This window comes from Nelusetta ayraudi, unplaced genomic scaffold (genome assembly GCF_046127955.1).
Source record: "Nelusetta ayraudi isolate G7.1 ecotype Tasmania unplaced genomic scaffold, CSIRO-AGI_Nayr_v1 ptg000022l, whole genome shotgun sequence".
Classification (NCBI taxonomy): domain Eukaryota; kingdom Metazoa; phylum Chordata; class Actinopteri; order Tetraodontiformes; family Monacanthidae; genus Nelusetta; species Nelusetta ayraudi.
The window spans coordinates 858,697-998,645 of record NW_027466072.1 but is presented as its reverse complement, the minus strand read 5'-3'; the positions used below and the strand labels follow the sequence as shown (position 1 = coordinate 998,645).

At 41.8% G+C, this 139,949-nt stretch overlaps 14 protein-coding genes, 1 long non-coding RNA gene and 1 pseudogene across 21 annotated transcripts in view; 8 read left to right on the top strand and 8 right to left on the bottom strand.

Annotated features, from left to right (window-relative positions):
* Positions 1-29,554, bottom strand: part of LOC142889337 (phosphatidylinositol-binding clathrin assembly protein) — a 64,762-nt gene extending 35,208 nt beyond the window's left edge. Inside the window, exons 1-3 of one of the 3 annotated variants that reach the window (XM_076028004.1) lie at positions 28,244-29,554; positions 13,835-13,977; positions 167-242 (exon numbers count right to left, since the gene is read on the bottom strand). In XM_076028004.1, the coding sequence (XP_075884119.1) occupies positions 167-242; positions 13,835-13,977; positions 28,244-28,373 (349 nt within the window). In that variant the 5' untranslated portion in view covers positions 28,374-29,554. The remainder of the gene's footprint in view (positions 1-166; positions 243-13,834; positions 13,978-28,243) is intronic. The other 2 variants (XM_076028002.1, XM_076028003.1) reach the window with 2 other exon arrangements.
* A 12,846-nt stretch (positions 29,555-42,400) lies between these two features.
* LOC142889334 (ras-related protein Rab-38) lies at positions 42,401-48,476 on the bottom strand. Its single transcript, XM_076027998.1, has 4 exons — positions 48,147-48,476; positions 45,105-45,235; positions 44,034-44,183; positions 42,401-43,004 (listed from the first exon to the last, which is right to left on the bottom strand). The coding sequence occupies exons 1-4, from the start codon at positions 48,337-48,339 to the stop codon at positions 42,792-42,794; spliced, it is 687 nt and encodes a 228-aa protein (XP_075884113.1). The 5' UTR covers positions 48,340-48,476; the 3' UTR covers positions 42,401-42,791.
* Positions 48,477-49,845: 1,369 nt separating this feature from the next.
* On the top strand, positions 49,846-60,523 carry rab39bb (RAB39B, member RAS oncogene family b). The gene is made up of 4 exons (XM_076027999.1): positions 49,846-50,385; positions 52,786-53,064; positions 55,476-55,656; positions 57,107-60,523. The coding sequence occupies exons 2-4, from the start codon at positions 52,850-52,852 to the stop codon at positions 57,350-57,352; spliced, it is 642 nt and encodes a 213-aa protein (XP_075884114.1). The 5' UTR covers positions 49,846-50,385; positions 52,786-52,849; the 3' UTR covers positions 57,353-60,523.
* Positions 60,524-62,411: 1,888 nt separating this feature from the next.
* Positions 62,412-66,164, bottom strand: vbp1 (von Hippel-Lindau binding protein 1). Its single transcript, XM_076028001.1, has 6 exons — positions 66,006-66,164; positions 64,755-64,879; positions 64,590-64,656; positions 64,398-64,496; positions 64,073-64,211; positions 62,412-63,134 (listed from the first exon to the last, which is right to left on the bottom strand). Exons 1-6 carry the CDS (start codon positions 66,084-66,086, stop codon positions 63,058-63,060), a joined length of 588 nt encoding a protein of 195 aa, XP_075884116.1. The 5' UTR covers positions 66,087-66,164; the 3' UTR covers positions 62,412-63,057.
* Positions 66,165-67,508: 1,344 nt separating this feature from the next.
* Positions 67,509-69,182, bottom strand: LOC142889246 (complement C1q-like protein 4). The gene is made up of 3 exons (XM_076027873.1): positions 69,025-69,182; positions 68,527-68,649; positions 67,509-68,218 (listed from the first exon to the last, which is right to left on the bottom strand). The coding sequence occupies exons 1-3, from the start codon at positions 69,026-69,028 to the stop codon at positions 67,935-67,937; spliced, it is 411 nt and encodes a 136-aa protein (XP_075883988.1). The 5' UTR covers positions 69,029-69,182; the 3' UTR covers positions 67,509-67,934.
* Positions 69,183-73,057: 3,875 nt separating this feature from the next.
* LOC142889329 (collagen alpha-1(X) chain-like) lies at positions 73,058-74,215 on the top strand. Its single transcript, XM_076027996.1, has 3 exons — positions 73,058-73,200; positions 73,363-73,485; positions 73,634-74,215. Exons 1-3 carry the CDS (start codon positions 73,197-73,199, stop codon positions 73,915-73,917), a joined length of 411 nt encoding a protein of 136 aa, XP_075884111.1. The 5' UTR covers positions 73,058-73,196; the 3' UTR covers positions 73,918-74,215.
* A 2,226-nt stretch (positions 74,216-76,441) lies between these two features.
* Positions 76,442-79,699, top strand: LOC142889323 (putative C-type lectin domain family 20 member A). The gene is made up of 5 exons (XM_076027989.1): positions 76,442-76,520; positions 76,594-76,959; positions 77,499-77,840; positions 79,324-79,418; positions 79,536-79,699. The coding sequence occupies exons 1-5, from the start codon at positions 76,484-76,486 to the stop codon at positions 79,650-79,652; spliced, it is 957 nt and encodes a 318-aa protein (XP_075884104.1). The 5' UTR covers positions 76,442-76,483; the 3' UTR covers positions 79,653-79,699.
* Positions 79,700-83,034: 3,335 nt separating this feature from the next.
* Positions 83,035-84,214, top strand: LOC142889328 (complement C1q tumor necrosis factor-related protein 3-like). The gene is made up of 3 exons (XM_076027995.1): positions 83,035-83,192; positions 83,567-83,692; positions 83,804-84,214. The coding sequence occupies exons 1-3, from the start codon at positions 83,189-83,191 to the stop codon at positions 84,085-84,087; spliced, it is 414 nt and encodes a 137-aa protein (XP_075884110.1). The 5' UTR covers positions 83,035-83,188; the 3' UTR covers positions 84,088-84,214.
* A 913-nt stretch (positions 84,215-85,127) lies between these two features.
* LOC142889316 (zinc-binding protein A33-like) lies at positions 85,128-92,289 on the bottom strand. Its single transcript, XM_076027979.1, has 8 exons — positions 91,987-92,289; positions 88,244-88,843; positions 88,037-88,132; positions 87,469-87,702; positions 87,227-87,374; positions 87,021-87,047; positions 86,088-86,263; positions 85,128-85,981 (listed from the first exon to the last, which is right to left on the bottom strand). The coding sequence occupies exons 2-8, from the start codon at positions 88,829-88,831 to the stop codon at positions 85,610-85,612; spliced, it is 1,641 nt and encodes a 546-aa protein (XP_075884094.1). The 5' UTR covers positions 88,832-88,843; positions 91,987-92,289; the 3' UTR covers positions 85,128-85,609.
* Positions 92,290-92,977: 688 nt separating this feature from the next.
* Positions 92,978-97,847, top strand: LOC142889319 (E3 ubiquitin-protein ligase TRIM69-like). Of its 4 annotated transcripts, none has more exons than XM_076027984.1 (9): positions 92,978-93,080; positions 94,462-94,692; positions 94,786-95,047; positions 95,583-95,816; positions 95,931-96,078; positions 96,287-96,313; positions 96,794-96,858; positions 97,095-97,211; positions 97,446-97,847. In XM_076027984.1, the coding sequence occupies exons 2-9, from the start codon at positions 94,466-94,468 to the stop codon at positions 97,803-97,805; spliced, it is 1,440 nt and encodes a 479-aa protein (XP_075884099.1). In that variant the 5' UTR covers positions 92,978-93,080; positions 94,462-94,465; the 3' UTR covers positions 97,806-97,847. The 4 variants fall into 4 exon arrangements, with proteins under 4 accessions (XP_075884099.1, XP_075884098.1, XP_075884101.1 ...); XM_076027983.1 differs by having other exon boundaries at positions 96,794-96,869; positions 97,100-97,211; XM_076027986.1 differs by lacking the exon at positions 96,287-96,313.
* Positions 97,848-101,074: 3,227 nt separating this feature from the next.
* LOC142889324 (cerebellin-1) lies at positions 101,075-103,205 on the top strand. The gene is made up of 4 exons (XM_076027991.1): positions 101,075-101,206; positions 101,290-101,715; positions 102,084-102,203; positions 102,639-103,205. Exons 2-4 carry the CDS (start codon positions 101,413-101,415, stop codon positions 102,834-102,836), a joined length of 621 nt encoding a protein of 206 aa, XP_075884106.1. The 5' UTR covers positions 101,075-101,206; positions 101,290-101,412; the 3' UTR covers positions 102,837-103,205.
* Positions 103,206-104,226: 1,021 nt separating this feature from the next.
* LOC142889322 (receptor-interacting serine/threonine-protein kinase 3-like) lies at positions 104,227-113,713 on the bottom strand. The gene is made up of 13 exons (XM_076027988.1): positions 113,584-113,713; positions 112,319-112,482; positions 111,824-111,992; positions 110,819-110,974; positions 109,240-109,388; positions 109,049-109,098; positions 108,563-108,724; positions 108,185-108,267; positions 108,039-108,108; positions 107,577-107,638; positions 107,242-107,293; positions 107,027-107,136; positions 104,227-106,276 (listed from the first exon to the last, which is right to left on the bottom strand). The coding sequence occupies exons 2-13, from the start codon at positions 112,474-112,476 to the stop codon at positions 106,076-106,078; spliced, it is 1,422 nt and encodes a 473-aa protein (XP_075884103.1). The 5' UTR covers positions 112,477-112,482; positions 113,584-113,713; the 3' UTR covers positions 104,227-106,075.
* A 979-nt stretch (positions 113,714-114,692) lies between these two features.
* On the top strand, positions 114,693-124,408 carry khnyn (KH and NYN domain containing). 2 transcript variants are annotated; one of them, XM_076027972.1, is made up of 9 exons: positions 114,696-114,852; positions 116,340-116,607; positions 116,818-116,952; positions 117,952-119,702; positions 120,721-120,851; positions 121,804-121,900; positions 122,657-122,764; positions 123,139-123,240; positions 123,330-124,408. In XM_076027972.1, exons 2-9 carry the CDS (start codon positions 116,377-116,379, stop codon positions 123,697-123,699), a joined length of 2,925 nt encoding a protein of 974 aa, XP_075884087.1. In that variant the 5' UTR covers positions 114,696-114,852; positions 116,340-116,376; the 3' UTR covers positions 123,700-124,408. The 2 variants fall into 2 exon arrangements, with proteins under 2 accessions (XP_075884088.1, XP_075884087.1); XM_076027973.1 differs by lacking the exon at positions 116,818-116,952 and having other exon boundaries at positions 114,693-114,852.
* Positions 124,409-125,952: 1,544 nt separating this feature from the next.
* Positions 125,953-129,706, bottom strand: LOC142889332 (uncharacterized). The gene is made up of 4 exons (XR_012926830.1): positions 129,624-129,706; positions 127,537-127,598; positions 127,201-127,252; positions 125,953-127,101 (listed from the first exon to the last, which is right to left on the bottom strand). It is a non-coding gene; the product is annotated as an uncharacterized LOC142889332 (long non-coding RNA).
* Positions 129,331-129,424, top strand: LOC142889563 (U6 spliceosomal RNA; annotated as a pseudogene).
* Positions 129,707-131,080: 1,374 nt separating the features above from the next.
* LOC142889327 (receptor-interacting serine/threonine-protein kinase 3-like) lies at positions 131,081-133,636 on the bottom strand. The gene is made up of 4 exons (XM_076027994.1): positions 133,257-133,636; positions 132,746-132,901; positions 131,280-131,428; positions 131,081-131,138 (listed from the first exon to the last, which is right to left on the bottom strand). The coding sequence occupies exons 1-4, from the start codon at positions 133,392-133,394 to the stop codon at positions 131,081-131,083; spliced, it is 501 nt and encodes a 166-aa protein (XP_075884109.1). The 5' UTR covers positions 133,395-133,636.
* Positions 133,637-139,949: the final 6,313 nt, after the last annotated feature.

Here is a 139,949-nt window from a genome sequence, read left to right as displayed (position 1 = left end):
ACCGTGACACCACCTTCTCATCACTGCTATTGGAAGAAGATGCATAAAAAAAGAAAAAGGGTAACTTGCATTTGAAACGTTGACATTACACGCGTAATAGTTGCCGAGTTAAAACTATGCTGTTACTTTGACTGGACTACAGAGGTTGAGGGTTTGTGTGTTTTACCTTGCAGTGCTCCTTTATCGAGGAAGTTGTGCAAGTTGAAAAGAGTATTTCTTGAGGCCAGATACTGGATCAATCGCTGCAATCAATCAGAAACAACACAAAAAGATCACGTTTAACCATGAGGGCAAGGTTGACACATATCACACACCCAGGGTTACAAGGTGTAGGACGACAATGTAAGACGACGGTGCTGTAACCACAGACGGTCATCGAGCAGTTCACCAAAAGTGGACGGTAGGACGAGAACTAGAACCTCGAACCACATAGTATTTGAGAGACAAATGCCTTTACCTTTAAAGTGCATCCATGCCATCCACATGAAGTCAGCGCAGTGGTGAAATGTGGCAGACAGAAGAATGTCTCTATTTCTAGAATTTAGCTAAAATTGCATCCCCCCCTCCCCCCCCATTTAAAAAAAAATCTAAATGGATCAATATATCACATATGTGACTACCTCCTGACACATAGTGATAACTTGAGCTCGTTGGCTGCCAGCTAATGACAGAGAACGACATCATGCATCACTGACATAAAGTTACGTCGCTATCAAAATGCAGCTCACAGCCACGGCTCCGAGCGTTAATCTGTCTGGCAGTTTCAATGCCAAGTGAAGATTGAGAGCTAGTTAGAACTGGAACTTGTCTGCTCTTATTCCCATTTGCTTTCCTGTAGCGTGATGAGAGGTCATCTGTAACGCAGCATTTAGTTTCTGACTGCAGGAGACTGGCAAACTAATTTGCCAGTGAAAATAACCAGGCACTATTTTTTGTTTATAAAACGGTTAAAATCATCCACTTCTCCTCTGTTCAGGTTCAACTGAGTCATGGTCAAAAACGTCCCCCTGTGCTGCATTTCCAACCATTTATTCCAGCACCTTATGAAACTGTTAGGGGAGAACAACCGGCAGGAGGAAACACGTAGAAAAAATTAATTAACCTTTAGGAAGAAGAGGGAGATTGGCAGCTGCGTGACGGCCCTTTGAAATTTTTAATGAGATCAAATCTTAAGCGACAGTCTGCCGCCACAAAGTGCTGAATCATTCCATTGCATTTCATTTCCGGACTTGGATTTTCTAGACTGCACGCCCTGTGTAGTGTTTTTCCACCAAACTTGACCCCTTTTATTCATCCCTTCACAATCCAACACTTGTCGTTTCTGACAGATCTGATGTCACAGAACAGGTGCAGGAAGCTTCCCCAGCTCCATACGTCTGAGCTTATGTCAACTGTTAGGACACTTTCACTTTTTGACCACATCGTTACCTTCTAATGGTGCTCACAGAAGAATCTCCAATAATCCATGCAACCTTTTCCACGGCCAACAGCGCAGCACAGAATCATCGTACGAACGAGTAAGCAAAGTAAAGTCGAGGTAGAAACCGGACCGTGTTGGCAGTGTAGTGTTGGAGCATCTCAGAATCTGTTTGGGTGCACAAATATGCTTGCAGGGCCTGTGCGTGGGACTCGGCAACACCAACACATTCTGGCAAGACTCTACGACTGCTTAGAAAAAGCAGGGAAAAAAATCACTCTCTCCCTTATTTGTGCAAGCCAACGCTACAGTGACCCAACTTTGACACGGCCGTCATGTGCAAAAGCTTTCCTCTTATTTCTAAGAGGTGTGCTACTGGTTTTAACATGGAATCCTTTTTCACAATTTCTAGATAGATAAATAGATAGATAGATAGATAGATAGATAGGATAGATAGATGCACCGATCCACTTTTTTCACTTCCGATACTGATATCTGAAGTTTAGTATCGGCCGATACCGATCCGATACAGATACAGAAAAACAGCATTGAATCACCTAACAAATTATGTCTTGTTGTTTAGAAAAAAAACTGTCTTTTTGTGCAAGGTAATGTCAGACTTTCCTCATTTTCTAAAAACAAATAAAATCCAGAAAGATCCAGATTTACTGAAAAAAATATTTAATACTGTGTACCAGTACAGTGATTCAAAATAAACAAATAGCTTCACTAGCTTTGTCAAAGTCAAACATGAAAAAAAAAATATAATAAATATCTCCCTGTTCAGTCAGTGCAATTAGGAATTCAAAGTGCAATGTAAAATAAATAGTGCAATTGTGCAAACAGAACTTTAACACCCATTACAAAACCAGCTGAATAACAAAATAGCTTCAATAGCTTGGTAAAAAATAAAATAAAAAATAAAATCAGAGGTAACGTGTTTTTTCTCCCACATGCAACAACATCACTCACAGCGGGCTGTGAGAGAAGTCCCTTGTTGACTACCAGATGCATTGTATGTGCAACGCAGCCCACACTACGCACTGCCATGTTGTCCATCGCCTTTCTCATGTTGCTGGCATTGTGCCTCAGAATCACATGGACTTTGCTGAACGGAATTTGCCACTTGTCAAACATATCCTTCAGGCTAGCGGCAATTGCCTCGCTCGTGTGTGTGACCCACGAAAGTTTGCTGCATTTAACATTGCACTGCGTGGAAGGAAACTCTCATCCAGCCAGCGTGCTGCATCGCACAGCATAGAAATACACAGAACGGAACTGCTCCTATGGATCGGGCCATTAGATTGGCTCATTGTCACCGATACCCGATCTAGAATTTTATTCAATATCGGATCCGATACCGATCCCTGTATCGGATCGGTGCATGCCGAATAGATAGATAGATAGATAAAGATACGAACGACAGACAGACAGAATTATTAGTTCAAGTTTTAGGCCCAAAAAGTTTCACAGATGGAAAGAATTGTAACGTCTTAAGCATTCCTCCAGCGTAGCAAATGAACCTAGGTTAAGAAACAGAAACTTAAGATGGCTTTAGAGAGAAATATAAAAAAAAGCGAGCGAATTTGTGCGAGTATGTGGGCTGCAATAGCAAGCGAGAAAGCATCATGAACTTCATAAGCCTGTGGTTTGCCTTGTGTGCCGGCTCCTCATCAAAGGTCTGTCTGACAAGAGTCTGCGTATCCCCCTCAGTCTCGCACACAAAGGCAGAGGCAGAGGGAACCCACACAAAACACATGGATGTAGTTTAAAGGGAGAAAGTCTATAAAGGAGCAGAAACACTTGTGGCAGAAAAAGAGCGCGAGGCTCAGAAACCCACTGAGCCCCAGATTATTCAGCGAAGACGGCTGTGAGAAAAAGATGCAGCTTTGAGAAGAGATTTCACATTTGGAGATGGAGCGCTAGATTGGAGGAGAAACTGAGAAAATACCCAGAGACAGCGGAGAGGATGCGATGGAGAACCAGGTCAGCCGGCATGTCAAATAATTCATGGTAGCATATCAGAGAACAACCTTATGCATGATTAACGCATTTGGGTCCCGGCTACAGAATCATACCTATACGTAGAGCAACTGGAGTCCAGCAGTATTGGCTTGAAAAGAGAAGGAGTCTCCCTTTTCATTCGTCTCAGTTTTTCAGTCCATTATCGTGCGTGTCTTTCCTTCCAGAGTTCACACGCTGAGGGTCTCCGTAGAAACAACCACCAAGGCCTCTCTGCTGCCCTGAAGTGTTTTCATTTTGTTTTTTTCCAGATATAATGAAGTCTAAACTCTGCAAGGCTAAAAGAAGAAAGCGACGGTTACGACCGACTTCTAAGTGCATGATAATGATTTGTCCAAATACAATCTTCTGTATGGCTCGTTAGTCTGTGGTCTTTGGAACAGACTTTTCTCACATTTGACAGGGTTCGTTTCAGTGTCCTAACAGTGCTTTCAATTGACAGTCTGGATCACTTAAACCTGGTCCCTTGAGGATTAAAACCTGTGGGACAGTTCAGAGCCTGAAGACAGCGGCAACGATCCACAAAAACAATTGTGTAGCCTTCAAGACAACTCCAGCTGGTTGGGACAAAACATCATTTAGGCTGAATGTACAAAAGAAAATATGCATGCATTTTTGCTGCAGCACTTTTGCAACTAACAGGTCAAAGTGGATGAATAAGTAAACTCCTCCAGGAAAAGAAGTTTACTATGAATAATGATTATTTTGAATGATGATCTTCCTTCAAAATACACCCATAGAAAAAAGTTATATGAAGACTCAAACAGCAATGATTCGCACACAGCTTCTCCGACAAACCTGAATGAGTCTGGATTATTCATAACTGAAATGACTGAAGCTGAAGGTCAAGGCCAAAAATGATGCAGTTTAAAAACGGTAAAAAAGTTGATTTTGACTTTGAAGTTTTAAACTTTCAAGTTTAGCAATATTTCTTCTTGTTGGTTAGGGTTAGACACACATGCGAAGCAGGTACACATACCTGGAAGGCCACACAAGGGGACTTAAAATTACTTGACTGGGCACAACTGCACTGACCGGACTTGCATTAGGAATCCATGATTGCAGTGGGCAATAACTGTCATCCAGAAATCTAAGCGTTCAATGGACCATCTGGCCAGTTACAGTTTGGCAAGTTCCCTTTTAAAGTTGAGTTGCCTTTTTGAAGTTTCCCTGACTCTACTTCTACTCTATATAGTTCAACCCAAAGTGGTGACTCAGAGCTGAACTCCAAACTACTTCCTCCAGGAGTATGAAATTCAGCGAGGGGAGCCGGGAACTGTGCTGCTGACTGACGTTGGAACTATTTCATCTTTTCCCTCGCTGGTATTAGCAGAAACAACATCCCAGCCTGGCTGGTCAACATGAGCGTGCTGTGCGTGACTTACTGACATCACGTCGTATCTGGGAAGTTGAATCCGTTACCACCCACCACCACCACCACCAAAGTTCTCCCAGTGTGTACACACTGCCAATGAACAACCAACAGAATAATTATTGATCCTGGCAGTGAACATAGTCAGGTAGCATTGACGGGTACAAAGAGCAGGGAGTTGCTGGCTACTCTTCTCCGTACAGTAAATGCACACTTCAGCAGAGAGGAGAAAACAGACGTCAGTCCTCAGGGAAAGGAGAGCCAAAGAAAACTTTACACATATTTTTGACAGCCACAATAAAAAAAATATGTCTATACACAGAATAAAGTAGAGCTCGTTGGGCCCTGGAAGGAAATCAGGAAAGCCACTGGGGAATTTATTTCTGGCTTCTGGGTGTTTGCCTTTGCTTTCATTCAAACACATGCATGGGAGTGGGGGGGGATCATCGCAACTGACTGCAATTGGAATTTTTCAAAAAGGTGATGACTCACACGAGAAGAATGAGTCGTGACCTGGCCATGTTGAATGAAAGCAGCTCTTACGTAAGCGGAGAAACACACACACACACACACACACACACACACACACACACACACACACACACACACACACACACACACACACACACACACACACACACACACACACACACACACACACACACACACACACACACACAAGGAAGCAGACGTGTGGATAAACACAGACACAAAACACAACCAATCAAAAACATGCCTGGTATTCTCCCTCTTTTTATTTCATCTCTTTTTTCCAAGCCCTCCAGTCTATGTAGTTTCACTCTCTTTAAATAATCAACCATTTAGCCCCTAAATCCTATCAAAGTGTGAAAAGACACAGAAAATGAAGCTGGGTAGGTGCTGACAATTAAAGGATTACAGAAATACGTCTACATTTGACACGTTTGTATATATGGGGCAAAAAGTGAATAAGACTGCGGGAGAGAGAAAGAGAGAGAGAGAGAGAGCGAGAAGGAGAGAGATAAAGAGGGAGTGGGAGAAAGAGAGAGAGAGAGAGAGAGAGAGAGCGACTGTGCCTACAAGGTGACAAGGCTAATAGTGTGTGGGCTCCCTGCTCTCGAGGGAGTAGTTGTGTCTTGCTGGTGGATGAGTATCTCTGCGAGGTCAATGATGCAGCCAACATGAGTCATCAATTGAAACACACGCGCACACACATATTCATGCACACAGCGTGCGCGTACACATACACACGCATCACAACAGTTCTCTTCCTTTAACAAGCACAAAGTGACATGTACTCAAAATAAGAAGACTCAATTATTTCATTTTAGACACCAAAGAAATTCCGAGTGGCACTTGTGGTGATGTGCTGTTGCAAAGAATTTCATGTATTGAGGCTCAGAATAATCAGAATTCCATAATAATCATTTTCTTTTGCAAGCAGTAAGCCACAGCACTGTGGTGATTTAAGAACGGCAAAGTAAACAGTGTAAAGGCTGCTTTTGTTTCTGTATTGTTTTTTTGTTTTTTGTTTTTTTAATTATTGTTTATTTATTATAAAAAAAAGTAATTTCTGAAACATAATGTTTCAACTGCAGTAGAAAAAAGCCTAAACATTAGAAGATAAAATTACCTGAGAAGCATAAAGTCCCTTTTCTTCTAAATATCAAGAATGATACAACACACTGATAGGAAATTAAAAATGACAAATAGTGCCAGCATTTGACATAGCAAGACAGGAACTGGTTACTTTATTTTAATTAACAAATGGGCCTCGATTAACAAAGTCACAAAGGAACTGAGGAAGATTCTCACGGGAAATATTTCTAAGTAGAACTGGAGATCAAATATTGGAAATGACTTTGAAACAAGAGCACATCAGTCATTATTGAGTCTATTGCCTGGAACAACTGGGAACATTTCAGATATAAGGGATTTTGCAATTTCATGGAACATTTGGAGCAAGGCAGTGGTACGTCCCTGAAACACCTGGCTACCAAAAATGTTCCCCTCAAATGAACGTGAGGGACAGGGATGCAAATGTGGCAATTCCAAATCAAATATCATGTATTTATTGTTGGACATTCAAGAATTACACATGACATTTGAAAAAAGGATAACAGGCTGGTTAAAATAATATGAAATCGAACCATTGCTTGAAATCAAGCTGGACAACTTTAATTTGGAAAATTATACCAGTGAAGCATTAGATTTGCTGGATTCCACGTAGGTGTGATGCAGGCACATTTTGGCACCAGGCATGGGGAATACTACGGTCCTATGGTACTACTAATGCAGTGCACCAAACTTGAAGAAATGATATTAATAGTAAGTAAGCAATAAAATAGCTGGATTAACTCCATTTGTTCAGTGTTTTAAGAGTCGTTTCAATAACACTCATCCATTGTGGCCCACCAGTCATAAAATTTGCCCACCCCTGAGCTAGACTGTGGTAGCTGTGCCTCGAACTGGCCGAATCAATCTAAATTCTCAAATTCCCCACATCGATAGCGTCGCATTCTCAGTTCTTCTTCAAGGCTCCCATTTCCAAATGTTTCCTATTGCCTATTTTCACCAGATATCTGACTAAATGCAAAACATTGGGGAAAGCTTCCATCTGACATGTTGAGTTAGAGTAAGAAACCCCAAACAATAAAACTTGAGTCAATACTAATGGCACAAAACCACCACCAAAAAGGATGCAATGGCCAGGTGTTGTTTCCAAGGCACACACTACCACAATAAACACAAAACTTTGCAGTCCTTGCACTCTTCACACGTCATCTTTATCTTTGTCTGCCACAATGGCAGTCGATAGCGGACGCGTGCACGGTTACATTGAAGCAAGTGTGATTATCACGGGTGACCTCCATTAAAGTCAGGGCGACCTAACATGCTCACACTCAGAAAAACATGCCCCTGTCCCTGACACAATGCCGCTGGAGTCAGCAGATTTCCACGTCTTTTCTCTTCGCTCCGTCTCCAATTGATGTTCCATTCCGCTTATTTTCGCTTGGCCGTTTCCTCCTCAGTTTGATGTTTCTTGCTCACTCAAATGTCTCGCTTCTATACTCTCTCTGATGGAGGCAATGGAGCAAAACAACCTGCAGAACGACATCACAACAATAAAAAATGGGCTACTCCTCTATGTAAGACAGCCGTGGTGGCAGTGAGGTAGCAGCTCTTGGGGAGTAAATAACACACAAACCTTATTATTTTGCACACGCACACCCCACTCTTATCTCCTATCCTGCCTCCTTTGTGTCACACATACAAAAAGTCAATGAAAGCAAGTGGCGTGTTCTGCTGCCATCAGCACTTTCACCGGTGTCCTCGCCAGACTGCCCCTGCCTCCTGTCATGTCCTTAATGACTACAACACCCTACTGTCAAACGGGCACAATTTCTCTCCTCTAGCATTTCCCAATAGGACCCGGTATGGTACCAAACCTGGATGGACAACAACTTTCTAAAACTCAAGAGCAATAAAACAGAACTCCTCATCTTCGGTCCCAAGTCTCTCCACCCCTCTGTAAAGAACTTAACCCTCCACATCGATGGTCATCAATGGAGACATTGCATGTCTCCATCCCTAACTTTCCTATACCACAGCTGAAATACTCATACATGCCTGAATCACTTCCTGACTTGATCACTGCAGCAGCCTTCACTTTGGTCTTCCCTCCACTCATCTACAAAAATGACAATACATCCAGAGCTCTGCTGCCCGCCTCCTCAGTCACACTGGCTCCAGGGAGCACACCCCCCTCGTCCTCCAACAGCTCCACTGGCTCCCTGTTCATCAACGCATCCAGTTCAAACTCCTCCTCCTCACCTACAAGTCCCTCCCTAACCTGGCCCCTCCTTACCTCTCCAGACTCTACTTTCCCCTGTTGGAATAAAAATGTGTTGCAATAACAATGGTGATTGGAATCTTTTCTCGCCCCCCCCCCAGAAAAAAAAAAAAAAAAAGAAAATCACAAAAATGTTTCTGTGCTTGCTTCAAGTGTCTTTTGACTAAGATAAAAAAAGTCAATGCAGAAATTAGAACATTCAACAAATAAGGGGTGTTGTTCCAAAAGCTCAACTCACCAGTTGCTTCACCTGCCTGCAGGAACATGGCTTCTAGCAACAGCAGCAGATATTATCTGATTCAATGGCGAGACCAAAACACTCTTTGGTCTCATCCGTGAGACCAAGGAATGGAAAAGTGCAACAAAAAAAAGAAAAATAATCACAAAAGTAATGTGGTTCCAAACCCTGTCTTTTTTAGAGAAACTTGAAATTATTTGCTTCATACCGAGATAAAAACCAGGCCACGGAAGTAAAAGTCTTGCCTTGTCAGCTGACAGACCGTGTTTATTTAGCAAACACAAAAACAGAAAGCCTTGGCTGTTTGAAAATTAAGTCTTGAGTGCAAGGATTTGAAGTCATTGGCAGAAGAAAATTCCCCACTGTGATATTTGTTAGGGCATGCAATCCAAAGGGCTTCACATCCAAACTCCGAGAGCAGATTTCACACCACTGCTTGCATTGGTCACTGAGCGACTCTACAATCCTCGGGGCCACAGTATACCCACAACAGACATTTGAAAGGTTGTTTGTCATAGAAATAGAGCTTTAAAACTTGAGCATTCAAGCCATTAATAAAAAACAGGTGAATTCACTCTACTGGCGACTTGTCCAGGGTGTCACCCTGCCTTTGCCCTAAGACAGCTGGGAGAGGCTCCAGCAGACCCCCGTGACCCTGAATAGGAATAAGCGGGTATAGAAGATGAATGAATGAATGAATGAATGAATGTATCAAAATACTGGGTAAATTAGATAACATATTACCGTATGCCCCATAATATTACCATGGTGCTTATAAGCACAATTGCATCTCCAGAAATCTCCTTCAATTATTGCAATCAGTGCAACTAGTCAAATCCCAAATCTGCTGATATTACATATCTGACAGCCAACTCAACAATCATTTCCTGTAAAAGTATTCTCCAGTGGGCTTTTACAAAGGGCTCCCCAGGCCATTGTTTGGAGTTTCCTGCATGACCTTTTCTGTACATAGAGGCCTATCACACAAACACCTGGAAGCAGAGGCACTCCGTGATAAGAGAAAACAATAGAATCCATGTCTAGACAAGGGGTCATCATATTATAAAGTTGGAGGGCACACTAGACATTACAATACTGTTTAAAATTAGTTATATTAATTTTGTGTTTAAGAGCCTGTCTGTCTGGAAAATTGCATCCACGAGCAGCCAGAGGAGGTCAAACAGTATTTTGGATTCCAAACTCTGCAGTGGTGTTTCCTTAAGTCTTCTTGAAATGGTTTTGCGATAGTGCTAGAGTGAAACAGGGATCCCAGATATTGACCAAATGGCGATCACTCATGATAACCAAAGTGTCACTTGGGAGTGAGCCATGATCGCTTATTGTCAGGAAGGGAACAGAAACTACAGGGGAAATGAGTATCAGTATTGGCATGTTGACTATTCCTTGTCATATCAAAACACCTGGGGACTCGTGCAAAAGAAAAAAGTACCTTGACATTTTACATCTGCTTTTTCCCCCTGAATATCAAACTGTTTTTTTTTTTTTTCATTTTAGACAGAGGTTGACTACGTTACCATGAACAGCCAAATTAAATGCACATAAAAACAGCTGCCTCTTGACAAGTAATCACAATGAATACAATAGCAGATGGCATTTTAATATTCTTTGACGTTACAGTCTGTTGGTCAGCTGAATGAGACTGAGGATTTAAAAACAGGGGAAGGCCTTCCTTCTATGTGACATGCATTCCAGCATCCATCCATCTTATGCATTCAATAAGTGTGCAGTTGCTTGATAACCAAACTGAGCAGTACCACCAAAAATTGTGGGGGTGCTGTTAGGAGCATAAGTGTGAGTATGGTGTCGTTGCTAAAAAAGCATGGGCTAAAAATAGAAAAACAGAAATGACAGAAGTTTTTAAAAAGGGGATGTGGGAAAGTTTACACAATTTCAGATCTGTAGGCAGAGACTTCCAGAAGAACAACCAGAAGATTGGGCGTGACCAACAATGTTTTGTGTGCTGTACAAGTGGCTGCTGTATTTTCCCTCTACATAAAGCCTGAACATGACAGTACAACTCGATCTTAATCGCGGCTTGATTTCCATCGAACCTTCATCTTACAAACATCCCCGATAAAACATTTCCAGTATTTTCTGAGTGGTACGTAACCAGGTCACATCCTTGTTTTTCAAGTCACAAAAGCAAGAGGGAACAGTCAAACTGTCAGTCACGCTCGCAAAGTAAGAGTTAACCAATGTATGATTACCACTTCCCACTCAACATGCAAAAACCGCCAACACCCGCAATTTATTTTGTGTGTGCAATCAATTTTAGGCACCTCATTTGGGATGTTGCAGTGGCAGTGTATGATTGCGGCCTTATGTGCCAACCAGGACGAAGAGATTATAAGTAAGTAAAGTGAGTCATTTGGGATCTTAGTTAATCAGGTTCAGTGGATTTAAAAACAGCATCTCTCACTAAAATAAGGTAAGGGTGATAATATTACATTTGTTTAGCCTCACTATTGATCATACCAGCGTCTCAGTCCCTCTGAAGTTTCAAGATAACATCCAGAGGATTCATCTATTTTAATCAGTATGTCCATGCGGCCGCAGGAAGTCTGAGGCAAGCAGACATCTGTGTAGGTCCCACATGCTCAGTCTATGATGACATAAAAAAAATGAATCCCTACAGACTCTTGCATCCTGACAACAGCAGAAAGTATAACATGAGCTTTAATGATCTTTACTGTCACAGTATTTTGTCACATGTCGCTTGGGGCCATCTTCAGTGTACCAGTCGCACTGGCACAAAGCCGTGAGTTGATCTGAAAACGGATGGACTGTCTATGGACGGCAATCCAATGGGCCTGCGGTTTGGTCTCATCTTCACAGCTGGGTTTCTCTGAACTCTGACTATAACTGATGAGATGGCCACGAGGGAGCCACTGTGCCTTAGTTTGCACCACTTTCGTGACAGGCCTGATGGATGCATGCTGATGACAATACACACTAGCTGCTCTGAAGCCTGGAGTTCAAATCTGTGCACGTGTAAACAGATGCGGTGTTGAGTTTGTGTTGCATGTTTCCTTCAATTCCGATGGCAACACAAGAATTTTTGAAAAATATTCCTACATATTATTATTAGTAGTAGTAGTAGTAGTAGTAGTAGTAGTGGTGGTGGTGGTAGTAGCAGTAGTAGTAGTAGTAGTAGTCGTAGTAATAAACATATCAATTGTGTATTGATACTTTGTAAATGATAGATTAAGGTCAGAGCTTAACCCTAAGCAATGCTTTTAAAGCATGATACTCAGTAAATAGACACATTGTGTGCACTAGTGTGAACATATCATGAAGTTTTGATCTTCAGACTTCTAGATAATGAGTGGGAGACCCACTAGAAGAACCTGCAGGAAGCTTTTTTCAACTTCAACTTCAGAAAACATTTGATTTTGAAATGTCAATTGTGCTTTCATTATCAGTGAATATTTTATGAAGCCACTGCAGTGTGGCTCTGTGTTAGCTTTAATTTACACATTTAATGTGTGACTGCATTTAATCTGTACCCTCATATTGCTGCATATATTACTGAACATACATTTCTGCAATCTATCCTCTCATTCAACACCCTGCTGTCACAGAGTTCAAGTTAATATAGTAACCTTGCATTGCGCATCGACTCCCCGTGATAAATGGTGAAGGAGGAGATTGTCAAATATAGATTAACTACCATATTTGTCAGAAAAGGGGGAAATGGAAAAGGTCAAAGGGAGAAAAAAACAATACAGCGGTCTTGCTGCAAGTGTTTGTGCTTTAAATAGAAATGGGAGGCACATTCCAAATTGTTTGGGGTTTAAAGCTGATGATTATCATGAAGGAGCATTTCTGTGCACGCATTAATTTATGACGCACCGCGAGGTAACATCAAGTCTATACAAACACCTATGTTCTTGCCTTAATATCGAACATGTATGTGTTGTGTGTTTTTGCATATATGCATACACACACACACACGCATACATATATACATATACGTATATGGAGATATATATATATATATAGACATCCAAACATTTACCGTCTTCAGGCAACATATTTTTACATCTGCTAGACCGCCTGCCAGATACACTGTGGATAAACTTGTGATTAAAGCAGGTGGCAATAAAGCAGCGCGCTCTGCTTCGACAGCTCTTTTCATTAAATATACATTCAAACAGCATAGCACGGCCATCAGATGGCATCAGTCCATGTGAACATTATCCCACACCATGTTCTGCAAATTTTCAAAAGGAGTCTGAATAATTAACAGCCGGCAAAGTACAGGGCTGCTGTGAACGCGTGAAGAACAAAGTGCTCAATTTCCATCCTGTTAGAAATTAATACAAGTATGAGGCCTGGTACAACTCTTTCTGACTCGATATTGGCCCACCGCTTTTCAAAAGCCGCTCTGCATATAAATTGAGGTATTTTGCTGACGAGCGCTTTGATCAGAACTTTTCATGCATACATTACAATGTCTCAATCAAGATGGTAATTAATAGAAACCCAAAAAGTTCCTTAATACAGCCTGCATTGCTTGAATTTTAATTAACGGCCTTTCTGTTTGAAAGTATGCAAATCAACGACTTGCTTCTTTCGCCGACATATTTGCGCTTTCAGCTCAGCTGCGGACAAATGAACTTCTCTGCGAACAACAGCAATTCCTATTATTTACTCTGCGCAAGAACCTGCTGTGTACATTGTCAGTTACATGCAGCCTCTGCTTGTGCTCAGTACTCCTCCATGCATGCGAGCATGCATACAATCCCGATAAGGACATGAATAAATCATCCAAATGAGTGAGTGTGCATTTAATGATGTGTGGGAGCGCGAGGCCTGCCTGCCTGCCTGATAATGCAATCTTTCCACTCCGCTTTAATTGACAGTCTTGGAGGGTTTGTTTGGTTGCCGTTTTTGGTTGGTTTGGCTGTTTTCCGTGAAAAAGCCTCCTACCTCGTTGCCGTACATCATGAGGTGGTGGGTGGTGATCAGGGCTTTGAAGACCACCACCCAGCTGGAGTTGGCCGTCCGCTCAAATAACGTGTCCGCCAGATGGGGGATGTTTACGTTCACGTCATTGGTGCAGTGGATGAGATCTGGATGGAAGAGATGGAGGGAAGAGGTCACAAAATCATACAGGAACAAAAAAAACTTTTTCTTTTTTCTTTTACGGCTCCAACGCAGGAACATCAGCAGCCCACGGCTTTTCCGCACGGACAAATGTAGATGCACACAGAGATACTGAGGACAGAAAACACAGTGCACGCACACAAGGCAAACTCTTGAGTGAATAAAGTGTGAAGGACAGCTGGCAGCCGCGGAGCTCATTCTCGCCCCTGCCTCCACTCCTGACGTTCACTCGGCTTTTGTTCTCTCGAGACGCATTAGCAGAAGTTCAGGCGTCATTCATGCGGTGAACTTGGAGGAAAATTGAATTTTCAAACGCACGACTGGCAGGTTACACAACCTCACAGTAGCCATCTCACAACCGAGAGATTGGGAGGTCACGTTGTGCTGCGCTAAGGTCAACGTGCATTATTTTTAGTCTCCTGTTCATCCCAACGGATTGATAAGATAGACCAAGAAATAAGTGAGAAAGTCTACACGGTGTTGCAATAATACATTATCACATGTTAGGTTATTATAGTATACCAGCCAGAGAAAAATAGGGTTAACTGAGAAAGCTTGGTGGAGAAACCAACATGTCAGTGCTTCTACCGCAGAGCTTCTCAGATATTCCAAGAGAAGTTGGGTCCATGTGAGAATGGATCATGTTCAATGCTTTCAGTGTAAAGGAAAGTTTGGCATCGTATTGAAATCAAATGCAAAGTCAACAGGTGGCTTGTTGGGGCAACTTCAGAATACCCAGGTTGGCCCCTCAGAAGTGAAGGAGGACAGCAGTTTTTGGGGAGGACATTCAGCTGGCATCAAAGAAGTCCAGACACCTCCAGAAGGGGAAGCATTGCTCTGCTACCTGAAGCCAGGTGGTACCAGTAGATAGGCTGACAGAGCTGGAGTGTCTACGGAGGTGCAGGAACTCTACTGGACCACTGTGGTGAAGAAAAGGCTGAGGCCAGACAATGTGTTACTATGGTAATCAAACAATGCTGATATGTGGCCTGCCAGCAGCCAGCGGCTGCTATGAAATTAACTGTACCTTAGAAAAGTAGTGCAATGCGGCTAGAACTCAGCTCCTTCAAAACACATTGATCCCAGTTTGCATAACGCTTTATCACATTGCACTCAAGTATTGCACTAATTATACTTAAACCTCCCACAACTGGCAATTAAGACAAACAACTGTCAACCCTCATTTGTCACTATGCACACGCTGTCCATTTGGGCATGTATTTATTGATCGATTTATCTATTTTGCTCAGTTGCTTCCCTTGAAATGATTTTGTCTGTATTAGTTTACCTCACAACATATTTAACAAGCCGTTCTTTCATAAGCCATTGGATAATTGTGGGGGGAAAAAATACTATACACTTGTGTCAATCAAAGTGACATTTAAAGGGTAAAAATCCTCTAAATTATTGATTGCTTGGTAGTTTTGAGCAGGGCAGGAAAAATCTGTACTATTTTATGAAACTGTATTTTTATATAGTAAATTGAACCGACGTCTGAGGGTTAATCTGTGTTCTGAAATGTGATGGTTGTCCCTGATGCATTGCTTTTTATTAGAATACTATCACATTCTAGAATAAAGTATATACATATAGAAAAGCAATATAAAAGAAATACAATGAAACTTGTATGTACTGTTGAACAAAATCAATTTGAGGCAAAAAAAAAAAAAAACACAGCTGAAATGAGTTGAAAGACTCTTGATAATGCCAGCCATAATTATTATTAACATTTATTTTGGAGAACCTTGAGGTCAAAAAAACATGCTGTTTAAGCAAATGATGTACCAAACAACACCGACAGGTCAATTTCTGCCGATGGCTAAAAAAGAAAGGTTAAAAGGGCTTGAAGTCATGTGACCACATACTAACAGCCCTGCCTCACTAATGGCATCAGTTGAGACGCGACTGATTCGACGTGAGTCTTGCTGTATTCTAACATTCAGTGTTTTTACCCACATGACGCGCACAGGGGAGTCTCACTGGGACAAACATCAATACGGACCGCACACAGATAATGGATCATTTACAATGAATGGGTTGTTTATCCCTCCATTCCTTCATCCCATCTATTCCTCTGCCTCTGCCTCTGCGTTCAACCCCTCATCCAACCACCTTCTCCTCCGGTCTTTTGTTCCGCACAGCAAGACATTACGAGCTGCAGGCTCTCACACCTGGTAACTAAGGAACAGCATTAGTCTTCGAGAGGCCCACTGCTAGACTTCATCATCATAATTTAGAGGTGTGTGTGCACGTGTGCGTGCACGGGCGTGTGTGCATGTGCTCGTGCGAGTTCAGCGAATCCCTTCTCCACACTTTCCACTACTTAGTGCGCAATCTCCCACAGGCACTTCGCCCACGCCAACGGTCACAAAGCAGCGCAGACCTCAAGACCAGCGTGATTCCCAATCAGTCAGTCGATACGCCGCTTCGCCCACGCAACGTCCAACAACAAGGGTAAAGGCTATTTAGTGAATACAAATAGGTGTGTGGTGAGGTAGTGCAAAAGGTTTTGGGTTTTTTTTTGTCATTTCACTGCACATTCAGTGTGAGGTTCAGAAGTTCTTGAAACTGAATCTTGAATCAATAAGCGGTGTGAACATCGCTTATCACGCTCAACGCCATCGCGCAAATTAGCGTGTTGCGTGGGTCGGGCTTTCCCACTCCAAACCGATCGGAGTCGAGTAAAGCCGATTTTAACCCGGGTTGTTTGACGCGGGTCGGTGAGCCTTCCCCACCGCCACCAAATGCAGATTGTTCACGGGGTTTTTGGCCAGTGGGAACGGGGCTTTCGTGACAACACATCCCGCTACTGAGGTATCTCCCTATCTTGCCACCTTCTTTTCAGCCTCTGCAGAACATGAAGGCGATCTAAATAAACATTTTAGCAGGACGCTAAAACTGAGAGCTATCGCTAGAGGCCGTAGCAACATGCTAATCATGCTGTTTTTTCCAAGTGCTTACCTTTTTTTGACAAATAATTGTGAGTTCTAATCTGCTTCACTGAACCTTTTCCATATGGGACTTCAAACAACAAAATACAGGATTTTGCATTTGCTGGATTGTGTTTCAGCTCATCAGAAATGATATCCTTTACTTGCTAGTCTCTCTTTGCTTTCCAGCCCTGTTCTTTTTCTTTTTTATTACTGATGCTGTTCAGAAGGGACATTTTTAAACATGGTCAGGCATTAACAATAACTGGCAGCTCTGTCGATAAATTAGTCTCTCGTGTGTGTTTTTTTTTTTTTTTATATCCACTTAATCTCTTTCATTTCCACTGCTACCTTTATTTCAGTCCACACCGTCTGTCCTGGCTTCTTTTTAGCAACGCTCATGTTTTTTCATTAGGTCTGGAGGGGTGTGAGGGAGAAACAAGAATGCGAAGGGCTGATTGAGTCTGTAGGGACACTCGTGCGCGAGTGCATGTGTGTTTGTGTGTGAGCAATAATGTAATAGGGGTACATGCACTGACTTAATCAGGCAGAGTGGAAGATACTGGATGCAACTGATACCAGACCAGACAGAAGACAGAGAAAGGCACAGCGATTGAGGCAAACATACGAAGAAGCAGAACAGGAGGGGAAATAGAAATGCAGCCTATGTAGAGTAGAGTAAAACCTGGAGAAATAAGAAAAGGGGAAAGTCAAACAGAGGGTTGGACCACAGAGAGTGATGAGAAGTGACGATAGAGTCACATGGGAAAAGATGATGAAATTAGGAGCATGATTGTAATAAGTCGAATTTTAAAAACAATTGGGAAATGATCGTGCATGGCAACTGTTGCAAGTCTGAGCTCTTGCTGGTCCATTTTCAAATCTTCCACGGAATTTGTTTTGCTGCGGCCGACTAGAAGATGGCCGGATCAATCAGGACACAACATTAAATGAAACATTCCACATTAAGTTTAAGACTAACTAGGATGTTAAATACTGTTATTATTAAATACAGGCGGAAAAAATTAACTGAAAATGATTTTTTACAATAACAATAAAAGCAGCGCAGCAGTGAAAGCGTGGCTGCCACTAAAGCCCACACTAATAACAAGGATTAAGGCTGGTTTTATGAGCCACAGTGTACTTGTTCTGTATTTAATAAATTCAAGTCAAGGTAATAGACCACACTAAGCATATTGCTACAGTGTAAGCGCCTCAGCTGAAGCTTTTTTTTCCCCCCACTTCCTCATCGTTCTCTGGCAAAGGTGAAATTGTTACAAGTCAATCACTGCAACAGTAGCACGTCGCCCAGAAGAAATCTGAGGAGCCACTGAAACTTAGAAAACAGGTTTTTCCATTTCAGTGTTCTGAGGTGAATGTAAAAATGTCATATGCAATAACTACAGCTGTCGGAGGTCTGTGTGCATGTAAACAGGCTCGCCAGCGACATACAGCCCACCGGTTTAATTTACCCCAAGTGGGTAAATAATGGTGGAAGTGGTAGGAAAGCAAGGCGAAGGGAAGCGTGGCGACCTGAGCTGCACTGTAGCAAACCAACAGACACTGCCTGTTGTCAATGAGGTTTAAGGACCTTAACAAATCAACAGGCCTCCCACAAGGGTACGAGTTAGAGGTGGATTAACCCTGGTGAACAAACCTGCAATCAGCTTCTTCTTTTTTTTTAATTCTACCTTGAATCATTTAAAAACCCCTCTGGTTGTGAATCAGTGACTTGCTTTTGTGGACTTTACACGGTTCAGTCTCCACAGACGGCACCAAGAAAAGGTCAGGCGAACGCGATTGGAATTCTTAAAGACGTGGCCCTGGACAAATCTCACAGACTTTCCACATTAATATTCTGATGAAGAGCACAACACATTGGGGGGACAAATAACCACGCACACACACACACACACACACACACACACACACACACACACACACACACACACACACACACACACACACACACACACACACACACACACACACACACACACACACACACACACACACGAGTCAACAAAAAGTGAATGCTATACCAGCAATCATTAAGGTTTGCTCGAGGATTCTTTTTATGTCCTCCTCTCTTATTTTAACAACTGCCAGTCCCTCACGCTTGGGACCGTCTTCTGAGGACCACTGGGCCGACCAGTCGAGGTCTCAAGCTAAGCTAAAGACAAGTTTTAACACGGGGTACTTCTCATACACACTGCAGATTCTGAGCCAAATCTCTCTTGGTGCTTCTGAACTAAATGGGATTTAAGATTTTTGCAGAAAATATTGAATCTCTGCTGTGTCTAATCTCTGTCTTTAAGAAAAGATAATTATATGCTAGTCTAAAGAAAAAAAATGTCCACTGCAAATGAAGTCAAACGCCCAGCCAGTCTACGAGGGTTGCGTTAGGAAGGGCATCCAACATGCAAACCTTTGCCAAAGTGAACATGCCAATCAACTCACTGTGGCAACCCCTGAAGGGAACAGCCAGAAGGGATTTTGCCCTGTTTAATCAAACCTACTGCATCAAAAGATGTGGCACGCCGACCATTGGGCTGTTGTGTCGCTAGCCACCAGTCCACAGAGAGCAGAAATAACCAACTTGTGCTTTCTCTCCAGAAGCCAAAGTCGCTACGAAGCTGCAACTGCAGTTTTCAAAGCCCTTTATGTAAAGTCTGCAGCTGCATAGTACAGCCAAAAAGCTTAGGCACAGTATACATAAGAGCCCAGTGCATATTATCACACCGCCTGAAAGATGCTGCGCTGGGCCCTGGGTTTGTCAGAATATTGGAAATAATTGTAATATTTATGTCAATAGAAAATGATATTTACCCCCCATTGATCCATAAGAACACATTTCAAAACACAACACACGAAAAGCTCGATGCAAAAGGGACAGTGTGGGGAAGAACCCCATCCTGTTCAAGAAGAACACTTGACTGCATCTTGTACACAGTGTACAAATAATCTCATCTCTTCCTCCTGTCAAAGGACAGCAGATCGGGTTTCCCGCAGAAAAAAGATTCCGCACCCACCTCTGCTGTTGTGTCCCCCACTAAAATCCAGCTCTGAAGTAATATGAAAGAATGGAGAGACGTCCATTGACAGATACGACCGGCTGCTGATTGTTTTGGACTCAGCAGTGTGCTTTATCGAGACAGTAGATGGTAGTGGACTGTAGATGAATCTGAAAATGTCCCTTTTGTGTAGTTGTCAAGGAGAGTGCTGCTTTTTAAACACTGGCGTATGACTTCAAAGGACGAACTGTCACAATGAATTTCCACTGTGGCGGTTCACTCTGCTATAAATACAGCCAACAACACAACAGAGGTTATATGATAGATCTTTATTATTTCAATGTTGTCAGATGGGAATAAAACAGTTGGCAAGCAGAGCAGAAGGAACATTTAATATATAAAAAAGGGATTCCAACGCAGGGCTTTCCCAAACTATTTTTGTTGAGGCCACCTTTTAGGAAAGAAAAATATGCTGTGCCAAAAGAAGGAGAAGCTTCTTTAGCTCAGTGCAAAGCATCAGAAAGTGCATTATGATTCTAAATGAAAATGTCGTTTTCTTATTAATAAAAAAAAAAGTCCCAACACCAACTGCCTTTGAGCCCATAGCTAACTATCAATCGCAGAAAGCTACAACATATTCAAAATATGCAAGAGCTAAAAAGAAGAATGTGACAGTCCTGAAGGGAAGGAAGGTTTGGTCTGTACATTCCCTTTGACTCAGAGAGCCAGAACCTGTTTGAAAAGAAATAGAAGAGCCCTGCTGTTGGATCAGTAATTGATCTACCAAGGATTCCAACATCAAACTCTCGTTCCATAAAGAAAATGTGAGCGTACTGAGAAAGAAAAGGTGGAGGGGCAAAAAGGAAGGAAAGAAATTAGATGATGAGCAAAGAAAAGGATTGTGGGTAAAGGAAGAGGCAAAGAGTGCAGTCAGAAAGACTGTCACCAGAAGTTGGTCTATTAATACATTGGCTTTGGTTCCACGGCGCTAAGGACTTAAATAGGAGCGGGTTCTCCTCTGCCTCTATTCGTCACAGGCGCACAAATATAGAAATAGAGAATTAGGGGCAGACGAGCTGTTTTCACGGGGGGGTGGGGGGTTTTGGGAAATCTTTTCAAGTGAGCAGGATTGAAGTCTCTGTGCCTCCAGGTAGAGAGGTCTACTGTCTGATGTCAGGGAAAGAGAGCGACACCGACCCAGAGAATAGCAGGCCGGCAGGCAGGCAGGCAGGCAGACAGACAAATGTGCAAGCGCACAGGTAGGGTACAGGAAGAACAACAAGCGGTTGGATCCAGGCAAAAGCTCCAGAGAGAAAACACACGGCTAAAAATAACCAGACATCAACGAGACAGGAAGAGAGTCACTGTATGTTCCTGAGCACATGCACACAAAATTCATGCCACGCACAATACCTTTTTCAAACCATGTACTTGCAATACCTAATATGCCTAATGGGCTAAATTAGTACGTTCACCCAGTAAAATGAGGTGCATTGGACTGAATGTGCATAAGATCTGAAGGGGATTTCTTAAGCGGGACCACCAGTCTGGTAACATTTAGCTGGGCCGAAAATTATTTATAAAAAAAGATGAATATTTTAGTGTTTACAAGTACATTTTGCAGTGAACGGTTTACGTATTGAGATCAATAGCAATGGCTGGCTGCATAGAAGATCTTTGCTGCAATGTCTTCAACGCATCCTTTACAATGATGGAATGAATGAATAAATTAGGTGTTGAAGACGTGTTATCTTAGAAATTGATCTTTAAATATTGAATAGCGAAGGAATTCCTTTCAACTTTCCTCATAGGCTTCAAAAGTTTCATGACTACACTGTACTGAGGTACCGGCTGTTTATCTGATACTTGAAAAGCAGTCATGAAACGAAAGGTCTCTTGATTATAGCCTTGAACAGGAGGCTAGACCTTTTTTTTTGTTTATTTTAATTACCCAAAACTAATTAATCAAGCATTATACAGGAAGAGGTGCAGGGATGTGACTGTATTACGGAAATATATGGTTGTGGATTTCATGGCCAGTGACATTTAGCCAACCAATGCTGTGAAAAGCTAAGCCTTGAAGACAACAAATATTTTAGGGAAACTAAATTCTGCATTACACCAGGTCTAAAAGCGAGATGTCTCAAACTATTCTCTGCACCCGTTATTTCTGAGGCGCTAGGTTAACGTTTACATGAGTTCATTTAATGACTTGGCTGTAGATTTCCAGGGGGGATATTACATAAAACTGAAGCACACTTGTGACGGCAGTGGTTCCCACACCACACACAGACAATATCACACTGCCAACATTTGACATGCATTCCCCGAGGCTGCAACTGAATAAGACGAATCCAGACAGTTAGCAGCAGGCTTTTTTTTTTTTTTTTTTTTCTCGGCCTGGTGGTCCGAACTAGATAGGTCTGTCCTATCTGGGTACCACAGCAAGGGAGGGACCGTCCCACCCTGTTCAGACACTATTAGATTTAACAACAGCCATGGTGGTGACCGGTGACACCCTGACACAGGACTACTAGTAGGGTTCCTAAAATGTGCAAAGGAAATGTATTTCATGTCTTTCGGTCTACGGAACAGATTCTGAGCAAGATTCTCAGTGGACTGAAAATTGAAGGTTTCCTGTGTAGCATAACATATGCAACACTTTCAATTTACAAATAAAACTATGTACAGAAGGTGTTACACATGTCTTCAGTTCATTTTTTATTTATTTTTTTTTACCATAAAATGAAACCAAAGATTTCACACTGAGCCTTAAAAACTACAATTTAAAGCTGTTTCACATTTGCTGCTCGCCACACAAAGCAAAACATGATTTTTTTTTTTTTTTTTTATCCCATTTTGCTGGCACTTCACCTCACAGTCACAACCTTTCAAACCACTTAGCGATCAGCCTAATCCCAGCGGAGAGAGGCCTTTGTCATCACCAGGTGTAAGGTATGTAATCAGTCTTAGTGTGTCAGTCTCGGTCAAAAGGCTTCAATGGTGCACAAAGGACAGATGTCACTGAATGAACTTCAGCGCTGCATCAGCAAAAACAATTAACCTAAAACACACCAGGCATTAGTACTGAAATGTTCATTTGTCCTTGAGTCCTTAGCAGACATAGCACTAAACCTTTTTTTTTTTTTTTTTTTTAACTGTTGAACAAAGTTCATACACGTGCCACACACAATCTTTGGAAATGGTCACTGGAAACAGTATCTGGTCAGCCAACGTCTCAAGGCACACCTGTGCAAAATGGACGCATTTTAACAAATGATGTTGATTTGTAGATGTCCAGATGATGGAAATATATTCTGTCTCTTGATAAAAAATGTAATGAACCCAAAATATTAACTCATTATCACCTGAAAATGTAAAAAAACAAAAAACAAATGTACAAAATGTAAAACCACTGCTCATAAATTAAAAGCAGATCAATAGCCTTCAGTGCACAGCTTGGTCTTGTGAACTAACCCTAACACAGGCACATCAGCCACAGTGCTTGTGTGGAAGATGACACTAGCGCCACATCACTTTGTCATGTTAGCGGCCCTGGTACTCAGGTTTGGTGAACAGTCCCAGCGCACCATGATGATAAAGGACATTTGGGCCTGTGGCTCAGCCAGCCGGTAAAAACGATGTGGCGTGTTGTATTAAGCTCCCGTAACCTTCACTGCTGCCGAGCATAAAGCTTGAAATGACCTCAATACAGTTTCGTCTGACAAAGCAGCTGAGCCACAAATCTGTGGTGAAGATTCCTCTCATGGCTGAGACAGAGGACAGTACCTAAAGTGCATCATCGGTAAAACTCCGGGACGTATGGTGCTGCGTCCACTCAAGGAAGACATAAAAATGTGCTATAAATCTCTTGCAGAGACGTGGCAGAGGGCCGGGACTCCTCTATGCATCCATCTTGATTCACCAGTGAGTGCTAACTTTCTTTTCATCTTGTATACATACTGTCATCTCTTGACCAAGTTTCTGTTCCACTCTCTGGTTCCTTCTGGAAGAGCCCAGATGGAATATCCAAACCTTCCACTGGCTTGTGGCCCTCTATGGTTAGGACTTCCAACCTAAGACAACCATTCCAAACACATCCTTCTAGCTCCTCCAATTGGATGTAAGCTCCCCTTGCTTACCTCTAAGGCCAAGCTAAATAAAGGTTGGAATGTAGACCGACTGGTAAAACTCTCAACATCTTTGACTCAACATAGTTCTAGACCTGCTCAGTCACACACACCTCAAAGCACTTTATTGCTGTGTTCTGCTCTGTAGAATCTGGAAAGTATTCCTTTGCCAAAGCACCTCCTGGTCAGTTGGGTGGCTACCTGGTTAACTCTCTTGGCACTTGAATGCTACATCAAGCTGGATTAAACTCAGGCTTGAACAAAGCTGAAAAGTTGCTGATAACATGACATGGATTAGTGCAAGTTCTCACTCACGTTTGATTCAACACCTCAAAGATCTACTCGGCTTCGCTGCACACCCAAAGGTTGTGAAAAACAGCACCGTTACGGAGGCTGCGACTAATTTCCCCAAACTGACTTCGCTTGTCAACAGAAAGCCATTTAACAACTGCTGCCATGACAACAGAGTTCCAGTTTAAATGTCACAACTTCTCTCCAACAACTGCAGCTGCAAAACCTGATCCTTCCCCATTTTTGGACAATGTCAAGTGATGACGCAAGCAAATGATATTGCAAGAGCAAGAACGTCCCACTTGGTATTTCTAATGAGTTGTTCCGTTTTAGGGTAAATTCTAATTTAGAGCACCATTTTAGCAGGCTGCGTTACTGTTACCATCAAAGGTGTTGCCGTTTTCTGTGATTTGTTAACAGTATTGTAGATCAGCAGAGGGCTACAGGTATGAAAGAAGAGAGGAAGAAGAAATGTGCACCCATTAACCTGATTCCGTAGCCTCCCCAGGCCCCAGCCAGTAAACAAGGAGCAGGGGAACAATACACACAGAGCATCACATCACATTCCACTGCTGGTGTCCTAACACCACTCGTTCTGTACATAACTACATATTGCATGTGAGGCTCCAGTTGATATTTCTGACAGTAGCGTCCATAAAAAAAACATGCTTTTTTTCTTTGTGTCGTAGTCCATTTTGCACTTACTCAAAAGATGAGTTTAAGTGGAGTTGACAGATCCTACTGGGCCATTAAGAACATTTATATGCCATTGCCATCCTCATATGCCATTGGCAGGCAGTGCTGAAAGGCTTATCTGGTGTTTGGGTCTAGATGTAAATATGCAGCCAAGATCATTCACAGCTTTCTGTCAGACAGTCACAGCTGCTTGTGGAAAAATTGCACCAAGGGGAGTGAGAAAAAAGAAATGTTTGTGCGTGCTTCTGCGAAAGCAGGTGGGTGTGTGTGCGGAGGGTGGGTGGGGTGGGGACTCACTCAGACAGTGCGAAAAAGAGATATTGCCAGACAGACACAGAGTCAGATACAACACAACTGAACCTTGTTTTCAGTGTCAGGCCTTTCGGGTTTGCAGGTTTCTCCTTGCAATAATAAATGGCTTTTACTATGCAATTCACAATCCGCTACACAGGCAGGCTGGCTGGCTGGCTGGCTGGAGGAGCTGCCAGCAGTCTCAGTGCCTGCCTCCCCTGTTCAAACCTGTCACGCCGTGCTTCCAGATATTTTCAGACTATGCCAATTTCCACATCACCATGGTTCCGAGTCGGGCTTCTGAGCACACTTTTTAAAAAAAAGTGTTACGCGATCAGAGACATTATTGCATCGTGCTGAGAAACCCGGGTTAGTCAGCAACCAAAGTGTACACTTAATTCCTCAAGCATTTGGAACCCATTAAAGACACCGACGTGCTAGGTGTTGTAGCCTTCACCATTAACAAGTAGTTAACCAACTGTAGTGAAACGTAATTAAAATGTGCAGTCACAGGGAGCAGCATGAATGGGATAATGACTGACACAGCTACTGTCACAAGTGTTTTTCTTTCTTCTTTCTATAGCACACAAATAGACATCATTAACTTCACGTGTACAAAATGTCCAACCAGAGTCTTAAACACTGCCTTTTAAAAGTGTTCTGTCAAGCTAAAATCTCAAGGCACACCTGTATTTGTATCCATAACAAAGAGCCTCACCTAGCTGTGTTCAAGTCATCACGTTGCACATGTTGATTTATGGTCATCTAAAACCTTTTTCTGTCTACTTACTCCAATCATTTGTCAAAAAATTAAAATGACTTAAAAACTCATCTTTGGACATCCATGTTGCCAAGTCGTATATTTCAGCCATTCTTGGAGTGAAGACATTGCCAGGGAACATCTGGTTTTGTCTTATGCAACACCGTAACTGTACTGCCTCACCATTTGTGAAACACGACCTTGAAAAATCAAAGTATTTCACTGAAAGTTGACTTGTGCTTTGCCTCGCTTAACAGATGCTTAAATGTATATATATATATTTTTAAATCTTGCCGATAAGAGCAGCAGCAATGTAATATCCAGCTCCAACCCAGCTCAACCTCTCAGCCACTGCAGTCACTATATACCTGTGATCCAACGCATAAACACAGCGAGCCAAAAAAGCTCTGTGTCACACAACTGGTCGTTCTCTTTTAAAGCAGTCGTGTGACCTTGCACCCTGCTTTGATAGCAGCAGCAGTAGCAGCAGATCTGGAGTAAATGCCGCTGAACAAATGATGTGAAAATCTCGGCGTCACACGGGGGCCAAAGAGACACTGACGTACATATTGAGTGCGACACATTTACAACAGTGGGATTCAAGCATTTCATTATTCAGTAGAAATAGAGCTGACTGAGTGACTGGCACGCTATCTTACTTGGCGTGCCCGCCTTCATTACATTACTGGATGGCTGGATAAGCTGGCTGGCTGGTTGACTGAATAATGATCAAACACACTGCCTGGCCCCTGCATGCCCGCCTGCCAGCGCCCCCTGGCTCGCTAACCCACTCTTAAATTGACTACCTGCCTGACTGAATGACGACCAAAAACCAGCACCTGCTTTTAATTCCAGCCTCTCCTTACAATACCGACATTACAGCGACAATGGGACAGAGCTGAATGTTACCTTCATGGCTTGGAAGAAAAAGAAAAAAAAAAAGAAAAATGGCCAACTGACAAACAGCTTGACAAACAAGCTTTCTGCATGGCGAAGAATCACTCACTGACCATTCCCCCTGCGGCACTGAGGTCGTCGCTCTCAAAAAGAAATCAATATCCGACAATGATTAAGCTTATCGCTGCGTACGGGCTTGCAAAGGACCAGCCAAGTTTTCAAAGGAGACGAGACGACGCATGACTGCCGTTGATCACCAGGAGACGGCGGCGTGAGCTCCAGGAGAAAGAGAAGTGGCCTTTTCCCAACGTCTGCGCTCCATGCTGATAGGATGGGCACCCTAATTATCTCGATACAAGGTTCACCGATGCATATTTCTAAGCATAAGAATTAATTTGGTCTTCCATCTCCGACACCGACAGCATGGTCACAACTGAAGGCACCGATTCAATGCCAAATGCAAGAATAAATGACAAAACCCCAGAAATGTTTACATGGTTTCATCTAGCCGTTTCTTAGAAAGCCATTTGAGCAGAACCGCCTGGGTTGCCTGGGGTGCAAAGCAAACATAAAATACACTTTCCGAGCTTTCTTACTTTGTTGGCCGTGTGTGACTAGAATAAGAGTCAGTCGTTGGCAGGTGGACGAGCCTCTAGATGATTTCGAGGGACCTAACAGTTTGTTAGGCTAGGCAGCAAAGTCTGACACAGCATCCCGTACAGCAAGGCAACACTTTAGTGTGTAATCAGTGCTATACAAAAGCAAATGTGGATTTTCTCCATCGTCATTTCTTTGCTCTTTGCAGCAAACATGCAAGCAATTGGTTAATGTACAAGCACATACAATCGACTAGTTTAACTACTTCAAGTCCACAGCCTGTGGTGCTCGGTGGCACTCTGGCCTTGCAGCATAAAGGTAGAATGTTAGAATGTTCTCCTGAGGACGGTGCTCCCTTGTGAAGTTTGTCTCTAGTGTAATTGACAAGTCAGAGTAGGAAAATATTAAGAATGTATATACTATATTCTTAACACACACACACACATATATAAATATATACAAAATAAACACACATACACACAGTGATGTCCAGCACATCATATACATAATAATATTGGCATTATGATATTTTTAATTTGATTTATTTTTAACGGCCTGTGTAACCTCCCTGAGAGAGGAGACACACAGGAACACAGCGTTAGAAAAGAAGGACGGTGTATACTAACATTCAAGGTGCTTCTTCTTGGGGCCGCTGATTTCGTGTGTGGTGGCTTTGCACACCGCCTTGCAGATCGCCGAGCCGGTCATGCTGTGCTGCGCTGCTGCGATACGATCCGTGATAGACTGGCCCGACATCGCTTCTCTTTCTCTCTCGAGCTTTTCCGGCAAACTGATGTAAATGTCAGGGCTGGTAAACAGGTCACATCCAAGCTGGGCTGAGCTCCAGAGACAGAAAGTGGTTGAAGTTTGCGATCAGAAGATTGTTAATGTTCGTTTCTATGTTTAATCCCAGGTGCAAAAAAAATAAAATAAAATAAATCTATGAAGTCTCTTCAGTAGCTGATCACTGGCGGTAGAAAAATAATAAGAAAGGTACCCAAACCACAATCAAGATCTGATTTGCAGTTTTCCCTTTGACGTTGAAGTCTGAAGAGCTTCTTTCCTCTACCTACCTACCTAGGAATACAAACAACACTAATCCGAGCTAGTCTGTGTTAGCTAATGTTCCCGCTGCAGCACTCGAACCAGGAAAGAGTCCCACTGTGGAATTTGGAAACACTAGAAATGACTTGCTGGCCGCAAATGAACATAGCTAACTGGCTGGTTTTGTCTGTAACCTTGATGATGTGATCGGGAAACGCCAACAAGATCAGCTGGAGACGGTCGAACCAACAACGGCAACACAACAAAAAAAAAAGTAGTAATCCGCAAGAGCTGGGAGAAACACCCACAAAAAAAAAATCGCAGGTTCTTCCTCCACGTCAACTTGTTAGCGTGGACGATCCTAGGCTACCGACGGTGGCGGGCGAAAGTGAGCCTTAACAACCTCGCTCGGTGGTGGAAAGTCACTATAAAAAAAAGAAAGAAAAAAGAAAAAAAAGACGAGCGTTTCGTCGGCGATTTGGCGGACACGAGCGAGCGACTGACAGTCCGCACAGGTGTCGTTTCCGGCGGCGAGACGCACCGCGAAGAGCGGCGGGTGTTAGCCGAGCGAGCGGGGTGAAGCTAACCGAGGAGCGGCTTGTCTGGAGTCTCTGACTGACGAGAGAGCCGGCAGAACCCCGTGAAGTTCAAAATGACAGCTCCGCTACTCCGCTTGTCTCTTCTCACAAGTCGTCAGGCGCAGTTAGTGTTGTCCTCCGCCTGTCCAAGTCTCATTATGGGGGCCCTTGTTGTAAAATAAAAATGAAAAAAAAAAAAAACCCCGCTGTCAGCCCCCCGCCGTCCGTCCGTCGCTGCCGTTTCAGAAGTCTCGCCAACGGTCCCTTTCGGTGGACTGACTGCTTGGATGCTTCTCAGCCGGACAAAATGGCAGCTTAAAAAAATCAGCTGATCTCACAACTTGTGCGGCCTTCACGGAACCCTCCCAGGAATCGGAATCTGCAATACCACCAGTCCACGACTCCGCTTTGCAATAGTTGGATTGTGTTGATTATGTCTTCAGCGTTTATAGGTTTGAGAGACTTTCTTTTGTTCAGACAAGGGTTGTGTTTGTCCTCCCTTTGTCCTACCTAACATCGGCTGATAAAGACGAGTCACACATGCCACCGAGTGACACTTCTGAGGGAGGCGGAAGCTCTGCCGAAACAATAAAGAAAGACAAAAAAATAAATAAAGTGTTCACAATCTGTACTGGACTGTCCAAAAGTCTTGCAATGACTATCTGGATACTTTTTTTTTAACAACTTTGATAGTCTCAATACTTTATTTTAGTTTTTCACTTGCAGCACAACCAAACTGTAATCAGTAAATAGTTATAACCAGTGAGCCATCATTGGATTTTCAACTTTCATTGACATTTTCTGCATTTTTATTTTTCTCTGTACTAAAAATGCACTGAATACTCTAAAATAATCGGCCCTTAAATATGAAGCAGGTTTATATTAAACTACACAATGGCATAGTTCAAATAGCTCCACGTCAACACCTATAATTATAACTCAATTGCTTTAAACAGAATTTTTTAAATTATTTTTATTTCTTTTGAACACTTTCAAACGCACTAGTAACAAGCTAGTTTTTCCAATGTAAGGAGCAGAAAGTGCAGATATTTGTCTACAAATTAGGGGAATAAAAATAATAAGTCATCGGAAGAAGAAACACTCAAGGAAAGTGCAGATATCTGGAAGTGTTTGTACTTTGGTACTTCCCACCTCTGGTTTCTATGGCCTGCTGGTGTATTCTTTGGTACTTTGGTCTCTTTCCCAACACAAGAGTCATAATTGTACTGTATTTTTCTTATCATTATGCCTTTTTTGCATCACAAGTTGAATCAATATTCTTATAGTAACTTCCAAAAGACGAGCGCATGTGTAGAGAGACAATTGTAACCGCAACCCAACCAAGAGTGGACTGTTGAACCACTGTCAAGGATTATCCTGCCCTGAGTATCACTGTGGCGCTGGAGGTGTTGCCAGCCTGAACAGGCCGCAGGGACAGAGACAGTAGACTGGGTTCATTCCAAAAACTTTACGCACGCCCCGAAACAAGTTCTTATATTTCCGACCTGCCCTAAATGCCTCACTAGTCTATTGGGCAGGACCTGAGCAGTGAATGCAACCTTAAAGGTGTGACGGTTCAAATTATAGCGGAATTTGTCTACAACGGAAGAGTCTCAGTTCTGTCGACATGAGCCGGATTCTGTCCACGGTTTGCGGCTCCTCGCGCCACAAACGCCGGCGTGTGCGCTTGCTTGACTCCAGATTTAAGGTGGTAATAATCCGTCCCTCAGACGCCGTCGTGTCCTTGTTTGACTCTGCGCTATGTGGAACACGGCGTGCTGAAGGATCATGGGATAGGTGGGCGCGCGCAGGCAGCCCAGTGGGTAGCACCGCATCTGAGGCTGAGCTGCGTAAATCAAACACCTGGCAGCCGCCCACTCTTACTTACTTACTCACTTACTTACACACGCACACACTGTGGTTCCGCTTCAGGGCGCTACTAACAGTCATCATGACGTCTTTTGTGATGTGACGTAAATAAAGCGCGGCTACCGTCTCTGAAGTCAGAGAGAATACATCTTTGTGGAGAGAGACGCCGGTCGGCGTCCAAATGGGGCTGTGCCGTGCGCGAGGCGACATGACAAGGCCGAGTGACACAACAAACACAAACGAAAGCGCGCGTCAAAGGATCGCGTGTGATCAACTGGCATCAATTAAATCTTGATGAAAGCGGCTGTCGGAGGCTGCCCTCTTGGAAATCACCGAGGAAGCTGGCGAGATCTCTGCTGCTGCTGCTTCCTGCATGACGCAAGAGAGCGGTCTCTTGCATTTCTAATGTATTTCCAAGGCGTCCAAATCCAAAGAGCAGGTCCAAAGACTTGTTGTTGATGGGCAGCGTGTTTTTGTGTGACACTGCAGTGGGCAGTGGATTGTGTGATGGTGCCTTCTTCACACGAACAAAGGGAAGCCTTGAGGTGTAGACACCTGGCTTTACATAAATAAATCAAGCGTGTGTGTGCGCGCGCGTGTGTGTGTGTGTGTGCTTTAAAGGCCTCCCTTTCACTTCCGTCTCTCTAGCAGACATGAAGATGAATGACTGGGTTTCAGGCGGCTGCTCATGTTGTGGGGAAGGAGGAATTCTCTCCACACAGCCATGTGATGCCGTCCCACTTCATGTATTTCAAAAAGATCTCACAATCTAAATTATTCATTTCGTTTGCTTGTACGTGAGACACACTTTCTGTTTGGTTTCAGTGAACCCGCTGCAGTGTGCAGTATTTCCTGCCTGTGTGTGAAATGCACTGAAAGTTGACCACAGCAGCAGCAGCAGACAAATTCCAAGAATCAGCCGCTGCTTCTTGACCTCCAGTGCCCTCTTGTTTGTTTGGCCACAAGAGAGGAGATACTTTCTCCACGAGGCGATGATTAATAGGATGAGCTGTCAAGTGGTTGAGGGGAAAGACAAATACACAGCCAAACAGCAGAGAATTGATCAGGAAGGCGAAGGTGTGCGTGCAGTTCAGGGGGTCACTTCACTCTCACAATGTTTTGTTCTTATTTTTTATTCAACAAGTTGCAACAGCGTGTGTGCATGCTGCGGAGAGAAGAATACAAGCGTTAACCACTAAGACTGGTAGTGAGCAACACTATGCATGTCACCAATGCAAGGTTGAGTCCACAGATGTATCATGGAAGAAGACAATAACATGTTTCATTTATTGTCACGACACGGGATTGAATTGGCTTTGATTTTGAGGGCTGATGTGTGGTTAAGTTGCTGCCGACTTCTTCTTTTACGTGAAAGAAATGTTGGCAAAACAAACGTGCCTTTGTGTAATTGAAATGAGTTGTATGTGACCAGAAGTGAAGTGAACACCAAACATGGATAAACAGTCAGGAAAAACAAACAAACTATGAACTCAAACCTAGAACCTACCTACCTACCTCTTTTCCTTCCTCGGCGGACACCAAGTTGAGAAGTTGAGCCAAACGTACTTCCTGTGTCGGTGTCTGCGCAATGTTGCCATCTGCAGGCCAAGAAGTTGAACTCCATGGCAACTGATGTGGAAGGTCCATGGCAACAGGAGCTCAAAACTGGAGTTTGAGATTTCCTTTTAATTAAGTCTGATTTCTGAGCGAGGATTTGATATTCCATTATTTTTTGGCATTGTTTTGTTTGTACATCCACGTTTATCCTAATAATTTTAATAATTTGTAATTGGTATCGAAAATGGACATATGTATATACGCATACATATAGTGTGTCTTGGATTTTTATTTATTTATCTATCTGTGTTGTTTCACTTGATCAGCATCACATGAAATACAAAATTCACTGCAAAGTTTGATCATTTCAGCCCTTGACAGATTTCAACTCTCAGCAGTAGCTGGGAATTCATTGAGTTCATTCATTGCCTATGGCGTCCCTCTAGGCATGGTCTCTAGAGCCTATAGGAAAGACAGTAAAAGCCAGCACCATGTAATAGACAGGAGTAGCTATTATCTATATGTCAGTCGGTGACAGCAGATCAGGGAGGAGCATTTTCATGATGATCACTTCAGCCATAATTGAGAAGACATCAAGATAGGTGGAAACAAACACAGCAGCTATAATAAGACATGAAAAAGCTGCAAGCAACCCAGGTGCTCAAGACATTAGTGCAGCTGCTGCAGCTGTAGACCAATTTATCAGAATTGAGTGCTTTTACTCTCAGGCTGAAAAAAGCAAAGAAGCGCTGACGGCCATGTAAGATGTTTTCTCCTGTCTTCCCTGGCTTTGACAAAAAGTCAAGCTGAGACACGTCATGGCTCACCAAGGGGCAGTGACACACCTCTAATATTGCCCTCACAACAACAGGGAGCCTTGAGCAGATCCTGACTGACTCAAGTGGAAATTCCTTTTTTTTTAAATGGCGATTTAACTATGAATGTGATCAACGAAAACTTGATCAAATGACCTTGCAGGTTATTATTGTTGTATACGGTTAGTTAACATAGTTTTGTTTTGAGCTTGAAAAGGTCGTTTCAATCATTTCAATGAGCATTAAGATAAATGAGTGAAAGACAAGGGAGGGGCATCAAAGTCATTTTTGAGGTTGACTGATGAGGCCAATTAAAGTGAATTTAATGAAAATTAAAATCATATAAAGAAGGCGTGGGTGAACAACAATTAACATTTTATTATTTTGGACCTACTGTATGTCAGACCTGACATACTTGACACACTGAATACAGTGCCAGCCATATTTCACTGCACTAAAGTTTGAGATAGATATCTTGTATATTTTCACGCAGAAATATACCAACACATATACATTATGAATTAAAAAGTAGAGGACAATGTGCGCCCACTCTTTTTATCGATTAGTTGGGCCCATTGCTTACGCCACACTGGATTTATGAATGTCGGCATGACATGAAGACAAATATTAAAAATCCACACCAAACAGGTAACATCAATGAAGTGAGAAATATGGGCCATTTGCTAAGATAAAGGTGATTTGAACACAATAAAATTTCCAAGGAAGACAGCTAATCACAGCAAATCACGGATTACACAATGGACTACAAACAAAGTGAGATGAATTGATGAAGGCTAAATGTCTTCAAACTGGAGGAAATGTGAAGAGGGAATACAAAAAGATGACACGTCTGAAAGCTCTTGAGTATATGGGGATTTTATTTTTTTTATTTTTTTTATTTTTTTAAAGGTAAGCTCTGGGTTGTGTGAGCAACAACTGAGTGCCTCCCACTCTGCCTAGTCATATGTCTTCACTAAATTAAGCAAAGTGCACTTTGTATAAATTTCCATTCAGGGTTTCTCTCATTCTGCCACAGTATTGCACTGAAGTTGTGGGTCATGGGATACTGAACAAAGTAATTCTTGGAGCTTATATGATATGGCAGAAGTCAAAAGCAAACCCGACATCTTCATTTGTGTGCAGGTCTTGTGTGATAAATCATAATCATAATATGTGCTATAATAAGACTACATCCAGAGATGCAAATTTGAGTCTAATTTATTCATCTTTTAAGTTGTGGGAAGCAAGACCATGTGCAAATTACATATGACATATAGATATACTACAAATAATTTGTTATATTGTCGATATCTGGAGTTGTTAAATCATTGATGTCTGAAGTGAGAGGCACAGCACAGCGAATATTCAGTTCACTTTCATTTCTTCAGATTACACTAACTTGACACATTTTATGTCTCACACACACACACACACACACACACTGGGCACTTGGCAACACTGGGCAACACTAGAATTACACTGACAGTACAGATTAATGGCTTATGTGCAAAGTAAACATTTAACTTGTGATCAAGATCTTATTTCTCTGGTTCAGTGCGTTCATTTCGGAATCATGTGATTGCTTGATTGAGCTACAGGCAAAGTGTTAAAACACATCACAACACCATATCTCACCAAGAGGGATCACCGACTGTTGGACAATGACATGAATGAACAAAAACGAAATGAATTTCTGTTGAACCTTACAAACACGAAGATCAAACAAAGATATGCCTGAATAAACTGTTTGGATTCACTGTTTATTCGCTCAAAAAAAAAAAGATCAAGTTGTGGCAGCAAATCTGAAAATACAGCTTGTTGACTTTCTCATGTCAGACTCTTGTCATTCAGTATGTGATTGTGGCACATGAAGTTGTTAGAGGGTTAATGTGTTTTGAACACGAATCCTTTAAACAATAAATTACCAACACACAGCAGTCATGTTGGTAATAAGTAAGCAGAAGCAGACGCTGTTGTTTCCTATCAATATCCCTGTTCTCTTCCATTCAGGTCAAAAAGTGTCCAGATGTTGCTGATGTGACTGTCTGGAAAGGCTCTCCCACACTAAAATATATTCAACTGTACAACTTTTTTTTTAAAGTCAACTCTGTACCAACAAACAATCATTATTATTATTATTTTTTTTTTGCCAATGTGGCTTATATGAAAATGGTGTATTTTGTATGGCAGAATTTTTATGGACAAGAAGAATGGAATTTCAGCTTTATAAATATGTTTATGCATTTACAATTACATTACTTGATCAAATGTAAAGACGTTGAGGTTGTTTGTCTGATGTGTGTTGTTCAGGTTTGTTTTGTTGTTTTGTTTGCATTAATTTAGTTTTGTATAGTTTTGGGGTGGGGTGGGAAAATATATGTTGTAAGTAATTGAAAATGAAAACAAAATCTTATTTAAAAAAAAAAAGAAAAGGTTGTATTCCTGTATTAGCAAGGCTGCAGTGACAGAGGTAAGGGCACCATACAACATATAAAAAATTGTAACAAGCCCAGTTTCCCTCCTCTATACACTTCAGCACTTTTATCATCGTTGGTTTTACAATGGCATTTTTATTTTAACAGCAGAGTCTTTACCAGAGGTTTCGGCAGTAACACCGTCACCCTGTTGTAATAAAACGCCTCTTGGTGGAACTCAAACACAGCATCAGTGATGTGTCTTTGGAGTCATCAGGTTTTTGAGCTTTTGCAGTCCATGGAACTCCACACTTGATCCTCAGCCACCCTGAAGCCGCTGCTGTGAACGTCTGCATCTGTCCTGTTCTTCGTGGCTCTTCTTGTGCAGCTCCCACCCAACACATCACTGCCAACATTTCAAGTGCTCTAATTGGCAAGCAGAGCCTCTGCACCCAACTGCAATGAAGTCACACTGGTTTCACTATTCCCTGCTTTAGCCCTTGTCAGCCAGCCCCCCCATACACACTTGGTCCTTTTAACCGATCTCCCCAGGGTACAGTCAACTCCAGCAGGACCACTTGTCTTGTTGCTTTCACTCTGTCACTGAGTGTTAGTTCTTAGTGTCTTTGTAAAGCTTGTAACATTCGCCTCCAAATACTGCAAGCTCGCCACAGTTCGTTTGCACGTACAGCACTTGCAAGTCAGGAGAGTCTCAGTTTGTACTTGTAAAGTCTGCAAATATCCTACATCACAGTTTTTTTGTTTGTTTGTTTTAGCATAGACAAGGTTAGGCCATAAGTTCACACTATCCCAGCCAGGGTCTCTGATTCACAGTCCACTGCGATAGGCTGGCAACATCCAGCGCAGACATATCTGAGGACCCACAGGTAGAAGCCGCCAGAGAGGAGAACAGTCAGACCCAGGAGTGCCAGGCTGATGAAAGAATGAGGGCTCATGCTGAGAAGCGTGATAAGGGAGGTGTTGCTGGAGTCACTGCTCGATTTCTGAGCTGAAAAAGAGGCAAATAAGAGGAAGAATACTTTTTAACTGCGGGAAGAGGCTTTATAATACAATATTGTCTCTAATATAAACCCGAGCATTAACTTGATTGTCATATCAAAGGTTAACTATGTTCGTTTGGGATATGAAATGCTCACGCTCACAGCGAATGATCACGTCACGATGATCAAGAAAGTTGCCACAAATTTTAATTTCAAATTTGACATTATCAAATCTTCAACCCATGCATTAACTTAGATTAAACCTGTCATGTAGGAACACTTGAACAATAGGGGTAGCTACATAACCTGGTGTGGTCAACAGTGGTTGGTGTGGTGGTAGACGCTGATTGTGGTGAGGATTGGCTTGGGTTTGAGAGTGGGATGATGGGACATTCATTGGGAAACAAAGAAACCAGTAGCGAGTGGATTGCAAACCATGGCAGACTCTCCATTAATGAGCAAAGCCTTTAAAGCAGAGTGAGGGGCTGTGTGAATTCCTTAGATAATAAAAAGTGACGTATGGAAATGGCCAGGTTTAATGCAAGTTTTTTAATGCCTTCTCGCTATTGACAACATTTGGGCAACAACCTGAAACAAATTATGGAAAAAGATGTGTGTGGCACGTGATTGCATTCATTTACAAAACAGGTTACCCTGAGAGTGACTTACCACTGCTGCAGTGTAGAATCAACAGCAGACTGAGGAGGATTTTGACAGTAGCAGACATCTTCACCTGTGGGCAGGGATCATGAGCAACGAGTTACGATAAGCAGATAAGAAAAGGGGAATTGGATAAACATCAATATACCTATTAATTGCATGGTTTGACAGAAACGTTTAAATCACCAAACTCCTTAATGCTGAATCCCACCTTTTATCCACTCACCCACTAATTTGATATGTAAAGATGAGGCAGCAGCATGTCGGGGGGGAGTGGAGTGGGCAAAACGTACCTCTTTCCCACTTAGCTGTTTCCAGCGCTAATTCATAGCCAGAGCCTGAAATAGCACCATTGCTTAGTGTGCATAGCCTAAAAGATGTGGGAACCCATTAGTCCGACCTCCCATTAGTTTGAGAAATTGCTCATTGGTCCGACCTCCCATTTGGGTTAGGGTTAGGGTAAGGGTTTGGGTTAGGGTTAGGAGATCGGACCAATGGGCAATTTGTTGGACTGGTAGGAGGAGGTCGGACTAATGGGAGGTTGGACCAATGCCATGCTCCCAGAAGATGTTTTGCTCTTCCCACAAACATGGAGATTTGCTGGGCTAGGGAGGACATTGTAGACTGCCTGCACTCGGAACTGGATACAATGGATGTCTGCCTGCATAATGTTTGACCAGGTCACCTTGGACTGCAATGTGCTCTCCCAAGTCGTCCATGCTTGAGTCATGCTGGACCTCTGCTCTTCCTCCACACCTGCTCGGACCTCCTGATAGAGGTGCATCTCCTTGCCCTGAGCCTTGCTGACCTGACTCTTTGGGACTTGGCCCTGGCAGCTCCCTGTTGCCATTGCCACCAGTTGCTTTTTGTCTTAGACGTGACTCTGTCACCTGCACTTCCTTCTCCACTCTCTATTTTCTTCCTGTCCTCACCTCAATCCCAACAGATGAAACTTTGTTGCTGCCATTCCTTCACAGTGCTGTGAGACTTCTCTTGTGCGTGCCACCTTGAAGTCTTCAGTGAGGCCACTGAAGGGTAGCTGCAGGGTGTTACTCGTCCCATACAGCACATTGCTAGTGAGGCTGCAGGGAAGGGCCAGCCACTTCTGAGGAACGCTGCTAATCTTCATTTCAAGGGATTCCACTGTTGCATGGACAAAAATTGGCCAAAAGGCACTGGGAAGGATTGAGTGCTGGTAGATCCAGACTTCAGAAACTATCCACCTTTTGAGCCAAGCTCCAAGTTCTTCACTTGAATTCTCCAAAATGGCATTGAAGAGCTTCAACCAAGCTCTTGAGTGGTTGTTCCGAGATGGATGGGATTGCTATTCCTGAGATGCAAAAGGGAAATTTGTCAATCACCTTCTGCCTCTTCAACAACATGAACCCTTTAACTTGGAGGGCTTGAATCCCATTTTTGCCCATTTGATGAGTCATTATTGCAGACAGGTTCTCGAAAGCAGTGCACTTTGTCACTCTTTGCAACCTCCCTACCGCCTGAGAAACAGCTGAGCTTCTGGTCAACCACGTCTTTTGTCTCCACAGCATTCCCTTGGATATTGTCCAGTTCATCATGCAGGTTTGGAAGGTTATCTGTCTCCTCACCCCAGGGATTACACAGCTGGCATGGTTTAACATGTGCATAATCCCCCACTGTTTACAACAGAGGAGGGTGACATTGCTCCCCCGTCCGTCCCACCTATGAAGCTGTCATAAAGTTTGGAAGGATGCCCGAAACTGTAGACCAAACCCGCAGATTTGCTGATCAGCATCAATCTCTAAAACCCATTTACCAACCAGGTCAGCAGTGTGGCTATCGTCAAAAGAAACTTCCACTTAAGACGGATTCAAGGAAACTGTTTCCTGTTACACCAGCCCTTACAAGGTACACTCCATCATTAATCCTACGATGGTCAAGCTCATTGGTTTGGAAAGGTACAGTCCAGTGGATGGATGCTGGATGCTTCACTGTTTGATTATAGATCTAGTCCTCATCACCAACACCCTGAAAAGCCTGGTATATTGCTCTGAGGCAAACCTTGAGGTTGAAACAGGTCGTACAGAGCTCGGATATAAAACCCAACTTTTTCCCCTGACTAATCTGATGGACTCGCTGTTGAAAACATGCTCGTTCAAGGATAGTATTCCTCTGTAGGAAGAAGAACTCTTTACACGTTGTACAGTTGTTGTGGCCTTCAATATGGCACTTTGTTGTCATACTGACATTTTACGGGGACACAGAAGCATGGCTCTAAATTGGCTCCTCGCCAGTGGAAAGTAAACAGGTTCCTAGGAGATGCAAGCTCCGTGCCAACTAAGCACTAGTTCTAATACCAGAACTGAACTGGCTCCTGGTTCTTCTTGGTAGAAAAGGGGTGCAGTTCAAGGTGCATACTATGAAATATAAAAGAGTTATAAACAATAATCGGTTAAGTGATATGCCCCCTGGTGGTGAATAATGTTGCATGACAACAAACAAAAGACAAAAGTGTAAAATAGATTTAAAATCACAGGACTGAAATCTCAACCTGATAACGTTTGATTTGTAACAGAAAACTGTTACATATACAGCGACAGGAGAACAACCTTGTACTTTCGCAAAACAACCCTCAATTGACCACCGGTTTGCATTTCCACTCCATATTCCACATAACAAAAAACACACATCAATCAATGTGGAATCAGAGCAGAGCCATGTGAAAAGCATAGCAGGAAACTGCCAGACACAAGATGGATGCATGAGAGAAAGATGCAATCACCTTTTGTTTGAACACACAAAGCAAAACACAGAGGATCATTTTCCTTTCTGTGTGTGTGTGTGTGTGTGTGTGTGTGTGTGTGTGTGTGTGTGTGTGTGTGTGTGTGTGTGTGTGTGTGTGTGTGTGTCATATGAATACATATATACGTAGTCATTACTATACATAGTCATTTTTTTTTTTAAGCCAAAAGACAATCAATTTCGTACCTGAGAGGACTTGACAAAAGAGTGAAGGTATGCAGCAGTCAGCAGGCATCTGAGCAGGCGAAGGCAGGAGCAAGCGCTGCTTTCAATCAACAAGAGGAGAAGAGAACACCGGGCAGCAGTCTCCGCCTCCAGCACCCCTTCTTCCCTCCTGAACCACGTTCCGTCAACAGTAACAGCCGCGAGGCAATGAGCATCACTGAGGAAAAGGGGAGGTGACTGAGGACAAAAGAGGCAGACAAACACACTAACTGCACATAACCTGCACTGGAGCATAATAGCTGTCCGTCTGTGTGTCTGCCAGCCAGCTTGTGTCTTGTTTCATGCTGCTACATTGAGCTGGAAGGCAAGGAGCCTCTGAAAGGAACATTGAATTAGTCTTAAATACAATTAGGAAGGCACGCACACGTACAGTCTACCTGAGTATCTGATCAAAGCAAATAGGGAACATTGTAAACTTTCAATTACTGCGCGAGTTCGTACCATGCTTTGTTAAAATACAGAACATAATAATCACCACAAATGATCAAACGTGCCAAAAGTGAACATCTGTTGCCTGCACGGATGTTATGTAAACAAATGTAAGCGCCCTTCTCAACAAGAAATCGCCTTTAAATAGATGCTTGGTTTATGGCTCCCTCTAGTGGTGTTCACATGGCTGAGATAAAGTCTGCTGGTTGAGAAAACAAATTAGAATTTGTCTGTTAGTGGTGAATCAACTACTTGGTTTTAATTATTGGCCATCATCCAAAATAGCACACTGGAGGTTACCGTATCCTCCCCTCCACTAGACTTTTCCCTTTAGGATTTGCCACAGCCAATCACCTGCCCCCCCATTGACCCTGTCCTCTGCATCCTCTTACACCAATTGACTTTGTGTCCTCTTTCACTTCATCCATGAAGCCCCTCTTTGGTCTTCCTCTTGGCCTCCTGCCAGGCAGTTCCAACCTTTGCATCCTTCCACTCTCCCTCCTCTGCCTTTATACTTGCAACATGTGCTGTCTCTCTGAAGTGCTCACTTGTCATCCTATACATCCCCTTCACTTTCAAAGAGACAGCCAACATTTTAAAGGAATAATTCAACATGTTTGGCAAATTTGCCACAATCCCAGTGGTCAAATGAGTGGGTGGATTCCCTTAATCGGACTGAGCTCAAATTCGTTTTTCTCGTCTATTTGGACTTCTCTCCTTGTCCCCGTATACATGCAGCTGAGAAAATCGATTTATTGACAGGAACGTGTCCTCCTCCCCAACGCTAGGGGGCGAAAGTAACCAAGACAAACACGCATACTTCTGACAGTGCTCCAGTCTAAAACACAAAAGCAAAAAAAAAAAAATGAAAATGAAAATAGAAATTAGAAGAAAGAAGAACATTTTTCATGTCTGCATATGGTGTTTTATTATTATGTGTACATATTATGCTAAAAAAAAAAAAAAATGTTATTGCCTCCTAAAAACTTTTAAACAGCCACAAGCAATTGAAAAGATGACTGAATGAGATGAGAAAAGCACTTTGACATCCGTCGAAGGAGGAGAAATGCACTTTACAATTCAAGATAACAGCTTAGTCGTCAATTCACTTCTGCTGTATTTTAGCTCTGCAGTTCTAGAGTGTGAAGTGGTGAGTAATTATTCTCAGCAGTAAAATTCAGAAACGCAACACTTCTCTATTAGCACACACTTCTCTTTTTTCATAAACTGGATTTAGCAGTTAAAACGAAGCTACGGTAAGCTCAATGAACTCTGTAAATGAATATGAATAATAAGACAGATGATAAGACATAACAACAACATAGCAATGGAGATGTAGCTGCTTGAAAAGTCCTGTGCCATGACATTAGAATAGGTGAAATGGTAAAAAGCAAAAAGCAAAATTATATAGTATTTCTTTGATACTCTGTTTTATTTTGTTTTATTAGAAAAATCTATTTCTTGTTCATGAGTTCACAAATTGACTTGTTCAAAAATTTAACAAAAAAAGTGCATGTTTCTAAATATAAAAGTTTCACAGTTTGTTTAAAATGAGCTACTTAATTAAAAAAAAAAACAACAACACTCTGAACAAACTGTCTTAAGGTTAGGGGGAAAAAATACTGTGAAACTGAAAAAATATTCAATATATTAAAATAAATAAACCATCTGATAGAAACCATCCATACACTTGCTGCCTTTAACTTGTGTGACATACTGTTTGCTTTGGTTGAGACGTGCAGCAGTGCAGTGCGAGGGTGGAACTCTCAGTCTCTTTGTTTTTCGACCCGCCTTGCCTCCTCCCTCAGTCGTAGTCTCTCTCTTTGGCTTTTAGTGAGGGGCATCCGGAACATCCATCAAAGCCCGTCTCCTTCTTGTTGTAGTCAAAGTGGGGCAGGACCAGAACGTTGCTCTCCTCTTCTGTTTTGGACACGCCGTCACTCAACGCTCTCTGCTCCTCCAGTAGCATGATGTTCTTCACCAGGCACGAGATGGCAGCATCAATGTTGGTGTTATCCTGGAAAGAGGCAGGAGACCAAATATTAGAAAGCTTTGATGTTTATATTTATATATGCTATATACTTATGCGTGCCTTTCTATTTTCATATATTTGAATTATTAATTTATATACATCTATATCTAAATTATGAGAGCTTTGTGTGTATTTCTTTGTCAAAGCAGATAAGCCATGACTGTATTATAAGAACTCGATACCGGACTGGCAATATGGCAGCGTGCCAATTTCTCCCAGTGGCCACTTGAGGTACTGCAGAAGAAAAATCCCATGGGCCAAAAAAAAAACATTTTTCCCATAGACCGCAATACAAAAATAAACGCATTTAAAACGGCTAACGGGTCCTGAAACGTGATTCATAGCAAATCTTTCCTTTATAGAATTTTCACTTCTGGTCTTTAAGTCATTTTTTTTTAAAAATGATAAAGGCCAGAAAATCACTAGTGTGACGTCACAATGTCGTACGTTCTGCTGTGTCTCAGCTCGTTCTGATTGGCTGCATCCTGATGTGTCTGTAAGTGACGTCCGCCAGGATCATTCTGATTGGCCAAATAGATCATGTGAGTTACAGAGGTATGATGGGAAGTGACACGACCGCACATGCTCTATGGGCCCATTAATGTGGAAGTCCAAAACTTTTTTGCCGTATGCGCTGGCTGAGCAGCTTCATTGAAATGAATGGGAGCCATCTTGGAGCCTGGGGGTTTGATATGAGCGCCCTTCCATGAGTCTCTGCCTGCTCTTGTTTTCTTTCTACAGGAGAGTTCTTCTAGGCCACTGCCGCACCTTGCTTCCTATGGAGGGTTCAGTTGGTTTTCCTCTGATTGTGCAAAGCACTCTGAGATGCCTTTGGATGTGATTTAGGGCCGTACCAATAAAAGTTGATTGACAGCTGTTGCTTATTATATGCGATGGGAGTCGCTTACAAGTACTGCTAGTTGCGGGCTGCACTTTCTTGGACAGAATACATGTTTAGTCATATCTGTACGAGGAGAGGCAAGAGAAGAAAAATACTCCATTGTAACATCTTGCCTTTGCAGAGGTTTCATACCAGCCGACGAAGCCGTATTCCTTGGAGAAGTTCTCCAGTTTGGGCAACTTGGGGCACATGCCATGACGCCGCTGATCACACTTGTTGGCCAGAAGAACGACAGGAAGGGAATTCCCATTGCAGAGGGCCACCTGACAGAAAGACAGGGAGCTGTTTTAGAGATGGACAGATAGGAGGCCTTGCACATGCAATCACTGGTCCTCACATTGTGGATAATAAATGATAATCATAAGAAAGACTCAATAATATCTTTGACATTCAAATACAGCGGCGCCTGCTGGATTAAATAGAGTGCTATCCACACTCATCAAACAACGTCCGTCACAGGCTTTGTCTGAATTGTCTAAAATTGCTTCAACTCTTCCTCACTGTCTATTTCCATTCCCCATATGAATGTTCAGGAGAGCAATAGTAAAGTAATTGTGCTGCACAGGTTACTCTTTAGCCCCCTTCGCAGCAGCTCAAGAGTACGCACCAAAGATTTTAGAGGGAGCTCTCTACAAGTTTTGGGAACGTAGAGTTCTTCTGAAATGATTGTTTGTGACTGGACTGAACGATCTGCATTATTGAGAAACTGGCGGTGTACAAAACCTTTTGAGTCCAGAAGTACATTCAAAGTGAGAAGCATGCTAAAAATGCAGACTGCGCTCAAAATGTTCCAGAACGTGACACATGCTCAACGCATGACATATCCGTAGCATCAGTATCACTAACTGGTCTTTGACACAGTGGTTTACGTGTAGAGAAATGTTGTCAAAAACATTTTTTTTCAACGCTTCTAGAACTGCTAGAACTGCTCTTTTGTTTTACCCCCCCCCCACAAGTTTAGGTCAACCACGGCCACGATGAAGTGGCCGTGGCTGATCACTAGAACAGCCATTTAGCACACAATTTTATAAACATACAGTCAAGTAAAACAAAACAAAAAAACTGTGTAATTTCTCTCATTTATAAGGAGTCCGATGACGACAGGGATTCCATAAAATGGGACCTTTAATAGCCGATGGGTCTCATGGTTGCCAGTCAGGTGTTTCTACCTTCCTGCATCTCACCTTGGAGTCCAGGTCTCCTTTCCACTTGAGGACGGCCTGAAATGTGGATAGTCTGGTCATGTCAAAGACAACAAGGGCCCCCACTGCCTCTCTGTAGTAAACGCGGGTCATGTTGCCATAGCGTTCCTGCCCTTTATTTGAAAACAAAAAAGAATAAAAAGGACAACATCAGTTTTCTCAGGCGACATGGTGGCGCAGTGGTTAGCGCTGCCGCCCCACAGCAAGAAGGTCGTGGGTTGGATTTCGTGTCCGGGAACATTCTGTGTGGAGTTTGCATGTTCTCCCTGTGGCTTCTCTCTGGGTCCTCCGGCTTCCTCCCACACTCCAAAAACATGCATGTGAGGTGAATTGGAAACTCTAAACTGTCCATAGGTGTGTATGTGAGTGTGAATGGTTGTTTGTCTCTATGTGGGCCTGCGATGAACTGGCCACTTGTCCAGGGTGTCACCCTGCCTTCACCCTATGACAGCTGGAAGAGCCTCCAAGCAGACCCTCATGACCCTGAGCTCAGGAAGAAGCGGGTATTGAAAATGGATGGACGGGTACGTTTTCTCAAAAAATAATCTTAGTTATATCAAAGCTTTTCATGTGACTACTGTTGTAGTCAATACTGCACCAACCAAGACCAAGACATTATCAAGACCATAGAGTATTGAGATGGAGACCAGACCAAGACATTTGGGGGTCCAGACCAAGACAAGACCAAGACTTTATATATCAAAGAAAAATAAAAATAAATTTAATCGCTTTCTTTCACATCTTGCTGCTTTGCCAACTACTTTTGAACCATTTTCTAAAAAAAAACGACTTTGCTACATAAAATTAAAAAATAAATTGACTCGGAATAAGGGGGCAGGGTGTCACTCTGGGTGTCACCAACAAAGTGTAAAACGGCCGCAGCTGGATTGTTTTCCGTTATTATCGTCTTATTACAGTGTTGGCTGAGTTTTGACTGGTTTTGATCAAGAATCCCCAGTCTGAGACCCGAGACCAGACCCAGTTAAAATGCCTCAGAGTCCGAGACGAGGCCGAGACTCTTAAAAAGTGGTCTGGAGACCAAGACCAATCTCCAGTACTTCAACACTACATCTGACTGTTGTGTTTGATGGTTCTGCTGAGTGGCAGTTTGGGTATTTCACTCTGTTTACAGTGAATTTGCTCAACATGTAGTCATGTGGTCAAGTGGCTTGGATTTGATGGTAAAACATACATTACACTGACGCTAATTCAGTACTAATAAAAGTTTGGTGGTTCTAAACCACAAAACTCTTTGGCTTTTTGCACTCAAGTAAGTTGTATTGTAATTTGTGGCAGTCTGTGTGTGTGCATGTGTAAGCAAATTATGTGTGAATCGGGCTCTATGCTGGATGCTAACGTCCTCCGCATGATCTTAATGTGGAGGGGAATGAGCCAAGTGAGTGCCACACACACACACACACACACACACACACACACACACACACACACACACACACACACACACACACACACAGCACACAGCACACGACCTATGATGTAGCACAACAGCTGTTTGGCAACAAGTCTGCCACGAAACCTATGCCTTATATCACACTGCAACATTTGTCAATGTGCGTACGCAATGTAGCTTGAAAACAATTCCAAAAGGAACATTAAATCAGCCTGAATACAATTAGAAAGGTATGAGGGCTTCAACAGAGTGAATAAGCAAGGCTTCTACCAAAAGTTGAGAGTATTGGAAAGTAAGACCCGCTACTCAGTTTTCTCAACATTTCACTGAGCTACAGGAACAGCGGTTAACCACATTTTTTAACTACTTGCATCATCATTTAATGTCAGCAAAAATCTGTGGTTGTGCTAGAGAAGAGAAAAGCAGAAATGAATGCCTGTTAACTGCAGATGTAAATGTTATTTGTAGCCTGACTACGACTGCTTGTGTCATGTCATTAGAATAACTTAAAGCTCAAATATATGATATTAAGAGTGCGATGAGGGGAGAGATGGGCTTTCAGACACACAGCAGCAGTCACCAACGAGGTGAAGGCCCAGAATCTGAGATGCTTTGAGATGAAGACAGTTACTCGCTTAGAACCACAGAGAGGTTCTTGATCATGAATCATCAAAAATTTCATATCTTTACCACCGATTGAAAATGAACTATTCTCACAGTACTCCGTGTTTCTTGTTCAGGGATAATTTCCCATTTCATAGTTCATTTAAATGTTCAGCAGGTTTTAATGAGGCACAAGTGTGGCGCCATTATGTTAAGTGTTGAAACTGATAAAATGGTCAACCCTGTGTGACCCTGTGAGGACATTTTTACTCTTTCCCTTCCTCTCCTTCATCCATTTCACCCAAGTCATAACCGCATCTGTATCAGTACTGTGTCGCATGACGCTGCACCATGACAGTTTGTCTTCAGCAAAATACATGAAATTACTTCCTTGCAGAGGTGGGAAGTGGAAAAGTACAAATTCACGTAGATTTTTTCAGATATCTGCACTGTTTTTTCTCTGACTACTTTTAAGTTGTTCTCCTTACATTTGTACACAACTGTCTGTACTTTATACTTCTTACATGGGGGGGGGGGGGGAGAGAGACAGGCAGGTTGCTTTTGACTTTAAGGTGTTTCAAAAACACAAATTCTGTTAAAAGTGAGTCACGCACGATATTAAAATTGCTGCTGCTTGAAGCGGAGCCATTTGAACAAAGCTGTTGTGTAGTTAAATATAAAAGTGGATCAATTTTTACTATATTTACTGTTTTACTATTTGCTATTAAAACGCACAATAATATCGATACTGTGATGTTTTAGCGCCTTCGCATAGAGACAAATACATCAGCCAATAGAGCAGCATAGCAGGAGAGTTGGCGAGTTCCAAGCAAGTGACGTCGACCACTGACTATAAAAAGCACTCACAGTCGCGTCGCCTTCACACCTTCCTTTACATTTATCAAATCGATGGGCAATTTTGCGCCTTTCCTGCACACTTGACTCCATAAACCGACGGACATGGAGCACGGCGTCGCACAGTTCGCGCTCCCAGGTTCGTGTTTACGCACCGGCGATGTCCCACAGCTGCAGCCGCACCACCGTCTTGTGATCCCAATTGAGCACTTTGAGGGAGAAATCCACGCCGATGGTGGCGCGGTAATGCTGGGAGAAGACGTGGTGCACGTAGCGCTTGATGATGGAAGTCTTGCCGACGCCCAGGTCCCCGATGACCAGCACTTTGAGCAGCCGTTCGCGCTGCATCCTCGCTGCGCGGGTGCGTCACAGATGGCGCGGCGACGGAAGGCCAGAGTGTCGCGAAGGAGCAAACAGCTGTAAAGCTGCACGAAAGAAGTGAGCGACCTAAGACCCTAAAACCACGCAGACGCGCAAAGCATCTTAGCCCAGGCGTGTCTTTCGGTCATCGCAGCATCAGGTGCTCGTGAACTTGTTTTGGTAGTGACGCGCTGCTGCAGCTTTCTGGGGAAAGGGGAAGACTTGTTATCTGGAATCCAACGGTTTGTGCACACACCTCCTTTCTGTCTTTCTTACTTTCTTTCTTTCTACCTTTCTTGCAACCGGGTCCTCTCAGCTGTGACGTCACGCCACGCCCCTGTTGGCTCGTGACTGTGAAAGCGGCTGCAACGCGCTGCACCACGTCGTGTGATACTAAACTTAATTCGGTTCCCCCCCCCCCCTTCCAATAAGTGATTATATGAAAATATTGTTTTCATGTAATCATAGAATATTATTTCCCACACACAAAACATTACTTTGAGTATATTTCCCCCAGACAATTATTAACGGGAATTTTTTCTCGTTATGTGAAAGTTTCTCCGGTTGTTCGATCACCTCAGCACAAGAAGTCTCCAATCTGGCCCCAAAAAAATAGGACTCTGAATAAAGTCTTTAAGAAGGAGGGAATGAACGAAGAACGAACACAGTGACACATTTAACTGACGACTCCATCTAATGTCCACAAGTTTGGAGACGAGAGTTGCGAAAGCGTTAAAACTTTTTTCTACGCATGCGTAGAGGAAGTGAGATGTGAGAAGATACGCCAACGCGTCCCACAAGCGTGTTCTGTTTTTTTTCTCTCTCCCCCCCCCTCCAACTCGTGCAACAGAGATCATCAAAGATCAGCCCCTAGTCGCTACCGATTGGTCAACATACTTGCTTCTGATTGGCCACTCGCTACTCTTTGCCTCTACCCGACAATAATGCATCATATCGCCTAACGGTAAAGTCCTCCCTCTCACCCAATAAGAGGTCAGTAGTGGGGTAGAGGGGTGACCCCTTGCTGATCTCTGTTGCAGTCTCTGTCCTGTCGCAGCAGCCATGCGCGCCGCGCCGCGTTCACTTCCGCATCGGCGCGCTGGTGCGTAGCGCTGGATGGGCAGGTTCAATGTGTGTGTGTGTGTGTGTGTGTGTGTGTGTGCGCACGCAACTTCCCTCCCGTGTTGCAGTAGGAAAACAAATACTGTAAAAGTAAAAAGACAAAAAGCCACAACAAAAGCATCGTTGTAAAAAAAAAAAATGTTTGGCCTTTTGCCAACTAACAGCTTTCGACGGCAGCCGTCACAATTCCACTAGTAGTTCATTACTCTTGTACATGAGTAGTAACGTAAAATATCAAGATAATAAAAAATAGAATATCTAACATCAAGGGGGCATAAATAACCCAATCTTCGCTTGAAAATGAGTTAAAATTGTAAGGGGAAAAAAAATAAAAATGTGAAAATCGTTTCTATCCGTCTTACGCTGTGTCTCTCTTCCGCGTTGCGCCTTGTATCAGTCCTTTACGGTAGTGGTACTGATGCGGGATGAGTCAGGCTCTGTGATGCCGCTGCTCCCGCTGCCATTTCATCAGCAGCGAACCTTAACATTCACGCAGGAATAAGGCAGAAATGACACGACGGGATCCCCCCATGACAGCCAGAACCGCGACCTCATAAACACTCGACCGTCGGCGTCGACACCCACAACACGGTGTTTCTCCTCCTCGGCTCGCAGCTGCGGAGAGATCCGCTTTTTTTGATCCGCACCTGCTGTTGATGCGTTTGCTTTTCCTCCCCTCAGCTCTCGGCTTGGGCCTGACACTGCCAAGGAAACCAAGCCACACTCCCGGGGCCTAGCGTGGTGCCCTGGCCTCTGTTTTTCTGGACAAAACCGAGGCTTTGTGAGGTCGTCTTTGGATCGATCCTTCCAGACTAGTCGGAGCCATGGAAGCAACGCCGGTCTGGTGCTGAGCAGCGACGACCAGCGAGGAAAAGAGCGAGCATTCTGGCCTAAAGCCCACTCCCGATCCATGTAAGCTGTTTATTATATTATTTCATTATATATATTTTTTTATATTGAATCTGATTGTCTGAAGGTCCGTTATTCCCAACGCAATCTTGTTATAAAGGGGTCGTTTTAGCAAGGGGGGGGGGGGGGGGCAATAGCGCACACTAGCTGATACAAGGCTACACCTGCATGATGCCGTGATTCTTTGTATCACTCTCCGGGAAATATCAAGTCAGCTGTGAAACTAAGACACGCACTTCAAAATCGAAGCCGTGTTTACGTCAGTATATTGAGAAACGATCCCTACTCCTCATAACATGATCTTATTTGAATATTCTGCTCTACTTTCATGCAATTAAAAACATCGGATTTATAAAGATATACATGATACATCTGACAGAAGCCAGATCTTAAGGGGGGAGATTGGGGCCAGAAATGTGTGTGCATCCAGTGTGCATGTGAGCCCAAACGGCTGCTATTCACTGGGGATTCAGACACTGATGTTTGCATACCGACCAAGCTACGCAACCCGACCCCATGAAGAGACCCAGAGGGGCTGATGGGAGGTGGCGTGTGTGACTTAGTGCCTGCCTGTTGGCCTGGGCAGGAAGGGCTGGAGTGCAGCTATGTAACCAGCTGCTGGGGGAAGTCATGATGGGCTCACGCGCTTTGAGTTTTGGCTTTCATTTCACCAAAGTTAGAATAAAAGGGGTCATAGGGATAAGAATACATGTAGTGTTTGGATAAGATGTGTGTGTGATGTGTGTGTCGGCAATAAATCCTTACTCTGGTGTTGCTGACAGCTGTGATCGATGGCTGCCCTTCTGTTGTGTGCAACCGTGAAAGATTAGAGATTGCAATAGTGTGCGGAATGAATGTTTTAAATTGTCATCAAGTCAACAAACAGAGGGAGAGTCTTTATTAGATTGTGGTCCTCTGGAGGCACATATTTGTTTTAGAGCACTGGACATTATTAGTATTTTAAATGTATATCCTTACGTTGCCCCAGAGATTTTCCTCTCAGAAGGAAGACGAATGAAATCCACTTTGGACCAGAAACACAGGCAGAGAAACTTAAAGGTGGCCACACTGTGAGAAGTTAAAAATCATACGCTTCCGACCTGTCAGTCAACTACCCCAGAAATGCTCCACTTCTCAGAAAGTGTGCGTGCGCATGCGCGTGTGTGTGTGTGTGTGTGTGTGTGTGTGTGTGTGTGTGTGTGTGTGTGTGTTTTAATCATCCTTTTACTGTGCCTTAGTATTGCCCTTTCTCTCAATTTGGTCTTCAAGGAATACATTGAATGGAATGCTACTCAATTCTGAATATCTAAATAAGTCAGTCTGGGGGCGAAGGGGGTCACACACACTCAGTCAATGTTTAATCCTCGCATAAAAAGCTCTGGCCAATAATCCACAAATCTGGCTTATGAAACCATCAATTGACGCCATCAAGTGACGAGAAAAGAGGATTTTCCTTTACATCTCGCGGCTTTAACTGAATCATGCACCGAGTACAATGAAACAGAGCTGCGTGTGTGTTGGATGGCAAAGAAGGCATGTGGGCAGCGAGCCCACGTTCCAAAGATTATTTTATTCAGTTACGGAATTTGTGTGGCAGGTATAGTTTTAATGCCTTTTGCAAAGTGACTCCTTACTCCAGGAATCAAATGCAAACGTTTGATTTATTTTACAATATCAGAAAGTGCAGAAGTCGAAAAATAAGTAAGCAGGTTTTTTTTAAGGTTACAACCAAGACAGTAACCTTGAAGTCAAAGTGCGAAACTGATTGTTTTCAGTTGGTCTCTGTGTTTGATAAGCACTCAGCTTTGTTTCAGTTATAGCAAACCTGGATTTAACTGAGCCTCAAACACAGAAGAAGATGAAGAATAAGGGACTGTGAGCTTATCTACCGCTTAAGTGTCTAGCATAGTTTGTTTAAAATAAAAGATAACTGTTTTGTTTTTTTGTTTGGTTTTTTTTTAGTGACTGAAAGGAGTATATTCCCAGAACACAGTTTCACTTTTTATGATTGGTCTGATTTGATTGACAAATGTCTCTAAAATTTTCTGGGCAAAAACAATAAATCCAAGAAAAACCAACCTGAAATGTAATTAATTAATTAATTTTAAATGACTTTAAGGCACCCCATGATGCAAACTAACGAGCATGATCTTCCTGGAGTCTTTAAATGAGTAAAGAACTGAAGCATTCTAAGGCTATCTGTAAGTTGTAAGTTGAATGATTAAAGGTAAAATGTATGTGTTGTTAAAAAAAAAAAAAAAATATATATATATATATATATATATATATGTATTTATGCTTCCTGTTTTGTGTCATTCACATGTCACTCTCTCTCTCACACACACACACACACACACACACACACACACACACACACACACACACACACACACTCTTGTGTAGAGACAGACGGGTGAGCGCAGACAAGTCGCACCGCCGCAGAGCGACAGACAGGCGCGGCCGAGTCATGGAGGCGATCTGGCTCTATCAGTTCCGGCTGATCGTCATCGGAGACTCCACGGTGGGCAAGTCGTGTCTGATCCGGCGCTTCACGGAGGGCCGCTTCGCCCAGGTGTCGGACCCCACCGTCGGCGTGGACTTCTTCTCCCGGCTGGTGGAGATCGAGGCGGGCAAGCGGATCAAGCTGCAGATCTGGGACACCGCTGGCCAGGAGCGCTTCAGGTGTGCACTGCTGCGGTCGTGTGCGTGCGCGTGCGAGTGCGGTAGAAGTATTGGAACAGTTAGTTGTTAAGAGTTGTGAAACGTGGTTTCGCGTTACGCACAGTGTGGTGTGCGTTCTCAACAATACACAACTGTCGCGGCGATGTGATTTAAAAGCGCCACTGCGCAAAAACGGTGTGTGAGCAGCCTGTTCATTTACAAAACAAATAATTCGGTCGCAAAACGTCTGTGAAGATCGAAACGGTACATTTCATCATCTCCTCTAAAAAAAAAAAAAAGTCCTGAATTGTCAAAGCGTGACATTATAAATGCCAGCAAATCTGCCAAAGTGAAACAGAAAGCTCTACCGCCCACCACCTTGTGTGTTTATTACAGACCGCTAAATCCACTTGACTGTTTGGGTGTTAGCTAGAAGTGCTAACAATGCTAACGCACAGCTTTTCTTTCTTTCTTTCTTTTTTTAACAACTAGTCCTTCAAACTATGGGATTTTGGGGGTTATCAGATAGCTGCTCCTGTTATGAGGAAGCTGCTGACCTGACCCGCAATGAGGTGCACAAACACACGAGAAACTAGTTCAAGTCCAACATCTGAGGGCAAACGTAGCATGGATACAGGTGCACAGGTGCTGCCAAACCCTCCTTAATACATAAAGAGGAAGTTTTGGGGAGTCGTATTAAGTTTTTTGATTGATCAGAAACTGACTTATGAAATGCCAGCCAACCCCAGCTGCCGTCGGTGTTGATCAGTGGAGTTACTAGGTAAAGAAATAACAGAAAATAAACTGTTACAGTCCTATTTTCAGTGAGCTCTGTATTCCTGTATTGTGATATTACTTTTAAATGTTGGGCAAAACGTCCCTGCTGTTACAGTCTAACTCCCTCAAAGAGTAGCCCTGAGGTCTCCAAACTTGAATAACTACTTTTGGCTGTCAGTAGTTTGCCCTCATGGTAGAAAGAGCAGTTATTTAAATTTGCCGCGAGGTCACAAACAGAAGGTAAAACAGCCTCGGGCAATGTTTCTCATGTGGAAACTGACAGATATGCCTCACATAAGAGACAAACTTTTACAGTGAAATCATTTCCTGTGGTGTGAAGGTGCCCCACGCAGACCTTCCAGCTCATGTACGAGCCGAGCGAGCGGCTACCTTAAACTTGTTTTTAACTTTGAAAAGAATAGTACAAAATCAAAAATAGTTCCTTATTGCTGTCGCCTGGAATTGAAGTCAAACTGTAACAATTCATGTAACTTAATCACTGACGTGAAGGATACCAGTGTCCAGTCTCCAACCAACCCCCTCGAGAGGCGGGCCCTAAAAAAGTATTTGCGTGTTGCCCAAACTCCAAGCTTCCAAACATTCAGGCTTGTGTAAACTGTGTGCTTCTTTCCAAATGCTTGTGATGATGTGTGTGTGATCAGAGTGCTTTGTTGAGAAATATGTCGCGTTTCATGCTTGCTGTAAGTCCTCAGAAGGCCTTAGATTAAGGGATCCAATTTGGTTCTTCACCAAAATATCCAAACTTTTATCTTCTTTCTACCAACATCTCTACCTTTACCTCCTCTTACTCTTCTTCATAATCCTCTCCTCTTCTTCAATATGCAATGACATGATCACATATGGTAAGATTTATGTCCAACAACCTCCTAGCACATTACATCCGTTTAGAAAAAAAGAAAGATCAGGCTGTAGAGTTTCTACATAGTATAGAAATGAAGGACCTCTTCACTCTTCTATTTGAAAAGTCCCTCAAATGAGTGTTTTTACTTGTAGTCAAGGGCAACAAAATGCAACAAGCATCTTAAGGCTTATCTCCGTCTCCATTCAGAAGGAGCTTAAACAAAAATAAAATATGGAATCAGTAAGGGAATTAATTAATTGACTAGCAAAATGACTTTCCTTCCAAAATGTGTACCTGCTGTCTCCTCCTCTTTGTCTCTTGATGTTGGAGAGGGTATTTCCAATGGGAGAGTCATCAAACGTGGGTTGCTGTGTGTCACATCTGGGCAAAAAAAGGGAAATTTAACATTCAGGAGAGAGAGAGAGAGAGAGAGGAGAGAGAGAGAGAGAGAGAGAGAGAGAGAGAGAGAGAGAGAGAGAGAGAGAGAGAGAGAGAGAGAGAGAGAGAGAGAGAGAGAGAGAGAGAGAGAATACAACTTGAAATGTCAAGGTTCAAACCTTCACTATTTTGGTTATGTCCTCAATTTATTTGCCCCTCTTTCAGAGGTATAGCTGCACAAAAGAATGTCTCACACAAAAGACAAAGTCAAACAAAAAGGACAAGCCAAGCAAAACAATCTTTGGATTTAGTTTTCAAAGTGTAAATGATTTTTTTCAGTTGTAATGTGCACCACAGATGACTTAAGCCTGTGTGTATGTTCTCTTTGCCATTATTCATGTTTTTAATGTTGCAGGTCGATCACACGCGCTTACTACCGTAACTCTGTGGGCGGGCTCCTGCTGTTTGACATCACCAACCGCCGCTCCTTCCAGAACGTCCACGATTGGTTAGAGGAGGCTCGCAGCCACGTCCAGCCACACAGCATCGTCTTCCTGCTGGTGGGCCATAAATGTGACCTGGAGGCGGAGCGCCAGGTGTGTCCTCATGAAAAGACAACATTGTACGGCTGTTTAAAACATGGCAGACTATCAAATCTGGCAAAGTCTGCTGCAGCAAAAATAGAGCTTTTGTTCACATTTAGATCACACGTTTGCATCCAAGACAAAAACGTTCTCGTTCTGTGCTCTTGATGTCGCCATCAAGGAAGAAATATCACCACTGAAAGTGAGAAATCACGGGATGACACTGCAAACACTGTGGACTCTGGTGTGTGCAGTGTGCGAAATACAGGGAGAACTGGGGGGGTTCGAACTCCCCCGATTAACCCATTAGACCCCCTGAAAGCCTCAAAGAAAAATGCGAAGGGGGTCTCATATTTTTTCAGAAGCTAAATAAAATGATATATTATCAGTAATGGTTACTAAATGTCTTTAGGATGGCCCTGTCTGATATTGTTTTTTCAGAAAATATTACTCATGAAAGGGAAAAAGAGCCAGGATTTAGACCCTGCAGAAGAATGAATAAAAGGTATTGTTACCAGCTGTGATGCAAAGAAGCTACATGAAATGAAATATTGTAAGGTTATAATGGGCTTCCTATCAGGAGGATAGGATGTTTTATGCCCCCCCCCCCTCCAAATATTGATAGGTATTTGGCACACCAGGTGTGTGGACACTCACATTCACAACTAACTAGCAGTATAAAATATAACCGCAATAAAAACGTTAAGGGGCTCCTTCCCTGTCTACAGGCTATTGGCTCAGTTGAAATGGCATTTAGAAAACACTATAAGACAACTACAAATATACTGACGCTTGTGCAAGATGATTTTGACAATCAACCAACCTTGAGAGCAGCCTCATCTCACACTCTGTACGATGTATTACGATCCTCAGAGGTTGCTGAAGTGATAAAGCTAATTTTAGACCAACCTAGTCCATGAAAAAACAACAACAAACTTTTCAGTGTCAAATCGTCTCATTTTGCTGAGTCATATAATTTGCATTACAGCTGGCACAGACCATCTATTCACTCTCACTATTTAATGGGCCGGTGTCAAAAATCTATCAGTCATTTTGGAATTCTCAATGGAATCTCACATACTAGCACGACATGTTCAACATATAGACACGACACGCCTTCAAGGTTTACTTCTTCTTTTCCTGACTTGAGATGTTGAGAACAGCTTCTCTAAATTATTTTATTATTATTTTTTTCTTTATTATTTTTTTTGTCTTTATGAAAATAATCTGACTTTAGTCCAAACCAATGAAGTGCAGTCATAATGCTAAAACTGAGATGAAGTGTCTTAGTAGTAAGAAAATCTGCCGTTTCTCTTCTGGAAAAAATATATTATGAGAAATGTAGAGAACATGTGCTTTAAGTTGTCAGTTGAAAATTTGTTCAAACTGGGCAACTTTTGTGTTACTCTCGACAACTCAGTTGCAGTAATAGAAAGTTAAACTTGACTCATTGAACCCGCAGGTGACCCGTCAAGAAGCGGAGAAGCTGGCAGGGGCGTATGGGATGCGCTACGTGGAGACGTCGGCCCGCGATGCCATCAACGTGGAGCACGCCTTCACCGAGCTGACCAGAGACATCTTCGCCCTGGTGCGTTCTGGTGAAATCACCATCCAGGAAGGCTGGGAAGGCGTGAAGAGCGGGATTGTCCCCAACGTGGTTCACTCTTCCGAGGAAGTGACGAAGAGTGACCGTCGCTGCCTATGCTGATCTGGCTAAGGGGATTGTGACTGAGGGTGCCAAGGAGATGGATGCAGAAGGAATGAAGAGAAGGAATGACGGACTGAGTTATCGACCCTCCCGCTGAATTGGAACTGTTGGAAACCTTCTTTGGTTTGGATGTCAGACTTCTTGTTATCGACATGGGTGTGTCGCAAAGGATTGGGTCCATTACTTTCATTTTCATGGAGAGGAAAGATTCCAAAGACTTGTGCTCTTGCATGGGCTCCCATGACTGAATTTTAAGTCTGATGTGGGTCTAGTTTTCAGGCTCCTTAAACAGGAAGTCCCTTCTTGAAAGTCCTCAGAAGGCCTTAGATTAAGGGATCCAATTTGGTTCTTCACCAAAATATCCAAACTTTTATCTTCTTTCTACCAACATCTCTACCTTTACCTCCTCTTACTCTTCTTCATAATCCTCTCCTCTTCTTCAATATGCAATGACATGATCACATATGGTAAGATTTATGTCCAACAACCTCCTAGCACATTACATCCGTTTAGAAAAAAAAGAAAGATCACCACTCATCGTTAGATTGAAGCACCGTGTTTTGTTTAGGGATTTTTCTTCCCGGTGGCATTTTGCTCCCAGTTCCACCATCACAGCTCAATCGAGGAGTCCTGGAGAGCCAGTAAGAGAAGATGTTCTCCGCACCTGGGGGATTTCAAGCCTGTGAAGCAATTAAGGCCTCCAGTGAGCTCAATGACATTGAGAACATTACTACCACTATCATTCTGCTTAAGCACCAAGACAAACCATTACCACCACTCTTGACAAACTGAGGAGAAGAAGACGTGTACAACTGAAACAACCACAATGGACTTGCGAGATGACCTTTCAACTCCCATTCACCTGCCTTTTTACTGGGGACCTGTTCGGTGAACCGGTGGGACAGTTGGATCCAGAGAGCACCTTAATTGACCAAGTACGCCATGACTCTGGAGCACTGATGAATGGCTTTCTATGATGACCAAGAGGAGGACTGTTCCTTCCTTTGACACAAGGCAGAGACGGAATCGAAGTGGGGACTCTGCAGTGGAACCATATTAATTATGATGCACACATATGAACAGTATGATATGAAATAAAGCCAACAAATACACAGGGAAACTAAAAGAATGCATTTTCAGCCCGGCGAATGGTTTTTACGCCTTTTTAATTCGCTGAGGAGTGTAATTTCTCACCAAAACTGATATTTTTAGTTTGATACACAGTCAAGTGGCGGACAGTCATACCAATCTAGAGCTGTCAGCAGGAACGCATCATTCGCATTATTTAAACATGAAGCATAAGGCGCCAATTTTCTAACCGCATTTTAATCGCAAGCCAAAAAACAAAAAATGGACAGGCGTCCCTTCCGTTCACCCGTCCTCATGCTGCAGCGCTACGTTCCACACTTTTGCATTCCGCTAACGTGAGCTGTGCTTATTTTTGTGCCCTTCACGCCGATGATGTGATGGTTTCAGCAACCGCCTGCACACAAAACATCCAGGTGCAGCCAACGTCCCTCAGACTGGCGAGGCACCGCTTTGGCTAAAAGTGTGGAGTGTGGAAGTCGACGCAGACCTTGTTGATGAAAGTACCTTGAAGAAGCTCAATGCGTGGCAACTGAATGCCCTGACCCGTCATAGTCCTTACTGCTGAGGGGAACCTAGTTAGGTGCTGCATGAAACTGAGAAAGGAACCAAAACGGAACTCTGGCAAAACGCATATGTAATGAGAGGGTCCAGATGTGCTGTTTTGAAAGCCTAGTACGAAAGGTCACGAAGGAAACCGTCTCTTTGTGGTCATTTGGTTCCCAGTTAAGGCACAACGGTAAAGAATTGCTTTGCATAAGTATAAAAACTGTCTTCAAATGCAAAATAACATCATTTTAAACATGCAAATCAATATTAAGAGATTAATCGGGATTAATCAGTACCCCTACAACAAAACACCAGACCGGCAAAATTGGCCCAATGTGTCATGAAAACAATGTTCACGTTTCGTTAAAGCTGCAACTAAGTGAGCTTGATTTGTCATGCTAATGCCACCTCTAGATCTAGCAAATGGTTACTGTATCATGTATAATTACAACAACAAATAACTGGGATGAGCAGCACTCGTTGCTGTCGGCACCCCTGCGACGAGCCTGTTCAACTGAACTCAGGAGCAAGAAGAACTTTCATTCCATTCTTTGGTTTTCTTATGAATGAGGAAGTGTTGTCCGGTTGTCTCAAAACTGTCGACACCGCATCATTTATGCTGAAGGACCACAATATATCAGCTTAATCAGAAATCAGAAATACCTGCATGTCCAAGCAGCCCTGATGGCAAGATTCACAAAATATAGACCGGATGATTAATGGAGACTCACAACAAATCAACTTCCATTGTAAATGACAACAGATGGCTAAAATGGTAATAAATAAATGAATGAATAAAACGCTCATGTTTTAAACATCCATGAAAATGCTTTTTGAAAAGTTAGAATGAGATCAGAGAACACACTTTTTTCGAGTAACGTCCATCTATGAAATTGTCTGATGAATATTCTACTCACACCCCTACAATATTGCCCAGACCTGTGACTAAAATGTCCTATTTTTCAGTTGTTGCACAGACCTAAATGGGAAATGTTTTGGCGGAGGATCGATTGTTCTCAGTGTACTCATGCACAAAGCAACATGAAGGAGGAAACTCTGATGATGACCCCTGACCCCACAGATGAGATGCTGCCGTGTTATGTAGGTGTGCAGCTCCAAAGCCTCCACGCATTTCTCAATGAATGCCCGTAGCCAGTCGTTGTGTGTCATGTTCCAATGAGCTTGTTTATTCAAACAGTTGTTCTGTGAAGCAGGAGGAAGTAAGCTGTCATTTTCTCACACTGTATGCCTTTGTCATTTTTACATTTCTCAATGGAGCCTGTGTTCTCATGTTGTTCAATGAATGTATCAGTTGAGGGAAAAGGTGAGATGCGACACCCTGGTACCATTGGAAGAAGCGGCGTTCCCAGGTCTGGTGTCCTCCTTCCTTCAAAGAAAGACGTTCTGACAAAGTAAATGTTGGAGAATGGGAAGATCCTTTTCCACTGCTGTACACATTGCATTAATCCTCTTAGGGGTATACAAACTGAATTGCAATCTTCATTTCCAGGAATAATAAAAAGAAGTTCTCCCTGACGCTGTTGTGCTGTCACAATGTGAAACTGTGGACTCGCGTGTAAACTGGCGCCGCCGCCAGTGACGTCTGTTGGAAGATTTGAGACGTGGAGATGGAGGACACAGATGTCTCCGGTGCATCTACAGTACAGCCTGCACCAGGTGTGGAGAAAATACAGCTCCACTAGGCAGAACATGGTTTTTCCTCTGTATTATTTATAGATTTTGTATCTTTATTTGACAGGAAATGCACATAAGCCTGTTCACTTCCTCCGCACGAGCGACATAAGAACATTGATGCTGCTCATGTCTGATTAAACGTGAATGTGCAGCGAGAGACGGCAGCCACACAGAGCCCCCTTTGCTAGTTTGCCTAGTTTGGTCTAATCGCTTAATTGAACAATAGGTGTTATTTTTTTTTATTAATGACGATTATACCATTAAAGATTCAGTCAGGTAAATTGGAAATGTCTGGGTCTATGGACAATTTCTGGAAAACCTTAACACAAATCCGTGCATATGTCACATGTACCTGCAGAGCATTTTGCCCACCGACTTGCACCTTAGAGTTCAGAGACTGGAAGTTGCCTTGCTCATCTTTGTTGTATTTTTACGCTGTTTAAAGGCAAACTACTTGTTGCCGTGTCTTCATGTTTAACCAGCAGACTTAGTGAAATGTTGGAGAACGTAGTAGTTTGTGAGAAAGTGATTTCACATTATTTCAAAAATGCCTCATTGTTTATTTCAAGTCCTTTTTAAAGGCCATATTTGACACTACGTCCTTGTTGACCTCGTGTTTTTTGTTTGCTACATTTTTCAAGCACCAGTTCCTGCTTGTCTATTGAACTATTTTTTATTTTTATTTTTTTAAAGACTTGGAAAATATACTTCTCAGGCTTTTACATTTTCAACACCCTAAACAGGACATTCCAAAGTTTATATTAGGCACTGATGTCTTGTAATTAAGCGAGTTGCGCTGAAATGGTTCCCTCATCACTTGCGGGAGCCATCAGTGGAGTGTGGCCCACATTCAAACCCCTGACCCCTCCTTTTCCCCTGGGACCTTCTCTGTGGAGTTTGGACGAGTCTCCAGGACCTCTCTTTGGGTTCTCCGGCTTCCTCATACACTCCAACACGACACGCATCAGTTACGCTAGCGACTCTTAATTTGCACGTGTAGGTGGAGTGTGAACTGTTCTTCTCTGTGAAGAGCAGGCGACCTGAGCAGGGTGTAACCTGCCTTCACCCCGACTGCTGGGATAAGCTCCAGTTCCCCAGCGACCCCGAGTGCAGGAAAGGCAGCGACAGAGAAGAGATGGAAGATACACAAAGACCTCCATAGCACCAAGTAACCAGGTAGGTGGCCAGCGAGTCAACAGTGGTTCGAGGTTAGTGTGCGTTCAGAGTTCTTCTGCAGACCTTAGGTTGAGATCAGCGGCCATTTCAGCTCCTGTGACCCCTGACCTCCCACACCACAGCTGCTCATTGGCTATTTTCTCCTTCTGGGGCCGGTCTATGTGAACCCCAGAGATGGGTTGCGTTTGAAAATGCCAGTAGAAGATTGCTGAAATACTCACTAATACCCCAGCCACATTCAAAACCACTCATTTTCTTCCCAATGCAGTGTGGCAAGTTGGGTTCCTTCCTCGATTCGGCCGAATCTGAATTTATTCACGACGATCTTCATGAAGTTTCAGTCCAAGTCAGTCTCAAAAAAACTGCATTAATCATTCAAATAAGTTGTTTTTTTAAATGATGGGAAGCAATTTCTTGGTCAACAGTTGAGTATTCAGCTTTTTAGCATTAGAGATGTTTCACTGAGGGCATTCGTGCCAGGAATTAAGTGCTTAATTGTAGAATCTAACACAATTAGTCTGTTTTTAACCAACCTGCGACAAATGCAAATAGCAGCAGGAAAGATGTCTTCTTTTACTTCATTCGTTGTTCAGTGAATACAGTGAAAGACAAATAAATACAGACAGAGCACAGGGTCAGGACATCAGGTTAAGGGTGGTAAGTAAAAAGGGACGGAGGAAGAGGAAGAAGTGGGAAGGGGAAGAGGAAGATGCGGTGGCCTTCAGTCAATCTGTCCGGACTCCTAAGAGCCTGAATTTCAAACGCGACGAGCGAGATTCTTAAGAAGAGCGACTCAAGTATTAAAGTCGCCCAACGTGTGAAGCAAAGTTGGAAGTCGGAGGCTGAAACGCCAAAACATAGGACAAGAAGGAAATGCAGAGGAGAAGAGATGAACCCTCAAACACAATCTGCCAGAGAGGCCAACAACAGACAAATCAATAAAAATAATACAAAAATTGCCTCATTGCCTTTTGTTTTTTTCTTGCTAGGTTTTACTTGAAAAAATACTTTAAAAAGTAACAAATCAACAGAAACAGACGTGGAAATTTGAGCTCCAATATTCAACACACACAAAATGATCGCACTGATTAAAGCAAACCTTTTGCAACATTTCAAATATGCTTTCTTCTCTTCAGACGTTTGTGTTTGTTGACTAAGAAGGAGATGGCAGAGGTGTTGTGAACGTTGCGCTGTCAATATTAAGACTTGTTTGCAGATTTCAAGAGGTTTTCTTTGCTCCTCCTTTTCACATCCCAGTTGTAGACTCGGGCCATGTCTGAGGGGAGGAGCCAATTAAGGAACAACAGTGGCGGACAGACAGACACATTTAGATTGCAATAGTCCTTTTTAAAAGCCAGCGGCAGACATCAGCTGTGATACACATATATGTGTTCTTGTTTTTGTTTTTGTCAGATATGTGAAAGAAACGGAAATGAATGAATGAATGACTCGCCTAAGCCAAACTCGGACTGTAAATACTGTTCACTACCATTTCAACAGGACATTCATCTAACTTTGTTCTAAGTCTAACAGTGGAAAATAGTTGTCCTTGAGGGCAGTGTTGCTGTAACGTCAGATAATGCCAGGTGTGCTGTGAAAAATCATCCAATTCCCCCAATTGGTCTAAAAAAGAAAGAATTAAATTAAGATTCAATTGTCAAGTGGCTTTAAAAGGAACATGAGCCTGTTTTCCTCCCGGGGTATCAGCTTTGTGAGCAGCTAAACAGGCCCCGCTTTCACACCGACTGAGTATAAATAAATGAATAGTATATGTTGTTATTATTATTAGGCTAAAAAGTGGAATTTTATAACATTTTTAGTTGGTGGTTAAGTGTGATTTTTTTTTTTCCAATGTAAAAAATGTGACGTGGCTTAAGAAACGTTGATAAATACCGTTCCCTTCAAAAGAGAATCATCCGACTCCATCTAAGCATCCCTGGTTTTGCCACCGTTTATGTGCACTGCACACACTATATGGTATATGGTCACACATTACATTGGACCCTGTTGCTGCCTGCAGGTGTCCAATTGGTTGAATTCTGTCGGCTACAGAGCAGAGAGGGTCAAAAAGTGGCACATGGAAAATGTAACAGATCATTTCTTTCTCCTTCTCTTTTTTTGGGAGAATTTCTGAAGAACCGGAATGAAGTAAAGGTACTCCTTACTTACTTACTTATGCCTGGTGGGGATGGGCTAAACAAAGTGCAAGGATACTGACTTCAGTGGTGGTGAACTGGTCTCGCAGGAAATCCAGATCGTTCTCGAGCGTTTCTAGGTTTCGAGTGGCAGTGGAGAGATTCTTCTCCAGGAGTGCCTGGGCTTCGTCGATGTCGTACTCCAACATCACATTGGCCTTCGGGGGGACAATAGTGAAGCAGTATCAGTGGCAGCAGTGACGATAGAAATCCATCTAAAAGCTCAAGAGACGAATGTTTCTAAGTCCTACTATCAATACCAGTAAACGCGTCAAATGAAAAACAAATGAACACACAAACACACTTGAAAATGAAAACAAATTGAACGTCTGAGTTGGACTCACCCCTAGCCATAGACAAACTTTGTTAGTCGGTGGCACTGAAGCCTTGCAGTAAACATTGTCAGCCAATAGAAAGTGTGTCTCCATGGGTTCCGTCGTGTCCTGTGAACAGAACGGCAGCCGTTTGGAAAAATGCCTCGGGAGGAAAAACACCTTCAACAAGATCGGGACGCCTACCTGTGCCGATATACGCACCTTTTTTTTCTGCATGTGTCGCAGGATTTCAAGTGTCTGTGTGATTTGCGGGATCTGGCTCTTCAACCTGCACAAGAGGAGGCAGTGAACAGCAAACCATGGCGCCATGTGTGCTCATTAACGCACGCAAACACCCGTGAGAGGAATGCACACACTGGACGGTACCTGAGTTTCTTCTGAGACAGATTGAGCTCCATGTATTTGTATTTCTGGTATTGTTCGTCTAGCTTTGTCAGGACTGCTTCAGCCGTCTCGTTGCCAGGCTGCTTCATAAAAGATTCAACATCCTCCTGCAAAAAATGCAACCAAGGTGTGTCAGTGTGTTTTAATTCACAACATATGATCAAAAGAAAAACCAAGCAAACAAAACAAAAATCAGTTGTTGATGATTTATGTTGTGAATCAAATATTAAAAACTATAGGCATATAGTTTAAAATATAAGTCTAAATAATTATGACATTATGTTCAATAAAATCTATGCGTATAATAAAACAAGACCAAGACATGGGTTAATTTAGTTCACATTCCCTCAAAGTATTACCACAATCTTGATTTAGCTCACTCTGGCTTCAATTTGCTCCTCTCATGTTTTCTTGGCCCTATTTAGCTCGTTCACACGAGCTTTACTTTGGTAGTAATTGTTAGTTTTATTCAGAACGTAAGCAAGTAAGTCACCTTGCACTCCTAGATTTTGTACGCAACATAAACGTGGCTTTACTTTACTGGTTTAAATAGAAATTCAATTGCAGTGATGTCAACCTATACAACGTACAAGTCATTCCAGAATTAGTTTGTAATAGTTTTACTGTGGGCAATTTATTCGGAAGAAGTCCAAAACGCCCCCTAACAAAGTTTGTGTATTTTTTAAGAAGAAGAAGAAGAAAAAGAAGAAGAAGAAGAAGAAGAAGAGACACACGTACCATTGTATTATGTAATATTATAAATGGAAACAGACACTTTCCTATCCTAAAATTCATACAACAACGGACGAAAGAAAGAAAAACTTTGGCTAAATTACAAAATAACTTTGGCTAAAATTAGTCGAGCATCATTATATTTCACAAAACAGGTTAGGTCGAGTTAGGCAAGGCTAATGCTAATTTCAAATACAATGACAATTTAGTTCTGATGTACGACTTGGCGGCGCAAAAGTCAGTGAGTGACTGGGATGAAGTGCACCAAAACGGTGACAGTGCATTCGCTGTAAGAACCAGCCGCCACATGGTTCCTTCGTCTCCATACATGGACGAGCGCAGCCGCCCTGCCTTCTTCACGGACACATCCCGTTAGCTGTGGTGCTAACGTAGCGATCGAGCCCATGGCAAGGACCAACCGACCGCGTTTCAAGTACTATCGTGCGTCCCAAATGAGTTGTTATATACATGACAGTGTGAGTAGGATGGGATTCAACATACCAGAAACACGGCTTCGGGAATGCCGAGGTGCTTTTTCTTTGTCGCCTGGACAGCATTGCTGTTGTCTATGGTCGTCGCCATCTTGGAGAGAGACTACTCCTTCCTTTCCCTGACGTACAAGTGTGCAGGAGGGCGAAGACTTGTCCGCCTCCAGTGGCGATTTGCTGGAACTGCAGTTAGTAGTTTCGAACAGAATCCGTCTGGTTTTTAGCAGAACCAGGACGAATACGACACTTTCAGCACAGCTCTTTCAGCGCCGTGTTGACGTTCAAAGCCGAATTGACATTTATCAACATTTCCACTTTCATTCAAGAAGTTGTTGAGCTGGTTAAAAACAACTTCCTCCATGTACGGTGTCCTTGAGTGCCAGAAAGGCGCCTTCAAATAAAATGTATTATTATTATTATTATTATTATTATAATAATTATTATAATAATAATTATATATAATAATTATTATAATAATTATTATTATTAATAATAATAATAATAATAATAATAATAATAATAATTATTATTATTATTATTATTATTATTATTATTATTATTATTATTATTCGGGACTGAGCCTCAGCAAAGGCCTGCTCTCTATTATTATTATTATTATTATTATTATTATTCATTCATTCATCTTCTATACCCGCTTATTCCTGAGCTCGGGGTCACAGGGGTCTGCTGGAGCCTCTCCCAGCTGTCTTAGGGTGAAGGCAGGGTGGCACCCTGGACAAGTCGCCAGTTCATCGCAGGGCCACATAGAGACAAACAACCATTCACACTCACATGCACACCTATGGTCAATTTAGAATGTTGAATTGACCTCACATGCATGTTTTTGGAGTGTGGGAGGAAGCCGGAGAACCCGGAGAGAACCCACGCAGACACAGGGAGAACATGCAGACTCCACACAGAAAGGTCCCAGGCCCGGAATCAAACTCACGACCTTCTTGCTGTGAGGCGGCACCGCTAACCACTGCGCCACAGTGTCGCCCATTATTATTATTATTATTATTATTATTATTATTATTATTATTATTATTATTATCATTATTATTATTATTATTATTATTATTATAATGTTGAACATACACAGATCTATAGTTATTCATTATGGAGGCATCTAGAGTGGCTTAATGGCTGCTGTCTTTGGTGACTTGGAAAAAAATGACTGATGCCAGTGAGCTGTTAACTAACAAGTTAACAGCTCGTTGGCATCCATGAGCTTCAAACTAACTAACATGCTTGAAGCATACAGCTTCCACTTAGAAATATCCGTACACCAAGACCAACAAAGTCTCACTCAGACAGCTGATTGTATCCAACAGTTCAGTAAAGTCACCTTTCAGGACTTGGGGCTGCTGCTTCACAGCACTGTTTTTCCACCACACATGCAGTACGAGATTTTTTTTTTTTTTTTTTTTTTATACTGTCGGGTGCCCACCCACAATCTTCAGAAGCTTTTCTGCAGTTATACCAAGAGATGGAAGTCAGACACCAGGGGTGATGAAAGATTCTCTGCACATGTTTTATTGATTGAAAGCAATAGGCAAAATCAGCATCACATAGACAAGACAGTTGGCTCACTTGAAAGGTTGTACATGATTTTGCTTGAGGTATGGAGGGGACACATCTACTGTCACCACAAATAGGATGTACAAATACACAGGAAGGTGTTCTGCTCCAGAGTCTCACGTCTTGACTAAATAATGACAATTTATCCTAGAAAAAGCTGAGCGAGCAAGACAGATTGCAGAACAAGCGCATTTTGATCCGTATTTTTTTTTTAATTGAAGTTTTTCAAAGCTTTTGACAACCAAATAAACCCAATTTAGTGAAGCTTAAAGCGTCATATCTGATTGCTAGATTTGCTCCACTAATTCAACAAAACTTTAACTCATAGCTGTCGAATGGGTTTTGGAGCCGTTGTTTTCTTCTAGTCTTCAGCAATCAGGAAGCCACTGAAGGAGGTGACCCTGTTAGTTGCAGTGACATGGCACTTAGCAAGCAGGCGCACACACACAGTGTCACCAGCCCGGAGGTGCAGGATGGCAACGTTGCCTCCATTGTCGGTGTGTGTAGAGCCTTGAATATTTTTGTCACACGTCTTGACAATGACCTGTTGGTTTTTGACCAGACACAGCCCTGACGGTTTGTTCTTCGGGGCTTGATAGAAGAAGGAAAATAAATAAGAGCCACTAGTAGGGGCTGTGAAGAGGCCTGTGGAGAGAGAAGTGCATTTATTAGATTAAAATAGATTTTAAATAGATGAGATGGATTAAAGTTACTCTAAAAACTTGTGGGGAAAATTGATAATTCTATGTATGAATAATAATAACAATAATAATAACAATAGTAATGAAGTTCTTTGAAAAATCTGTGTCTTACACTTTTTGATATAGCTGGCAAAAACTGGATGTTTGCAACATAACTATGAAAATAAATTGTTGTTTTATTTTGCTGCGAAAAATGATCATGTCCTACATCACTTTTTGATGTGCACAAAATAATGAGTGTGGCGTATTTACCTGAAGTTGGATCATAGGCCTTATTGGAAGTTACTGCTGTTTCAAATTCCAAAGTTATGTCGTCATCGAAAGGTCCATATACACCTCCTTTCGAGGCCACTGCAGTGAAGCACACCTTTGCAACTACAAGGGGGAAAAAAAGTTTCCATGTTACAAATTTGAGTCCCTCAATAACTTCACATGAAAAATCTAATGCCGTGTTGATGTATTAAAGCCTAAATGATTAGAATTTCCACATGGTGGTGCTACTGAGAGCATTGCTGGTGCAGATGTTCTCTGGTAAAAAAGATTAAACGTCACAATGTTCGCGCTGACATCAGCCAAGCAAATCATGCAGTTACATTGTTTAACAGAGACATTGACTACAGCAATGGCTCCGTTTGGTTGCATTGTTATTAGCGTTGTAATTATCTACTTTAAATTCTTGAATTTGCCTGCACACTGCCCAGTGCCACCACGGCCGCTGTTGAAGGTCCAATAAGAAAGTTTTCAACTTACCCATCTTTGCTGATCAGTCACTGTTGTTGGCAGTCAGGCTAACTGTCTCTGCTCGTGTTGGCTCTGCTTCCAAAGCTGTGAACTCCAACATCTCGGCTGCCTGCTTTTATGTTGCTCCGTCGCTGTCGATGTGTCGTCATGAGCCCCGTGAAATTCTGGAGAATCTTGGTAGGTAGGAGTGTGGGTTGAAAAAGAAATTGCATCGATAAGGGAAAAAAAAAAGCGCCACCTTGCCCTGTTGCATCATCTTCACTTGCATCACCAAGTATTGAGACATGTCAAGAATGCTCTGCAGAAAAAAAATGGATAAAGCAAAGGCCATCATAGCTACACCCAAATATGTTGGCTAAACAAAGAATTGACCCGCTGGTGCATGTTCCACTACTTTCTGTTGAACACTCAGTTCAATGCATTTAAGCACAATTATTAAGTAATATACACATGTATGGTCTTCAAATCACTGGCCTTTCTATATTTTGTACAGTTGCGTATTTACAATGTGTCCAAAAATATTTCACTACGCATGCAAACAGTGCATCTGAAACTTTATATGATATATGAATAAGAACCGTTGTCTGGGCAGGAAAACCAAATTACTTTTATTGTACTGTAAACATGCACTTTTATTATTAGATTTACTGGAAGTAATTAAGCTTTTACAAATATAAATAAAAATAAATAAATCAGGCCAAATTTTTCACACTGGACCCTTAAGGATTTAAGAAGACTGTTTTTGTCCGTCGGTGTCCAAACATTGTCTCGTGTTTTCAACTTCAACTGTTTGCATCATACATACCGCAGGATTTCAAAGTATACCTGCATTGTGTTCATTTTAGTTTAGCATTTAAAGCATTTAAATTGAAGTCTGCTTTATTATTTATTTGAACAACGGTAAAGCCAATACATGAAGTTTCTACAGTAAAATACAGCATCATACATCATATATATATATATATATATATATATATATATATGTATATATATATATGTATATATATATATATATATATATGTATGTATATATATGTACACATACATATATATACATACATATATAGCTGTCTTAGGGTGAAGGCAGGGTGACACCCTGGACAAGTCGCCAGTTCATCGCAGGGCCACATAGAGACAAACAACCATTCACACTCACATGCACACCTTAGAACGTTCAATTGACCTCACATGCATGTTATTGTGGGAGGAAGCTGGAGAACCCAGAAAGAACCCACGCAGACACAGGGAGAACATGCAAACTCCACACAGAAAGGTCCCAGGCCCGGAATCGAACCCACAACCTTCTTGCTGTGAGGCGGCAGCGCTAACCACTGCGCCACCGTGTCGCCCTATTTGCAAAACAGCTACCTAAAATTCTAATTCAAAAACAGTTTGAGAAACCTTAACCCTAACCAGGTCAAAATGACTATCTGCACCATATTTACATTTATCCAGTCTCTGAGATTCAGTAGTGTGTATTGTCATGAAAGCCTACTACAAACATATGCATATATAGCAATATAGCAATCTATGGACACTTCATGCATCTACAATGTATTGCATCAAGAATGAGGTTAGGACAGTCATCCACAAGCCACATACTCCCTTCTGTACATGCACTGTTGCAACCAGGTCAAAGCTGCAAGTTTCAGCCAGACAGACTGCCAATTGCAACACACGCAGTGCAGGTTCAAAAGTGTATTTTTTTGTGTTTTTCTCCTTGTGAAACATTGTTTGTCTCTCTCTGATGAAACCACACCATGTAGCCATTTGAATCACAGGAAGAAGATTTGAAAATTATTCATGACAATATTTTAGATTGATCGTACAAGTTTAAGGGTGTCCCAAAGCCTTTCCCCACCAGTGTAGTTAATATTTATTAAATAATGTGATGTGAAAAATGATAAATGGCCCCTGAAAACTTCCATTTCAACGTTCAGTCTCGACAGAAGTCACTCCAGGGTTAATCCTTGTTTTCTGATGTCCAACTTGATCTCACATCTTGCTCATGTCTAAGCTGTCACACACCATGTCCAAGCTACAATACAAACGTGTGTGTGTGTGTGTGTTTCACCATGTTGCAGTCCCTCTGTCATTTTAAGTGGAAAACCTCTGTATGCAAAGATAAATGCTCATTAACTGCAAATAAATCCCAATACTTACTTTTCTCTGCTTGATGAGTGGAACACACATACATACATTTTTATTCCTTTGTCCTTTCTTAACCCGGCTCGAAGGTTGTGACAATAACAGGAGGGACACTGCAGATTGCGATAAATCAAAAAGTGTTTTATTATAACAAAATAGATAAATAAAGAAAATAACAAAATATATATGGAGTGTGTTTGTCAGTCACATCAGTAGTGTGAGTGAGGGTGTGAGAATAATAGGATGTAGGGTGTTGTCAGGTGTAAAAAGAACAAAGAAGGATGAAAATACGCTTGACACCTATGGGGGGGCACCAGCACAGGTGTCTCGATGCCACTCCCACGTTCCTCTGCTGCCTTGAGAGGCAGAAAACATCTGAGAACCACATCGTGTTGTTAGGTTTGGGCAGGGCTGTCACAGTCCGCCATCAGATCCCTGTAAATGTGCCACATTGTGTAGAGATGTAGCTCATTAATGGGGATATATGAAGATAATCCAACTTCCTACATTCCAGGATAACATGATTTTTAACAATTTTAACATATAACGTATATATATATATGTATACATATATATATATATATATATATATATATATATATATATATATGTATACACATACATACATATATACATATACATATATATATATATATATATATACATATATATATATATATATATACATATATATATACATACATATATATACATATATATACATATACATATATATACATACATATATATACATATACATATACACACATACATATATATACATACATATACATACATACATATACATATACATACATATACATACATACATATACATATACATATACATACATACATATATATATACATACATATACACATACATATACATATATATATATATATATATATATATACACACACACACACACACACACACATTTTTTATTTGTTTGTGTTGAAACACAAAAAATATTTATCTAATTTTTCATGATATATTTTAAATTGTAAAATTGATGTTTGAAGGAAGACTTTTGCATCATCCTTTTTTTCCTGCAGCACGTCCTTCATATGTTTCAATACTTGCAACAGGGCAAGGTGGCTTTTTTTCCCCCCTTATTGATGCAATTTCTTTTTTTTCTTTACCGTTGTTCAAATAAATAATAAAGCAGACTTCAATTTAAATGCTTTAAATGCTAAACTAAAATGAACACAATGCAGGTATACTTTGAAATCCTGCGGTATGTATGATGCAAACAGTTGAAGTTGAAAACACGAGACAATGTTTGGACACCGACGGACAAAAACAGTCTTCTTAAATCCTTAAGGGTCCAGTGTGAAAAATTTGGCCTGATTTATTTATTTTTATTTATATTTGTAAAAGCTTAATTACTTCCAGTAAATCTAATAATAAAAGTGCATGTTTACAGTACAATAAAAGTAATTTGGTTTTCCTGCCCAGACAACGGTTCTTATTCATATATCATATAAAGTTTCAGATACACTGTTTGCATGCGTAGTGAAATATTTTTGGACACATTGTAAATACGCAACTGTACAAAATATAGAAAGGCCAGTGATTTGAAGACCATACATGTGTATATTACTTAATAATTGTGCTTAAATGCATTGAACTGAGTGTTCAACAGAAAGTAGTGGAACATGCACCAGCGGGTCAATTCTTTGTTTAGCCAACATATTTGGGTGTAGCTATGATGGCCTTTGCTTTATCCATTTTTTTTCTGCAGAGCATTCTTGACATGTCTCAATACTTGGTGATGCAAGTGAAGATGATGCAACAGGGCAAGGTGGCGCTTTTTTTTTTCCCTTATCGATGCAATTTCTTTTTCAACCCACACTCCTACCTACCAAGATTCTCCAGAATTTCACGGGGCTCATGACGACACATCGACAGCGACGGAGCAACATAAAAGCAGGCAGCCGAGATGTTGGAGTTCACAGCTTTGGAAGCAGAGCCAACACGAGCAGAGACAGTTAGCCTGACTGCCAACAACAGTGACTGATCAGCAAAGATGGGTAAGTTGAAAACTTTCTTATTGGACCTTCAACAGCGGCCGTGGTGGCACTGGGCAGTGTGCAGGCAAATTCAAGAATTTAAAGTAGATAATTACAACGCTAATAACAATGCAACCAAACGGAGCCATTGCTGTAGTCAATGTGACTTTTGTTCCCCTTTAGCAAAGGTGTGCTTCACTGCAGTGGCAGCCATGGGACGGAACTATGGACCCTTCGATGAGAACATAACTTTGGAATTTAGCAAAGTAATTACAAACATCGGTCATGCCTATGATCCAACTTCAGGTAAATACATCACTTTCTCCACACAGCAACAATTTATTTTGCAGTGTTGAAATTCAAGAACTAACAATGACTGCAAATTAGAAATTCAAACAAGAAAGTTTTGGACAACTGAAGAAATCTAATGATTTTTTTTTTTCTTTGCCAACAGGCATCTTCACAGTCAAGGATGCAGGCTATTATTACTTTTCCTTCTCCTACCAGGCTCCAAAAACACACATGTCAGGGCTGTCCCTGGCCAAGAATAATTCTGCCATCGTCAAGACGTTTGACCACAGCAAGCCAGGCTCTCAATACTGCGACAATGGAGGAAACTCTACCATCCTGAAGCTCAGTGCTGGCGATCGGGTGTCTGTGCAACTGCCTGCACAATGTTGCGTTCATGCATATGAAGATGTCACCACCTTCAGTGGCTTCCTGATTGCTGGAGAGTGAAGAGTGAGAGAAAAATGATGGCAGAGAAACAAAACATCTGTCAATCTTGTTAGATTTGAGAACGCAAAGCAACAATCATTTCAAAAACTATACTTTCACCTAATTGAATATTTACCAAACAGAATAACTTCACCATGCTGATCATGCTAATATTTCTTATGCTTAACATAATCCGATTTCCTGTGATCTACTGGCTGCAATTGCCATGATGAAAACATGAGGACAAATTGCCTCCTCCCAGTTTTATCGATGTTATGCTTTACCTTTTGCTTGCCATCAATAAAATATCTGCAGAGAATCTGACTGTCACTGTTTGCTTTCTGATGTCAAGAACAAGAACTTGCTCATGATTTTGCAAAATAGGAACATTTCGACCTACAAGCACTTCTCCTTCTCCAAGAGTGAATCAACTGCTCCATATCACCCAATCCTCTGTATCCTCTTCTGTCACAACCTCTGTCACTACATCCAAAAATCTCCTCTTTGTTCTCCCATAAGGTCTCCTGCCTGACGTCAAAACACATTCACAAACCACCAGTGGTTCCCCTGCCCTCTATTTCTACAAGAGGGCAGGGGAACACAGGTGAGAACAATCAAAGGCAGGACTGACAACGAGACACAGGTGATGAAATCAAGGGGCGACAACAGGAAGTAAAGTACAGAATATACAAGGAGACGAGACTGTCAAAACAACACAACAACACAACAACACAAGACAAGGCCCAGCTGAGAGCCTTCTCACAAAAAGAAAAAAACTGGGCCCTGTCCACACATAAAGTTAAAATGAGGTGACGCGCTGGTAAGGTCACGGCTGACCCAGAAGCATTTGAATATATTCTAAATGACCAATTGCTTACATTTCATGCAAAAGGAAACTCACTTCCATGCAAATATGCCTCATTAGAAACAGCACCTTCTCCACAGCCACTTTGCACTGACTTCCACACATCCCCGTCCATCTTCCGCCGCCTCTCCGGAGTCAGGCAGCAGAGGCAACATTTCCATTGAGCCACCTCAGCCTACCCCTCTCACTGTGGAGGAGCAGCGGCTCTACTCCAAGCTCCTCCTGGATGACCCGGCCCTGTCCCTAAGGGTGCCCGAGCAATCAGCCTGTCCCTAAGGGTGCGCCCAGCCACCCTTCGGAGGAAACTCATTTCTCCCGCTCGTATCTGCAAAACCGTTATTTTGCTCACTATGCAAAGCTCATCTTCATACTGTATGTCTGGCTAGAAATCCATCAGTCGGCTAATTCTGAACGCTGCAGCCAGAGTTCTCACGTACACAAGAAGGAAAAACATGCTACACCTGTTCTTCGATCACTCTACTGGCTCCCAGTGAGTCAAAGGATTGATTTTACTGCTGGTCTTGGTCTGGAACCTCAATGGCTGAATGAATTTTGTATGTCTCAATGGTGCCATACAAATAAAGTTGCATTGTCTTGAAGTGCCTGGATAAGAATTTTGTGAAAACCTCACGATGGTTTGTGGAAGCAACGGCTTTTCAAGTTGTCACTTCAGTTGTCACTTCCTGACCTTGAGGCAGTCACTTTGGACACTTGATCATCTGAGAGAGGCAGGGGTGGAACGCACCATCCCATACCTACTCAACTGACATTTAAGAGCTAGACCACATTTCCTTGACTTGCTTGGGTGTGACATTGATTGTAGAGTACTCATTAGAAAATGCTAAGCAACTTGTTTTCTGGCCTTTCGCAACCTTGGTACAAGGAGGTTTCCTCCTCGTTCTGTCCCCTCTGATCTCGCTCTCTAAAACTCATGGCTGTTGAATGAGAATCCAACTCTGCTTTGCCAGAGCTTTGCATCAGTTCTGACTCACCTACCGTTTCCATGTGCTTTGCATTCCGAGAGGTCGCTCTCTAAACCATGCAGGGCAAACATTGAGGGAAGCGTTCACGTAAATGCGATTGGCTTTGGGCAAGTTGTTAAAATGAATGCGCACTGACTGTGTATAGTACTGCCATTAATAGAACAAAAAGACAAAACGTGTTTCTGGCTCCCACAGTGATGGAACTCCAACATTCCCTCTGTTTATCTCATCAATATTTAAGACAGGCAGTTGATTATATATATTTTTTTATATGTATATGTAAAATAACTCCACTTCCATTTTAATCTTATATTTAAAATTAAGTGGTGCTTTAATTATCATTATTGAATACTAACTTTTTTGAAAATCTAGAATACAATGTAAAGGTATATTTATTAAATAAATATAATATAAAAGACACCTTCACGGTTTTGTTTTCCTTTTTGTTGATTTATATAATTTCTGAAGAGTGTGGCACATACACTCTTTTTAGAATAACTATACAAACGACACAGGCCACTTACGCCAAGATACACTGCGCACCACCTGTTTTGAATATTGATGTTGCCTTGCTTTAAAAGGCGGGAGAGAGATCTGCCCTCAGTCATCCTAAATGAGAAATCAGCAGTCTTTTCCACCGCAGGTGAGTTTCATTCTAACAATCACTTCATACATTTCTGTCTCAAGGAATTGCTCACATTTTCTTTGCAGGTTCTCTTAGACACAGAGGCCACGGATCATGTCCTGTGGAATGTTCATTGTGCTGGTACTCTCAGGTGAGATATATAGCACCACTGTCAATATTCTACAAGCTTCTGTCTGGCTAACCCCACACTGTATTGTCAACAGGACTGCGCTGCTCCGCATTCTCCCTGCACGTCCGACAGTACTACTTCATTGACGAGGCACGAACTTGGCCGAATGCGCAGAAATACTGCAGACGTCATTACACCGATTTGGCCACTGTCAATGATGTGCAGGACCTGGAGATACTTGCAGATCTGACTGGGTCTGAAGAGAACGCTTCCTTTGTAGGCTTGCACAAATCATGGACCTGGTCTTTCTCAGATTATGGCGACTACCACGAAGGAGAAAGGGCCTACTGGAACTGGGCAAGCAAGCAACCAGATCATTCTAATTGTGGAATTGTCGAATCGACTGGGAAATGGGCTTCCACAAGCTGCAAGAGAAAGATGAATTTTATCTGCTACAATGGTAAAATAACGGGTTGTGCAAGTACATTTTGTGTTTGAGGACAGATTTTCAGTATGTATGAATGAAACCTCCTAAAACGTGAAAGAATTTTGAAAGTCGAAACATAAATAAATTCAGTTTAAAAGATTAGCTTGTTTTCGATCTTAAAATTCGTGTCGGATGATGGCGCTCATTTGCATGTGGTTCGAGATGAATAAGAGTTTGTTTATTTCACAGTGGGGGAAGTTACAGCAGCAACAGAACCGTGCGATGAGAGCAACAATTGAAAAAAAAAAAAAACAATATGCAAAGAAAGAAAGGTGCAGCATCGACTCTCCAAGCGCAGTGCTTGCTACGCATTTGACTGTGTACAAATCTTGATTAATCTTATTTGTAGCCTCGTCAATTCTTTTGCGAGAAGAAGCTCTTCAAAACTGGCAACGTTGAAACACTCGCCTATTAGTGCAGAAATATACGCTCCAACACATGACACAGAGAAATTTGCTATTGATGAAATATCTTTCTGATAACATGTCATAAACGGCTCCTGTCTTTTGCAGCGTCGGAAACTAATATTCTTCGGCGTTTCGTGCTGGTCAGTGACTCCTCCATGACTTGGCTTGACGCTCATGCTTACTGCAAGGAAAAGTTCACGGACCTGGCGAGAGTGGAGAACCAGCAGGAAAATAAGGAGCTAGAGACAATGCTGAGCGGAAACGCAGCGTGGTTGGGGCTTCGGCGGCAGTCTTGGATGTGGTCGGATGGGAGTCAGCCCTCGTTCCTGCCCTGGAAGTATCACCAAGATTCTAAAGATTACTGTGGAGCACTTGATTTTGGACACGGCTTTCATGGACTGATGAAAATGAATTGTGACAAAATCGCCTCCTTCTTCTGCCACAGCGGTAAACACATTGGTCTCCTGTCCCACTTTTATATTTGCTAGTAAAATGACCTTATTATTATTAACATTATAAGTGTTTGTTCAGTGGCTTCTTGTGGCAAGATGGAAAATTACAAAATAAATAAATAAATGGACACCAGTTTCATATGCAAGTGACATGGCTGGGAGAGAAAAAAAGACAGTTGTGCCCACGTGTTGAAAAATTGCCAACTGTTTGATGCAGGATGTCGGAGATACTGCAAACTGTGCTCTGCATCAAACTGCTGATTGCAACATGAAAGATAAGATAAGATAAACCTTTATTCGTCCCACAACGGGGAAATTTAGGTGTTACAACAGCCAGAAGATAGGGCAAACAAGAATAAAGTGAACAGAGCATATAAAAATAACCTAAAATAGTGCAAAACAGTATAAAGTAAAAAAGTAAATAAACAAGAGCCTATACAGAGAAAAACAGTGAAAATATGCGCAGCTGAGTAATTATTGCACGTTATAAATAAATAGATGGAGGGTTATTGCACTTAGTCCGGTTTGGGGAGGTTATTGGTGTTGATTATAGAGTCTGACCACTGCAGGAAGAAAGGACCTGCGGTATCTCTCCGTGAGGCACCGCGGGTGAAGAAGTCTGTCACTGAACGAGCTTTCCAGTGTTGTTAGGGTCCCCTGCAGGGGGTGGGACGTGTTGTCCATCAGAGAAGATAGTTTAGCTATCATCCTCCTGTCAGCCACCACCTCCACAGGGTCCAGCGGGCAGCCCAGGACAGAGCTGGCCTTCTTCACCAGCTTGTTCAGTCTCTTCCTGTCAGCAGCAGAGATGCTGCTTCCCCAGCAGACTACTCCAAAGAAGATGGCTGATGCCACCACAGAGTCAAAGAAGGACTTAAGAAGAGCCCCCTCCACTCCAAAAGACCTGAGTCTCCTGAGCAGAAAGAGTCTGCTTTGTCCCTTCTTGTAGAGTGCAGTAGAGTTGAGTGACCAGTCCAGTTTATTGTTCAAGTGGATACCCAGGTACTTGTAAGATTCCACAATCTCAATGTCCACTCCCTGGATGTTTACCGGTGTGGGGGGGGGGGGCTTGCGTCTTTTGAAATCCACCACCAGCTCCTTGGTCTTTCCTGCGTTAAGCTGGAGGTGGTTTCTCTGGCACCAGTCGGCAAAATCCTGGGTCAGTTCTCTGTACTCCGTGTCATCCCCATGGGTGATGAGGCCAACAATGGCAGAGTCGTCAGAGAACTTTTGCAGATGGCACTTCGCTGAGTTGTGGGTGAAGTCTGCAGTGTAGAGAGTGAACAGGAACGGGGCCAGAACAGAAGTCGCTGGTTCTTTTTTTTACTGTCCTTGATGAGCGATACCAGTAGTAGATACCAGGATTTACAAGCCACTGTTGTTATTGCTTTGTGTGATTTGCACGACTAGAACATGCATCAATAAATTATATGTGCATGTGTGTGTTGACAGAATGTTTGTTTTCTCTTTTTTTGCAGATCCTCAGAGGAGACACTTGGTGCAACTCAAGCTGGCAACTAAAGGCTCCCCAGTCCCCAGAGACCCGGCTGTGGCTGCGTCAGTCATGAACCAGGTGACTGTCCCCATGTCTGTCTGCACATTGTGACAATTCATTGAATTCATTGCCGTTCACTGTGCGTCGCAACGGATGAAGTGACAGCCCTTGTCATTTCTCTTGCCTGCTGTGTAGATTCAAAGGGGGCTGGAAGAGAAAGGCGCATCGAAAGATGTCAAACTGAGCTGGAGGAGCTTTTCAAAGGAGGAGACAAAACAGGAGTCTGCAAAAGAACTCAAAAAGTGTGTGTAATCAATTCTCCACACATTATTTTTCACCTTGTTGATCTTTTTCTATATTTCAGCCATACTATTCACACTGCACCAGTGGTATAATCCAACTGAATCATAAGTCTTGTTGCCGCCATGCTGTTGGTGTGGGGGAAGAACATGTAATCACGTCTGCAATTTGATAACTACTAAGCATTCAAGTAATACCAACATTGCAAGGCCAAACTGAATGTTAATGTTCATTTAATGTTTTAAATTGTAATTTTTGAACTGGTTGTTTATTCTCTTCTGTTGGTTCCGGCTTAAGACATTTTAAAATAGAATGCTTCTGTTATTGTTATTTTATCCTTTACATTAATGCAAAAATAAATACAATTCTGACTTAAAAACAATTTGACAAAAGACAAAAAGACCAAAAGTGATAATGAGCCAAACACAAGACACACACACACACACACACACACACGAGTGAGAACATCTCCACCATACCTACATTTTTGCTCAAAGACCCAGTTCAATAAGATACAGTAGTGTCTATTAGCAAGGAAGTCTGCTAACATATGCACAGCAATATAGCAGTCTAAGGAAAATTCATGCATCTACAATGTATTGCATCAAGAATGAGGTTACAACCGTCATCCACAAGCCACATACTCCCTTCTGTACATGCACTGTTGCAACCAGGTCAAAACTGCAAGTTTCAGCCAGACAGACTGCCAATTGCAACACACGCAGGGCAGGTTCAAAAGTGCATTTTTTGTGTTTTTCTCCTTGTGAACTGTAAATAAGCCAAAAAAAAAAACACCAACAACAAACCAATAAAGTGAAATAGTTCATCAATTGGGTAAAAAGCCTTCTTGAAACGTGACTTTTAAGGTCTTGTTTAAAAGTGTGCCCTCAGGTAGTCTGGGAGGGCCTTCCACAGACTGGGAGCAGCAGAGCAGAAAGCCTGACCCCCAAGGTGCAGAGCTTGGTTCTGTGGGGTTTAGTGCTATTACTCCCTAGTTTTATCATTTCCATTGTCCACAAACTAGAAATGTAGCCCTGATGATCAGTTACTGGGGAGCTGTTGTGGTACACACTCAGCACCAAACCACAACATCTGGGAATGAGATTATTTTCTGTAGTTATAACTAAAACGTATTTTAAGTAAGTTGCCCCACTAAAATAGATGAGAGAGGTCTGTCATGTTCATTTTGGGTACACTTCAACCGTGAGAGACAGAAAAATAATCCAGAAAACCACTTTGTATGATTTTCAAAGAATCCGTTTGTATAATTTTTGCAGAAAATGAGTATTTAGCGCCTACAAACACGCAGGAATTCTGGCCCTTGCAGACCTGGTACTTCTTCATTAAGAAGCTCTTCTATCCTCCACTCGTTACCTGTATTAATGGCACCTGTTTGAACGTGTTATCTGTATAAAAGACACCTGGCCACACCCTTCAACAATCAGACTGCAAATCCTCTCCACCATGGCCAAGACAAAAGAGCTATCGAAGGACACGATTATACACCTGCACAAGACTGGGATGAGCCAACCAAGAATAGGCAACAGCTTGGTGAGAAGAGATCAACTGTTGGAGCAATTATTAGAAAATGGAATGAATACAAGATCACTGTCAATCTCCCGCGTCCTGGGGCTCCGTGCAAGATCTCACCTGGTGGGGTACAAATGATCTGGAGAACAGTGAGGAAACCGCCAAAACTGCCCAATGAGCCAACGTTCATATTTCGTGTTTAAAACCAATTCTGATTACAGGAAAAGCCCCGTAAATGATTGAGCAGTAATTGGATCATGAACAGCAGTTGATCAGAAGTTCTACAGAAGAGAAGTTCAAAAGATGACAAGAGGGAGAAAGGGACAAGTTTAAAGGTTAGCAGAAGTTGAAGAAACACAGCAGGAAGTGCAGCTCCCTAGATGTCATCTGCTGTCTGACCTTAAACTGCAACAACTGTGGTAGGGAGGACATTGTCAATATTCCATGGAGCCATGGTGCCATAGCACGCACTGGAGTTCAATGCAAAATAACACTTCTGAAGTATTGCTCATTAAGTTTCTGGACGGTCCATGTATTTGTGATTTATTGCATTAATATCATTCTTATGTGTCTGAGTGCAATTTCTTTTGGTAAAGACACCATGTGCACTGCCCATCCAGGTCAAAACTGGATGTTTTAGCAAGATGCTCCAAGGAAAGCAAAATAAATTTGTTTTAAAATGAATGAATATTTAAAATTTTAATTTTAATTTTTCTTCCCTCCCCCCTTGGGTAAAAAGAAAAAAAAAATTTAATTTGTTTTTAATTGTCATAAAAACACATTTTTATTTTTGTTTTTTTGCATCTTTTAAATGTGTTTGTCTTTGACACATTGACATGTTGAAACACAAGAATTTTGGCCAGGGTATGTGGTCACAAGGGTGGGCTCAGCCACATCAACCCTGTTTGCAGGTTTAATTTTTCATGATGTATTTGATATTGTAAAATTGATGGTAAGACTTTTGCCACCACGTGGGTCAATTCTCACAAACAATCTTTGCATCATCCATTTTTTTTCTGCAGAGCATTCTTGACATGTCTCAATACTTGGTGATGCAAGTGAAGATGATGCAACAGGGCAAGGTGGCGCTTTTTTTTTTCCCTTATCGATGCAATTTCTTTTTTCTTTACCGTTGTTCAAATAAATAATAAAGCAGACTTCAATTTAAATGCTTTAAATGCTAAACTAAAATGAACACAATGCAGGTATACTTTGAAATCCTGCGGTATGTATGATGCAAACAGTTGAAGTTGAAAACACGAGACAATGTTTGGACACCGACGGACAAAAACAGTCTTCTTAAATCCTTAAGGGTCCAGTGTGAAAAATTTGGCCTGATTTATTTATTTTTATTTATATTTGTAAAAGCTTAATTACTTCCAGTAAATCTAATAATAAAAGTGCATGTTTACAGTACAATAAAAGTAATTTGGTTTTCCTGCCCAGACAACGGTTCTTATTCATATATCATATAAAGTTTCAGATGCACTGTTTGCATGCGTAGTGAAATATTTTTGGACACATTGTAAATACGCAACTGTACAAAATATAGAAAGGCCAGTGATTTGAAGACCATACATGTGTATATTACTTAATAATTGTGCTTAAATGCATTGAACTGAGTGTTCAACAGAAAGTAGTGGAACATGCACCAGCGGGTCAATTCTTTGTTTAGCCAACATATTTGGGTGTAGCTATGATGGCCTTTGCTTTATCCATTTTTTTTCTGCAGAGCATTCTTGACATGTCTCAATACTTGGTGATGCAAGTGAAGATGATGCAACAGGGCAAGGTGGCTTTTTTTTTTTTTCCCTTATCGATGCAATTTCTTTTTCAACCCACACTCCTACCTACCAAGATTCTCCAGAATTTCACGGGGCTCATGACGACACATCGACAGCGACGGAGCAACATAAAAGCAGGCAGCCGAGATGTTGGAGTTCACAGCTTTGGAAGCAGAGCCAACACGAGCAGAGACAGTTAGCCTGACTGCCAACAACAGTGACTGATCAGCAAAGATGGGTAAGTTGAAAACTTTCTTATTGGACCTTCAACAGCGGCCGTGGTGGCACTGGGCAGTGTGCAGGCAAATTCAAGAATTTAAAGTAGATAATTACAACGCTAATAACAATGCAACCAAACGGAGCCATTGCTGTAGTCAATGTCTCTGTTAAACAATGTAACTGCATGATTTGCTTGGCTGATGTCAGCGCGAACATTGTGACGTTTAAACTTTTTTACCAGAGAACATCTGCACCAGCAATGCTCTCAGTAGCACCACCATGTGGAAATTCTAATCATTTAGGCTTTAATACATCAACATGGCATTAGATTTTTCATGTGAAGTTATTGAGGGACTCAAATTTGTAACATGGAAACTTTCTTCCTCGTTGTAGTTGCAAAGGTGTGCTTCACTGCAGTGGCAGCCATGGGACACGAGCATGGACCCTTCGATGAGAACATAACTTTGGAATTTAGCAAAGTAATTACAAACGTCGGTAATGCCTATGATCCAACTTCAGGTAAATACATCACCCTCTTTCTCCACACAGCAACAACTGATGCTGCAGTGTTAAACAAGAACGTTTGGAACAACTGCAGAAATCTAATGAATTTTTTTCCTTTGCCAACAGGCATCTTCAGAGCCCCGGTTACAGGCAGTTATTTCTTTTCCTTCTTCTATCAGGCTAAAAAAACACAGATGTCAGGGCTGTCCCTGGTCAAGAATCAGTCTGTCATCATCAAGACATTTGACCACACCAAGCCAGGCTCTCAATACTGCGACAATGGAGGAAACACTGCCATCCTGAAGCTCAGTGCTGGCGATCGGGTGTCTGTGCAACTGCCTGCACAATGTTGCATTCATGCATATGAAGATGTCACCACCTTCAGTGGCTTCCTGATTGCTCAAGAGTGAGACAAAACGATGGCTGTAAAACATATCTATCAATCTTTTGTTAGATTTGTGACATCAAAGCTTCAGCTTCATCTGTGTTATGATGATTTTACCTTTTGCTTGCAATTATTAAAATACCTGCAGAGAATTTGACATGTCTGTCTGAAATCTGTCATCACTTCTGGTGCCTTGAGTCGAAAACAAAAAAATTGCTCGGAACATTGCAAGGAAAACTAGGAACATTTCAATCCACAAGCCTTTCTCCCTCTTCTCCTTTCGGTTGAACCACCCGGGGGTTGCAAGATTGAATCATCTGCTCCATTTCACCCAATCCTCTGTGTCCTCTTCTTTCACACCAAGGAACTCGCTAACCTGCGCTGTATCTCAGATGTCCTCATTTCTGTTCTTATCGTCCTTGGTCACTGCCAAAGAGAAGCACAACCTCAATATCTGTCCAGTTTTCCCTCCCCCTGCTCTGTGCTCTCACAAAAGATCACAATCTCATCTGCAAACATCACTGTCCAGAGAGATTCCTGCTGCTTTGTGTGGCAAGGTCACAGGAAATATTCACCAGATAATAAGAGAACCATATAGAGATTTCTGAACAGAGAATACTAGCAATACTGTTTGCAATCAATATGTGTAATCGTTGAACTTAACCACTTGCAAAGAGAACTTGATTGATGGGTATCAAGTATTCTTATGTCAAAGAATCCTTTTTTTCACTGCGCATTTTTTCGTGGTGCAACAAGAAGGTTGTGGGTTCAATTCTGGGCCTGGAACCGTTCTGTGCAGAGTTTGAAGGTTCTCCCTGTCTCTGCACGAGTTCCTTGAGTGTAGGAGGAAGTAGGTGTAGAAAATGGGTGGATGGATGGACGGATGGATGGGGTTTTTTTGTCCTGCATGTCTTTCAAATTGGAAATTGAACAAGTAGGATGCACAGCACATGAACAAGTACATTATTCAGGACTGACACAAGGGATTGGTAAAAAACAAAAAAAAACAAACAAAAAAAAACCCCTATACTTCTAGATTAAAGATTTTCAAGGAAAACACAATAGGTTGCTGTTTTGGTTTAATGTTTAATAACACATTGTCCATGTGGACGGTACATAAGATACTAGAAAGATGCTTTTCCACCTGTCTGAAAAAGTATTTATCAGACAGAATTTTCTTGTCCTCAATAAATTCTATATCCAAGGCAATACAACATAACTTCATTGTGAGTCTACACTTCTGATACCACTTTGTCCTGCGTTGTTTCTGTTACTGTTGAGCCATTTCACCATCTTCAGGTCTTTGAACAGTTTCACCCAGTGACAGTGAAGTCTATGTCGCCACCACAGCTGGTTTGCTGTGTGCGTGACATTGCCTCACAGTGTACATGGATATACAAGGTTATTTTAAAATACTTGCGTGTGAAATGTGAGTTGTTTTATCTTACCTTCACACTGCCACAGCCCCCCCAAAAAATGTGTTTTTGTGAATGAAACCCACAAATACGTAGACAAGGCTTATAATACGCAGAGATCTGAGTTCATCTTTAAGTCTCATGGTTGACATCTGTAATAATCAGAGGTGCCGTATTCTTCCCCTCATCACAGACCCCTGGGCTGAAGAAGGGGTAGATCCTCTCTGAGAACAGGCACCCAGTGAAGGTGTAGATGTGACATCTGTTCTTCACATCAAAAAATGACACAGACCCCTCCTCATAATCTGTGTACACTCCGACAATCTGTGGCTTCTCCTTTGGACGGAGGAGGACAGAGGGGGAATCCAATGCACGGTACTCATTCCCACTCCTCAGGCGGACCGTCCAGTAGCCGTTCTCCGGCTTGGAGGTGATCATTCCTTTCCTGTTTATAGACTCTTTGACCACCCCCAAGTCCCAGAAGGTCTTTGGCCCCACTGCAACCTAAATGATAAAGAAAAAATATTTATACAGTAAATTGATGCAAAGGCTTCAAAATGGATCAAATTCTCTTGCAATAAATATATTTAGATCTTCGGTAAACAAATACCTGGAAGTAGAACCTCCCGGACAGGAAGCCTCTCTTGGCCACAACACAGATGACAGGGTCGAAACGCATGGGGTGATCCGGCACAATGTGCAGCAACTCGCCACGGCCCGCCTGCTTGCCATCAGCTGATAGCACAATGTTTGGGTGGGCCGTGTCTGGGTCTAAAACCACGTCAACTGAGTAGCAGTGAAAGAAGTGATGAAGGAATGTCCCGTTAATGTACACGCTCTGACTTTACGCTACAATATACCTCTGCACTGGCCAAGTCAAACGAATCAAAACTAATAAAGGTGAAGTGTGTAATATTTAGAAATTTGAAGAAGAAACAGCGACATCAAGAGGTCTCATCTTTGCAGCGTCTTTCAGTCTCCCTTCCCCTTCCGGAGCTTGACAGTGAACTACGGTGAACCGCCTTCTTCTTTGTTGGTTTATTTGAAGACGCGAGCGGTCACTCTAAATAAGCAACGCGCTGTCAGACGGGCTGAGTTGTCCACACCAGGCTTCCTTAGAAATATGGTGGTGCAAGATGGCAGTTAAATGGGAATAGGACCCTTATTGTTCTTTGTATATTCTTACATATACAGTAATTGAGAACCGTTCTAAGGGTAGGAAAACCAAATGACTTTTACAGTACTGCGAATATAAACTTGTATCCATGATATCAAGCAGCCAGAAGCAGGGGATGAGCACCAATACAAAAGCTACCAGTTGAAAGATGAGTTGTAAATATAGGTTATACGACGGTAGATATGAAACTCGCTCTCAGGCTGGATTGTCTGTACCAGCTGCCTTCCAATCATGGCTGTGCAAGATTGCGACCCCTTGTGAGAGATTTAGTTTTACTTTTGATTGTTTGGAATGAATGCAACGGTGATGCACTTTCAAATATGAGCACAAACGTTGAACCTTGAACCATATAATGCAATTTCTTACCTGCATATTTATGCATCCTTTTCATCTCTGTCAGGAAGATTGAGATGTTTCCACAGTCAGTACAGTTTGTCGTCATGACCGGCAATTAAGTTGCAAATGTGATGTAAAACTGGACTGCATAAAATATTAGCACAACGCTTAATATCTCAACTGTGTTACGTTTACCTAATTGTGCTTGTATGAACTCAAGACCGAGTTAAACTTACCTTCCATCTTGAGAGTTTCAAGTTCATTTTGGACAGCGTTGTTGACTTTAGACAAGGCTCGGGTCACCGTGCCAACACATAGTTCAGCATGGATTCCGATCTCCATCCATTCCTTGGAGGGTGGAGGTGTCATCAGATGGGGTGACCTCTGCAAGACACCGACAAAGTGGGGGAAAAAGGACACATTCAAGTGGATTTCATTTTGCAAAGAAGAAAACGTCCTGCACCACGGCTGATTGTACCTGCAACAGGTGCAGATGATCCTCACTGTCCGTCAGCTCCCCCAGCTCAGCGTTCCTCCACTGCAGCTCAGCGATTTCCTTTTGCAGCTCCTTGACGAGCTCCTCAGATCTCATCTCGGCAAACTTCTGCCTCGCCGTGATTTCGGCGTTGGCCTCCACTCGTCGTTCCTCCGCTGTGCGGATCAGAGACGCAAAGAGGCGGTCGCTGTCCTTCATCTCCTTCTCCGCACTCATCTGGTCGGATGAAAGCATGGATTTGAGAGATCTGTGAATTTTTCCTCATACAATTCAGCATTTAATTCCCCATGTTACTTTCCCATCACAGCACTAACACTAGTAATACTAGTGTCATTAGAGGGGGGAAACAGCTGCAGTTTAAAAAAAAAACCTGTTCAACAATGTTTTGCATTACTTGCTATGGCATCATCAATTCATTTTTAAATACAAACCCTGTCATGCTTCTGAAAGTACAATTGTGGTTTTCAATGGAATGTCCTACTTTAAAAGCCCCCCTCATGGCTCGGACTCCATTACATAAATAACTGGTGTTGGATATTAAACTACTCACTGCACTGAGTTTCAGGCAATTTTTGATCTCCTCCACTTTATTCAGTCGCTCCTGGATCATTTGTTGAAAATCTCCCACTGTCTCCTTGATTTGGACCTGCACAGGTGTAACCAAAGTAACACTTAGTCTTGTGTGGACAGTCTTTTTCTGCCAGACTCATTACAATTATTAAAACTATTTTTCTATTTTTTTTATTTATTTTTTTACTTTTCTGTGTCCACTCTCATCTTCTACTGTAACGGCTTGATGCTCTTTGTGCTCCGTCTCGGTGCAAAACTGGCAAACACATTTGTGGTCGTCCCTGCAGAACATCTCCAGCAGCCTCTCGTGCTTCTTGCACATGCGGTCCTGCAGGTTCTTCACCGGCGCTATCAGCTTGTGGAGCATCAAGGTGGCGACTCTCCGGTGAGGCTCCAGGTGTATTTCGCAGTAGGATGTCAGACAGACCAGACAGGACTTGTGTGCCTTCACCTGCATGGACGTTGCAGCGCACACATCACACAGCACATCCCCCACATTAGCGGCAGACAGCGGCGCCGTCGCTGAGCACACTATTATCTTCTTGAAGGTGTCTGCGAGCTCTTTGAAGGCTGTGTTGATGCTTATTTCAGGGTGGCCGGTGAACTGTTTGTTGCAGGTGGGGCACTGGCAGACTTCACTGCTGTCCCACAAACTCTGGATGCAAGTCTGGCAGAAGTTGTGGCCACACGGAGTGGTGACAGGGTTGGTGAAGACTTGCTGACAGAGGGTGCAATGGAACTGCTTTTCTGGTAACATATTGCCGGAGGAGGACATTGTCTGCAGAACCTTTTTTTTTTTTTTCAAAGAAAAAGAAGAAGGAAAGAAATCAGTCGCCAAACAACACGTTTGACTTATAAATTGTTACTTGAAGTGAAAGTTTGTAATATTTGGAGATTTTAAAGAAGAAACAGCGACATCAAGTGGTTTGATTTCAGATTGCAGCAACCTTCACTCCCTACTCTCCGAGTGAAATACGGTGGCCTGCGCACCCAAACCTGGATACCTGGTCACCCCAATAACGATACACGCTGTACGGCAGCTGGATTGTCCACACCAGGCTTCCGTAGAAAGATGGCGGTGCAATATGGCAATTAACTGGGCGTAAGACCTTTGTTTTGTGTATTATCTTATCTATATATGTGAGAACCGTTCTCAGGCTATGAAAATCAAATTGCTTTTATTGTACTGCGATTATACACTTTTATTACTGTATTTCTGGGCAGTATGTTAAGCTTTGACCGGTATAAAAGTCATAAATCAATCCAAATTTTGCACACTGGATCTTTAAATCCAGTTGAACGCAATCATCAAAAAAAAAAAATCCCATTTTATACCCAAAGGAGCTCCAAGTGTAGTTTCCCAATTTGGGATCAATACAGTTAAATCTAATCTAATCTAATCTAAGCTAGTCTCAGTATCAGTGCCCTTTGTGACTTCACAAAGGTCGCACAGTCCCTGCAGAGTGGAGTGAATTAAAACGATAGTTCATCATTTTTGGAAAATTTCCCTAATGCCATAATAACGATAGCCATCAGGTGGCGCATCCCCTTTCATTATCAGCGCCTGTTGATTTGCTCAGAGAACAAAATGTAGGTGAACAGTACAGTTGTGCTTCCCCTCAAAACTCATCAAATACACAATTCACCGACTCCAAAAGTACTCCAGTGGTCAAATTGTGACCTGCACATTGACCACGCCATAGAATAATAATAGAGTGGTAGAATTACGTAACATTACAGCACCTGAAGCAATTACTCAAAAGTACAGAGCCTCTTTCAGTGACACAGTTCCACTACAGGCAGGTTGAGTTTTGGCGTTGGTTAGTAAAGAAATCATTGCTATCCACCACAAAGTCCACCATCAGCGGCAGCAGCAGGATGATTTTTATTGAGCTAAGGTGTTGCTGTGTACGCAAACAATACACAAAGTCATTAAACGTAACCAAGTCATATACTTTGTTCCAGTTTCACAACCCCCAGTGGGTCTTCAACCTGCAACTAACAAGCCGAGGGCTACACAACAGGCCTAAAGGCGACATTCACAAAACTGTGTTTCCTCACAGTCCTTCTTCTGATGGTGTTTACCAACAGGAGTGAAGTTTGATTTGTGCCGCTGGCGAAACACAAGGTGGTGACAATAATTGCATGTAGATGGTCACAGTTCTCCCTCACTCCTATTATGGATTTCCACGCTTTGAACTTTTAGTTTTACCCATCGACGCTGACGCTCATACAATAGAAGCTGAGCTAGCAGCAAGTAACTCTCTGATTGAAGGTCAGTCACGACGGCATTGTTATTGTTATTATTATTATTATTATTCAAACATCCATTTTCCATACCCGCTTCTTGCCGAGCTCAGGGTCACGGCGCTCTGCTGGAGCTGGAATAGGGCGAAGGCAGGGTGACACCCTGGACAAGTTGCCAGTTCATCATAGAGACAAACAACCATTCACACTCACATGCACACCTATGGGCAACTAATTCCCCTCACATGCATGTTACTGTGGGAGGAAGCTGGAGAACCCGGACACAGGGAGAACATGCAAACTCCACACGGAAAGGCCCCAGGCCTGGAATTGAACCCACGACCTTCTTGCTGTGAGGCGGCACCGCTAACCACTGCAACACCGTGTCACTCTTAAAACATTACCAAAACCAAATTGCATTTACTATAACATTGTATCACTCATTTTTTTTTTTTTTTTTAATAATTTAATGTCATCCATCTTCCATTCTTAAAAAAAACTAAGCCATCTTGGTGGTGGTGCTTGGGTGTTGCTAAGCCAGATTTTGGTGTTGCTATAGCTACATCGTGCTACACCCTGGCACCGCCCTTGACCGCCAGAATCGGACGTTGGCTTCCTTTCAACAAGTGTATTGTTTTGATGGCGAGAATAGTCGAACAAAACATGCACTTCTGAAATCACTCCGCCCAGCAGGCACGTCTGGAATGTAATTTGGGCGATGCGTTTGCCTTGAAAACGACTCTGTGTGGTAATTACACGTCATTATTTCTCAGCATGATGAAGGGACAGGACAGGAGTTTTGTTTTTTTTTTGCATTTTGATTGCATTAATCATGTCAATACAAGAGTCTCCTCCCTTCCCTCAGCTTTGAACAGCCTGCTCCCATTTCTGTGTCAGTACACAGAAGAACATTCCCTCACCCACGTAGAAGAACCAACCTACTTTTTACACACACAAAACACACAGTGACAAAACAGTGTCAGTGCTTCGCTAAAGCCTTGTTTGCTCAATGAAGGTACAAGACTACAACATCTCGTGGTAAAGTCAAATTATAACTCGCACACCCTGCATTGTTTGCATTAGTCAGCAATAAGACCGAACCAAATAAAGTCACCTACACTTAGAAATAGAAATATATAATTGAAATATTCTAAAGACTTTTACTTCTGGGCTTCCTGTTACTTACATTCAACTGATGATCTCGATTGAAAGTCACACACACACACACACACACACACACACACACACACACACACACACACACACACATTGAAAACCCACAAGATTTTAGTTAGATACTGTTTTCATTATGCTGGAAGCGATGCCTGTACCCTGTCTGTCTGTCTGTCTGTCTGTCTGTACCCTTCAAATCACAATGGGCTGATTTCCAAAACACTTTTCAACACAACTTCTCAAAAGTGGAGCAAACAAATAAAAAGCACAGCTCTCTCTGGAGAAATGCTTCTGATAATCAATCCTAGTGTATTTCTCCTCACGTGAAAACCTACTCATTCAACTCCAAAAAAAAAATTGGCCGCTGTTCAAACATTAACACAAGTACATTAACACTTATTCTCTTTTTTTTTTTTTAAGAAAAATGTTTGATAGCACAAAATCTTATCCCAAAAACCTCACAGAATCCAAAAAAACATTCAGCTTCTTCTGAGTTTTGCTCGTACTTACAGTTCCTGGTGTTTGGGAAAAGCTCCTCAGTCACCTCACCTCTCTGACAACTGATTGGGTGACTTTGCCAGCGTGTGAATGACCTGGAACATTGCAGTAAAACAGAAATGAAACGTCACCGCTTCAGCCGTCTGGTCCTCCCTCTGCCGTGCACAGCACTTTAATTTTCCTCTCTGCCTGACGCACTGTAACTACCCTGGGTTAAAATACCAGCATTTATGGCGCAACCCGTTATAAGGAACTCATCAAGGATGATGCTTGTCGTGGCTGCAAGTGTGTGTGCAAGTGTACGTGAGTGCATGTGATCTTAGGAATAGATAATAGTGGCCCTCGCGCGGGTGAAGAGTGTGTTTGCCTCGTGGGTGTGGTGTTAGGAGTTCAATGGTTAACTTTTCTTTTTTCTTTTTTTTTCAACACACCTTGCAACACACCAAGGAACACCAGACAGACACGAGGAATGCTGTCGCTCTGCCCTGCACTCGCAATGCCAACCACAGTGACACTGACACCTTTTACTCTTTTACGAGGAAGTTTGTCAAACAAATGTCAGCTGGTCTTCAGCAACACGAACTAGCATTTGCATGCAGTTGTAGCGCTAGCTCCTAGCTCGGAGATCATGTGACAGACAGAGCAACCTTTTTATGGGATGACAAAGTACAACCAGCATGACCAGCAGGATGACTTTCAAGGCCTCGTCAGGACTGGTTCACAGTTACACATTAAATGAATGACAATGTGAAGTGCGATGAAACACTTTTTGTGTGTGTGTGTGTGTGTGTGTTGAATGACATGCTGGTATTGTGTGTTTGTTCGTAGCCTCAGTGCGCTGTGATTTACATCATATTTGCGGGTAAATCAGCTGTGAATCCATTAAATATGGATTAAGTGCATTTGAGGAAGTGTTGAGACTAAAAACTCAAATCATCACTTTGTTGAGGGTGAAGACAAATAGCCTGAATTTCCAGTTTGACTCGACGTCGAACTGATGGGAGGAACTTTTAACGCTTTTCAACTGGTCGCTCACGCAAAGAAGCAGTTCCCATCTCATTCATCTCCACATCGCTTGAAGTGTGTCAGTCTCTCAAGCCAACCAGGTAAAACATTTTAATCGTTATTAAACACTGTAGAGAGTTTTGTCGAAGCGTTGTATGAACAATGGTGTGTCATGATTTCTGCGAAAGGAAGCAAAGTGGGGCGACACGGTGGCGCAGTGTTTAGCAGTGCCGCCTCACAGCATGTGAGCACGAGCGTGTGGAGTTTGCGTGTTCTCCACGTGTCTGCTGGGTTCTCTCCGGGTTCTCCGGCTTCTTCTCACAATCCAAAAACCCGCATGTGAGTTTGTGTCAGTAGGTGAATGACAGTGAGAGTGTGGGTGAGAATGTCTTTGCCTTTGTCTTTGAGCTGGCGACACGTCCAGGGTGCCACCCTGCTTTGCACCCATGACAGGCTGACATGTAATAGGCTCCAGCAGACCCTCGTGACCCTGAGTGCAGTGTCGGTGTTGGTGAAGATTTATGTCTTCTTTAGTTTATTAAGTTTAACGACGTTTAATTCAGTTTGTCCGTTTGAGAAAATAAATCCAGCAGAGAATAAGTGAAAAAGCAAACAAAACTGAATTGAAAGAATTTATTCTGATAAGTAGCTTTGCTAAGAAATGTGTTTTGTTAGAATTTTGAACATTCATTTGAACATTAGTTTCCGTTTAAATGTGCATGTACAGCAACAGTCTTAATAAAGCTGTAATTAACAACTTAGAGGCAAATCTTTAGAGAAATTGGGTAATGTGGGTGGTGTGCAGCTTGAAATAATGGGTGAGGGCAGCCAATTGGGTTTCAGGCTGAGAGGACTCCAAAAAGCAGAAGATCATTTATTATCAATGGTCAGTCTGCAACTGCCCTGAGAAAACACTGGAACACTTTGAATATTCTGGCAACAAGATGAAGTAAAGTGGAAGTGGTTTTACATGCCAGGGTGGGGCGACAATGAAACACAGGTGAAAGATGTGAGGTAATCTCAGACAGGGAAAAAGAACAAGAGGAAGTAAAGAGGGAGTAACACAAGGGAAGACTGGACTATCAAAATAAAACACCAAACAGTGTGTTTGTATGTTCTCTTCACGTCTGGTCTGGGTTCTCCCCACAACCAGAAACCTCAACACTGGGCTTATTGTCTGAGCTTATAAGACAAAAAGCCCACCTTTATATTGACGTTATGCAAATTCAACCGTGAGATGAGTTTTTAATACTATGTGTGTGTGTTACTTTTGGCACTAGTGTTGCAGGAGTACAATAGAGACGTCTAAGTCAACGTGCTGTATATCTCGGGTATTTGACCATTTGGTCTTCACATCTAAACGTGCTGATGTTGAAAGATTCCGATTTGAGGGTTGTTGTGTTTTTTTGTTTTTTTAAACATTTCAATGTTGTTGCACATGCATAGCCATAACTGTCATTCCATGATCATGTCTTTTGGCAGGAGCATGGCCTCTGCAGTCACCGAGCAACAGCTTCGGTGCAGCCTCTGTCACAATGTTTTCTACAACCCTGTCTCCATCCCATGCGGCCACAATTACTGCCGGGGTTGCATCAAAAACCACTGGGATGCGAGAACTACGTGTGAATGCCCGATTTGCGAGAAGGCCTTTAAACCTCGACCAGATCTGAGGGTCAACTGGGTTCTTCATGACATCACTGAGCAGTTCAAAAGGTCTCGAATGTTGGTGCTGAAGACACTAAAGTCTTTAAACTATCCATATTTCTCAATAATACATTAACTTTTTATTTCATTTCATTTTTTAAGGTCTCTCAAAGATAAACCAACTCCATCAAACTTAAAACCCCGATCAATGTCAGTTGGCAGTTCTACCAGTGACCTACACCAGGACGCAGCTTCAGCAGCAGTCAAAAGATTGTCCCTCATTGACCGGTACTCATCCAGTGATAATCCCCAGATCCCTGAGGTGGAGACCAGGTGGAAGAAGATAGAAAAAGACTTTGAAGACATGATCCAGGCCCGGATGAATAAGGCAGAGGAGATCAAGGCATTGGTGAACCAATGCAAAGTAGGTGTCTTATTTTCTTTCTTCTTCTTCTTCTTCTTCAAAAAAAAAAAAATCTGTTCAAATTTAAATTATTCCTGCAGACCCTTGTAATCATCATCTTTTTCATGAATTGTATTTCAACGTTAAAGATAAAGTTAATATTTTATAGCCATGGCCCAGTGTCGAGCAACTTACTGGTTTCACTTTAAAACTTAAAACTTTTATTCATTTGAAGATTTACTAACATGATTTGTAGTGGTGTAAAGATAAACCGGTTTGAATGGGTTATCGGTCTGTGACGTATGAGATCCGAGTGCATCGGTGGTTGGGAGCCCTGGATCGGTAAAGATCGCTAAAGTAAAAATAAGCACTTGGGGTTAAATTGTCCACTTGTATTGAATCGCACTGAACCAAATCGGATCGAATCGTACCAAATGATGAACTATTTTTTTATGAATCGTCCCTGAATGGGATCGTAGCTTGTGAATCGAGATTTGAATCGGATCGTTTTGTGAGTGAAAGATTCACACCCCTAATGGTTTGTGACTATCTGCAGGAAGACAAGGACAATGAGATCCAGACAAGCACAGCACACATCACTATGATCAGACGTGCTGTCGACATACACCAGTCTGGGCTCCAAGAGGGGATCACGCAGCAGCAGGAAGAAGTGGAGAGCAGATCAGACAAGCTTTTACAAGAGATCCAGGGGGAGATAGCGGAGCTCCGAATGAAGCACAGTCAGCTGCACCGCATCAAAGACTCTCCGGACCCTCTTCGTCTCATTCAGGTTGCCCCCGTAAAGCTAATAAAATGGATGATGTTGACGATTTTTTTTTTTATTAATTTAACAGGAAGTCATTCCTTGATAAAAACACGTTTTGCTCTTGTTTCATTGCTGCAGAGTTATAAATCTCTGACTGCTACACTGTCCACCAGAGACTGGTCCTGTGTTAAATTACAGACAGACAACCACATAGGAACTGCAAGACACTTTTTTGCTTCTCTGGCTGGTCTCTGTCATAACCTTGAAAATCAGCTGTGTGCTGAAGGTCAGTAGCTCCTGCTTTATTCCACTGTGTACCAAAAATAAGAAAATAATACCTGGATATAGAGATGTATTATTTTTGCTTTGTCCTCTTTGAATAGACAAAGCAGAAAATGAACAGTACTTCTTTCTATATATTCTATTGATTGCATTATTTTTTTTCTTAGTTCTTCAACACCAGGATCTAAAAACATTTTTTTGTTCTTTTTCAGAGGTAACTAAAATTAATAAGTATGCAGGTAAGTGTATGGTATATTAATATTGCCCTTCAGAGACACATTTTTGCTTTAGACAGCTGATCTGTTTCCATGTTAAGTGTCCTTTGCGTCTCTTTTTGTCTCAATGTAAACCAAATATATTTATTATTATTATAAGAATTCTACCTAGATATAATCTGTTTCCTGTGTTACTTAAACAAATAAAGTTCATAAACTAAAAAAATAAAATCACAAATATTAATACAATCATTTAAGTATAACAGCTTTATTTTAACAGCCCCTTTATTTCTGTGTCTCATTTGTCTTGTTTCTATTTTTGGAGTTTTGGAGTGTCATGGGAGTGACCAAATTTGTGAATATTACTTTGAAACAATTCAGGACCTGAATAAACATTTAAGTCTAAATTATTGTCCTGTATCTAGAAATTACCAGGCTCAAATTATAGTACAGTTTTGAAATGTTGCGCACAACCTTACTCACTTTGTTTGCATTCCCTTCAAGTGGATGTAACTCTGGATCCTGCCACCGCTGCAGCATGGCTTCTTCTGTCCCCAGATGGAAAAAAGGTTAAGACACAGTGGTTGATTTTTCTTTTTATATTCACACCATCCACACTGACAGGAAATTCTAGGTACTGGAGCAGTTGGTGCATTGCAAAGTATTAAATTCCATTGAGTGAGCCTAATTGCGGTCGTGGCATTAGTGTTTCTAATATATACGGCTTCCACATTTTTAGATGGTGTTTAAATAGCACTGAGGTACTAGTAATAGGGCTCTTGCTGATGTGAAGTGTTATCCATAGGTCAGCCTTGGAGGCCAGGGAGTCAACGTACCCAACGATCCCCGTCGGTTCGACTCCTGTGCCGCTGTTCTGGGGAGACAAAGCTTCACCTCTGGAAGACATTACTGGATAGTTCAGGTGGAAAATCCAAATATCAGTGTTTCACTTTAAACTCTGGGCTGAGATATGACATGTGATTACAAGCCTTGATTATAAGTTAAAGGACAAAATTAACAAGTGAAGTTTCACATTTTATGCAAAACAATGATCAGAAATCAACAATGTTTCTTGCATTTCATGTTTGCTTTGAAATGTAGAGGCCAGAACAGAATGTGCACAACATGTAACTTGTTTCTGTCTGTTGTGTTCCAGGTTGGCGATAAAACAGATTGGGAACTCGGCGTGGCCGGGGAGTCCATCAACAGGAGGGGCCTCATCACTGTGCGTCCTGACAGTGGTTACTGGGCAATCTGCCGGCGGAAGGGAGGAAGCCTCATTGCCTGTGCTGGACCTTCTTTCACCCTCCAACTTCAGGAAAACCCAAAGAAGGTGGGAGTGTTCCTGGACTATGAGAAAGGCTCAGTGACTTTTTACGACACAGAGGCAAAGACCCACATTCACACTTACAGTGGTAACAGCTTCAGTGAACCACTGTATCCATACTTCAACCCATGTCACCATGACAATGGGAAGAACACTGCCCCTCTGATTATCTGTCCTGTCAAGCCATGAGTGACTACAACAGTGCAGAAGTAAGCCTTTTTAAACAGTCTTTTTTTTTATAGTAATATAGTGATACGAAAAAGTTACAGAAATGTATTCATACTTTTAACAGTAAAGTGTACAGTGTTGTGTAACAGATATGATCTGATGTGTTTGTAATGATTCATTAATAACATACAACTTGAACAAGGTGAGTCCTTGCAACTAACAACCTATTCCTTTAATTCTTAATCTGAGTGATACAATAGACAGGTAATAAAACAAATACCTCTTCAGTGACACATGTGGTTTCCTTAATTATCACTGGACAAACATTCTGTGCCCAAGAGAGGCTGCGCTGTCTTTATCGCTAGATCGCTTGGGCTTGAAGTCTGAAACCTTGCACATCCATCTTGCCAAACTCTAATGGGATACATTTCCAAGTTGTAGGAACCACAGGAGAAAAACATTAAATGTGGACCAGGCAAATTGTTAATGAGTTTGAAAGAAAAGTGTAACATTTAGGCTTGCAGACAATTAGCATGGCTAACCTAATCCTCCCGAATCTTGACACTCTGGCACACAGTCAACACTCACCTTCCAAGATTCTTTCAAACTGCAAAAGTTTTTTGTTTTTTATCACTCAGTCTTTTTTTTCCACTTAACTGGGGCCAGGTCACAAGGGTGACAGTCTTGGCAGGGATGCCCAAACTTCTCTCTCCATGGACTCTTCCTCCAGCTCTACCATGGGGATCCTGAGGTGTTCCCAGGCTGGCCGAGAGACACAGTTCCTCGGCCAAACATCTCCTTAGGGAGGTGTCCCAAGCAGATGTCGGAGCTACCTCAGGTGGCTCCTCTCGATGCGGAGGAGCAGTGGTTCTCCCAGGTGACAGAGCTCCTCACCCTATCTCTAGCACCCTGCCACAATGTGGGGGAAACTCATTTTAAGCACATGTATCCAACATCTTTTCCTTTCGCTCATGACCCAAAGCTCATGACTATTGGTGAGAGTTGGAACATAGATGGACCTGTAAATTGAGAGCGTCGTCTTTCGGCTCAACTGCATCTTCAACTCAATGGACTGGTGTAACAACCACATTATTGTTTGTGGCTACCACAACAAACATCCCAGACTCATGAACAACATTCTGAGATGCTTCTCCACCTGAGGCAGAATCTCCCCTTCAAACTGGAGAAAGGAAGCCACCTTTTTCCAGGAGCGAACCATGGCCTCAGATTTGGAGGTGCTGATCCTTCAGTCCCCAGTGCAAGTCTTGGCTCGAAGGAGCCAACGGGACAACATCATCTGCAGGGAGCAGAGACGAAATCCTGTGGTCGCCAAACCACATCCCCTCTGGCCCCTGCTACAACTAGAAATTCTGTCCATAAAAATTAGGAACAGAACCGGTACCAAAGGGAAGCCCTGCCAGAGTCCAACATGCACGAGAAACAGATCCGACTATGGCTATGTAAACCAAGCGACTGCTGAGACAAGAAAGCACCAAGCAAAGAGTCCCGAACCCCATACTCCCAGAAAACCTGCAACAGGGAGCCACAGGAAACACAGTGGAATGCCTTCTCCAAGTCCACAAAACACATTGGTGTTTGACTGGTTGGGCAAACTCCCATGAACCTTCGAGCACCCTGCGGAGGGTACCAAGCTGGTCCAGTGTCCTCTTCTCTTTAGCACCCTGGAATAGACTTTCCCGGGGAGGCACACACTACGATTTTTCTTTGTGTTAAAAGACGGACCCAGTTTCCCCGTCCAAAGGCAGCCGTCCTTCCCACCACAAAATGTTGCAGAGGCATGTCAGCCAAGACAGCCCCACAACATCCAGAGATTTCTCACCCACCCACAGTGGCTGGCCACTGGACTAACTCATTGATTCCACTTGGTAAGGTATTGCTTCTCCCTTATGAGATGGGGGACAGTTTGCTAGAACTTACCAGGGTAAAGTTCTCATTAACCTATTTCATCTGTAATTAGGGCTATAAACCGTGAAGGTTATTGATAAATTTAGATGTTTATTTTTGCCATAAAAACAAGCAAGCCTTTGACTATGTTGTGACGTTAAAGAAAAAACAGGGTAATTTTTCAAATAACTCTCTTATTTGAAAAATAAGAGGGTTATGTACTTAAGAGAAACAGAAGGGCCACTTGTGATGTCATCAAACGTCTGTGCAAGACACGGGGGTCCCACTGAGCTCAGATGGAAGGGCAAAGGAGAGAAAGCGCTGACGGTTACGGGTGCCCAAACTTTACAGAGGGGATCTTGCGCAAGGTGGGTGTTTTCTTGCACTATTTCTAACCAAATCTTATTTTCCATGTAAAGCCTGGAGATTGTTTAGCATTTTTTTGTTTTTAAAAAAATATTGCTCACTTTGTTGAAGCATGCTTGCATGGAATCTGTCTCCGATATACGAAAAAATAAACAAATGTTTCAACTTTTATTTTGACGTGAAATGTACATTATTATGTATGACAAACAGAAAACATAATGTAATGCATACCTGTATTGAATGACCAGGCTGTAGCTGCAGCAGATAATCTAAATTCTAGAATAACTCGTGAGCAAATTTATTTTAGTAAGGAATTAGATTAAATTTATTTATTTAGTGGGACAGTGCCGGTTAATAAACATCATCTCAGAGTTAAAAGAGCCAAATCATATGCAAAGGCTAATTTCCATTTGTTGTCCCAAAATAACGTACACTGGAATGTAAATAAGAAGAGATGCACGTGAAAAGAGATGCAGTGCAGGGAGAGAGGGAGTGTTTACCTACAGATGGCCTCTCGGTTGTGGGATTTTGATAGTTTGCTGTTGCCTCCTCCTGAGTCCAGCTGGTTTCACTTACGTGGGGCCAAAAGATGACCTCATCACATTTACATGTTTTTTCAAGCGTCCACATTTTGTGTTTGCGTATAAATGTTTGAAGTCAAGTTCAAACATTGCATGAATTGGTCACACTCTTTACTTCCTGTAATGTTTTAACTATAAATTGTTTCGTTTTTTATTCTCTTAATTATTTAAGTCACATGATGTGCACTTTTGCAGAGCATTATTTTTTATTCTGCACCACATGTGTAGTTCTTCCCCAAAACTAAATATGTTTGGACTAACGCCTTGCTGTACAAGCCACATATTTGAAAAACAGTTTTGTACAGTCACTGATCCTGATAGTTAAGTTGCTCCATCAGTTTGCATGATTGACATTTATCACAGTTATGTCAGTCACTATAAAGGTTGTTTATTTGTCAAAGAGGATTTGTGTGTAACCTTGTGCTTTGTGATCTTCAGCTTTAAACAGACTGAGGACTGAAATCACTTTGGATTTTTCTTGGCACTCACTCACCATTGCTTAGCTTGGGTGCGAGGATCACCTCCACCAGAAGCACTTCCTGTTTGCTGTCAAGGGAGGTGGCCATCGAGGTACTAACTTTTCATCGCCCCTTATCAGCGAGACTGTTGTCATTATCGGATTATTAATCTTTCATTATTTCTTTCCATTCAAGAAGTTGTCGCTTATGCTCAGAAGACATTTCTAAAATAACCGGTGCAGAAACTGGACTAGTCCTGTCCTGGAATCAAAGATTGGTAACTCCTTTGTCACCCACATCGCACCTTTACCCGGAGCTATGCCTTGTGTATCCCTTCCCTCCTTGCCCTGCCTTAGTTCTTGCTCTGTCTTGGTTGGACTCCTGTTTTTGCTCCTTTTGGAGCCCTCTGATGTCATTTGCCAGAATGACACTGAGCCAATTACATTGGAGGGAAAGTGTCTAGTCGTGTGCGACTCCAATCCTACTGCTGAGCCATCAGGCAACGCGCTGGGCATGTCAGTGCGTTCAGGAACCGGGCGCGTGGCATTTTCAGCAACCCGCAATACAAACCATGAACCCTCAGAGATGAGCAACCGCACCATGATCATCTACTTTGACCAGGTTGGTGTCTGTGGCCCATTACCTTTGTTCTACATATCTATATTAACTCTACTTATATCAGCTTGACAACTAACTAACTGAAAATATGAGATTACATTATTATATTATGGTTACATTATCATCATCATCATCATCATCATATAGCAAAGAGCCACCTTTGAAAGTTGTGTAATACCAATCATAATAACTGCCATCTTGAACAGGCCAACTTTTCAACTGGTTGGAACAGTGTCTGAGAAATATACAATTTCTACAGTATGTTTGATGTATACAAGCAAAATCTTTTTATCTTTTATTGTATTTCTAAAATGCACCATTGTTTGGTTGTTGAGCAGTACATTTATTTCAGCTTTTCGTTGTCCTCATAGGTCTTGGTAAATGTTGGGAGTCATTTTGATCCAGCAAGAAGTATTTTTGTGGCCCCAAGAAAGGGAGTGTACAGTTTCAGCTTTCACGTTGTCAAAGTTTACAATCGGCAGACAATACTGGTAAGAAGTGACTTTTAATTAGGTGATATGCAAGATACCAGGAAAACATTTTTTTTCTTTCAGCTTCAAGTAAATGTTAAAAACAAGACTATTATAAATTTTGCCATGTTCTTGCTATATATGCAATTTTACAGGTGGCTTCACTGGTGTTTTAGCATCGGAGTAGGGCCTTTCTTCAATACTGGCTATAATCACAGTGATCAGATGAATTATACAGTTACTTGGAATGGAAAAACTGATTGGCTGGTCCAAAAAGATAAATGATCAAAATCTCGATCGCAAGGCCGAGAATTAGCGGGTTTGAGATCAGGCAAAAATAAAAAAATAAAAATAGCAATCAAGCTGAATTAAATTCTTTGTTTTATAATGGATATCAGTCTCAGTTCTCAGATCTCAGTTTTCTTTTCTAATTAATCATGTCATCATTTGTTCCAGGTGAGTTTGGTCATGAATGGCTGGCCAGTGATTTCAGCCTTCGCAGGTGACCAGGATGTGACGAGGGAGGCTGCCACCAACGCTGGGCTCGTGATAATGGAGCGAGGGGACAAGGCTTACCTTAAACTGGAGCGGGGAAACCTGATGGGAGGTTGGAAGTTCTCCACCTTCTCTGGTTTCTTGGTGTTTCCGCTGTAGCTTAAGATACTGGTGGGGATGTACTGGACATTCATTGTCCAGTGTATGAACATGAGGTTTGTATCAAGCACCACATTGAGATGAGTGTTGTTTGAAAACGTAAAAGAAGGCACTCATGGGGTGAATGCCTTCCTATAGTTGAACATCATCAAACGTCTATAAACATTCACTTAAATCAGATGGGTCATCTCGCGATCTTGAATGTAACTTCCATCATCACTGCACTTTTATGACTCACTGTTCCTTGCCACTGGCAAATTGTGTCGTCTTTGCTTGCTTGCACCAACTGTAGAGAGCCGTTTGTTTTTCCTATAATGCATGACGACGGAGGAGAAACTTTTATGGCAATAAAGAAATCTATTTGCACTACTCTACTGGTTTTCTGAACATTGTGGTTGTGATTTTAGGTTGAGTTAGAAAAGTGATTTCCACAGGATGGCAACACCACTCTCCCTGTCGACTTACACTTCACTTTAAATACCCAAGTTCTGACATTCTCCATCCTTTCATTCACATAAAGGTAATTCAGTGTGTTTAGCCACCAAATAAAATAAAATTGGTACATCCATCCATCAACATTAACACCTGTGGGCAATTTTGAGTTTTCGAGTTTTGTGCTGTGGAAATAAAAAAATACCAACAGAGAATAGAGAGAATGTTGCCCAATATGGGTAACACAACAGCTGGACCCTTCTGTTAAGTCGACAGTACTGGGCGCACAAAACATGACAGCAAACGGTTCCAAATATTTTAAAAATGAATATTTATTCGACTCAATGACAAGTTAAGAGGGTATAACTTAAGAGTTAACTTAAGAGTTGATGCGGAATGTTACGATTATTAGCTACAAACATGACAGTAGTGATTTGTTTTGCAGGACAGTATGCTGCCATTAAAGTACAAGTTCACCAGAATGTGGATGGGCTGTGTACAATGTCTTTTTTATCAAGCAAAAAACGAAAATAATTTAGATTTTCGGAGGCTAAGCTGGTTTCAAACGCTGATTGACACCCAATGTGTTGACAACAGCAAATTGACAAAACTGAGACCAACCACAATAGACCACACCAGAATAAAAAATTTTTATTAAAAATTGTACATGTTACAGTAAGTTTAACTGGTGTGTCTCATCAATATATCTTCTTTTTACAGAATTAAAAAGATTATTGATTAAACACACTTGTAAAACTATTATTAAAAAAAAAGCACATAACAGGCAATAACAACAACAAAAAACACTTGTCACAGACAGATGGTTGTTTTGAAAATAGTGCATCCTTGCTGTGTAGCTACATTGACTATTAGATAAAAGATCATGGCTGCCAACTCTCTCTCTCTCTCTTGATGTATAACATCACATGTACTGAGCAAAAACTGCTATTTTTCCCCCCCCAAAAAAATCTAATATTATACTCCAACCCTTAATTCATCACGCCACACAGCACTATGGGTCTCCCCCACTGTGGATCCGGTGCAGATGGAATATAGGGGTGTCCGGTGCCAGGAGCCTGCTGGCGTTCACACTGGAACCGCCCCAACTGATTAGTCACGACATCCTGCTTCACAGCAGAGGCCTGCGCTAAAACAGAGGCTTACTGCAAAACAGTGCTGCTACACACCACCTAACTCCTAACCTTGTATAGCTTAAACCAGCGTCTTCCAACTGGTGGGTCGCGACCCAAAGGTGGGTCATGGGTCATGGCTGTTTTGGTCGCGGCTTCGTAGGCAGTTTTCTTTTGTTTTTGTTTTTTGAAGGGATTTTAGAATACATATATATTCATAGAGAAAATGTTGGACATTTATTTTGCAGGATACACAATTCAGGGAATTTAGGGAGTTTGTTTGTGCGTGTGTGTGTGTGTGTGTGTGTGTGTGTGTGTGTGTGTGTGTGTGTGTTGGTTATTTGTTTTGTTTTTCGTTTGTTTGTTTTAGCAAATTCATGCCACACATTTTGTTACTTTTCATTTGCACAGTTCTGATATCACAATGTGATTTGTTATGAACCAAATAAAAAATCTCACATGGTAAGAATCCTCAGAAAAATTTAAAGTCCCTTTTAGTTTCATCCAAATGAATCCAGCATTTGCTATTTTCCATGAAACAGTTTGCGTGTGAAAATTTCCACAATGCATTCACTTCAGCAGGAAGATAAACCTGCACAATTCCCTAGCCATCTATAGTGTTCTTTGGATCAGACCTTATCCATTGTAACAACATTTCTGGATCATTATCAAGGCAACTGCAAAACTCCATTATTTTGGTCAGTAACAAAGAGTAAAAAAAAATTGTGGTGTGAATGTGAGCGGCAAACCCCAAAGCCAGGGGAGCTGGGAGAAGAATCCAGAGGTGAGGATGCAACAGGCAGAACCTGGCAGTGAAGTGTAATGTGTAGGTAAGCAGAAGGACCACAGTGCAGAAAACACAATGATGGTGAAGTAAAGAGCCACTGATGCCAAAACTGGAAACGTGGCTGGGAGCGTGGATTAGAAAGAACAATGGCTCAAAAATCCATCAAAATCACAAAAGTACATGACTGAGAAAATCACAGGTGATAGAAACTTACATGGACTATCAATGATGGCGATCTGACAATAGACAAAGTGACACAAGAATTATTTACAGTTAGGATAGGAGAACAGGTGAGACCAGCCAGGGCAGGTTAGGACAGCGAGACACAGGTGAAAATCATACAAAAAGAGGAAGTTGGAGTCTGAAGCAAGAGGAAGAACAGGAAGTGCACAATGTGACCAAAAGCACGAGTGACTTTAACAAAATAAAAAAGATATAAATTAATAAATCTCAGATCTAAACATGAATAAAAAAGAAAATACAATAAAACTTAACCAGAAGAAAACAAAACAAAAATAACACAGATCATGACCTGACAGGCAGACCAAGCACCAGGGCCCACCCCCCCGACCAGGTGGACCAGCACCCGGGGGTAACACCTGGGCCCCCAACTCCCACCTCCAACCTCCTCCCTGCAAAGACCCTGCACCCTGCCTTAATGCTCACTTGTATATAGCTTGCTGTAAATCTTCACTTCAACTCAAGAAAAATAACATCAACCTGAGAGAAAATGTTTTAAATGAATGAATGAATTAATGAATTAATGAAAAAAAAATACACAATTTTCTCCTAAATGCATTGTGGCCTTTTTGCACACGGCACACAGAGAACTATATTTGAGAATTGCACAACCTAATGTGAACTCGGCGAACTTCCCTCGTACTGCACCCTCAGCGTCCTTCTTTTGGCATGGGGAGGTTGACTCTAGATGGCGCTGTGGGGTGTCGTCGCCTGTCTGAAGGCCCTGTGTCCGTCTTAGCGTCCACCTGCATGTAGTTATTGTTCCCGTACTGAAGTCCAGTCACATTGCTCATGGTAATGTTGATACACGAACCAGACCTGGACAAGTTATTTGTGCTGGAGAGTTGACGCTACAAAAGAAAGAGGAAAAAGCATGTTGATAAAACTATTGTTGATGGTAGTCTACCTTTGTTTAAAGAGCTGCATGAAGGAGATCCCTTTGTCTCTGTAATCTGCCTTGAGGAAGGCCTACAGGGCCGAAACATGTTGGCATTTCTAACTATGAAGCCATGATCTAATAAAGGCCTTTTATAGATTTTTCAATCTCCTCGAGTGCCTCGACCTTTTTGAAATATTGTTAAAAAATAGTTAAGTTGTCTTGATTGTCCATCATGGCTGATTCAAGCAGCCATATGCACAACTAAGAAGCACAAAGAAAATCCTCAGTCACCTTTAAATGTTGGTATATGTGAAGGTAAGTGCCGTCTAAATAATGGGATTTCAGTTTTGCTTTCTTATTCTTTTCCTTTTCCGTTTATTTGTCCAGAACGGGGAGCAACTGTCATCGGCTGACCATAAAACCGCTGAAGACAATACGAGCAGGGGGAGACCTAGTTGATGCTAGGTTTCACTAACATCAGCTGGTGTCACACTGTGCTACTGCCACACTCACAATATCGTCTTGCAGTATTGTTGAAGCTGCACTTTTATTTCATCGTACTCGTCCTGCAATCGTATTCTTTTGTTCAGTTACTGCAGACACCAGGCAGGGTCGAATTCCTTGTTTGTGTGTACAAACGTGGTGGATAAAGTGGATTCTGATAACATGAGACCAATCACCCAAAGGGAAACATTCCATCTTGGGTGCCAGTTCAGCGTACCTGTGTGCCCACTTTGTGTGACGATGCTGGAAATCCGTGAAATGGGTGTACAAAAGAGAACAACTTTTCTTTGCCCATTGATGAGTAGTTTCCACACAGATCGCCTGAAGCTGTGAAGGCATGACATGCACTTTGTTTATCTCAAAGCATGAGGCACTATTGGACTCTGCAGGCCTCTGATGATACTTAAATGTCGATTTCCATTTTCAATTTACCTGTGAAATGTCTTTGGTCTGTTTCTTTTGCAGTTCTTCTGCCATGCATTTCCTGCACCGAAATAAGCCAACATTTAGTCTGTAAGTTGCTTGTCAAACCGGTGATGTGTAAAGATCTGCTGCTAAGTGAATGTTTTTCTTTTGTAAGTTATAGTTACGCATTTTGACAGAAAAGCCAAAGTATTGGTAAGTAAATTTCATTGATTTTAGCCTCCGGAATTGTTGCTTCAAACACTTCAGATTGACTTTGGCTGTAAACTGTTCAGTTTTAGGAGGAAGTAAGTAGAAAAAAAGACTGAAACCTGGGTGGGCATTTGGATTGCCAGCATTTTTACCTGAATCGGGGGAGGTCCCGTTGCAATGTAACTGATATGTGCAGATGAAACTCTGGCTCTGTCTGGAGGAAAAACAGACCCATAGAAAAGCAGATTAGAAGAAGAGAGTATGACATCATTTTCACGGTGGACCTACAGTAGCTCTCCATGATCTGTTTTAACTGCATATTTTAGAGGCTCTGGTAAAATAATCCTTACGGCCTATGTCTGTAGAGATTTTCTTCGGCAATACATTTTCTAAAATGGGAAGGATAAAGAGGGTGACACGCACATTTGTGAAGCATTCCATATTTTAACACAACCGTAAACAAGTATTCTCCTCACGCCAGCCCCAAAAACAATACAGAGGGTTGTGTCTGTTAGGGCATCCGATATAGAACCCATACTTGTGTGAGTGTGTGTGTGTGTGTGCGTGCGCACTAAAATGAAGGTAAAATTCTAAAAGCCAATATAATTTCCAACCTGACTCCTGAGTGATGCGAGTCGACTTCATCTGCTCTGCCATGCATCGGTCCAGTGCTTCCTTTTCATCCTGCAAAGAAGATGACCAGTGAGCATCGCATCTGACTTTTCCATCTTTGCATAACCTTTTTGGATGAGTTTCTTACCAATTCCTTCTGCACTTCATAAACTGCATCGTTAATTCTATGTCGGTGCATCTTGTACAGTTCTTCTGTCTCTGCTGTACACTCTTGGGAATGACACGTGGAAGGCAGATTTAAGGCAAAGACGCGCTAAGCATGTAAGGTACACAGTGTCGTCATCTAAATTCTATATTTATTCACCTTTCAGATTTTGGATTTCAATTTATTTTTAATTTAGTTCTTTATTGTCCATAAAACAAACTGCGAGCCAGGACATGCAGGCTGTACTTACACTATCAGTCAAAGGTTTGGAGACAGTTTGGAGAGAAGCACTCTAAGTCATCACAATTTCATGCTGTAAATTTTCAAGATGAGGAAGAACATTAGAAGTCATTTTCTTACTGCGGGAGCACGGCCTCTCGCCGGGTTTTCCATCCCAGCATCTTATCATGAGGTCTTTGAGCCGGGACAGTCCTGCAATCCCTGTGCAGTTAGTGGTGATGTCATCAAGCGATGGACGATCCCCCAGAGGGATGCGAAGCTGCACTATGGTGGGACCTGCGTCTTCAAAGACATCGGACACGGTGAGACGTTTAGTGTTGTGGCTTTCAGGGTTGGTCGCTTCTTTGACCGGGATTCTCAGAAGTCAGTCAGGGAACATAACCATAAGGACTTGATACAGAAATGGATCTTCCGAGTTATTTTACAGGGTCCGATCTCCCATTAGTCCGACAAATTGCCCATTGTCTCCTAACCCTGACCGTAATGGGAGGTCAGACCCATGGAGAATCCATGCTTTGTTGCCCCATTTCAAAGGCCTAGCACAAATCTCACAAGGTAAAAAAAAATTAATAAATAAATGAATCAGAAAGGAAGACAATCACTCACTTGCATACGGCTTGTTTCCTGTGACTATGGACCATAAGAGTATACCGTAGCTGAAAGACACATTACAACACATTACAAAGGGTACACGTTGACTTTTTGGAGAAACCATACATTCCGCTCTATGGACTTTACTGTATTTCAACAGCGTTGAGGTACTTTGAACCTCTGCTGCTCATTCAGCACTTTGTCACCTGTATATATCAGAGCCTCGTGTTGGTTTATATGACAAGTTGAAGGCCTCCGGTGGCATGTAGCTGTACGTCCCTCCGCTTGCCTCACTGTCTTTGTCAGAAACACGCGTGGTGCTGCTGTAAAAGCGGGCAAGGCCGAAATCTGTGAGCTTGAGAGGAGAGAAAGATTCACATTAAGAAACAGAAAGGGTGCAATGGAGCTTTTCATTTTTGGGAAAAGAGTAAGCAGGCAGTGACAGGAAGTCTCTCACTTGTCGTATCAGCATTCAGGTTGTGTATGTCACGTTCAATCTTTTCACTTCCTTTTTTATTTCAACTTTATTTTTTTCCCCAACTCTCATTGCTAAATGTGTCACAGCTGCTCCCAGCTAGTTTGTGTTGCCTTCCCTTCTGTGCCAGTTTGTCTTGTGTCTTCACAAGTCGTGAGTGTTTCCGTAATTCTGCTGTTGGTGGTTTTTGTCGACCACTGATGGGTTCCTTTGTCTTTTTGCCTTTTTGCTGCTATAAACCGACTGACCTTGTATACCTAAGTATTTTCTTAATAAAGACTGGGCATTTTGACTCCCCAGAGTGTTGTGCTTTTGGGTCCTGATATCGGCATTTAAGGGACAGCTGATAACAGATCTAGGGAAGCTAATTGGGATGGAACTAGTAACTTACCATACGACAATCCATGACAAAAACGGAATGATATAGTTTTCAAAATTTCATATGGTCTGAAATTCAAGATTGAATAATGTCATTGTAAATGCTATTCCATCCAGGACTCAACGTATTGTGAGAAAAATTTCAGTACCTTATTATCATGTGTATGTTTCTGAAGTAAAGGCTTGCCTGCATGCTGAAGTGAGATAGGAAACATGAATGCAGCTCGAGCCGGAGCTTCTCAGTCACCGTTTGCTCCCTTTCTGGAGATAAGAACTACACTGTAGTAGTTAAGTGATTATGAAAAACTTGTATTACCGTGCTAAATGTTCAATGGCTGAACCCTCAACTCCCGCTTTCCATTGGAGGCGAGGGCTGTTAGAATTGTATAAAGAAGGCTAAAAGAAACGGCTCTTCTTCAGTGAGAGGAGGTTGCATCTTTGGATTGTGAACTGCTCACTCCTTGCTTGTGCAGTTGTTTTTATAATATAGGAGCAACCTTTATTCCTCCTGTTCATATGCTTTATTATTGTACACGGATGCTGCTCTACTGGTATCTCACAAACAACGACAGTTTAAGAAGACACCCTACGGACTGACGGCTGAATATTTTCTTGTTCTTTTGGTTTTAAAACCCTAACAAAGACGACAAAAAAAGACAAATTCTAACTTCTAGTGAGATAGGCCAACATGTTGGATATGCAAACATTAAAAACAATAGCAAGCCCTTTGGTGTTCAGCCACTTTTACAAGTGTGCAGCTGACTAGTACAGCAGTTCCTCACAGACTCTAAAAACAAAATTAGTAAAAAAAGAAAAAAAAAAGAAAAAGTTCTTTCTATGAATAATTGGAGCTCGAGTTTTCCCCATGTGCACATCTTGACTCAGCTCATTTTGTCTGATTAAATCCTCTTCCTTTGGAAAAGCTGCTTTACCTTAGCATTGAGGGAGGAGTCCAGCAGCACATTGCTGGGCTTCAGGTCCAAGTGGAGTAAAGCAGGTGACATGGAATGGAGAAAGTTTATGCCCAGAGCAACTTGGTGGGCCAGTCTGAAAACCAAGGCCCAGGGTGGAGTTCCACCCAAAGTTTTCTGGTTGAAGTTGGAAAAAAAAAGACAGTACTTAATAAGGCTGATATAACCAAAGGGTAAAATGTTATCCTGAGTTCCATACAGCCAGTTGCTGCTGCATTATGAAAAGTCTAGGATGTCAAAATGAAAGAATTTACATCTCTGAGAGGCTAATTTGTCCTCACCAACAGGATACATGTTACAATGATTACAATGGTTAAAGGTCCAAGTGTCTAAGATTTGGCCTGATTTATGATTTATTTTTATATTGATAAAAGCTCACTGTACAGCCCATAAACAAATTAATAAAAGTGTTTACTCTGAGAGTAAACACTTTTAGATCGGTTCTCGTATTCATAGAATAATATCCATAGATCAAGGGTCTGGCCTTTCCTCTTCATACTGCAAGTTACATGCAAAATGTGTGTGCTGCAAAACCTACCACACTCTCTGTCTAAAGGCAAAATCCATTTGTTTTTTCCCTATTTCTTTCCTAAATTTGATCATATCTTACACAAAGAAGAAATTACGGTAGTTGAATTAAGCTACCCCCCGTATTTAACACACTGAACTATTAGCCACAGCATTTCCAAAAAGTTCTGATTCTGGTCCACAGACGGTGGACCATGGTTGCCCACCATTCTTTCGAGGTCCATGCGTCAAACGCAAAGAACACATTTTTTTTCTACATTATACATTTCTGGACATTTTTTAGTGTAGTATTTTCAATAAGTAAGGCTTGATCTTGCAATAACATTTCCACATACATAACCAACTGGTTTTATTCATTCATTCATAAAATAAATCCTTTAAATCAAACTGAAACTAGCTATTTATTATTTTCTGTTCAATGAATTAGGACTTCTGTACCTGTAAGGAGGCCAATGATCCTCTTTCCATGATCTCCATGACAAGTCCAAGATGTGTTGATGGGCCAGAATTTGGCAATTTACCCTTGAAGAGGCCCAGCACATGAATAACGTGCGGGTTGGATCCTCTGGACATCATCTTGACCTCTTGTAACAAAGATCTACAAGTCCTGCGTGAGCATTGAGAAAGCATTCACTGAAATTGCACATAGGGCTGTGAAGGTTCTCAGTCGTCTAGGTCAACGTAGTATTTGAAGATTAAAATTGTGTTGTATTTAACACACCTCGTCTCTTAGGATGAAACCTCACCCATAGGGTTGTCAGAGTAACAACCTACATGAGTTTCACTCAATTAGCATAACGCACCTTCGCTAACAGAGTGAGTAAACCCCGTTTAGTTCAAGTTTATTGCACCACCATGGTGCTTTCATCTCCAAGTACTTAACTTGGTAATGTGCATTGCAAGCAGCAGACTGGAGTTTTATTTACGGCTTACCCGTCATCATGATGAAGCACCTTAATGGCCACATCACAGTACCACATGGAGTGCCTGGCTTTGTAGACCTGTCCGAAACCACCTGAGCCGATCACCACCCAGTCACTGAGGTAGGCGTCGCTTATCATTTCACAAGCTGAGCCACCAAATGATGCCATTGCCCGCTGAAGATGGAAATTAATGTGTCTTAATGGCAACAAAAATCAATTTTCAATTATGCAGATGTAAATTAGAATTGTGTTAAATCCAGTCCAAAGCATATATATATATATATATATATTTAGCCGTAAGACTATATATATATATATATATATATATATATATATATATATATATATATATATATATATATATATATATGTTGAAATAAAAATATATAGTCTTACAGGAAGAATTTGTTTAAAGTCTGTTGAAACACATTACAATCCATCATGTAAATATAGTAAGTAAGTATTAACTTATGACTTACTCATTTACCAGTAGAGAGTGATCGGAACAAACTATGCCAACTGCACTAAAACATTTGAAAGCTGTGAGACTTTTACTCAGGCAATTGTCACCAGCCAAGAATGAATTTAATTTTCATTGTTACTGTAAGTGAATGAACAAATGTTGCCTGTACGTAATGGGGGAAACAAAATTGTGCAAACACAGAAAATTAATTGCGAGAGAGAGAGAGAGAGAGAGAGAGAGAGAGAGAGAGAGAGAGAGAGAGAGAGAAATGGGATACACAGAGTTTGTTTCACTTCTGCTTGAGACCCTGCCAGTTTGGAAGTACAGTTTCAGGCAGGATAGGCAGAAACAAACACACAATGACTAACTCATATGGAATCATAATCATTCTAATCATCATTTAATAGTTTTAAAAAAATGCTTGTTGACTATGTTGACTGTCACTTACGCCACGAGAGCAAATCGGTGTATTTGTCCCTGATAGACATTGTTTTGTACAGTTGAAATACTTGACAATGTGCCTGCTTCCTACAATGGCAAGTTCCTAGACTTGTGTACTTCACATAGCTGCACACATGGCGCACAAAAAGGAAAAAGAAATGTGAAGAAATTCGGTTTTCTTTTTCCCCTTGAGACCTACTTCATTAATTGTAGTCCAGATTTGTCAACTTTTAAACCCATTCATACTTTTGCTATACATAACATTCATTCGTCTAATAATATCATTTGTAAAATATGTATATTTGTTTTGGTTGGTCAGTGAGCATTTTGAAATGTAATGATTGAATGGCTAAAACAGCGAACGCACTTACCCCTGAAGTCTGTCCGTGGTGAAATAATAGTAAGTGGTAAATAAAAAAAATCCTCCTGCTGCGAGATGCCCAAACAATGCAGAAGTGAAACAATGAATCAAAAAAAAAAAAAAAAAAAATCAGTTTGACTTCTGCTTCTGACACACACAAGTACTTATGTCGTCATGAGAGTTTTTGGTCTTTTGCTCAACCTCTTTTCCTCTTCACATTTAGTAACCGTGTAAATTATTTTTCATTTACATTTGTAGTGAATACTTTTCTTCAATTCATCCAACTGCTTGGCTGGGTTTGTTTTATTTATTTATTTATTGTGTTTTCAGATTTAAATTATTTTTTTTTTCTTACATTTAAGTTACGTTTTCTTCGCTACTCAAATTTATAGCGTCACCGAAACCTATCTGTAAATCTACCATTAGAGGGCGCCGTTTGCCGGAGAATTTAATGTTGGCATAAAAACACGAAGAACCGAACGGTCAGAAGAGCACAGCTGTAACATTTCTTCCGTACCTCGAGCCATCTGTACTAGGATTTTTTATTTTTTATTTTTTTTCGTACCTTCAAGATTTCAAACGCGTTTTATTGCGACGCTTTAAGAAACAATTGTTGATTTTTGATGATCTGTCCCTTTAATGGTAATTTTAAAAAGTCAGAAAGAAAACCCCACTCTGACGTCATTGGAAATCCCCTCCGCTTCTCGTCTGTCCGTCACACATTTAAAAAAAAAAAAAAAAAAAAAAAAACTATTTTAAATATGTAGGTTGGTCTTTCGTAAGTTCGTGTGGCTCTTGAAAACAAAGAGTAGCGCATCCCCTGACACCTCAACCTGATGGTTGTCAGGTTGGGAAAAAGAAAAAAAGAAAAAAAAGTTGAGACCGTGGCTGCGTGTGTTCGTTCGTTTGTTTGTTTGTTTGTTTGTTTTCCGCCTGTGCTACAATCGCGAGCAGAGCCAGTCAGAAAGTGTACGTGCCTCGCGCGCAACTCTTGTAAGTGCGTAGCTTTCGTTTCGCTTTTGCGCCCGGGCTTTCCAGTGGTGACTGTATGACTTCCTCGTCCTGCCTGCCGACCGCCTCGGCAGCAGCAGCAGCAGAAGAGCGAGATGTTTAGTCGCTGTTTGTAGCTCCAGTCCACAGAAGGTGGGCTTTTCGCCTTTTGTGTCATGTCAACGCGTTCAACTGTCGGCGTCGTCGTCGTCGACTTGTGAGCGCCGAAGACTTTGACCAGGAGTGCTGGAACCAAAGTCGAACGACGCAACAACCACCAAAGAGTCACGTAAGATTAAAAAAAATAATAATAATAATTCAAAGTCGTCCTCTGAGAGATCCGCGGTTGCTTGTTTTTGTTTGTTTGTTTGTTTGTTTGTTTGTTTGTTTTTCGTTTGAACGGCTCCTGTGGCGGATGTCGTCCGACTCAAGCGGAAGACGCTTTGCTTTTGGCCGAGGGTTAGAAAAGTCCCTCTTTCTCAAGTTTTGTTGACGGACAGTTCAACCTTCGATACCAACCGACGGTCCTCTCTCTCTCAGGCCTGGGAGTAGTTCTAGCCAAAGCTAAGACAATGGTCTTTAGTCAATCTGTCAATACACAGCAGCGGTCCATGGAGATGCAGAGGGCGCCTTTGTTTACCACGCTGGGAGATTTGTGGCTTCATTTCTCATGGTGCAGGGTCCAAGGTAAAACCTCAGCTTCAGCTCACTTAAGCTGAGACTAGTTATTTTTTCCAGCTGTTAACTTACTCAGAGTACACAAAGTAAGTGCAAAACGCTAAAACTGTGTTTTATGATGGATCATTAAAAAAAAAAAAAAAAACAACACCTCATTGTCCAGAACAACAATAATCAGCTGTTTAGTCTAAAGAATATCCAGATCGATGTCCCTTTTTTTTTTAAAGTATGAATTTGGATGCAATAAGTCAATAAAGCAGCTAATAATTGGCATTCATGTTTAAGTATGTGTGCGTACATGTGTATTTGTATAGCAGACACCACACTGAGCCATCATGTATCGATTAACAACAGTCCAAAAGGTGGATCTGCTAAGCGTCTCGTGATTTTATGTGGACTCTGCAATCTGTATGAGAACAGTGTGAGATCAGGTTAGACATCAGCAGCAAGGCCTCGGCAGGCAGTATGTTTTCTGACACTGGCACAGAAGTCTCATACTCTGAGCCCGGCTCAAGCACTCATTTTGTGCCAGTCGTGTTTCAGGTGGTTCTTCACTCGGAGGCGGAAACTTCCCCTCTAAAGTTCCAGCATTTGGTCTGTTAGAATGCACACATTGAATTGCTCACAAACTTCCCTGACTCACTGGCACATGTATTATTCATCACCTATGAAAGTATTGCCTGCTCCACAGACAAAGGGGGGATTAGTACAACATGTAGTGTGCAGCGGCTGTAGGCGTTGAAGTTGGTAGCATCTTATCTGAAAGACTTGCTGAACACAGATTAGGATTATGTGTTATTATTCTTTCTATTTATTCTACTTACATTTTTGCATTGTGCATACATGTGTAATACTGTACATGTATTTATAAATGTTGTTTCGTTATACTTATATACAATATACAGCATAAATATTAAACTTTGTCATAACTCAATTTCAGACTTTTTTTTTAATTCATTGGTGAGCAGCGCCATGGTGCATTCATTTTTATTTATTTTTTAAATGAAAAGAATAAGAAGTTAATTTTTAAAATGCAAGCAGTTCATATTTTTTCCCACTCAAGTAAAGTTGCACCTAAATGTCAACCCTTTCTTCCAGTATGTCCAACTCCACGACACCCAGTTCATAACTCAGAATGAGTGCGCGGAGGAGTGATGGAGGCGGGGCCGGAGGAGGGGCAGTGGAGGTGGTGGACGAGTTTGCGTGTTCCGGGATGCTGCGGAATTCACTGACCATGCTGCACAGCACCGTGGAGAGGATCTTCTGTGTGATTTTTGACATTGGCGAGGAGGATTTCTCTCATGCCAACACCGGACAGATATGGTTGAAAATGCGAGGGCAGGACAACTGTGTGCAAGCTGCAAAGGTGAGTCCTAAATAGTTTTCTAGTTTTAGTATTTTATTTGAGCTGATTACTTTGAAACTGTGGTTGAGCCTGAATGAAAAAAAACTTTTTTTTTAACAAGGCACCATTTATCTTTGTATTTCTTATCCTTAGTGCTCTTTTGCTACCAGTGTGCATCCAGAATAACTCCACAGTCCTGTTTATTTTCTCATTATATATATTTTTTTTTAGTTGTTTGTGAAGGGAGTTGTAAACCAGGAGCAGCAACAAGAACTTTCTTATCCTGATGTCCTCCACTGCGTGTTCTGCGGAGCCAGAGGGCTGTTCATGGACAGTCTGATTAGACGCACATCTGCAAATATAGTGGTGAGTGTCGACTCCAGGGTCCTGGCTTGTGCTGCGTTCTTGATATTCAGTTGACCGTTGCTTTCAGAGTCATTTTTTCTTCAGGTGCTGTCTCACAGCTGTCATACATTGCAAGTTGCAAGTTAGGGCAAAATAATGTTTGGAGATGTATGCAGTGTTACAGTAATTATCAGAAGTCAGGTATTACTGGAGTGGTCCTCCATCCAATCATGGCTATGTTTAGTTTGTCTTGTGATTTCTCTGCTAGAGACTCTGGGGAAGTGGAAACAGACTTTGTGGACAGATTTTTTTTTTTTTGCTGTTACGTTTGGGTCGGTATCGAGGGGCTGTTTGATTGCAACACTAATTGAAATACATTTTTTCCTCTCAACACGTAAAGGGAAAAAAAAACCTGGCTTTCTTGGATAATGCCATCTTGGGTCAGGCGAGGTAGTTGTCAGTCATTTTTGCAGACGCTTAAGATTAAACATCACAAAAATGAACAATTTAATTTCAAATTTCTTAGTGCAAGCAGCAGTGGCCGAAGGCAACATTTTAACTTTTGCTTTGCTTCTATTGAAGGGAACTTCCTGCAATATTGAATGATGTGGTGAGGGGATTTTTTTTTTCACCTGGTATAAAGACAATTGGTGAAAATGCAAATGTCTGAGCCAGGGAAGTTTTAATATTTTTCACATCTTCATTATTGATTTCATTTGTGATTTCTTACTGCAGAACAGGGTCTAAAAAAATACTCTCATGTCTCATAAGATGTCTTATGTATGTCTTATGTATGATACTAACGCCACAATTAAACTACATGTCCCAAAGGTTCAGAAATCTGTACATGTCTTATATTGAAAATTGGACATTTTTAACACAAACTTTCTGTAGTTGAGGCAGGTTTAAGAAGTACAGGATTGAATTTTCTAATTTCGTGGGACTTCAGTGGCAAAGAAATACGCATGCATCCGTCATATGAGCCAGGTCTCATTTTTTTTTCTTTTTCTCACCAACCAGGTTGGCTCTCTGGGGTTCCTGCTGATATCAGGCATTACGGAACCAGTTGTGCAAGCCTACTCTCTAATTACAGACCTGGTGGAGAGGTGCAATGACACGCAGTCCAGACGCGCCGACGTTGGGGAGAAATGCCTCGGCGAGTCACTGGAATCACGTCGCGCTTTCAAAGCTCTGGTGGAGAAATGGGAGGACAGGCACATCTTGGATCTGTTGCTTTTACCAGGTTCCGTGAAAGAAGTCCTCTCTGATTTGGTGAAAGAATCAGGGTTTGATTCAACGCCTAGATTGCCAATGGTGGCTGGAAATGAAGAGGCAAGATCAACCAGGGTTTCAGGGGACAAATGTGACATTGTGACTCACCAGTGGGTCGAAGGGACGGCTGCAGGGCCGTTGAAAAACTCTGCAACCAGTGGACTGGATTCTTTCCAGTCCTTACGCACATCGTCGGGCTCACAGGGGAGAGTAGAGGGTGCTGAGGAAAGACTTATACATTCCCCGTATGTGGCGGAAGGTGAGGAGCAGCTGGAGCAAGTTGCGACTTCCAGTACCAAAGTGACAGAGCCCAGAGCGGAAGAGGCCCTGCAGTTTTTGCTTCTTCTAAAGTTCTTTACAGCCATGGGCTACACAGAGGACGTTGTGAAACGCGTACTGGCCCAAACAGGACCCAAAGAGGCTTCGCAGATATTAGATTTGGTTCAACAGGAACAGGATCGCAATGACCGGGAACTGGCAACCCTGGCTGGTCCAACTGCTCAAATTGCCTTGAGCAACGGACCATGCGAGTCGGAGCATAAAGAAGATGGAGATGTTGTAGCAGGAGGTGAAAGTACAAGTGGAGAAGCAAAGGAAGTCTGTGAAGAAGAAAAAGAAAAAGGAGCAGCTGGAACCGGCAGGCATTTTGAAGGGGAGAGGAAGTCTCCAAAGCAGGAAGCAGAACAAGAGGAAGATTTTGTCTTTGGGGTGCTGAAGAAAGCTGCAGCCAGCTGCGGGTACCCAGAGCAAAAAGTAGCCAAAGTCTACAACATGTTGCCTGAGCGATCCACTCACCAGCTGCTCCTGGAGCTGCAGAGAGACGAGGGCCGAAAGGTGGACAACTTCAGGGAGGGTCCAAGGGAGATGGACGACGTCGTGCTGGAGAGTGAAGTAGAGAGCTTCGACAAGGCCCAGGACAAAACAAGAGGAGACACTGAACTCCTCGTACCTGCAGTGAGGAGGGAATCTCCAGATAAAGGCTGGACGGCAGTGCCCAAACTAATCAAACCAGCTGCAGAGCCAGATTTGTTCAACTGGACCGACAAGCCCCACCAGTTTACCTCAAATCAGTACGGCCCTCACGCAAAGCTCTTGCAGACCCCCAAGTTGCAACCTTCCCACCACCAGTTCCCTAAAGTCCAAGGACCACCCATGCCCACCTATTCCTCATCCTTGGATCCCCCACCGACCAGCCACCAGCCCCAAGTAAGGAACAATCCCAGTGTGAACCACGACTTCTTTCGTGCAGCACCACAGTCTTCAAGCTCCCTGAAACGAGAACTGGCAACCACTGCGCCTCACCTCCAAAGAGGGAAAGACTCGTCTCCCAGCAGAGCAAAGGAGAGAGCGGCCGTGGCAACTCCTTCCTCTATGGTGGTGACGGGAGAGCAGCGTTTCATGGAAGGCCTGGAGAAGCCATTCAGGCTTCAGTTAACCGACGAGCCCGGCGACCGGAACCTGAGGATGATCATCATTGACGGCAGCAATGTGGCAATGAGGTGAATGACACAGGAATGACGACGCCCCCAGGCTGACTTTGCACCAAATCCACACCAAATAATTGACATAACAAGACTCGTGTGTGACTTTGAGTCGTGCTGCTTGCTGACGCACCTAAGGGTCTAATTCAGGGGTGGGCAAAATGTTTGACTGGTGGGGCCACAATGGGTTCTAAATTTTGACAGAGGGGGGCTGTAGCAGCAGCAGATGGATGGAGTGTTTTGGTGAGCCGCCTCATAGGAGGGAATAATATCGTGCTATCGGCATATATTTTACGAATAGAGTACTCCACCCCAGTACCGGTACCGATACCTGATACTGGTATTGGTGCATCCCTAGAAATGAATCTTAATGAACTGAAATAAATATGAAATACAGATATTTCATGACTTATTTCTTATTCATCAATTTCGGCGGGCCAGATTGGAAAGCTTATCGGGCAGCATATGGCCCACGGGCCATAGTTTGCCCACCCATGGTCTAATTGCCAAACCACAGTGCGATGCAAGTGCAACAACCAAAAGTTAAGTCACACCAATCTTCAAAAAAGAAAAACTGCGGCGTATGTCACTGAAAATGAATTAGTGAATGAATCAATTGCAGTGTCGGACTAGATTTTTCTTACAGGCGTTGTCCTGGGGTGTGGGATCAACGCCCTCATCATTATTATGCTCTTGTTTTTGTGAAATGAATTTTTAAAATGCTGTATAAAAGCATGTAAACCTGTCTGAGTTGAATAAGAAGCTGTAAGACATAACATGTAGTCCAATGTCCTCGTAGACAAACAGTTGTTTTGCAGTGTATTCACAATCAAATGTTTGGATTATTATTATTTATAATAATAATAATAATAATTATTATTATTGTTATTATTATTATTATTATTAATAATAATAATAATAATAATAATAATAATAATAATAATGATAATAGTTATAATAATTATAATAATAATTGTAATATTAATATTAAATTGGTCAGCAACTGTGATGTCATCAAGTGTATTTGTCTCTACAGTCATGGCTTAGGTCATTTCTTCTCCTGTCGAGGCATCGCCCTGGCTGTTCAGCACTTTTGGGACAGAGGTCATCGTCAAATCACCACCTTCCTTCCTCAGTGGAGGCAGAAAAATGACCCGAAGACAAAAGGTAACAGTGCTTTGCATACTGTTTGGACATGGATTCTCAATAAAGTCACTGAAGCCAACTGAATTGCAAAGAGCAACTGTATATGAGCGTAGGGGGAAGAAATGAACTAACTACCGTCAGTACAATAGATGGTGAATTCTTATGCTCCCTTTGTGTTGTTTTAACTCAGTTTCTTTCTCTTATACTCTGTGATTTGAAGACTTTTAATGATTTACCTGAATCGCACTAGAAAAAACTAAAGATAATGTGAAAGAGATGCAAAAGAGGGATTAGAGATAAGTTCCATTTAGCGTACAGGAACTTTCCAGTAAGCCAACAGACACAAAAGCAGAATCTGGAATCTTTTTTTTAATTATTATTATCAGAATGAACTGAACCTTTATTAGTCTCGCTGGAAGCGTTAATAGCAAACTATTTGTAGAAATGGCCTTGCAGACTGACACCTGAAAAAAAAATGTTTATTCAAAACAAGAAATAATTATAATTTCCAATTATTATTGTGGGGGGAAAAACTCTCTCTCTCTCTCACACACACACACACACACACACACACATACAGGATGTTGAAGTCAGCATCTCTTTACTCTTTCATCAGCCATGCATGTAGATCTTACACAGCAAAAGTTTGTGGGAGTGAAGCTCCTCGAACACACGCTAGAGTCGCAATTTCCACACGGGTGCAGGAAAGATAAGATTTTGTTTCGTTCTGCCTCGAATGGAGGTCAGAGTAGTCAGAGAGCGGAGGAGGAGGCGGAGGAGGAGGAGGAGGAGGAGGAGGTGGACGGCCTGCTTGGCACCTCATTGTACCAAGTCAGGAACTTTTCCATCATTTTCCTTTTCAAAATTGAGTACGATCCATGTGAAGCCCAACAAGTCATGGAAATGTGTGTTTGCTCTCAAATTTCATTGTCATTGCCTTCACTTAATGGAATGTTGTTTTCATGCCTTTTAGAGCCGCACTATCTGGAAGAGCTGCATAAGGTGGGCTTGGTTTCCTTCACTCCGTCGAGGGAAGTCCAGGGCAAGAGGATTTGCTCATACGATGACAGGTGGGAAGCTGCTGTCCTGTCCTTAAACAGATACGACACAAGAAAAAAAACATTTCATTGAAAAATGCTTCACATTGAATGTGCAACACTCGTCCTCGTGCCTCAAATCAATGTACTGTTGTTTGTGAGAAAGGTTGAGTGTCAGTTAGAGCAGGCGTGGGGCAAACTACGGCCCGGGGGGGCCATGTGCGGCACGTTAAGCTATCAAATCCCGGCCATCAAAGTTGTAGAAATTATATTAATAGTAAGTAAGTCATAAAATAGCTGTATTTCATCATTTTTTTCAGTGTTTTCAAAGTCATTTCAATAAAGAGCTGTACACTTTGGAGCTTCAAAAGACACACGTTGTTGGAACGCCTTTGTTTCTTTTCAATAGACATCAAATCACATGTTTTCTACATATCCCATGATATGCATTTTTTCTCCTCGATAGCCCATGTGACACCACGGTTATGGATGCAATATGGCTAGGGTTGAATTCCACTAACACCATATATACACCAACGTATACTGGCCCCAAAAGGGAACTTAAATCCTTATTAAAAGTTTTATGCATGGCAAAATATTTGTTGACTGATTGATGAAACCTCACTGCACAGCTGTTCATTTTCAACACGAAGCAACGGCTGGCAATAAAGCTTGAACACCTAAACAAGGCATGCAATAGCTTGTGTAACCAAAGTCCTCTCGGGTCAACATTCTTTTACAAGGTTTTTCTTTTCTTTTTTTTTCTTCCCCTTTCTTCCCTTTCTGTAGATTCATGCTACAGCTCGCGCAGAAGACAGACGGAGTGATTGTCACAAATGATAATCTGAGAGACCTTTCAGATGAATCAGCTGTATGGAGGGACATTGTCAAAAAGAGGTATGAAAAAGAAGCCACTTCAATGCGACTTCCTTGCTGGCGGAGGCAAAAGTTCACCAAGAGAGCGGTGAAATGGGGATAAAATATTTGACCTACTTCTGACACTGTGTAAATAACGGAACTATTTGAGAATCCCTCGTGCAGACTTTAAAAAAAAAAAGTGAAATTGCATTTTTATTTTCTTTAAAGTGACCACACTTGGTAAATGAAGATTAGTTTGCAAGACGCAACACAAGCTTAATGTGTGTGACTGACAACATATCTTTTGCTGTGAAGTTGCCATGCAAACTTCATGCTTTCACAGTCTCGTCAATTTGAGTTGTCAAACCGCTTCAGCCTCCATAACCCTATTTACTGTGTCACCACGTCCCCAGACTTCTTCAGTACACATTTGCTGGGGATCTCTTCATGTTGCCTGATGATCCTTTGGGCAGAGGAGGACCTCACCTACAAGACTTCCTGCGCTCAGATCACAGGTATAAACAAACACACTTCTACGTGTTAATGTCTGATGTTCCCTAGGTGAAATGTTCACGTAGTTCATCAACATATTACACTTTCTCAGAAACCCAGAGCCAGGACACCATTCATTTGCTGGCGTCGCCACCACTTTGTCTCCCGTGGCTCCGCGCTCCCAAACTGAGGTCATCAACTACCGCGACCGGACACTGGGTGGCGCTCAAGATGCGTCTCGCAGAGGGAACCAGGCTAAAGGGCGGGAACGTGAAAACGGGTGGAACCAGCAACACGGGCGGTTTGGAGCTGTGGCTGCAGCGGTGGACAGGAGTCCGGAGGAAACGGCCAGCCTCCGAGAGCAACTCTGTCAGGTGTTTACCGGCCAGGACAACACGGTGGCGCTGGTGCTGCAGTGTCACCCCACGGAGACGGACGTCAATGTGCTGTCCGATCGGATCTTGGAACAGCAAACAGACTGAGATTTGTTTGGGAGAATTTTGCTTTTTTTTTTTTTTTAAATCATTGGGTTTTCTATGATGAGCAAATTAAGAAAGCCGATGTTTTTATAGGATTTAATAACGAGACAAATTTCTGTTGACACTCCCGCACATTTAAATACCTTCCAATGTTTGAATGTTGTGTTTTTGGTTTCCGTTACTTACCTAAAAATTGCATTCTGGTCTGAAGGTTCCCTAAACTTTATTAGCTTAGCGACTCCAGGGTTTGATTCAGCAGAGGGGCCGATTCTAACGCGAACCAGCATGTTGTGCTACTTGTTGTTCCTAAAGGTGTGAGGCCTCTTCCACTCCTTAATCTGTCCAGATTACAAAAATGGTTGCCGTTTACTTCCAGATGATGAAACAAAACCAAGTGTTGGGTGCAGCGAGGCACAGTTTTCCGCTGTAGTAAATGCACATCAGCTAATTTAATGATATGAGGACCAAGGGTGTATCAACAGCTTAACCAGTATGTTCATTTAGGAAAAATACTTTCTTTGGCTTCTTCAAAGCTTGATTTTAGAGACCTTTTTTTAACCACTGCACATTTTGTTCAGTTTGGTCTGGTTTCTATCATGCAGCGTTTTAAAGGTATAACTCAGTCTTAAATAATTGGAATGCTTAATTATCTGGATGTGCCCTTAAGAGCTCATGTTTCTTGTGTGAAATAAATGAATAAGGATATATTTTATTACTCTGCTATTCCGGGTTTGTTATTTGTTTTGTTTTTTTGTTTTTTTTTAGCTCTTAATATGTATTTTTGAAAAATGTGGATCTCAATGAGGATTTTTTTTTATTTGTTTGTTTTCTCAAAAAACTGAAAATGTGAATTGGCACCACCTTCTGGTTGCTACAACAAATATTATAAACATTGATAATTCTGATTACTTACCAAGTACTAGATTTATTATATTATATAGATGTCGATTCAAATTTAGATTTATGAACTGGCAACTTGGCCAGGGTTGCCTTTGCCCTATGACAGCTGGGATAGACGACAACACTCGCACCTACAGACAATGTAGAGTTGCCAATGAGCCTAATGTGCATGTCTCTGGATTATGGAATAAAGATGGAGGTCCAACACAAGTTGCACCTTGGCCTCGAAACCCACAACCTTCCCTTTCTGAGACTGCATTACTTCATGTTCAGTTTACACACACACACACACACACACCGTCAAAGTGTTTTTGGTGTAACCCAGGTTACTTTGATCCTTTATTTTACCCTTAACTTTTATATTACCCACGGTTATTAAACGCCGCAAACCCAGATGTGCTTGGCACGTTAATGAGAACGCGCTAGTTTCCCACTAACAATGAACGCATCTCGTACATGAGCGCTACCTGGCAGCCACGTGCTGTGGCCCAGGCAGAGAAGCACGTTGCTTCTGATAGCGATGTGGTTTGGAGCCATAAAAGGGGAAAAAGGTCTGTATTCAAATAATGATCGATTTAATTCCTGGAATGATTATTATGAGTTAATCGTATTATTATTATTATTATTTTTTTTTTATGAAAGGAAAGTTCCAACAGCGTTGACGAACTGTTGGAAAGAACAGCAAGAGAAGCTCCGATTGGCCGTCTCCTTGGAATATCCTGGTGAGTTAGCTACCTCGAATTACGAGGTTTATGAAGTGGTATATTTGTGTTACATTATGTTGTTTAATGAAGAAAACAGTCAGGATATGACTTTACGACAGCGAGTCTTCCATTCATTGCTGCCTGCTGGACTGCAGCCTAGCAGCTAAGCTAAGGCAGCATGTTACTTTTGTTTATGTGAACGGACATACTGTGACAATTATGCGCCGTGTGGGCTTTTCTTTTTTAAATTATCATTATTTTTTTTATTTTTTTATTTTTTTAATTCAGCAGTGACATCAGGGAGCTGTTAATAAGTGAAGAGGTTTGGCTCGTCGGAGCTTCACAGCTGCTTTTATAAGTGTCACATATCTTTATCGTTTTGTTTTAACCACCCTATTTAAGAGGATTGTTGTTGGACTATCAGTTCTTGGAAATACGATTTCATTTAAGAAAAGACCCTGTCTGAGTATTTCCTGCCACACGCATTTCTAATATAGAAACTTGATAAAAATCGATTATTGATCGTTAATTTTCCCAATTATTGATTGAGGAATATTCTTAAAATGCCCATCTCTAGTTAAAATATCAAATTTAGTTAAAAGCCTTATGTAGGTTAGAATTGTTGGTGACAAAGACAACACAAACACAGAAGTCATGGCAAGTTCCTGGATATATATCAAAAATATTGAATGTTTATTATTTACACACTCAGCATGGAACTCAGTACTGTAAAAATAAATATGATATACCCAAACAAACAGCTAATACAACTATGTGCAAATGAAAGAACACATCAATGAACATCAAAATAAAAACAACAACAATTGCAAAACAAACAAATAGCAGCTTTCAGCTAAAAAAAAAAAAAAATTTGTCTCGCCAAGATTGGCATTCAAAAAACTAAATGCCAATCTTGTGTGTCTGTTAAATGGTATTCATTATTCAGTTTTCCACTCCATTTCTGATATATTATTTTTACATTTCGTGCAAAATCTCAGCTAAAACGCCTTCTGAATTGCCGGCAACTCCGCAACTGGATATGGATCAACCCGTTTTCTGGTTTGCTTCCGGGATGAACGGCATAACGTCTATCATCTGCACCAGTTCTCCGTCTCTCCCTTTCTCTCCTTTACTCTATTGCATTCAGGGGTGAAGTGCTCAGCGCACACATCTAGACTAATCTCGAATAATCTTGTGCAGCTTTCTCTCTCTCAAAAAAAAAATAAAAATCAGCTCTGCCAATCAGGAGCCAGCTCCCTTCGTTCACTTCACAGAGCCGGTTCTTAGAATCGCTTCGTTCGCATATGACCCATCACTACGAGCTTCATTGCGTACATAACTTTTACTGACTCTCGTGCATCAACTTGCAGCCATGTCCGAACAACAACACTTCCATATGTAGTACTTTATCAAGTATCAAGAATCAAGAATGCATTACAAGCAGGCTTGACAACGGGCAAGAATAGAAACAAAATAAAAAAAAGTAGTGATCACTGAACGAGGCTGAGTTGTCTCTGCTGCTGTCTTAAGCGAGTAAAAATTGCCGTGGTTCCAGATATTGAAAATAAGTCGCCGAAAAATGAATAGTGAAAACAAAAACTGGGACAAAGACAAGACTGAAACAAGACAGAGAGTCAAACTAGACGAAGACTAGATAGAGACAAAAACTAGAATAAGACAAATACTAAAACAAAGCAGGCGGTGTCGAGGCTTGGGAGCGGGACTCAGTGCGTCAGTCGGCGTCCGATAGGACAGCAGGCATGGCAGTAAGGGCACCAATCAGGTTGTAGCGATGGCTCACCTGTATTCACATAAACTGGCAAGATGAGTGGCATGGAGGGAGGGGACAAGACGGCTAGTGGCCGCACAGGTGTTACTTTATTTTCATTTTCCATTTTACCTGCACAATATCTTTGGTTTGGTTTTTTTGCAGTCCTTCTGCCATGCATTTCCTGAAAGAAATAAACCACTATTTAGTCTGTAAGTTGTTTGGCGAACGAGTGATATGAAAAGCTCTGCTGCTCAGTAAGTCATTTATTTTATAAGTTATGCATTTTTGAAAGAAAAGCCAAAGTATTAAAGTATTAATTGATTTTAGCTTCCAGAATTGTTGCTTTAAACGCTCTTAGATTGATATACCTCCACTGTAAACCGTTGAATTTTAGGAGGAAGAAGGTAGAAAAAAGGCTGAAGTCTGGGCGGGCACAAGCAACGGTTTGGATTGTCAGCGTTTTACCTGAATCGGGGAGGTTACTGTCAGTACATAACTGATATTTGCAGATCGAACTCTGGCTCTGTCTGGAGGGAAACAGATCCATAGAAAAGCAGATTAGAAGAACAGAGTATGACGCCATTCCCACTGTGGATCTCGCTCTCCTTGATCTGTTTTAACTGTATATTTAAGAGAAGGTTTTGGTAAAGGGAAAAATCTTTGCACCTCTATTTCCTCAGCAGGCGCGCCAGAGGGTGACAATTAAGTCCAAATTGAATTGGACGCAGAACTTATTGCGACGTTTCGGTACCTACCAGAAACGTCGTGACACAAACATTAGCTTTTTCAAGCAAAATGTGCCAATACAGGAAGCTACATTAAATAGGAGTGGCAGTGTGACACCAACCAATCACTTTGCCACATAAAATATTAAATATCAACAATATCAAAATACAATCCGTGGAAACAACATCAATATACAAATTGTGGTCAATTTTGTCGGACTAATGGGAGGTCGGACCAATGGGCAATTTGTCGGACTAATAGAAGGTTGGATGAATGGGAAGTTCCCATTTTTGCGAATACTGCTTTTATGTCCATTAATAATTCTTTGAGTTTTCTTGTAGTTTTCCCAATGTCAGCCACACCACACGGACATCGTATCACATATATCACGTGGGTAGATGTACACGTGATGACCCAATGATGATGATGAGGACATGAGCTTTTTGCCCGTGTGGGTAATAGAGTATTCCCTGTTGAAAGGAAGTGGTGGTGTCATAGTTCACCTTCTGATAGAATCTGTATTGGACATTTCGGAAAGGATTTCGTTTCTATATTTCTCAGCATCTCGCACACAGATACCACCACCCTTATCGCACGGTTTAATAACAATGTCCTTCATCAGCTCATCCAAAGCAGACTTTTCATTTGTATTTTAATTGGACATGCTGCTGTGTGGTCTAGAGACCTTTTCCATGATGTCCTGCTCCACCACCCTACAGAAAGTGTTTACGGATGCATTGTTGGCGTTTGGGCAGAAAGAACTTTTGGCTTTAAAGACGGGTGCATGAATCGCTGGTTCGAGAAAAAGTGACAGAATTTGATTTGTCTGAAACACACAGAAAAGTCCACTTCAAGGCCAAATAAGCCCACTGTAGGGGACAAAAGACAACTTTGAGGAAATGTTGATTACCGCGTCTTCGAGCTGCTCTAAGTGCACTGCCGGCGGCCGATGTCTGGAGGACTGTTTGCCCATCCTGCATTTCCTCGCCCTCGCCTGCCCATTTTCTCGTGGTTGGATAAAAAAGAGGGGTTGCTTGGTGGGCTGGTCTGGTCTCTGCGGTAGGTAGGTGGATGTCGGCACGCAGACCTGTTCGTGGGCCCAGCCCTGGCTCTTGGAGCAGCCATGCGTCTTTGCGAATAGATAGGTGAAGGAGAAGAGGCCTCTTTAAATTCCCAATTGTAGATTTTGTTCCTCTTGTTGTCTTCAGTGTCGTGTTTGTACTTTTTTAGTTTGATGCTGAGTAACTTCTCTTTGTATTGACATTCTGCAGTCTTTATGGAACTCTCAATGGAGAAGTTTGTTCCAACTTTTTCTCTTGAGATGCTCTTTTTTTCAAAAGCTCTGCTTTGACTGTGCTTGCTTCAGTGGACACTTGGTTAATGATGGGCAGCATCAAATCAAGCGAGCATATATTTAAAATCTCTGCCCAGCGTTTGATAACTTTCTCATGAGATTTCCCTCAGATCTTTTTTGTTTCTCCAGTATTCACTTAAAGTATTCACATGTCTCTTTTAGGTATGCCCTGTGCCAGGGTTTCTTTAGTAGTACATTCACTAAAATGGGAAGGATAAAGAGAAGATCAGCATGCCAAGGATGACACAAATTTGCAAAGTATTCTCTATTTTAAGATATTTTGTAAAGGCGCTCAAGCAGATACATCCTCCTCATGCCAGCCCAAGGTTGTGTCAGTAAGGGCGTCCGACATTGAACCCATACGTGTGTGTGTTTGAGAGAGAGAGAGAGAGAGAGAGAGAGAGAGAGTAGGTGTGCGTGTGCATTAAATCAAGGTTCAATTCTTAAAATTCAAACCAATATAATTTCCAACCTGACTCCTGAGTGATGTGAGCCGACTTCATCTGCGCTGCACTGGTTTGATCCACTTTTTCATCCTGCAAAGAAGATGACAAGTGAGCATCGCGTCTGACTTTTCCATCTTTGCAAAAATGTGTTTCGATGAGTTTCTTACCAATTTCTTCTGCACTTCATAAACTGCATCGTTAATTCTATGTCGGTGCATCTTGTACAGTTCTTCTGTCTCTGCTGTACACTCTTGGGAATGACACGTGGAAGGCAGATTTAAGGCAAAGACGCGCTAAGCATGTAAGGTACACAGTGTCGTCATCTAAATTCTATATTTATTCACCTTTTACATTTTGGATTTCAATTTATTTTTCATTTAGTTCTTTATTGACCAGAAAACAAATTGCAAGCAAGGACGTGCAGGCTGTACGTACAGTATAATTGGGATGTTAATATGTATGTGTCTATTAAAAACACATTTTCAAAAGTGTTCAAAAGTAGTCATAAAATCATTGTATCAAAGTGTCTCTTAATATAAGAAAAATGATCATTGCTCAGCTGCTTGCTGTGTTTCATGTCCTAAGCTTTCACCCAAGCATAGTACAGGAGGTTGAAATGGATGTCGTGAAAATTACAGTGACCCTAAACCTAATATAATATAAAACACGGACGAGAAGGACCTGCTTGAGGATCCAGTCGGAGAGAAGCACTCTTAGGTCGTTACAATTTGATGAATTTCAAGATGAGGAAGAAGATTGGAAGTCATTTTCTTACTGCGGGAGCACGGCCTCACGCTGGGGTTTCCATCCCAGCATCTTATCATGAGGTCTTTGAGCCGCGACAGTCCTGTGATCCCTTTGCAGTGAGTGGTGATGTCATTAAGTAGTGGACGATCCCCCAGAGGGATGCGAAGCTGCACTATGGTGCGACCTGTATCTTCAAAGACATCGGACACGGTGAGACGTTTAGTGTTGTGGCTTTCAGGGTTGGAACAATGACACACATCGCCTGTTGTCCCTTTGAGTTTATCATTCTTTCATGCGGTGAAGGTGGTATGTTCAGAATTATCTGGGTTTTTTTTGGTTTTTTTATAATACATAATCTGTATCAGCCTGAAGTAAATGATACATTTACATACAAGATTTCGAAATATGCCCTGAAGAGAGAGGAGTGAAGTACACAATTTCCATCATTGCTTCATCACCGAATGTTTTCAGTTCCATAGCTGTTACAGGCAGCCAACCTTGTCAAACACACAAGCCCTTCATAGAGATCGGAGCATGGCATTGGTCCGACCCCCCCCCCCCCCCCCCCCCCCCCCCATTGGTCTGATCTCCCCTAACCCTGACCGTAATGGGAGGTCGGACTAATGGGCAGTTCCCCATAGAGAATCCATGCTTTGTTGCCCCATTTCAAAGGCCTAGCACAAATCTCACAAGGTAAAAAAAAATTAATAAATAAATGAATCAGAAAGGAAGACAATCACTCACTTGCATACGGCTTGTTTCCTGTGATTATGGACCATAAGAGTATACCGTAGCTGAAAGACACATTACAACACATTACAAAGGGTACACGTTGACTTTTTGGAGAAACCATACATTCCGCTCTATGGACTTTACTGTATTTCAACAGCGTTGAGGTACTTTGAACCTCTGCTGCTCATTCAGCACTTTGTCACCTGTATATATCAGAGCCTCGTGTTGGTTTATATGACAAGTTGAAGGCCTCCGGTGGCATGTAGCTGTACGTCCCTCCGCTTGCCTCACTGTCTTTGTCAGAAACACGCGTGGTGCTGCTGTAAAAGCGGGCAAGGCCGAAATCTGTGAGCTTGAGAGGAGAGAAAGATTCACATTAAGAAACAGAAAGGGTGCAATGGAGCTTTTCATTTTTGGGAAAAGAGTAAGCAGGCAGTGACAGGAAGTCTCTCACTTGTCGTATCAGCATTCAGTTTGTGTGTGTGTTGCGGTCAATTTTTTTCACTTCCTTTTTTATTTCTTGTACTTTCTCGATTACAACTCATTGCTAATATGTCTGCTGCTCCCGTTTGTCTCCCCCCTCGCATGAAGTCACAAGAGTTTCCATAATTCTGTTGTTGGTGGTTTTTCTTGACCAGTGATGGGTTCCTTTGTCTCTTTGTCTAATATAATTATTATTATTATATTATTATTATTATTGTTATTGTTATTATCATTATTAGCCAGGGCAATGCCTCGACAGGAGAAGAAATGACCTGACCAAGACTGTAGAGACAAATACACTTCATGACATCACAGTTGGTGACCAATTTATTATCATTATAAAAAATAATAATAAGAATTACAATAATAAGAATTAAACATTTTCTTTATAAGTGCCTTTCTGACACTCAAAGACACTTTACAAACAAATACAATAAACAACAGATTAGAAATTACACACGGTAAGAATGAATAATAATAATTCATGAAATAGAGTAAAAATAGACACGGACTAGTGGAGTCACACCGAAAAGGCGATTTTGAACAGAAAGGATTTGAGTCTGGATTTGAACTGAGGGTTGTTGAGGGCTGTGAAGAGAAGGATTTGACCTTGATGAACTGAGTGTGGTCAGTAAGATAGGAGTGAAATCAGAGGAGGGGTGTGTGAGTGATGCCTTTGGAGGAGAGTCTATTAAGAGGGGTTGGATGGGGAGGGTGACACTAAAATGAGAGTAGGGAAATGGTCCGTATGTAGTTTGTCAGCAGTACAGTTGGAGGGGCTGAGACCAAAGCAGCAGATTAAATCCAGTGTGTGACCTTGGGAAATCAGCAAACTGATGGAAACCAAAACTGTCAAGTGACGAAGTGAAATCTTTGGCAAGGGGAAGTCATTCTACAGACTTGCGTGACCAATAGAAATTTTTTAGCAAACGTCAGAATATCATTGTGGTTGTTTGGCTTCAAATCCCTAACAGAGAACCTAGCAAGCCCTTTGGTGTTGAGCCACTTTTATAATTGTGCTGCAGACGAGTACAGCAGTTCCTCATAGACTCTAAAAACGAAATGATTTAAAAAAAAAATGTATATTAGAGCTGAAGCGTTCCCCCTGTACACATCTTGACTCCGCTCATTTTGTCAGATTAAATCTTCTTCCTGTGGAGAAATGCTGCTACACTAGCAGCTTTACCTTAGCCTTGAGGGAGGAGTCCAGCAGCACATTGCCGGGCTTCAGGTCCAAGTGGAGTAAAGCAGGTGACAGAGAATGGAGAAAGTTTATGCCCAGAGCAACTTGGTGGGCCAGTCTGAAAACCAAGGCCCAGGGTGGAGTTCCACCCAAAGTTTTCTGTTTGTTGAAAAAAAAAGACAGTACTTAATAAGGCTGATATAACCAAAAGGTAAAATGTTATCCTGAGGTCCATACAGCCAGTTGCTGCTGCATTATGAAAAGTTTAGGTCCTAACCAACAAGGGGACATGTACAATGATTACAATGGTTAAAGGTCCCATGTGTAAAATTTGGCTGGATGTATGATTTTCATATTGGTAAAAGCTTACTATACAGCCCATAAACAAATTAATACTCGAAGTAAAAAATAAAAAAAAATCATTTTCAAAGTCATTTGGTTTTCCTACCCATAGATCTGTTCTTACATTCAGAAAATAATATACTTTTAGAGCAAGAAATTAGAAATGCTGTACCTGAAAGGAGGCCAATGATCCTCTTTCCATAAGCTCCATGACAAGTCCAAGATGTGTTGATGGGCCAGAATTTGGCAATTTACCGTTGAAGAGGCCCAGCACATGGATAACATGTGGGCTGCATCCTCTGGACATCATCTTGACCTCTTGTAACAAAGAGGCACCAGTCCTGCGTGAGCATTGAGAAAGCAGTCACTGAAATTGCTCATATGCCCGTGAAGGTTCTCAGTCGTCTAGGTCATCTTAGTACTTAGAATTAAAATTGTGTCGTGTTTCACACTGTTCACACCTTGTCTCTTCCCTAATGGCTCCATGACAGCAGGGAGGAAGAAACCTCACCCATAGGGTTGTCAGAGTAACAACATACATGAGTTTCAGGTGTGAGCCAAAACATCTTGAAGATAGAAAAAAAAAAAAAAAAAAAAACTGTCCACTTTCCTCAACTTAATCTCCAAGTACTTAAATTGGTAATGGCCATTGAAAGCAGCAGTCTGAAACTTTCTTTGTTTACGGCTTACCCATCATCATAGTGAAGCACCTTAATGGCCACATCACAGTACCACACGCAGTGCCTGGCTTTGTAGACCTGTCCGAAACCACCTGAGCCGATCACCACCCAGTCACTGAGGCAGGCGTCGCTTATCATTTCACAAGCTGAGCCACCAAATGATGCCATTGCCCGCTGAAGATGGAAATTAATGTGTCTTAATGGCAACAAAAATCAATTTTCAATTATGCAGATGTAAATTAGAATTGTGTTAAATCAATTCCAAAATTGTGCAAACGCGAATCATAAATTGCAAGAGAGAAACAAAAACTGGGATTCATAGATTTCACTTCTGCTTGAGACCCTGGCTGTTTGGAAGTAGACTTTCAGACAAGATAAGTAAAATGACAAACTCAACTCACAAACACAGGGATGAGTTAAAAGAAAATGCAATGGCGATAACTTTTTCATATACTTAGGTGTTTCTGAGTGATTTCTAATCTGTTGCCACATGGTGATAACTTTAACTTGCAGAACGACTGATCCAGGGTTTCTTATTTTCACACATTCATCAAATCGACTAAGCAACTTTTTCTTATGGAAACATATAATCATTTTAATCATCTTTAACAGTTTACAATCTTCTACAGATTTGGGGTTTTTTTTGTACAGTTGAAATACTCGACAATGTGCCTGCTTCCTACAATGGAAGTTCCTAGACTTGTGTACTTCACACAGCTGCACACATGACAGAAATTATCGGAGTCATATTACAAACCAGTGGCACAAAAAGGAAAAAGAAATGTGAAGAAATTAGTTTTTCTTTCTTGAGACCTACTTCATTAATCATCATCCAGATTTGTCTGCTTTTCAACCCATTCATACTTTCGTTATACACAACATTAGTCAAACATAAATTGTACACAGTCTTTCCAACGTTTGGATATCATTTGTAAAATATATATAGAATTTTTTGGTTGGTCAGTGAGCATTTTGAAATGTAATGATTGAATGGCTAAAGCAGGGAAAGCACTTACCCCTGCAGTCTGTCCGTGGTGAAATGTGCATAAAACCCTCCTCCTCCTGGATTCCCAAACAATGTGAAAGCAGAAGTGAAACTATGAATCAAAAAATTCCCTTTGCCTTCTGCTTCTGGTATACACTAGTATTCACGTTGTCATGAGAGCTTTTTGTTTTGTGTTCAACCTATATCCCTTATATCCCCCATAAATGATTTCTCATTTTTCATTTGCATGTATGGTAAATAAAGGTTTTTCTCTTTGGCTAGCTGGGAAAAAGCAACTTCTGCCTGGTGCTAGCCTCTTCAGGAAAGCTAAATAAAACTAAATTTCCCTTAGACCCCAAAAAAAAACATTTTCTTGGAGTAATTTTCTAGGAGCAATGCCATGGGCTGAAATATGTGCCACCAGAAACTGAATTTGAATCATTTATATTTGAATTTGAATAGCTAAATGCGAATGATTGAATTAAAAATTTGAATTTGAATCACATAATTTGAAATTGTATTGTTAAATTTTAATCATTGCATTGAAAAACTGTATTTGAATAGTAAAATTTGAGTGAACAAAGGTAGCCAGTTAACATCGTAGCGAGTTGAACCGGAACGCCGGTCCATCAACAAAAATTGAAACTCAATTTTGAGAACTGAACTTGAATTGTGAGTACTGAATGTGAAGATGTCTAGACAGTTGGTTTTTCAGTGACAATCAATTTCTTATTGAATTTCAATTTCAAACAAGGTGTGAACAGTGTGAAACACGACACAATTTTAATTCTAAGTACTAAGATGACCTAGACGACTGAGAACCTTCACGGGCATATGAGCAATTTCAGTGACTGCTTTCTCAATGCTCACGCAAGACTGGTGCCTCTTTGTTACAAGAGGTCAAGATGATGTCCAGAGGATGCAGCCCACATGTTATCCATGTGCTGGGCCTCTTCAATGGTAAATTGCCAGATTCTGGCCCATCAACACATCTTGGACTTGTCATGGAGCTTATGGAAAGAGGATCATTGGCCTCCTTTCAGGTACAGCATTTCTAATTTCTTGCTCTAAAAGTATATTATTTTCTGAATGTAAGAACAGATCTATGGGTAGGAAAACCAAATGACTTTGAAAATGATTTTTTTTTTTTTGTACTTCGAGTAAACACTTATTAATTTGTTTATGGGCTGTATAGTAAGCTTTCACCAATATTAAAATCATACATCCAGCCAAATTTTACACACTGGACCTTTAACCATTGTAATCATTGTACATGTCCCCTGTTGGTTAGGACATACAATGCACAGCGATATAACTTCCGAGACAGAGCGGGAGAGGGCGGGGCCAGGCCATTGACGTCAATGCGACAATGATAAAAGACGGTAAAACACAGCGTGCAGAACCATGCACAACAACTTGCAGGCCTCACATCCAAATGCATGAACCTCATTATTTGAGGCTTTGGCATCGTTTGACACTAGTATCCAACATTGTAACGGTGTTTACAGGTCAGAAATGGGAAAAGCATCACAGGTCTCCTTTAGCTACTCACCAATCACCACTATAGAGGTAGGTCTCCTTCCTCTGTGGTGGTGATGGGAGAGCATACAATTGGATTAAAAACTACCTGGATAATAGACATCAACATGTACAACTGAATGATGAACAGTCTGACTTACTGAGGGTTACATGTGGGGTTCCACAAGGTTATGTGCTGGGTCCGAAGTTATTTATTTTATATATTAATGACATTTGTAATGTGTCCAGACTGTTGCCTTTTGTTTTGTTTGTTGATGATGCAAACCTGCTTTATGCGAGTTCTGACCTGCTGCAACTTCTGGATACCGTGGAGAAAGAACTCGCAACTTCTAAACGTTGGTTTGATATTAATAAATTGTCATTCAATTTATATGAAATGAAATATATATATTTGGAAATCATAAAACTCTAAATCAAACTCAAATCTTTGTAGACAACACTGGAATAGAGAGAGTATATGAAAATACATTTTTAGGAGTTATTATTGAAAACAAATTAAGCTGGAAACCACACATTAACGATACAACAATTAATACATCACCTACTGTGTGGAGGTCTGGGGACACACATAAAAAATAATCTCAAACCAAATTTCCATGTTACAGAAGAGAGCCATAAGAATAATTCACAGAGCCAGTTATCATGAACATACACGCTCATTATTTATCAATTTATGGGCCCTCAAATTCAGTGATTTGGTAGACTTTAAAAATGCACTGATTATGTTTAAATAAAAAAATAATAATCTGCTTCTACGTGTTAATTTGTGATGTTCCTACGTGAAATTTACATGTCGTTCATTTTTATTTTCATTTGTCGTGTCTGAAGCTTTGGCCCTACTCCTGCAGGCTTCTTGCCTGATAAGACAAACAAGCCCCTCGTTAGCGCAGCTTCTGTATTAGGCAACCTGTCCTTGGAAGGTTGCATCTCAACTCCCTAGGAAGACTGTTTAGAAAACACACATTCCAACTCTGGCCAGTAACTTTCCCATCCCTTCACCTTTTATGTTATAATTGCCTCTTTGTCCTCCTGATATGGAATGTGCCTGATGACGAGACCTGTGGGTATAACTTCAACAAACTTTCCTCAGAGAGGTTGTGAGAGCTTCTGCGCATCTGGACACAAAACCTCTCCAGGCGCCTGTTTGATACCTGACTTCTTTGTAATAAACCAGTTTTTATACAACCAAGTCGGCGTCCACGAGGATTCCTTCAACATCCAGACTTGACTGCTGCAACCAGAAGAATTCACCATATATTCATACGGAATATAAACCAGGACACCATTCATTTGCTGGTGTCGCCACCACTTTAGTCTCCCGTGGCTCCGCCCTCTCAAACTGAGGTCATCCATTACCGCGACCGGACACTGGGTGGCGCTCAAGATGCGTCTCGCAGAGGGAACCAGGCTAAAGGGCGGGAACGTGAAAAACGGGTGGAACCAGCAACACGGGCGGTTTGGAGCTGTGGCTGCAGCGGTGGACAGGAGTCCGGAGGAAACGGCCAGCCTCCGAGAGCAACTCTGTCAGGTGTTTAGCGGCCAGGACAACACGGTGGCGCTGGTGCTGCAGTGTCACCCCACGGAGACGGACGTCAATGTGCTGTCAGATCGGATCTGGCAGAAAGCTAAGAACTTTGAATACTTACCAAGTACTAGATTTATTATATTATGTAGATGTAGATTCAGATTTAGATTGATGAACTGGCAACTTGTCCAGGGTGTCACCCTGCCTTCGCCCTATTACAGCGAGGAGAGGCTCCTATATCAAAACCTACAGACAATGTAGAGTTGCCAATGGGCCTAATGTGCATGTCTCTGGTTTTATGGAATGAAGCTGGGACCTGGGCCTCGGAACCCACAACCTTCCGACACTGCCAAGCACTGCACCAGTTCACTTCATGCACACACACACACACACGTATGTATACATACATATATATATATATATATATATATACATATATAGTATAAATTGTGCATATACAGTACTATCTGAATATCCAGTAAAAGTTGTTTTATTTTGGCAATTTCACATAAAAGATGAAAGCAACACATTCCATTGAGCCATTCCACGCAAATTGACATCTCAAGCAGTTCCTTGTTGTAACTTTGCTGATTAAGATTTTCAGCTTATTAAAACCACAAAGCCACAAATTCAGAAAATGAGAATACTGTGAAAAGCTTCAGTTTTGTAGCTTCAAAGAGTCCAAAGAATCCAAAACACCTGCAAAAGGCTCCTGAGCCTTTAAAAAGTCTGTGTTGGGTTGTTGGCTCAGAAGAGTTCACACATGGGCAAATACAACAACCTTCTCAGGAGATTTTAATTTACTGTACAGTACTGTATATGTATATATATATATATAATTTTTGTTTTCTATGTTGTTTTGCTTGGAAAAAGTGTGCTTAAAAAGTTGCAAACAAAAACACAAAATGTTACTGTCCTGTTTGCTTACTGCCAACAGAGCAGGCAGCTAAGGAATTCTAGGTATGTCACCATCTTTCTCTTTCTCTCTCTCTCTCTCACTCTCTCTCTCTCTCTCCCTCCCTCTGTCTCTTTCTCTCATATCTCCTTTTGCTCTAGAGAATTTCATTTGTGATCCACTATACCCACTATCTGTGGATATCTTAGTTGACACAGAAACGTGGAGCTTCAACCTCGTGACTCGGACTCTTCTCTGTGTCAGACCTCTTCTCAGACTTTTATTGAAACCGGTGCGGTGAGTTGTCAACAATAGTGAAAACAGGCAGAACATCTATTTTAGGAACACCCTGAGTAACACTTAGAGAATTTGCACTCGCTGCGTGCTGAACCATTGACAAAGATCCCGCGCATCTGATTCAGCTCCACGGGAGTTTAAATTAAAGAGAACACATGGGTGTTGGTTCTAGATGTTCTCCCATTCAAAACTGTTCAACCACAAATATTCCAAAAACATCTTTAGCTTCCTTACACTACCCTTTTTCCGAAGGAATGAGATCGTGGTTTGCTTTGTAGTTCTTAAACATTTAAATGGACATGCAAAGGGAAATCTTTCACCACTAATTCCATATTCTATTGCGTTCTCTCAAAGGACCTATTCTGTTTTTCTGCCAATGCTGTTGCTGGTGTCATTTGTCAACACCAGTGGTCCTGCTAAAGTGTCGATAGATAGATTGATAAGCACCTTATTTATCCCAAAGGAAATTCAGTTTCTCAGCTGCACAATCAGTCTTCAGCAAACAGTTCATAAAAAGGTGCACAGAGAGTAAAAGAATAATTCAAATAAAGAATTAAGAGAATAATTATTATCAATATTTGAGGTTTAAAAACTGATAATAGCCAATGGTACTGAGGTTTTTAAAAGTAAAATGCAGAATTGCAAGGTGTGATGTAAGGTACGTCGCTCCATTCTTCCCTTATATCCCTCCCCTCCCCTCCCCAGTAGTGTGTGTGGCATATTAACCTTATAGAGTAATGGTCCAAATGAAAACGGAACATCTTTAGTTCCCCCTGGTGGTGAGTTACATTGGTATCAAAGTGCCCAGGTTTTGTAAAATTTCATTATTTTGTAAGTGTACTATAACCTGTGAATGACCTCCATAAAAATTAGAAAAGTTGATCCTTTACCGATTTGACTTCCTCTGATTTTTCCTCTGTGCTAAAAACACAACCCTGAAGGTG

Excerpts from the sequence above, each read along its gene's own strand:
- LOC142889334 (XM_076027998.1), bottom strand. The coding sequence starts at position 48,339 with ATGCAGCGCGAACGGCTGCTCAAAGTGCTGGTCATCGGGGACCTGGGC. Across the intron at positions 44,184-45,104 it reads AAGGAGACCTGGACTCCAAG|GTGGCCCTCTGCAATGGGAA; the intron begins GTGAGATGCAGG and ends TCTTTCTGTCAG. Across the intron at positions 43,005-44,033 it reads GGTATGAAACCTCTGCAAAG|GATAACACCAACATTGATGC; the intron begins GCAAGATGTTAC and ends GCCTCTTTCCAG.
- rab39bb (XM_076027999.1), top strand. The coding sequence starts at position 52,850 with ATGGAGGCGATCTGGCTCTATCAGTTCCGGCTGATCGTCATCGGAGAC. Across the intron at positions 53,065-55,475 it reads GCTGGCCAGGAGCGCTTCAG|GTCGATCACACGCGCTTACT; the intron begins GTGTGCACTGCT and ends TTAATGTTGCAG. Across the intron at positions 55,657-57,106 it reads ACCTGGAGGCGGAGCGCCAG|GTGACCCGTCAAGAAGCGGA; the intron begins GTGTGTCCTCAT and ends TTGAACCCGCAG.
- vbp1 (XM_076028001.1), bottom strand. The coding sequence starts at position 66,086 with ATGGCGACGACCATAGACAACAGCAATGCTGTCCAGGCGACAAAGAAA. Across the intron at positions 64,880-66,005 it reads TTCCCGAAGCCGTGTTTCTG|GAGGATGTTGAATCTTTTAT; the intron begins GTATGTTGAATC and ends CATTTTTTGCAG. Across the intron at positions 64,497-64,589 it reads GACACATGCAGAAAAAAAAG|GACACGACGGAACCCATGGA; the intron begins GTGCGTATATCG and ends TTCTGTTCACAG.
- LOC142889246 (XM_076027873.1), bottom strand. Across the intron at positions 68,219-68,526 it reads GGCCTATGATCCAACTTCAG|GCCTCTTCACAGCCCCTACT; the intron begins GTAAATACGCCA and ends CTCTCTCCACAG.
- LOC142889329 (XM_076027996.1), top strand. Across the intron at positions 73,486-73,633 it reads TGCCTATGATCCAACTTCAG|GCATCTTCACAGTCAAGGAT; the intron begins GTAAATACATCA and ends CTTTGCCAACAG.
- LOC142889323 (XM_076027989.1), top strand. The coding sequence starts at position 76,484 with ATGTCCTGTGGAATGTTCATTGTGCTGGTACTCTCAG. Across the intron at positions 76,521-76,593 it reads CATTGTGCTGGTACTCTCAG|GACTGCGCTGCTCCGCATTC; the intron begins GTGAGATATATA and ends TATTGTCAACAG. Across the intron at positions 77,841-79,323 it reads CTCCTTCTTCTGCCACAGCG|ATCCTCAGAGGAGACACTTG; the intron begins GTAAACACATTG and ends CTTTTTTTGCAG.
- LOC142889328 (XM_076027995.1), top strand. Across the intron at positions 83,693-83,803 it reads TGCCTATGATCCAACTTCAG|GCATCTTCAGAGCCCCGGTT; the intron begins GTAAATACATCA and ends CTTTGCCAACAG.
- LOC142889316 (XM_076027979.1), bottom strand. The coding sequence starts at position 88,831 with ATGTCCTCCTCCGGCAATATGTTACCAGAAAAGCAGTTCCATTGCACC. Across the intron at positions 87,375-87,468 it reads ATCATCTGCACCTGTTGCAG|AGGTCACCCCATCTGATGAC; the intron begins GTACAATCAGCC and ends GGTGTCTTGCAG. Across the intron at positions 87,048-87,226 it reads TGAAACTCTCAAGATGGAAG|AGATGAAAAGGATGCATAAA; the intron begins GTAAGTTTAACT and ends TCTTCCTGACAG.
- LOC142889319 (XM_076027983.1), top strand. The coding sequence starts at position 94,466 with ATGGCCTCTGCAGTCACCGAGCAACAGCTTCGGTGCAGCCTCTGTCAC. Across the intron at positions 96,314-96,793 it reads TAAAATTAATAAGTATGCAG|TGGATGTAACTCTGGATCCT; the intron begins GTAAGTGTATGG and ends ATTCCCTTCAAG. Across the intron at positions 96,870-97,099 it reads GGAAAAAAGGTTAAGACACA|CCTTGGAGGCCAGGGAGTCA; the intron begins GTGGTTGATTTT and ends TCCATAGGTCAG.
- LOC142889324 (XM_076027991.1), top strand. The coding sequence starts at position 101,413 with ATGCCTTGTGTATCCCTTCCCTCCTTGCCCTGCCTTAGTTCTTGCTCT. Across the intron at positions 101,716-102,083 it reads TGATCATCTACTTTGACCAG|GTCTTGGTAAATGTTGGGAG; the intron begins GTTGGTGTCTGT and ends TTGTCCTCATAG. Across the intron at positions 102,204-102,638 it reads ACAATCGGCAGACAATACTG|GTGAGTTTGGTCATGAATGG; the intron begins GTAAGAAGTGAC and ends CATTTGTTCCAG.
- LOC142889322 (XM_076027988.1), bottom strand. The coding sequence starts at position 112,476 with ATGGCATCATTTGGTGGCTCAGCTTGTGAAATGATAAGCGACGCCTAC. Across the intron at positions 111,993-112,318 it reads GTGCTTCATCATGATGACGG|GACTTGTAGATCTTTGTTAC; the intron begins GTAAGCCGTAAA and ends ATGCTCACGCAG. Across the intron at positions 110,975-111,823 it reads GATCATTGGCCTCCTTACAG|AAAACTTTGGGTGGAACTCC; the intron begins GTACAGAAGTCC and ends AACTTCAACCAG.
- khnyn (XM_076027972.1), top strand. The coding sequence starts at position 116,377 with ATGAGTGCGCGGAGGAGTGATGGAGGCGGGGCCGGAGGAGGGGCAGTG. Across the intron at positions 116,608-116,817 it reads ACTGTGTGCAAGCTGCAAAG|TTGTTTGTGAAGGGAGTTGT; the intron begins GTGAGTCCTAAA and ends ATTTTTTTTTAG. Across the intron at positions 119,703-120,720 it reads GGCAGCAATGTGGCAATGAG|TCATGGCTTAGGTCATTTCT; the intron begins GTGAATGACACA and ends TTGTCTCTACAG.
- LOC142889327 (XM_076027994.1), bottom strand. The coding sequence starts at position 133,394 with ATGATGTCCAGAGGATGCAGCCCACATGTTATCCATGTGCTGGGCCTC. Across the intron at positions 132,902-133,256 it reads GATCATTGGCCTCCTTTCAG|AAAACTTTGGGTGGAACTCC; the intron begins GTACAGCATTTC and ends TTCAACAAACAG. Across the intron at positions 131,139-131,279 it reads CGAGGCTCTGATATATACAG|CTACGGTATACTCTTATGGT; the intron begins GTGACAAAGTGC and ends TGTGTCTTTCAG.